At 39.6% G+C, this 130,948-nt stretch overlaps 1 protein-coding gene across 20 annotated transcripts; it reads left to right on the top strand.

Annotated features, from left to right (window-relative positions):
- Positions 1-25,628: 25,628 nt before the first annotated feature.
- On the top strand, positions 25,629-99,130 carry PPP6R3 (protein phosphatase 6 regulatory subunit 3). 20 transcript variants are annotated; one of them, XM_082317774.1, is made up of 30 exons: positions 25,629-25,761; positions 42,959-43,129; positions 43,511-43,623; positions 46,730-46,872; positions 48,296-48,490; positions 53,263-53,390; positions 55,621-55,853; positions 57,344-57,530; positions 58,382-58,519; positions 59,025-59,090; positions 59,419-59,531; positions 60,195-60,308; positions 61,020-61,149; positions 63,033-63,185; positions 65,162-65,311; positions 65,836-65,900; positions 68,457-68,572; positions 68,958-69,043; positions 74,160-74,246; positions 77,895-77,992; positions 79,587-79,641; positions 80,361-80,491; positions 81,697-81,815; positions 83,258-83,411; positions 84,778-84,884; positions 85,830-85,980; positions 89,455-89,577; positions 92,272-92,393; positions 93,183-97,015; positions 97,572-99,127. In XM_082317774.1, exons 6-28 carry the CDS (start codon positions 53,379-53,381, stop codon positions 92,285-92,287), a joined length of 2,604 nt encoding a protein of 867 aa, XP_082173900.1. In that variant the 5' UTR covers positions 25,629-25,761; positions 42,959-43,129; positions 43,511-43,623; positions 46,730-46,872; positions 48,296-48,490; positions 53,263-53,378; the 3' UTR covers positions 92,288-92,393; positions 93,183-97,015; positions 97,572-99,127. The 20 variants fall into 20 exon arrangements, with proteins under 20 accessions (XP_082173900.1, XP_082173908.1, XP_082173901.1 ...); XM_082317782.1 differs by lacking the exon at positions 92,272-92,393 and adding an exon at positions 34,044-34,169 and having other exon boundaries at positions 97,572-99,125; XM_082317775.1 differs by lacking the exon at positions 92,272-92,393 and having other exon boundaries at positions 77,946-77,992; positions 97,572-99,126.
- The last annotated feature ends 31,818 nt before the right edge of the window (positions 99,131-130,948 follow it).

Below are 130,948 nucleotides of genomic sequence, written 5' to 3'. Positions count from 1 at the left end.
TTCCTAATTTTGTTGGAGTAAAAAAGATAAACTCTCATACAAACTGCTGTAACCTAAGGACATCATGATCAGCAAAGTGCTCATGTTCCCAACACATACCAAAAAAAACCCTTTGGGAATGGGGGGCTAAGATCAGTCCCTTTCAAAATACAGAAGATAAATTTTTGCTTTGATTGCTCTCTTGCTGTAACAAAAGGGAGTGGGTATTGTATGGCACTTTATAAATGCAGCTCTGGTGATGATAATGCGAGTGCCTACTCGGGACATCTGAGGGAAGTTCTGAATATGCAGTTTCGCACCTGTTTCTGCAGCTGCTAAATAACAGATGTGTTGGGCCTTTGACAGCCTTAATATTGTTGGCAACAATGAAAACTTTTTTCTTGTTTGAACTTAAATTGTACTTGGTTTTGGGTGTTTTTAGTAAGTTATTTGAGAGCACATCACAGGAACCCTACAACTCTGGGACAGACGTCTTTGTTGTGGTGGTGGAGGGGCTGGGACCACAGTGTTCTGATCCAGTTTGTGTTTTCCGATTTATTAGTTCAGATCTGTTCTTCCTATCTACATTGTTCAAGGATAGGATTTGTGCTGTCACTGGTGTGTTACTAAAACTCTTAAAGTAGCTTTTACTACCTTCATGTCTAAATTTTCACTTAAGAGATTGAGCACAAAGAAGATTCCCACCATTTTTCATGGAGAAAAATACAGAATTGGAGGATACAGCATTGGAATTTCAAGAATGGGTCTTTCCCCGTCTCCTATCAACATTAGTAATTCTGTAGTGTGCCAAGAAGAAGAAGGTCATAGTTGGTTACTCTTAGAGTGACTTGGCAGATCTTTGAACAAGTGTTAATGATTTGGTTGAAACAAAGCAATTCTCATGTGATTGCAGTAGGAATCTAGATCCACAGGATATTTTATGTACCATATTGATCATATAAAGGAGTACTTGTTCTGCATTACAGCATTTGGTAGTCCAGTCTCATATCATATCTAATTTTGTGCATGATAACTATTCACCATTTATAATGAATTCATTAGTTTAGTTGTTTCGTGTTACAGTTCTAGCTTAGAGACATACTACATTAATTTTCCTATATTCCTGTGATGACACTGAATGCAAAATTACATTGATTTTTTTTTTTTCATTAAACCACTGATCTTTTTAAAGAGCCACAACTATAACAATCCTAACCACTTCATCTGAAGACTTGTATCCTATTACAAAGTTTGGAGTTGAGTCCAAGAAAATTAGCATTCTTGCTGAGAGCTAAACTGTTTTAAGAGTCAAATTCTTTTGGAGCTTAGGTATTCAGAGGGAAGGCAGCACTTGCCAAATGGGATGAATTAAGCATGTACATTTTGATTTAAGTTGGACATTCATAGCCTCTTGCTGCTGATGTTTGCTGAGAAATTGCCTCCTCTGAGGCACTTGAAGTTTGGTGATCAGAATCTAAGCCCCACACTGCTCCATAATACTGACTTTAAAAACCTCTTTGAAAAAGAATTTGTATACAAATTTAGCATCTTAACATTTAAATACTAAATACTATTTTTGATTGCTGTAGACTATATACTTTAAAAGAACTAGTGCACTCCTGGTGCTAGAAAAGACCAGAAAGAAAATTTGAGTGACAGGAGCTACTTCTCTCCAGAAATATCCTCAGTGTGTTCTTAGTGGTTTCCATCCTGTGAACTTTCAGGCTAAAATGTAGAAAATAGGTGTTATTTTCTTCTAGATCAGGATGAGAAAAAGAGTTGCAGGGAATTGATGAATGTGTATGACAAGTTGTAGCAGTTCAGGGCTGAATAGGAAATAAGTGGGGGAAAGCTGTATTTCGGTGAAGTTTAGACGTAGTTTTAATAGTGCAAAACTTCTCTGTGAGAAAGCTGACTGAAATATAAGAGTTCTTCGCTGAGAATCTTCAGGGGGATGCATGTGAGCTTGTGAGTACTTGAATGAGTGTTTTCAACCACTATTTTCCAAGCCCATTATGACTGCATATTAGCACTTGAAACAGCTCAGCGTGTAATATAGAATTGTGTCTGGAGAGCAGCTAGTAATGGGCAAAGAATATGGGTGATTCTGTCATGCATTTAAAGGACAGATGTCCTAGCAGAGAGCAGCTTACCTGTCTTTCACTGCAGTCGTGAAAGCAGCTACTCAGGTCGTCTTCTCTTGTAGAATTTGTCCTATCTGCAGGACAGATGTAGCAGCAGTGTGAAGCTGTAAGGTAAATGGACAAGTCATGATCTTCAACAGTGAAGTATTCTTTAATTTCAAGCAAAAGTGTTGTGTAAATTATAGCGTGACTTCACTTCAGCTAGACTGGTCAACAGCCTGAAATTTGAAATGGTCGTAATTAATTTGTTCATTATTGCGGATGATTTTGAGAAAAACTATCCCAGCTGTCTTACTGGTTCAATTTTCTTCTGTCTCGACAGATCACTTAGCACGTAGGCTAAGATTAAGCTAAATCTGTAGGTATGACAAATAATGTTTTATTTAGGATAGTCTCATAGTACAAAATGCCCCTTGTCTAAAAATGAGACTGTGCCATTACCAGCATGTTCTAAAAAGGCAGGCAGAAATGATTGGAAACAAGTGTCTTCATTTGGAATAATGGGTTTGATTTTCAGTAATAAGCCTTGATCTCTGGTTTGCAAAGGGTGCAAGCACTTCCCTAAAAGTTCTGATTCTTTTCAAAGTAACAACAAAATGGTCTCTTCCCTCAACGCCTCTTCTTCACACCTAGGATGGCCCTCCTGGAAATCTCCAGGTCCATTTCTCTTAGATCTACTTTCTGTCTGATATCTAGAAGGTTATATGCTAGATCTAGGACTCGTCCTGTTACCTCCATTTTTGTGCCAACTGGTGCCTCTTGGATTCTGGGGCTTTTGAAATTCTGAAGCTCTGTGCGCAGTGGTGAAAAAGGATTTGGAAGGAGGAGCACTCAGTAAGGGCTGGTGACACTGGGCTGATGTGCCAGTCACAAGGACATTCCTCCATTGCCTGCAGGGTCAGATCCCTTTGCTAGGGAGAGGTTCTGTGCTGCCCTTCATCAGAGCCTCTGGAGCATGTTGTACTACTTTACGAGTGTGGTTAGTCAAACTTCACAAAAGTTGTGTGTCCTGTTTGCTTCAGGCATTTTCAGAAGCAGATCTTTTCTGATGTCAGTCATTTTGTTGGGGTATATGTTGAGTCAGTCCAAATGAGTAGCTGTGCTTATAACTGTACAAGTGATATCCATTAATGTCAGGAAATGAAAACAGAAGGCAAGCATGTTCCCAATAATTAATAACACACAAGGGTGCCTGGCACGGAGCCCTGAATTAACATATTTACTGTTACGCTGCTGAAGGACATTTTATAAACATCCATGTTTGGACAGAGCCTTAGGCAAGCCACAGTCAAAGATGATAGTAATTTACTGAGCAGTTATTCCGTTGTTTCTATGTTTTTATTATGATTCCATTATGAATTATGAGTTCAGTCCCCACTGTAAATTTGGCTTTTCTGTAGAAGGTTCAGGGAAGGCTGAATCCTAAATTCTGAGAGGTGTCTGCTGTTCCCTTAGATATTGCAACAATTTCCACTCACCGTTACATGTAAAAAAACCTTTCTTCAGCTATTGTAAGTTTAGCTAAACAGCTTATTTACCACATGTTAAAAGAAATATTAATATACATAGATATTTTCAATCCTGTCATGTCTCCTAGCTCTCCTTCCTGAGAACGCTTCCTCTAGTTTTTGTAAAGGGTATTTTTCTTTAATTTGTTTATTTTGAGGTTGGCCAACTATGCTGTGGGCCTTTTTACATAAGATCGTACTCCCTGGAGGGAATAAAGGAAAAGTTGACTTTAAATCAATGTTAAGCCTGCTGATAGGAATGGTGGAAACCAGTCTGATATAAATGGCTTCTGCATTCCACAACAAAATCCTTCAAAATGCCATGTCCTGACATACTGACAGTGCTCCCAGCCACCCGTGACAGCATGCTGCCACATCTTGGCTGTTCCCAGCATGAACCACTTGTTGCAGCCCACCTCTGGAGTCAGGGGCTGGGTTCTCTCCAGCCAACACAGAATCCTGGTGGATGGAAGACCACAATGGCAATTCCTAAATGGGTAATTCTTTGTTGACAAAATATGTGCAGAGAATGTGCTTAGAAGGATTTATCAGAGGAGGAAAGCGAGTTTGACAGCTACAGTACATAACAGACTAATCCACCACCGGCATTCACATCTTTGAAAAGCAAGTACTCCCATTGACGCATCTTTCTCTAAATAAACATGGTGCTACTCCTGTGACAGCATTCCCAGGGTAGCTGTGTTTGACAAAGGGAGTAATATTCCAGTTTGGTTTGTACAGAGATCCTGCAGTGTGTAAATAAGTACAGAAGTATTTTGGTTGCAACTACAAACACAATAGTTGCAAATGGAATTCATCGGCCTACAGAGATTAAAGAAAAGCTGTTGAAAATGGGAGGACTGCTTTGCTGTTTTACGTGAAATTTGGAGGGCATCATAAACAAAACTCTAACCCAGACCGCTTTCTTACCTACCTAATTGTATCGTAATTGCTGCTATTGTAAATGTACATGAATATACAAAGAGTACCAAGAATTTTTATGATAATACTCCCACACAATCTCTTTTATATTTATATTAAAATGTGTATTCTGCAAACAGCCTAATAATTACAGCTTTATATGTGTATCATTTTGTAGCGTTTGTTACTAAAAAAGACAACCAAACACAATACTTCAGTGCCTTGCATATTTTAAACAGTTCAGCATATTAACTGGGGAAAAAAGTAAAGCCTTAAATCACAAGTGCCCCCCGAATCATTTGTAGATTGTACTCCACTGGTTTTAACAAAGCTTTGTATCATTGTTAGGGTTCTCTTCAGTTAAAATACATACATCCACAAATTGTGGAACTAACGGAAAGCTGACAATTTCTGAATTTTTTGTAGCATGCGTGTCTTGAATTTGTAATATATTGGAATTTCTCTTAAATGCGTTATTTCAAGTGAACTTTGATTTATATATTCATGTCTACTTCAACAGAAATCTTGACACCTGTCAAAAATACATAACAAAAAAAAAAAAAACAAAACAAACAGTAACTGACGCTTATGTATTTGGGGATTAAATTGATGCTATTTTCAGATTGTCACTTCAGTACTTTTCATTAAAGTCATAAAATCTTTGTTGTGTTACAGAAAGCCTTTACCAATTATTTTTCCAAGCATGGCCTTCTAGCATACAAATGGACTTGTTAATGCTGTTCTAAGAAAAACTTCTTTGAGGCTTTCGTCACTTCAGACCATTATACATTAACAATTTTCTGGTCATGAAACTGCAATGTTTCTTTATGTTAACAAAACCAAAGTCTTGTTTGAAGTAACTGGTATTTTGTATAAATATCTGTACAGACGCTGCATTTGTACTATAGATTATGTGGATTTTGTTTTATAATAAATACTTTTAAAAGATTTGATTAGCAGCCCTTTTTATGAGTGAAGCTGTTTCATCACCTACAGTAGGGACAAACAGCCAGTATCACAATTGTTGTAGATCCTGTTTAACATATAGTGTTGCTGTCTCCTTGTTTTTAATTTTAAAATGTACAATAACAGCAAGAGCAAGGAGGTGAAGAGGTTGATTGGAAAAGTGATCACCTTTACAATTACAATTGTTAGCTAGCAATTACCAGTTTGCAAGCATCATGACCTTATCAAAAATGTTACACTCCATAGGAATAATATCTGTGTTTTGACTAGACCAGATCAGATCTGTATTTCTTTTTTTAATTGTATGGTATCTTTTAAATTGACACTATAGGATGTCAAAGTAAGCCTTTTAGCTAACGGCTTCTTTTTTTTGTGGTGAACATACCTGAAAACTAGTTCCACTGAGTCTAGTTCGGTCTTGATTTCTGCAGTCAATATTGGTGGTCTCAGATTTGTGAAATTTACCATCTTAACCGAAAAGTCAAATAATTTTAATCGAGATACCCTTTCTCCTGCATGCTGAGTCTCATCTGACTCGGAATGAAGTCTTTCTAAGCAGTCATCAGCAGTCCTGGTGATGTCCAATTCAGTTTCTTTGGATTTTTCCAGGGTAGAAAAAAATATAGCATACAAACTCACAGACAAGCTTCTGTTTCCTACAAAGTTCTTTCAGGTTTTATATTGTACTGAACCAGAAAATGTTGAAAAATTTTTCTTCTTAGCCACATTGCCCTTGCTAATAATGCTTAATATAAATGGACCCTGGACCAGCTATGTGATGACTGCCTAACCCTAGTGATTTATTCCATCACTATGATTAAGATACATTTGTAGTTTGGGGAAAAAAACTGAAGGATCTGGACTTCTGGTGTTGTGCACAGCCCGGAACAGGTCATCCATCATCCTATTGTGTTCAAAAAGTTGGACCAAATTACCCAGAAGAACAGAAAGCTTTTTAGGATTTTGTATGGCATGAAGCAGAGCAGCCCCACTCTTCTTCCCAGAGCTCCTGGCTGTAGCTGGGCTTTCTCACCTGAGATGATGCACAAGGTCTTCATCTCTTGGAGTGGACCCTGACACAGTGGCTGTTTGCAGGGAGGTGTCTGAAACATGTATCCCACACAAGGAATACAGATCTCTGCATGGCATATCTATCATTCCTGCTCCTCCAGTGCCTTAATCCTATATGTTTCAGGGTCTCTCTTGAAACTAGAGGAGACAGTTTTTTGTTTGGTTTTTTTTTCTCCAGAAAAGTTGCTCAGTTGTCTGACTGGATCTTTGTAGTCTTACACTCCCACAGCTTAGAGATTCCTTAATGCATTACTTGGGAAATACAGCTCATATATCATTTGTCCCAATGGAATCTGAATATGTTCCCAGGACCAAGCTTGTGCTCACAGGGAAAGATGCCTAATTCTAAATGCACTGGTCCTGATCTTTTACAAAATTGTCCCAGCTGTTATTGTTCACAGCAGAGCAGATCAAGGTGTTTGGCTGATTCAGCGCAGCATCCCTGTGGATTCAAGTGGATAACAAATTGCATCTGGATATGCTAGGAAGTGGCTAAAGTGGTCAAAATGCATTCGGCCAGAGCGTGACCCACAGCTGTGCTGAGGAAAAGCCTGATCCCAAACTATGCAGCTATCTGGATCTCCTTCCATGCTTTATGCCAGCCCCTAAGCAACTAGGAGTGAAATGCTGCTAAATAGAGCAGTGTTGAAGCTATCTGTTTTATAGACACTAAGAAAGTTAATTAAGTGTAACTGTTGACTACATGCTGCCAAAAAAAAACCACGTAGAGTTATGGGGCAAAGAAAGTTCTTCATGTGAAACTGATGTTTTCTAGGACAGGTATTCCCCAGGTATGTTTGCCTTTCACCCACCTACCCTCTGAGGGGTTTTACACAGGTTGTCCTGTAAGTGAGAGGCCAGGGAATGGTGGTGCAGCCTTTTAGGCAGTGCAGGCTGCTGTGGGGAGCAGGGTGGAGGGAAGGCAATTGAACGTGCATGCTCTGTGGCTTCCACAAGAGCAACTGACCACAGCAGGCTGCCCACATCCCTGCTAACAGCACAGAGCACACACAGGTTGTACCACACCTTTCTCTGAAGAGTCCAGGTGGTTGCTGGAATCTGCTCACAAAGCACAGATAGGAAGAGGGTTGGTGTGCACAGGAGCCAATGCTGTTGTAGTTTTAGGCAGTATGAAAGGGCCCCTGCCTATAATTAAGATTGGTGACAAAGCTAGCTTTTGGGAAATGAAGGCTTGATGAGCCAGGCTAATAATTGCTGGACTCTGAATATATTGCAGAAATTAGATGAGGATAGTAACTGCAAAGCATATTGTCAGATCAGCTGGCTAAGATCATAGCTACAGTGAAGATTAGGACAAGCAATTTACTTCGGTCTGCCCAGTTTAGGGTTTTGATGGATTCCTCATGGAACACAAGAATTGGAAGAGGAATGGCAGGGGCAGAATAAGGTCTTGAATAAGGTCTTGAATAAGGCAGAATAAGGTCTTGAATAAGGTCCTCTTACAATTAGTGATTGGTCTCCTATCTGTAACTAACATGAATAGTAGGCTTGAGGCTAGAGTTGGCTTTTGGGATAGGAAGATACCAACAACTTACATACATTCTGGACAGCTTGCAAAGACAGGATCTGGGCTCACCCTAATTGAGGCTAATGCCTTCTGTTACAATTTCCTGAAGGGAGAGCTACTTTGGCAATAAATCTGATTTAAGGGATAGCAACAACTTTAACAATCTATTACTTAAGAGTGATGTTTGTTACTGAACTTTGCATGGCCTAGAAGGGTATGAGAAGGACTGATGAGAACAGGGCCAATGCCTTCTCTTGTATTTTAATGTAGCTTATTAGGCTATCATTACAGGTTTGATTAGGGTTTAATTCTTAGACCATCTCTCTCTTGTGCAGAGATCTGAATTCCTCCTAGGTTGTAAGAAAACAGATTTAGAGCTTACATTCATTTTACTGCAGGCATTGTACTATACATAGGCAGTCACTAAAAATGAGAAGCATTCAGACTAGAATTTGGAAATATCAGGCTCCAAAACTTACAGTCAGTTCCCACATTATACATAGCCTGCAGCATTAGGAAGGGTTGGTATCCTTAGCTCCTGTTTTCTATTGCAGGTTATAGTACAAAAAGCCAATGTATTGGGAACAATAGTGTGGCAAGAGTTCAGATGCTAGATTCCCTGGACCTACAGTTGGGAGAAATGCTCATGTAGGTAAGACTGTACCCTCAGCTTCTCTTGCACAGCAGGTGTCTATCCTATGCCTATATTTACAGGAAAGTGAGCAGATTTAGGGATTAAAATAATAAACCTGTTGTTTGATTCAGCAGGATCCTGGAGCTGACTGATAGTGGCAAGCAACTGGTCTCTCAAGGCTTTAGGTTCCCTCGCCTAAATGTTGAGAACTGATCATAACAAAAAAAAAGAGAAGAAAATAGCTCCCATTCAGTTCAATCCTTCTTTTTAACTCCTGATACGCTACAGGAGCCAGCAATAAACTGAAGCCGAGGTGTTTTACATTTCTCAACCTGAACACTAATCCTATCCCTTAAAGGAAGGCTGATCTGGTAGAGAGGTGAGCATCTCATGGGCTCCAGCCCTCATCCTTACCCCATTTCTCTGCATTTTGGCAGGTGTATCCAGGAAATACTGAAATACAAAGTTAGGGGAGAGGTATGCAAGTGTTCAGAGGGCCTGTTTGTCACACAGTTCTACCCAGTTCCTGGAGAACAGTGTTTCCCGTGTTTGTTCACATACAGCATTCATCCCCTGGGTAGAATTAAATAAGGTTAGGGAAAGTTCAAAGTTTGGGAATCCAAAATGTAGAAAGTGTACTGTGTCTATACAGGATCAGGCAGTACACTTAAAATGAAAGCTAGACTGAATGGGAACCCAATTCTCTTTTTAGTAGACCTGGTTGGAGGATCAGACCTGAAAAATCAGGAATTGGTAATGAAAGAGATATTGAGGAATATGTGCGTTCTGGAGCCTACTGTCCTAACTTGGGCCTTGTGAGAGAGAGCGTTCACTGGAACAAGTCTTTTGTCTCTTTTTATAAGTTGGTATCTTTTTTCCACATACAACTAAGGCTAGGTTTTGTGAACTGAGCACTTGAAGAGTCCGGTTTATTTCCAGATGGATTTCTAGAGATGCAGCCAACAAGGAAATGCTTAGCATCCCTGGGACCATCGTCTTCAATCTTGCTCCAGAAGTGCTTCTTAGAGGTCAGGCATTGTAAAGACAGCAACAGATGTAGGGACAAAAGCTTCTCAGTCTTGAAACAGAAGATTGGATTTCATTGCCATAACTTCAGTAACACTTATGATTGCAGTTAAGATTGGGGAAGGAAGATTTGATGCCTTTCCAGCTTGCTCACAAAACAAGGGAGAGGGCAGGTGTCAAAGGGACAGCATCTTTTCTTCCAATTTTGCTAAAAGCTTATTTTTCTTCAGCCAGAAGAAAAATAAGTGACAGTCATTTTAAAAGAAATTTTCACTTCCTTCCTATGATGTTCTGTGTCATTCAAAGTTGTTTCAAGCACTTTGAACTACTTCTTTTGAAGATGGGTTAGTGATATTTTTTTTTTTTTTAATTGGAGCAGCATGTTCTCTCCCACATTCTTGTCAACTACTTTTGGTTTTAGGAACCTGTTGAATTCTATTTCTTAAGATTTATAACCAGACAGGATTATTCTGTGGTATTTTCTCTGCAGAGGTGATATTCTGTAGCCTGTAATGCGAGAGATCAGACAATTCATACTTCCCTACCACAGGCATGAAGAGAGACATCTATCTTTCAAAAATCAATCTTGGGTGTACAGAAAGACCGAAATCCTCAGTATTACCAACAATTTGTCTCATTTAAGTGAAGCTGTTTAGTTACAATCAGCTTAAATTGTATATAACAACTGGCCTGTTGCCTTGTTGGTCCCCTTTCTGTCTTTGTTACAAAGCCAATGTCTATCCGTGATGTCTACATAAATGTGAGTGAAGTGGCATTGAAACGCAGTGCGTTTGGTAAGCTTTGACAGGATAACACCGAGTTCTCAGTATTAAACACCACTTGTTTTCCAAAGGTCTCAGTGCGTCTCTGATTTAATAGAAAATAAATTAAGGATTTATGAGAATAATCAGTTCTGATGATAGTTTGTAACTGTGGAGTAAGGGAGAAGTGACTGTAGAACAAAGCCTAGGGAGAAGACATAAATCAAAAAGGAAAAGGAAAGACCCTGGGTGTCCATAAGATAGGTTCCTCAAAGACCTGTCAGGTAAGTCAACAGGCTGGAGAGATGCAGACAATCCCCCAAGATATGCAAATAACATCCATCTGAGATCAAAGCCTTCAGTTATGGCAGAACTGTTCTGCTAAAACAGACATAACTTCTCCCATTTCAAAGACTGGGATCACACAGCCAAAATACTTAAATCTGCTTAAAAGCATTTAACATTTTAGATAATAATGTCAGCAGGTTGCATGTATTTCGATAGTGAGCTTCTTAGTAGAGTGATTTCTTCTTCCTCTTCATCTTTGAAAGAACAGTCAGAAATTAACATTATTCTGTAGTAAAAATAGCTTGTATCCTCTCACAAGTTAATAGTTCTAACAACAAATGACATATTTGTAAAGTCTCTGGGTGTCAGCAATATTTGGAGTTACAGAGATGAGGATTTGGATTTCAAAATTCTCTAGCATCATAGTATATGAAACCCATGCCTGGTGACAGAAAAGTAACTTAAAAGGCTGGGGAGGGGGGTGAAACATGTGAGTAGGAAAGAACAGATTTTTTAACAAAAATCAAGTTACAGGGATCAAAAGGGCAAAACTTATCTAGGCCAGAAATCTACAACCAACCACCCATGGACCAAATGTGGTATTTCAAGCAGGTGTAGGGCTGGCCTGTGCCATAGGTATACAGAGGTTCAATGATTTGCCTAAGGTCAGGTAAAACTGGAAGACCAGGAACAGAATCCAATCTCCAGGGTCCTGATGCAGAAACAATATCGTTTCTCCTTTTGCTTAAAGGCTGGGTCAGCCTTGTTAGAAGGACCAGTTCATATTGGCACAAGCAGCAGAGGTAAACTTGTGATCACCACAGAGGGTATCCACTGGTGGGATTTAAGCCCCACAAGTGGTTCAAAGTGATCTTTGATAAAACTTCCAGTGTGGCATTCAAGTCTGGAGAAGGACAGTGGGAGGAAACTAGTTGTGTGATGCTCCGAGGAGATGTCAACATGTGTCAATAGAGTCTTACTTGAAAGTGGAAATTCTATCAGTAAATTCTGTAAATCTTTAAACATCACAAGGCATGGGATGTTTGAAATACATCACCCTTTAAAGTCTCAGCTGCAGTGGGATAGATACATTCAAAGGTCAGTGCACAGCTTCTCTCCTCAATGGCTGTGACACCTGGTGGCATCTGTTGATGTCAGTTTTTTTCTTCCTAAAGTTAGCTAATTAGAATGAAGAATTTCCTCCTCCTGGTAGGTAAGTGTAGGAGTAATTTTTTGTTTGTTTGTTTTCATTTCAGCTTTTCATTTTTGCTGCTCCCACTGTCTGTAATCAAAGTTGCCAAGGGCAGCCAAGCCCTCTGCTCACTATCTGGCTGCTTAGTTACCTGAACAACAAAAGGAGTTAATGGCAGTTTAATTCCTCCTGCCAGTCTTATGTGTGTCAACACTACTTAGGACTAGCCAGCGGCACATTTCAGAGAAAAGAGACTGGTCTTTGAGCGTTCAGTACCATTTGGTAGCACTGCAAGCCAAGAGACCTTGTGGCTTTTCTTCATTTTGCAATTGATCTGGATCTGTGACCTTACTTCACAGGTTGCATCACTTCTGTGTTGCTGCTGGCCTTTCCTCCCTTCATCTGACATGGAGATAGGGCAGACTGCCTCTATCCATGCACAGAGTCTGGTCCCAGGGACCCTCCACTTTAAGCTCAAGGCCATCAAAACAGATGATGGCCTTTTCCTTATAGAGCTCTCCATCTGTGCCCTCCTCACATGCAGCAGGATCCAGCTGGTGCAGGCAGACTGGGTGTCAAGCATGCCCTTGCTTGAGCAAAAGCAGCATAGACATGACTAGTGATGGTGCCTCTGCTGTCAAGGTGCTAGAGTTTCAGGTGACTTCTATTAAAAAACAACTGCAGTGACCAAAGATTATCTGACCTTGAAGATTTCAGGTTAAGAAGTACCAAGAATAAACTGCCCTGCCTCCAGTGTAGCAGACAACTACACATTTCAAGTGTTTGCCTCTCCCTTTAGGCTTGTAGGTTAAGTTGGGCATATGGGCAGACTAATATGGGATGGTAGCAACAACAAATGTAAAGTTACTAGAGCTGGCTCTTGACTCCTACTGCCTTTCTCACAGTACTACAGGGCATTTTTTCTTGCTGTTTCACTAGATCTGGCATTTACAGGGAGACATCCATGTCAAAAAATATCAATAAATACTTCAGACCTTAGCACTAACCAAAACCACAAGGTGGCAGAGTCATCTGCTGTGAAGCATTGCTCACCAAACTTCTATTCCTGAAGGAAACACAGCTCCAGAGCTGCCCTTTTCAACTGGGAGTTACCCTGTCTCTCTCCTCTCTTGCACTAGGTTTCACGGAGTAAACACTGATGGTGGGTGTAGCTTTTCTTTTTTCTTTTTTTGGGTGAGATTTTTATTCTAGAAAAAAGCCCTACCATGGAAATAATTAGATGGAAATAAACATTTTGCTGCTAGCGCTAATTTTCCTCAGCCCTAGAAAATCTGCAACAGTAAACCCCCCTTTTTGCTGGTGGAAGCAGCATCTCTGCTAGACAGCTTTATCTGTATAGCTATAGCAGCAATTTGTTTGGTGCTTGACTTTGGCTTTAACAGCATGAGACCAATGCAGGTTTTTAGAACTAAGTTAGTCAATCTATCATCTTCTGCATTTTCTTCTCGGGAGGGAAACATGGAAGGTATGGAAATCCAGAGATGAGAATCAGGAAAAGCCAAATGCCCAGAAGGATCAAAGGATCTTTTGGAAAAAAAAGAGGCTGTCGCTATATCGCTTGTTTGCAGAGACACCTGCATGGGGCAAGGGTATGGGGAGGATTTAGCATTGCTGGGAAGAAGCAACACAGTAAAGGGAATCATCAGCACATCTGTGTTTCCCTCTATTCTTCTCACCAACCATAGAGTAAGTGCAGACACTTGGAGCTACTTTTGTTTGCAGGCTGTGTGCTGTTTGACAGCAGGTGGAAATAATAATTTCTCTCATGTAGACTGTTTGTTTTGCTTGTCTGTAATAGCAAATATGCCAGTGCCTGACCTGCCCATGAACAGCCTGGTCCTTTGGCCCAGAGCAGCCAAAGAGCTGAACATGTTTTGCTGTTCACTTCTAACAGAAAGACACCCAGCAATGATGCATCTCTTGACTAGTGCTTGGTGTTTAAACAGTTCTGACAACTGATCCTGTGGTGTTGTTAAAAATAGGTATCTATCTGTCTATACATATACACACACATTTGCTTCCCTGTCCCTCACTTCTATACTGTCTCTTTTTTGTGGTTATATATATAATATCTCTACATATATTATATCTATCTAGATATATATTTATAATTTCTACATATGCCTAGATGTGAGTGCTTGGGAATCCTGGGGAATTAACTAACTCTCCTTGACTCTGTCAAATTGAAATCAACTCCTGCGTATACCTCAAGCCAAGCCAGATTCCCAGGAAGAAAATGTACATTTATTCCCCTGTCCATCGCTCCTGTACTGTCCTTTTTTTGAGCTTTGCTCCATGCCACAGGTTTAAATGGCTCTGCTGAGCCTCCTGTCCTTTGTGAAGGCTTCATGCATGGGGCAGATCAGGCCTGAGGGACACAAGTATGATTCTGTGGGGATCCAAGGCTGCTGCAGGAGCTGGCAGAGCTGGAGAGAGCCAGGCTTGGGTGCTTCCAAATAGTCTGTCCAAGCAAAGCCTGCTCTAGACTGTGCTGTTTATCATGCAATTGCATAAGCCCAGAGTTTATTTCAACAAGAATGAGATAAAATTTCTGGAGCTGCTTTGCTTCTCCTGTCCAGAGGGCAGGGATTTGCTTTTGGCCTTTCTTTTTCTAACTAATGAAATAACTGAAGACTTCCTCCTCCTTGCATGGGAAAACAGAAGCTTGAAATGTCTGTGAACTCACACCCTGTGCACCTGGCATACGGGGATGCAGCATCCAACTTAAATGAGGACACATAAGTAATTAGAGCCCAGTGTCTACTCCTGGCCCCTATTGTTATTTCCTTCTGTACATTGTGCAGGCTTTCACCATCAAACCTCACCAAAGGTCTAGAAAGCAACAGCAGTGTGTCAGCATGGGCAAATTCCAGTGGCAAAATGGGTATATTCTCACTCTATCCCATAAGCTGAGGTGCCTGAGCACCTTCATCTGGGCTGCTGCAAGGGGAAACGCTACCCTTCCCCTCCTGTTGGGCCATCACTAGCAAGAGGAGGTAGGACTGCCCAGCCAGAACTGATCTTTTCAGTTGCAGCTTGAAGTTACGATGAAAAATTAGTGAAAGGGCATCTCTACTGCATTATTTCTTTCCCAATCCCTGTGCATCTTCCCCTGCCCCCCCGAGTCTGAGACAGAGCACTTACATTCTTGATCCAAACATGCCACCTGCTGTTTGTCAGAAGGGAGACATTGTACAGTCAATAAAGCCAGTGCATAAATTAACCAAACTAGAAGCATATTTGCATTGCAAAACCAGGCAAAGGACCTGGGTACCACAGGTTAGAGTCTGCTCTCCACCACCGTGCAAGAATCACCCTGCAATACTATGCTCTTGACCTGCAAATCTGCAAATGCCTTGGAGCAGCAAGGCCAGAGCCTGGACAACCTTACAGACTACCACCATACCATCCAGAGCCAAGGCACATAATTGGCACTGCCTGGAAAAGCCGCAATGCAAGCAAACACCACTGCTGCCTCCTGCTGAGGGTTTCTAACACAGGGAGGGGGCTAGCAGGTACAGTACTAACTGGTGTTGAAGCGGATTGCAAGGCAACACTCAAGGGTGGCTTCGTAAGAGCGGTGATAGCAGAGGAGGCCTCTGGGAGGAAGCAGTGCTTCTGTAAAAGGGAAAACTCTGAATGGAGATACTTCATAACATGCTTTAACTTTTGGTCATCCCTGAAGTGGCCAGGCAGTTGGACTACATGATCGTTGTAGGTCCCATCCAACTGAACTATTCTATTCTATTAATGAGAAGCAGGATGAATATTTGATTTTTACCCCATGGGTGCTGCTGACCAGACTGCTGCTAAGCAAACACAGCATCCCTGTTCAGCATGGGGAAAGGGTGCCTAAGAAGTTTGTGGGGAAGGAAAAGTCTCTCTAACGCTAGGCCCAGGAACCTCCGCTCAGGTGGAGACTGTCTCAGAGTCTAGGGGCTTATCTGAACCAGGCAAGGAGAGCCCTTCCCTCATTCCCAGGCTGCAGCCAACCCTGCAGCCCTCTCCTGTTCCCCCACCACCTCTCCTAACAGGCAGCAGCCTTGGTGCAGGGGGGGGGGGCCGCATGGTGAGGGAGGGAGGGAGCAGCAAGGGGCTCCCTGCAGTGCTCTCCCAGTACAGTGGGAAGCCGGCCATGCCCCATGGCTCCCACCTCATCGCCCCAGCCCCACCACTGCTTCCTGCTGAGCCAGGCCTGGGAGGGACCAATGGCTACTGATGAACTGGATCCAGATCCCCTGGAAAACTTGTCCAGTGATGCTGCAGGACCAGCAGCAGGAGGCCTGGCTGGGTCACCAGCATGTGAGGGGGAGGGAAGGTGCTCCTGGACTTTCCAGCTGGTACCTGGGCCCAGACAGCTTTGGGGATGCTACTGGGGTGACCTTCTGTGGCACAGAGGCAGAACTGCAACCCTCTTTGATGATGTTGTGTGTGCACCCGCACTTCAGCACTGCCTACTGGATTATCTGTCGGTCACTGCAGAGGGGTCCCCCCAGCCCTAAAGCAGTCTGCAGGACAGCCATAGCTCCCTGGAAGGGCTGGGAGACAGCAGATGCTCTGCAGAGAGGGAGGGAGGGAAGAAGGGGTTAAAGGACAGAGGGAGGGACAGGCTACAGTTAGCAGATGTCCAGGGCTGAAAAGTAGGTCACCTATTTCTGCCTGGGTCCGGGGGATTTGAAAATAGACACTACATCAATGCACAAACAAAGCCAAGTAATACAGCAAGGAATAAAACTGAGTCTTGGAAGCCTGATAGAAATCCTCCAAGTACGCACAGCTCCTCTAACACACCATACACAGCTATTAAGATTGTCTAATTAAAAAAAATGTATTTTTACCTGCATATACATATATACAGTCACATAAGATGAGAGGCTAATGAAAAAAAAACTGAAATTAAAAAAAACTTCAAAGCCTACAAACTCAAGAAAAGCAGAAATTCTCCTACTACCCATGTACAAGGCTTGGACAGATATGAACTTAATTCCAGGTTTTTCTCAGCAGCCTTACGCACATTATTCAGGCCTAGATTCTCAAGGCTAAGTACTAACTCCTGCTGATCCCTTTGTGAGGCCTTGGAAGACAGACACTTGCAAATACTTCTGAGGCTGTGGTCCTAGGTGTGCCTGTGTCTCTCTTAATATAAAAAGGCTTAAACAGCATCACCCAAGCAGGTCATGAGGTCTCTGCAAGGCATTCCCTATCTCAGATGTTGGAACTACATGAACAGTTAATTGTAATCACGTATATGTTTTAGGAGCCTAATCCCTTTGGCACTCCTCATGTTTGCATACATGTACCATACTATGAAGGCAGCAGGTTAGGAGAGATAGGAAGAGAAGGGGGCTGAAATAAAGAAATCACCTTCATTTTCCTAGAAGTACTGTGAAGGTAATTTCTCCACCTTGTTTTTCCTGTGCTCATTTAATCAGCTACCAAAAGATGGGCTAGCTGATTATAGCAGTCCTTTCTGGCCTTCAAACAAGGAAACATCTTGTCTTTCCTCTGTTCCTTCCTACCCAGTGGAACAAGGGGGTAAAACCAGAGTTTGGCTCTGTATTTCAAGGCTGAAGTACTTACACTCTGTACAAGTCTCCATCTTGACCAGTTTGGGGGATGACACACCCTTTTCTGTGGTGGAATTGAAGGGGAAGAAAGAGAAGGGAGACGAAGGCTTAAAGCAAAAATAAATTACAACTGCTGGTTATGACATGCACCTGATCAAATGACTATTCCCTGTGTTCACAAGTTTGCCTGGGTGATCCAGCCTGCTTCTATAATCTCTTTCAGTCCTGTGCTACAGTTTCACAGAAATGTGAACTCAGTAGTTACTAGGCAGCTATATCTTGGCTGGTTGGGAAATGACACATGATATATGCACTTTGCACACTTGGAAAGCACCTTAATTTTCCTAGGAGAAGTACCATGAAGGTAATTTCTCTAACTTGTTTTTCCTCTGTGCTAGTTTAATCAGCTTAGCTATTAAAAGATAATATGGGTTTAGGACTATCATTAGCCCAGAATGGTCATGTGGTTATGCTGGTAATTTGCACTGCTGCTGAACTCAGTGTTACTTTTTTTTTAATAGGTAACTACATAACAAAAACAGCACCCACTGCACATCTAAAGAGGCAAAAGAAAAATGAACACTCTCTCTCCCTGAATCTGTATTCAATTATTTGTTTAGCAGCTTTCTTCCCTTTTTTCTCCTCTGTGATATTAGTATCTATATCCAAAGCATTTAACTGCTTGAAATGGGACACTTCAATCTAAAATTGCAATCCTGCAATTCTGCTCAGCTGCTCGGTAAGCTTTAAGGTATAAAAAATCCCTAGGAGGGCTCTGAGAGGGCTAAGCAGCTCACATCTGAATCATGATGCAGAAATTCTGTATTGCTTGGCCTTTGTCCCCCAAAGTTCAGTTTGGTCAGCATCCCAAGTCCTAGGCATGCTTCCAGGATGGTTGTTGCCTCTGTGGAGATGACAGTCCTGTCGTAGAGCTCAGTTGTTTTTCCTGTATTCTTCACAGTTAACAAACTTTTTATTTGCTTCCTCTCAAGGCAGACTTTCCTCTCCTACAGGGCTTACTGGAAGACTTTGATGCTAAAACAGGGGTATATTTCTCCTGATATATTTGTGAATTTCTTTACTCTTTCCTGCCAAAGCAACCCCCTTGATCACTGTAATACTTTTTTGGGAGACAAGGCCAGCACCTTCTACTTCCCCATGTGCTGCTCATCTATGAGAAAGTTCAATTTCCATCCCCCACCACGTGGAATAAATTACTTTTGATGACTTCACAGCACTTGGAGCCTTAACCAGATTCTGCCTCAAACTCACTTATCCTCTCAATAAATCTCAGCTGCCAGCTTCACCAGTCCTTCAGTGATTTCCAACTTTTCCATTTGCAAAACCTCCCACAGAGAGGGCATACATTCCTACTAACCTCATGCAAGGAACAACCTTGTCCAGTCACATCCCAGACCCAAGGAGCCTGTAATTCCTGTAGGTTATTTCCTTTTCAGCTTCCCTCCACACACCTTACCAATCTCTTTACAATTAGGCCTCACTGCTGTGCCTTTACTTGCTCCCCAAAACTGCCCTTTCCTACCCTCAGACCAACACCTCCTCCAGCAGGAGCAGCACAGAGCTCATGCTAGTGAGCCCAGTTGAGCTTATTAGGGATTTGCTCAGTGCTTTGCCCACGCTGCTGGCACACCTTGCCAGCCTCCAATACCCTCTGAGAAAATGCAAGAACCATCCTGCCAAGAGGGATGGGGTTGGTTAGGCAGGACAACTGTCCTGTGGGGCCATCCCACTCCTCTGGCGACCCAGCAGGTTCACACAGCCCATCAGTCTGCATGCTGTGCCCACACTGTGCACCTTGCTGACAGATCACCAAACCTAACAAGCTCTGTTTGCTTTTTGCTCCCAGGTGACATGCCATGATTGCTAGTCCTGGGCAGGTGGTACAAAATACGTGAGGAGAGAGGAGGATGACCAGTACTGATATAAGCCCTCCCATGGTGATGGGAGGGGGATGGCTAAAGCACTCAAGGCTCAGGTGAAAATCAAACGGGTTTGTGCCAAAGCTTCCCTCCATGCCTATGCTCTTTCCAGCAGGGCCACAGGGATGGTATGGAGGTCCCACTCTACTCCCCACCAGCTTTGCCTTAGAAATGCTAATAGGATCAGTGCTGGGAATGAGATTAGAAAACTGAATTTGAACATTTTGTTTCAACTAAATGGATTAACTTGTGGGTTTGGTACAGCCAAACATCCATGTTCACCCTCAGGAGCATAACCATGAACTCATTGTTCAGAAATGTCCTTCCCTCTTCTTAAAGCTACTTAGTTTTCACAATTTTAATAAGATGTTGGGCTAAACATTAAGTATTAAAATTCTGTAAAGGGCTTTATTCTCTCCTAAACTATGAAGGGGATAAAGGGTTTTGTAAGCACTATGGTTAAATCAGAGGCTTTTGTGTCTCAGCTGACCTTACTCTGCAAATATTCATTTAGTGTTAACACAGCTGGGGACTCTTTGGTGCAAGGCACTCAATTGTCCCACTCTTTCTAGGTCTGTTTCCTAAGTGTACCTCGTCAGTGCTCAGAAGAGTTAACTACAATCAGATTAAAACCAGTTTAGACTATGGCTTCATTTTATGCCTGAGGTGATCAAATGGCCAGATGTCACCACTGGGGAGGTTCAGCTCCAGACCTGTATGCAGGTGCTCCCACTGCCTTGCAGGCATTGGTGCTTCCCTGCTCCGGCAGAGAAACCCAAGTTTAAAAGCTGGGCAAACTGGAAACAAATAACTCTTCACAGGGTCCCTCAGCTAGGTCGCCCCCTGCCCTGGAGGGGCAAAGGGAAGACAACACATTGGTAGGGACAGGACCACAGTCATCCTGGCACAGCTGAAGCAGAAGCACATCCCACATGCTCACAGTCTGACATTATGGCTATGCAGCAGCAGCAGCTAGTGGTGAAAGGCTGCTGAAAGGGCACAGTCCTGCCTCCCCTCCTTTGGTGTCACATCTAGCAATTGCAGAGCCAGGGCGTGAGCTGGCTTGGCAAGCTATGCCACTGTTTGGGAAGACAAGCTTGTTCTCCAAGGTGTGGCAGAGCTGCTGAGTCACAGCAGGCCCTAGCAAATGCTCCCCCTGGCACCTGTGCAGTGGGGTCCATCAGCCCCCACTGGCTTCAGGAGGTGATAGCAGCTATGGCTCAGGGGTTAATGGTGCACAGTGAGGAAACATGCTCAGCATTGGTTGATGGGGTGATGGTGACTGAGCAGGCTGATTATTTTTTTTATTTGCATACCACTTTATGTTGCGGAAGTGGCTGTCTCGAATGATTAGAGGAATCCATCAGAAGTGGCTGCCTCTGGAAGTGCCCCAGGCAGCAGCCATCACAAAGTTAAGATACTGACATTTGCAATACTAGCAACAACCCATTTAGTAAAACGCTATCAAGCTTCAGGTCACAGACCATGACTGTAAGTTCTCAGTTTCCCTGCCAGCAATTAAATATTATAGCCACCAAAGCAGGCTAGGGTTTTTTTCTGATTTGCCTGTAATCACACATATAGGAATGGTGTGGAGGTCTTCAGATTTGCACACAAGTCCCAGGGACAAAGGACTGGGATTGCAGTATTTTGCCTCTCTTTCAGCTTGCTGTGTGACACTGGGCAAGCCACATAATCTCCTCATTTCCTGTAACTGTTCAGTAGCACTTTGAGATCCTCCTTGTAGACATGGGGTGTTTCTACCTTGAGGCAGTAGCACCCTAGCATTACCAACTTATATGGTAATGGTAGTATCATCTGGACAGTTGCAGTTTTAAAAAATAATAACACAAAATCAAGATTTAGAAATACATTGACAGGAACTCTGTAAGACAAAAACAGTGTCTGTGATGTCCCAAACCTTTCCAGAATTGAGGTGGCGGTGATAAAGCCCTTGAAAATCAGATGTGTGCCAGCGCAAACATCGTCCTGCCTCTTCTGAGTTGAGATCCACTTGTTACATCCAGGGCATATTTGCTCAGGATATAGGATGTGTCAACAGCAGCACAGTTTAATACTACTTTGTTACAAAGACAAGCTTTATGCTTACAGAAACTGCACTAGGTAGTTAACTATTTTACTGTATTAGCTGTTCTACACTCAAACTATTAATTCCATCTCCAGATACTGCCTCTGATGCTTGCTAAAGGTTATAATCTCATCATCCTTTTAACAACCTAGTTGCTTGTCCTGAGAATGCCACTTAACATTGTACTCTCCTTTATCCATTATTTAAACCCATAGACCATTCTTTCCTATTATATCCCTGCTCACAGTTTCCAGTGCAACGTCTTTCCTACAGACTGTCATTGACATCAACCAGAACTGCCTCTACACACTTGATATTGTGAAATCTCCATTTGCTGTAGTCAGTGCAGGTAGTCACTGCTAGAACATGCAAGTGGCATGACATAACACAAAACAAAACAAAAAACAGATGCAGTGAAAGAAAAGAAAAAGGAGACAGCTAAAATAAATGTGGAACAAATACAGTCTAGAGAGCTTTCTGGACTGACCACCAGCTGAAATAATGAAAAAAGAAACAATGTCCCATTTCATGTTGATTGTTTTGAGGATAAACATTTTTTGTACATTTTACTAAATAAATCTGCTTGCATGAAAAAGAAAACAAAAACAGGCTCTACACTCAGAGACCTAACTGCGCAACTCTGGATCAGCAAATACATTTCATGCTGCTGTGTTTTTACCATGTGTTTGCAACACATTAAGATCACGTGCATCTATAATTGCTGCAGCTCTACTAACTTATTCAGGCAGAATAAGGTGATCATGTGTCTGAGCTGGCAGACAACAATCTCCTTCTAATGGAAGCAACCCACTGGGGCCATGTTTGTGAAATAAGGATGTGCCATCATATGTTGAAGGGTAGTGTGAGCAAGGATACCTCTTAGTAAGGTAAACTGTGCTGTGACTCAATCTTTGGGAGAACCAGTAATGCCTACAGAAAGCACAGGAGCCAAAGCTTGGTCAACTGGTAGGAAAGATGTAGGAACAAAAAGAAAGCTGACGCTGTGTCCAGCCTTTTATGCAATGGGCATTATGAAACCAAGCACCTGAGCAGCTGGCAAGACTTTCTGCTGTGTGAATGCCTGGACAAAGCACAAAAGCCAGGACATGTTAGCCTGTTTGCAGCTACTATAAATCTGAAGACTACCTATCCTTTAGAAGCCAGCATCTTAACCTGTATTTCAGTATTTAAAGTGATAGAAAACCAGAGGAATCCGAAGCAGCCTATATCCTAATTCAAAGTTCATGAACACCATACCAGTGTGAAGTAGATGGGGACTCCCTCTGATCTGCAGGCAAAATTCAGTCCTTACTCTGAAAAGGAGGGTACAGAGAGAGAGAGAAGCACACAGCTTTACCTATTACATCTTCCCTTTGTCTACAAAACAACTTGAAGCTGTTTTATGCAGACAGACTCCCATTAAGACCCTACTCTTGTAGCCCAAGATTTGAGCCCATTTCTAGCTTGACTCACTGTTTCTCTCCTGAAAGAGACGCTGCTTTCTGCAGCAGCACCCTCAATATTTATGTCTCTTTGTAATATCAATAATTTTGTTTTAATGGGAACAGATATGCTGAGTTGGTCATTGATTTGCAGTAAGATGTAAGTCCAGCTGTATTGAGCTTAACTTTGTATGTCAGATGAGCATGTGAAAGATGTGAAGATACATTATTCAAAGTGGAGTTGCTTTATCCTAGACTGCTGATTCATAATGAAGTCAAAGAAATGTATTGTTTTCCCTTTCCTTTAGTATATGAAATAAACACAGCGATCTGTGCTGCCCTTCAGTTTTCATGTGCTCTACATGAGGTGCCCACAAGAACTACTATATCACTAAACTACCTTTTCAGCTCTGCTGTTTCTTCCCCCGTTGTAAATAAATAAGTCTTTGCCTTAACCATAACATACCTGTTTCTGTTCTTAAACATATTATGACCAGTAACTATCAGAATGAATATACATAAATATTAAAAAAATATTAAAAAAAAACCCTCATACATGCTTACTCATAAAACAGGGCTCTCTGCCACCATTCACAGAAAGCACACACTACCCTCACAATGGGCAAGGCAAATGCTAGCATGACAGAAAATTAGCTTTGGTGAGCCTGCACTGCACCATAATCCCCTTCAGCTACTTGCCTACACACATTGATGAAGAGCCGCTAACGTCATGCAAGCCTCCGAGAAAGGGAGTGCTTTTCAAGTCCATGATGGCAATTGATAAGGAGAACAACAGGCTTTCCTGGCTCTGTTACTATATTGGGAAGAGACGTGGAGAAGATGCGGGAGCTGGGACTTGCAGACAGGCTGTCTCCGTTCGCTGTGGGAGGCGTCTCCCTCCTCTGCACGGTGGTCACTCCATGCACCTTCATTCACAGATATGCAGACATTTTATATACATAAACATCATTGCCAACCCTAAACTTTTTTAAACAACCCCAAACACACAAAACGTAGAGGGCAGAACTGCCATGCTGTGTCAGGCATGGTGGCTCAGGCTCAGCAGAGCCGCCTTCAGCTGCACCTTCCCTCCTGGGAAAACCGAAGTGGGTCTGGGCAGGGGGGACCAGAAATAATTGCAGGTGGCGACCAGGCCAGTACTGCCGCCTCAGGGTGCAACCAGATATTTTTGGCACTCCCTGCCTTGCTGGTGCCACCTCCAATCAGCAGTGCCCCCCCCGCCCCCCCCCCCCCCAGCTCTTCAAGAGCCATGTGCAGCAGAAACCAGTCAAAACTAGTCAAAAACACATTGAAACCAAACAAAAAAACCACACTGAAACCAGGCAAAACCAGTTGAAACAAGACAAGGTGGTCACCTGATGGTGGCTCTGCTGCCCACAGGCAAAGTGCCATTGACCATGGCCAGGTGGTCTCCTCCAGGGACAGGGATGTCATCCTGCCAGTGACATTTTGAAACCTGGAGGGCTGCCCTGAGGGGTGAAGGGGCAGCAGCTGGAGGGGTCACCGCCATTTTGTGCAAAGGTAATGCGGGAGGCTTTGTAAGGGAAGGCTGCAGGCACCCTGGCTGGCCAGAATGCATTCGTGCCCCTAAAACACAGGGCACAAAACACCACATCATAGGTGTTTTTTTTGCCAGCTGTGGGGCACACAAGGCTGCCTGTTCAGCTCTTTGTCACCCAAGCTTTCAAGCAGAGGCCCTTGCCAGTGGGGTTTGGCCAACTCGGATTGCAAAGCTGCGGTCCCAGCCAGCAACATGCAGAGAGGGTGGCCAGGGCGCAGCATCTCCCCTGGTTTTCACACACGTTTATTCTGGTGCACTTCGGTTAAAATATACTGCCGGTTCTTAGGTGGAGTTGGAAGCCCCATGAGCACCTGCATGGAGGCTCAGAAAAAGAAAAGCCCTGCTTTTGGAGAATGCGGGCATCGATTCAACTACCTCTCGCATGCTAACTGAGCGCTCTACCATTTGAGCTGACTCCCCTCCTCACTAGTACCTACCGCCCCCCAGCCCCGCAGGCTGCCACATCGCGCCCCCTCCACGCACGCCACCGACTTGTTGTCAGGCAGTTTGTTGCCCGCGCCGCGCCCTGAGGGCCGTGGCTCCGCGCGCTGGCCAATGGCGAGGGGCAGGGGGTAAGGCTACAGGGAGATCGCCACCAGAGGCGCCCGCCCCTCCCACCACGGCCTCCTGCTTGGGTCTGAGCGCCTCAGCTCTGGATTGGGAGGAAAGGGTTTATTTTTAAAAGGAACCTGCTCTTTCTATTGGGCGAGGAAAACGCCTGTCAGGGTGACGTTTCCTTGTTGCTAAGTCGGGAAGGTGGGACGCGAGATGCACCCGCCCCATGCGTTGACTGGCCAACAGGAAGCCGAGAGCCCGCCCCCATCCCCGCTTGACCCTGTTGCAGTCGCGTAGCTGAGTGACTGACATCCGCCAGACTGCCAGTGAGAGGCCGAACTCTGCACACTGCCCAATAGAAAGGCGCAAGCCGGGGAGGAGGGTGGTGCCGGGGCGGTATGATTGGCAGGCGAGGCGGAGCGAAAGGAGGGCTAGCAGGAGCTGATATGTCCGCCATCTTGGAGCGTCGGTGATGGTGGCAAGAGGTGGCTTTCCCGCCTGAGCGGAGGCAGCCTGGGGCCTGTGGTGGGGGGACGCGCTTGCCGAGGTATGGGCGGGATAGCAGTGAGCTCTCCCTGCCACCGCTTCGAGCGGACCGGTGCTCCGGTGGCGGCTCTTCTGCGGCAGAGCGGGCCTGGCCCCTGCTCCCCTCCGCGCGAAGGGCTCCGGACGCTCCTCAGGTGCCGCCGGGCTGGGGTCTGCTGGTGCTGCTGGGGTCTGTCGTATGCGGCGCCCCCTCGCATACGCACCACTGGGCCCAGTGCGCCCGGGCCTGGCGCGACGGGCTACGGCGCGGCTGCGGGGTGCCGCGGGCCTGGGCGCGGTGGGGAAGGCCCGGGCCGCGCTGGAGGGAGCCCTGCCCGCCCGACGCCTCTTTCTTCCCGTGGCTGTGGCGTTGGGTCCTTCGGTAGCTGCCCCGAACCTTCTTCCTGGCGTTCGTGGCACTTCATCCCGGGTGGGGAGCCGGCCGGCATCTGTGGAGGGGCGGGGACGCCGCGGCCGTTCCATGGCAGCCTTTGGGCGCGGAGGGTTGGCGGCCTGGTGCGGCGCGGAGCGGGTCGTGGCGCGGTTGGGTATGGTGGGCGGTGCATTGTTCCCCGGTAGACCGGAGGAGCCCTAAACTGAGTGAAATGTTTTGTCGAAATGGAGGGAAGCTGTTTGCACTACTCCCTCCCCCGGCAGTCACTTGTGCTGTTGCTGTAACTTACAGAACTTTATTCTGACTATACTGTCATCTCTCGGATAATAAAACAGATAAGTCTTGCTGATAGCTAATTTTGCATTCACTTTCTTTCTTTAAAATCAGTGCTTCAGTATTCCTGTGAGGACGCTGCTTTTTTTTTTTGGGGGGGGGGAGAGGGGTTGTTTGTGGGGGGTTGTTTTGTTTTTTAACAACGCAGCTTCTTTCAATTAGAATTTTTTAAGAGCATGGCAGTGTTTGGGTAAGCTTTAACTGCTATTAAGTACATTTGGCAAAATCTGACTCTGAACCTGCCAGTTCTTTTGTTTTGCTTTAGTCACTAAGAACTTCTTGAACTGTAAGAGGGAATTAGTGTTAGTCTTGTGTCTTGTATGACATAAATACAACTGAGGCTAAAGATCGTCTCTGTGAGGATAAATGTTATTTAAGTTAGAACAGTAGGATGCTTTGAAATAGGTGTGTTGCTATTTTAAAAAAGTGTTCTGAGTGGAAGAGTACAGAAAACTTACAAGTGGGTGGATAGCTTTAGGAAATGTTCCTTGTGAGATGTTGACAACTTAAAAATGAAAGGTTGTGTTACTGCTAGTGATATTACTTAGGTTTAAAATCTCCTTTAGTGGAAGGAGTCTAAATGTACTCTAACAGTGTGGTGTGTTTGATTTAGGTTTGTGGTTTTTTTTTTTTCGTTTTGTTTTGTTTTAATTGATGAGTGTTAAGCTGGTTTAAAATTTCCAGGTAGTGTATAAAGTAACTTGTGAACTGCATGAATACATGTGTGCTTTTTTTTTTTTTTGGAATGCTGAAAGATGGGAAGTCTCCCTGTTTCAGTGTTCCAAATAGATTATTGCAGTTATTTGAACTGCAATGTGTATTCTCAGTACAACATACATTCTAGTAAGAGTCTGTGATTACTTAGCTCTGTGTTATTATGTTTTCAGTAGTGAGGCATGGACTAATTATAGCTTGCAAGAGTCTTTATTATACAGATATAAAAGAACACTACAGAATTATCTTTCAATATATAACTTGTTAATGAGACTTCATGCACGTGTGGTATCCAGTCTGCATGTTTATTTCTTGACAGTTTGTAGTTCTAAGTACTTGTTTAAGTTCTTTATAAGTGATTTTGTTTCTTCCATGATATTGCTTGAACATAGGTGATACTTCTTATTTGCTTTCTGTGTGAAAAGCAGAATGAGTATGCAGTATTGAATGCTGCACTCTGGGTTACTAAAGGAATTTATTTTCTAATACTACTAGAAGATGTTATTTTGTCCAGAACTGAAGAGGTCTTTTTACAATGAACTTAAGGAAAACACTGAGTTAAAGTGAAAGTTGTAATTTAGAAATTCAGGGAAAGCAGCCTGTTTAACTGGAATGTCTTTAAGTAGGATAATGCATTATAGCTTCTTTGCAAGCAATTTCAATTTATATGTAAACTGCTGTGACTGTAATATCTTCGGATTCTTTAAATATAAATCAAGTACCCATTATTATTCCCTTATGGAATTAAAGATATTAAATAGCTTAGATTGTTTTTCTCTTCACAATACTGCCTGCAAACTGTTCGCTCTACTTCTGTTGACTTGCTAAAGTGAGAAAATGTGACTGTTTCCCTCAGAACCCTTCTCGCACTTAGCAGAGGTGATGCTGTAGCCTGTATACAATCAGAGAATCAGATGATATTCTAAGAGTGAAATTCAAATGAATTAATAAAACAGAATCTGAATTTAGCAGTATTAAAGGGAAAAATTATGTATGTAGTTTGGTATTAACAGATGGTCAGAGAGTGAACTCCATTGTTAAGGCTTTGATTCTCTATTCAGCTTAAGCTTGAAATGCATGTACTATGAAATGCTAAAGAGCTGCCTCAAAAACAACCAGTATGGGATTGAAACAGTCAGAAGGGAGAAATGCTTTGAAGAACTGTCTGGTCCACTCTCCTTTCTCTCCATTCATGTCCTCTTTCATCCAAGTGCTTAAAAAGCCTTTGAGTATTTACTTAACTCTGCAGTTAATTAAGATCACACTGTATCAGTATATTGGAATAAGACATTTTCTAGCTTCAGTGTCCCAGCATACTACACAACATCTTCATAGGTAGGAGGCTTGCATATTCGCTTCTCACCTATAACTGGGTTAATTTATGGCCTTTGGAAGTTATGATGGCTTTTCTGCTTGGGCAGAAGAGGCACTAGTATGAGCATAGTGGTCTGTTTCTGTAGTAAGGTAGGATGTCTTAAGCATATTGTCTGCCATCTAGATTCAGCTCTCATAGTAGCACCTTAATCTGTGACCCTTAAGATTGCTGTGTACTCTATGTTATTTCATATGCCAGGTTTAGGACTATCCAAATTCTAGAAGACGAGATGTCTGATTGGATTATCCTAAAAGCAAGATGTAGAGCCATTGTTTTTAATGAAACTTTCCACAATAATAAAACAAGTAGGGTTAAATGGGAAATAATATCTTGCTTGTCTCGTCTTATTTTGTCAAGTTGGAGGAGGAGAGCAACGAACTCAGGAAACTGATCAGTGATCACATTTGAGCCTGATATTTTCGGGGTGGGAGGCAAGCCTGAAAGATCAGTCAGCAAATACATAGAGAATATGAACATAATGTTGAAAGCTTTGTGTAGCATGTTTAATTGTTTTTGTGGTGTGTCAGGATGCCAGCATCTGTTTTAGAAACCATATGCTACTAAGCAACTGAAGTAAAATGTTTTTCTACTCTTGGATATTATATGCAGCTCTTTAGCTGGCTTGGGACACTTCTCAGGAAATGGAATAGACTGAATTGATAGGATTGGGAAAACATTTGGTATAAGCTGTTAACAGCTTGCTTGTTTATGGAATAGTTCTTCACGCAATATTGGGAAAAAATATGTTACTGTAAAATACAAGACTCTTCATGACCTTTGTTTATTTAATAACTTCCATAAAGTGCTGAGAAGCATGTTTGAAGTGGTATATGTGATTTGGAGTGGGTGAAAAAGTTCCAGACTAACCCTTTGACTGTTCTTTCTTCTTGGTGTTACTCTATATAGTCATCCCCTAATCCTGTTAAACGGATGTATCTTTTTCCTCTTCCATGGAACTTAAAAACTTGGAATGCTCAGTGACAGAATCTATGCAATGTGTTGTATGCCAGCAGTGGAAAGGAATGCCAAAAGGACCTCAGCGTACAACTGTATGGAACTGTGAAGCTGTAATATACTTTGCTGGAGTGGTGGTATATAGAATCATAGAATTGTTTAGGTTGGAAAAGACCTATAAGATCATCAAGTCCAACTGTTAACACTGCCAAGTCCGACACTAAACCATGTCCCTAAGCACCACATCTACCCATCTTTTAAATACCTCCAGGAATGGGGACTTAACCACTTCCCTGGGCAGCCTGTTCCAGTGCTTGATAACCCTTTCAGTGAAGAAATTTTTCCTAATATCCAACCTAAACCTGCCCTGGTGCAACTTGAGGCCATTTCCCCTTGTTCTGTCGCTTGTTACTTGGGAGAAGAGACCAACCCCCACCTCGCTACAACCTCCTTTCAGGTAGTTGTAGAGAGTGATAAGGTCTCCCTGAGCCTCCTTTTCTCCAGATGAAACAACCCCGGTTCCCTCAGCTGCTTCTCATAAGACTTGTGCTCTAGATCCTTCACCAGCTTCATTGTTCTTCTTTGGACACGCTCCAGCATCTCAATGTCCTTCTTGTAGTGATGGGCCCAAAACTGAACACAGTATTCGAGGTGCGGCCTCACCAGTGCTGAGTACAGGGGGATGATCACTTCCCCAGTCCTGCTGGCCAGACTATTCCTGATACAAGCCAGGATGCTCTTGGTGTTGGCCACCTGGGCACATTGCTGGCTCATATTCAGCAGCATATTTGATATGTTGTTAGGCATGTTGGCAAAATGGCTAAGAAGATCATCTATGAAATTGGTAGTGAGGATTTGGTTAAGGATGTGAAGGGAGGCAGAATTGAGTAAAGAACATGTATGTATGCACAAGGAGAAACTGCCCCATAGTGAGATTTGAGGGTTAGTTACTTTCCTTGGAGGAACTTTTGAGAACATTGCTATTTCATTTTAAATGAGATGATTTCAAGCATTTGTACACAGTCTAAGTTATACATCTGCAAGGAGATGGAATATATGGCCTAGTGGTCTCCACCCTGTGTCCACTCAGTCTTCTGGAAAATGAACACTGAAAGACCATAGGTCAGCTCTTGTCACTTGTGCCAAAAGATACTTTTAAACATGGAGAAAACTCTAAAGCCTTTTTATGATGACCAACCAGGTCCTGGGTGAGGCTTGTGAAAGGGCCATGTGATTTCCAGTTTGGTAACAAAACATGGTTGGAATTGAGGATGGAAACTTCCAATTTTTGTGGTTAGAACTAGTGACTTGTTTCTGAGTTTATTAAATATGTTCTAGAATATACCAATTCCAGTAGTAAAAGTATTCGTTGTTACTATGTATCAAGTGTATCCTAGACCTCTTTTATCCCTGCTATGCGTGGCGCAGTTCCAACCTTCAGTGCCCGTAGGCAGAATTTCTAACCGGGTCCAATTATATAAAGTAAGATTCTATTGTGCAAATTTTAACTTCTAGTAGAGGTTTTTGGAGTGAATCTCATTATTTCCCAGACTAATAGTAGAGAGGAAGATGCTTTCTGTAAATGTATGTTATGCTCCTCTAGAAGAGCAAAGCATAAGACCCTAGTCCCCAGTTAGGTGATGCACATTTCTCACTTGTAGTAGTGCCCTAATTGATAAATTAATCAAAAGCAAGTTAATAGAATTTCAAGTAGTGCTTTATACAGCGGCTGCAGGCAATGCTAGTACAGATGTGATTACAACTTTTTTTTTTGTTGTACTGTAACTCGTTTGAGCAGTTGAGTTAGACCAGAAAACAAGGGAGTAATAGACATTTCTAAAGGTTTGGCTTGCTACAAATTTATATTACTTCAATGCTACTTGCATTGTGAAAGGAGCATTAGCTGCTGCCTCCACAGGGTGGGTTTTTGCATCTTTGTAGCAGAGTGGTTATACAGTTAGTGTTTCTCGTATAGAAAGTGTAAAAATACAATGCTATTTGCTTTTATTTTGTGTAAGTATAGTGGAAACCAAGTCTTGTGGGTTTTTTGGTTTGTTGTGGTTTTTTTTGTTTGTTTTTTTTTTTTTTTCACCCACTAAGAGGTACAATAGAGCAAAAATCATAGGTAAGGTCTTGGTGAAAAAAACTCTTCTTTCAGTGAAACGCGCTGTAGCCTTACCTTGAAAGCAGATGTAGGGCTCTTTTCATGTTCTGCTGTTATATGTACTACTTTGACCAGTCTCCAATGAAAAGAGCTCAGCTGGAAACTTATAGACTTATTTGAACCACAGTATTTCACATTATTTCTTCTGTTACTGCCTTGACAGACTTGCCAGATATCCAAGCATCTTTGGAAGCTAACTCTTCTAGAAAATAAGTAGTGGATTACATTTGTTTGAAAAGTTTAGCTGCTGTCACTGAACATCTTGAATAAGGATGGCAAGTCTAGAGACTGCTAAAACAAAACCCTAGTGGTGGCGGGAACAGACCCACTTCTGGGTAGGTGGGTTTCCTGCTGGTGTTGTAAGTGGCTTGCATCTGCAGGAAACCAACTTCCATTTCATGTTGATAATGGTCAGCAAGCATTCCAGATGGAAGTCCATTTGAAAATTGCAACAGCATAGGGGTTGTATTCCTGTCTTCCATATTTGTCTTTCCGAGTTCTTTCTGGCTGTTATGAAGGAATTTGTCACTGTTCATGGCAATTCTGAGGGCTAATTGCATTTTGGTAAGTGTTTTTTCCTGCCTGTGACAGTTGTAGAAGTTAGACTGAACTGGATATGAAGTAGTCAGTTCTTCCTTTCGGCTGTGATAAGCAAGTGTTCATCAAAAGATCCTTCTATTTGTGTACTTGAGGCTGACGATGGGCTCTTTGTTACAGCTTCAAGCCACATTTAATGGCAAAAAGATGTTGCATGCTGAACATTGTATTTAGATGAAGCTTGTCTGGTAAGGATAACATTAGTGAGAGGTCTCCATTTCTTAATGGTCAACATAAAAAACCTAAATGCGTCTTTTCATGCTGCTTGCCTTTATTGTAGTGATTAGTGTGCTGTTTTTGTTTTAGCAAGTAGCGCTTCAAAGAAGGGAAATGGAGGAAGATTTAAAGGCAATCCAGACAGAAATCCAGTAGTTGATGAAAGATGGTGTAAGACCACTGCACAACTTGTTCAGCTCTGCAGGTTGTAAGAAAAGATAATTACTGTTATGGCTGTGAGTTGATAGTAGCATTCAGTGCTTAATTTTAATCAAGTGTTAGATACTTGTAAAACTTTACAATTCCTTTTGACATTACTGAGTCCTTCCTGTTGCTTTACCAGTGGTGTTATGGGATGTCTTTCCTCATTTAAAAGAGGACTGCTTTGCAATCAGATTATGAAAGCTGTGTCTGTAACTCTGTAGCTTTATTGTTTTTTGGGCTAAGTCTCTCTTCTAGAGTCACTTATAATCCAAAATATCATAAATTTCTCTGTGAGACCAGTAATGTGTGATTGGGGATGGAACTTAAACTTTATTCTTTCTCAACCTATTGCAAATGTTTGATTGCTTTTATTTCTCAGTACTTGTGCCAAGTGCAGTTGTCTTATTAATATTATTTCAGTCATAGATGGCATGTACTTTTTTCTATTTTTTTCTGTGGCTTTCTGTTCCAGTATGCTCTTCTGCTGTACTTAAGTATTATTTATTTATTTTGAGAGCCAAAAAAACCCCAAAACCTCAACATGACTGAACTGAGTACCAACCACACCTGGCTTGGATGCTCTGCTTCAAAAATGCAATCTATAAATACAAATGAATGCCGAACTCTCCAGTTATTGAACAGGGAATTTAGTTGCCCAGATTGGAATCGTAGACATGGGATATCGAAGGCAGACAAAAAAAAAAATTCTGAATGTCTTACGTATGTGGGTGTCTGTGATAAAAGATTCAAAGTCTGAAAAAACCATAGGTTGTTTGATATCTTTTGTAATATAGGAAGCACGCGTGGGTGTCCGATATCTTTTTCATTATAGGAAATCGTCTTACTTTTAGGGCATAACAAGAATAAACATCATTAATTTCTGTACAATAGCTTTTTCTTTGAAATACAGTGGTCCAATCCTTCCCTTCTCTGGACTCTGGAATTCTGAAGTTTAACTCGCACTCCTCAGAAAAATGTGCTAGCCATAAGGCTGGAGACTAGAATGCAGTGGGGTTGCTTTTTACCCTCCCAGTTGAAGTTGTAGCCCCATGCAGCCAAGAATGAAATTATTAATGGATACAATAGAGAATTTGTAACTGTGGTACTGATCTCATCCTCATGAGAGGGAAGGATTATAGATTATCTAAATGTCTATAATTTTTTTAATTTATTGGAGATTGTGAAGATTATGAATGTGATGATTAAGGTCTTCTCTGGAAATGTGAATTGGTAACTGTGATGTTATGTAGTGGATCTACTAAGCAGCAGAATGCAAGTAAAAATGGTAAATGAGTTTTACTGTTAAGTGGGTTTTTGTAGAAAAAAGTGATCTCAATTTTTTTATTATTATAGGAAAAACTGCAAGCAACAGCCAGTGAATCCGTCCCCCCAAAACTAAAAGCAAACTGACAGTTAAAAATAAAGGAGATGGCAAAGAGATGAAGTTGGCCTTTTTTTTAAAAAAAAAAAAAATTGCAGGTAAACCACGTATAAAGTTTTGTTTCTAGACTTTCAAGCATTTCAAAATAATCTCATTTCTGTGTCAGTTGCCACACTAGTGACTGACTTTATGGAATGGTAATAAGACTTACTTCACAAAATCTGTGTGGAACCCTAAATGGTACTTAAAAGGATAGAAGACTGTTGTGGTTTAACCCCAGCCGGCAACTAAGCACCACACAGCCACTTGCTCACTCCCCCCAGGTGGGATGGGGGAGACAATTGGAAGGGTAAAAGTGAGGAAGCTTGTGGGTTGAGATAAAGACAGTTTAATAGGCAAAGCAGAAGCCGAGCACACAATCAAAGCAAAACAAGGAATTAATTCACTACTTTCCCATAGGCAGGCAGGTGTTCAGCCATCTCCAGGAAAGCAGGGCTTCATCACGCATAACGGTTACTTGGGAAGACACATGCCATCACTCTGAATGTCCCCCCCTTCCTTCTTCTTCCCCCAGCTTTATATGCTGAATATGATGTCATATGGTGTGGAATATCCCTTTGGTCAGTTGGGGTCAACTGTCCCAGCTGTCTCCCCTCCCAGCTTCTTGTGCACTCCCAGCATACTCGCTGGCGGGGTGGTGTGAGAAGCAGAAAAGCCTTGACTCTGTGTAAGCACTGCTCAGCAATAACAAAAACATCCCTGTATTATCAAGGCTGTTTTCAGCAGAAATTCAAAACGTAGCCCCATACTAGCTGGTATGGAGAAAATTAACTCTACCCCAGCCAAAACCAGCCCAAGACTTAAGTTCAGGTCTTAAGTACATTGACTTCTAAGTTTCTGCTCAGCAGAGTATTGCTTTTTAGGGCTATATCATATAATGCTGTTATAAATGCTTGACCATTGAGCTAGCATTTTAAATGGCTTGCCTTCTTTGTTCTTTAAATCCCTTGAGTAGGCATGCAGCACAGAAGTATCAACGTAGTTTTCACTAACTATAAAGTATCAATGCAGTTTTTGGTAACTCTTTGTCTTGGATTTGGATTAATTAAAACATTGTTATTTCAGTAATTCCTGGTTAGTAAAGTAACACTTCTTGGTGAGAGTTGAGACCTCTTCTTGCAGTGGGAGAAAACTGTTGACATACGTTGGTAGCTAGAGAAGGGACTGGTAGGCAGGAATGGATGCTAGAAGTGTTTTGGTGAATTACTGTGTTGTAGCCCTGTCTTGAGAAGGCATGAAGAAAATGAGAGGAAACATAGCCAGCTGAAGTAAGGGCCATTCCAAAACAACATTATATCCCTAAACTATGGCATGTTGCTTGAATGGCTTTTTTAAACTCTGTTTGCATGTATATATTAGTGCACTTATCATATTGCACAGCTGATGATGACTTCAGTGTAAAGATTTAGAATATGAAAGTAACCTTCCTTTGAAAACAGTTTTCTTAAACTCTACTAAATCTTCGAGGTAGACTTGCCCTGTAGTTTGCCACTTGCAACTATGGTAGAGTTTTGAAAGACACTGTGTAACAAATGTACTCTTCTGATGCTCCAGAGAGAAGCACTGAAGTAGAGCTTTAAAAAGATAATTTTGAAGACTACAGAGAAAACAGAGTAGGTTTATCATTTCCATATAAAACTTAGGCTTTTTCTTTGTAAGTAGGGTGTGTATTGCAGTTGGAAGAAGGTGGCTTATTCTGTAAGCAATCTTTATTTTTCTAGTATTGTCCATTAAAATAGAAGAGTTCCGTGGGGAAGCCATACTTCTGTTCAGTGGAGGCACCAGAGGCATCTGTGCCTGAAAAATGTGGTGTAATTGCAGTGTGCGTGGTTTGTGAATGCACAGCATGGCAAAACTCAGATTACTGGAGTGATTTGCTCCAAAATATAAATTGCCTGGGGGGTGGGGGAAGGAGGAAGAAAGATAGTATTAATTTAATAGCCACTTTAAACTCTTATGTGCAAAATGCCTTCTCAGTGGTCTTTCATTATTTTGCTGGGTTTCTAATGTCTTTTCTAGAACCTATTTTTGCATATACCCAAATAAAAATCATAATCATTTACTAAACTTAGGTAGGTGAGACTTCGTGAAATCTAATTCAAAGCAGTTTTTTTTTTTTTAGTTTTGTAAGCTGAGTCTCTCAGAAAAAATAAAGCTTGTCATGCCTCTATATGGGGCAGGGGGCTTTCTAGCACTTTATATTACAAAAAATGGTAGTAAAATGCTTGTGGAGATTATTGAATCTCTATTCAGTTGTCTTAATCTTTGAGTGATAAGGTAACCCAACTGTTTGGCATCCAGCAGTTAATTGACATTACATATGTATTAAAATATTTTTCTTTCCAACTAATTAACTTCATCCTCGGGATATCTGCAGAGATGGGGAAACAGTTGTACGGACTGCTTTGCTGAGTATATGGAGTATGTTCTGTGAAGGAAAGGAGAGTGTTTTTACTTGGTTAAAGGCTCAACTAAAGCACTAAAGGCTCAACATGGGCACTAAACTAGGGAAGATTCCAGATGGCACTAAAGAATTTATCTAAATGCAGATACCAACATTTAGGTAAGCAGGTATGGTAAAGTAGCATCACTTCCCTTGTATCCAGGTGCTGCTGCTATATTTTATTTCTCTTGCTTGACATTGGAATAACTTTTCTACTTTTTTCCTAGAGGTTGTATTGATAAACATGAAAACTTAGGGATTGTAGAAATAAGTATAGATGGGGCTTAGGGTTTTTGGTAAGTGAAGTCAAATTAGTAATCTTTCCCCAAGAGTAAATAAAAATCAAGGATTTATTTTAACCTGCTTAAATTAAAGATTAAAAGAGGAAATATCTTCAATTTTTCTTTTCATGCAATTGGACCTGCACACTCTTTGAAGAGTGTTAGGGATTCCAGCTTTTCAGTTTGAAAAGCAAAACATGTTTGTGATACTGTCATGTTAGGGGACTATTAGCCTGTGTATGCATACAGGGTGGGTTGATTAGTTCTGTCAGTTTTTGCAGGATACGGTAGCACAGAAATCATAGGTAATATATTTAGTGGCTCAGTTCTTGATATCCTAATTACAAGGGCAGTCCTGCCTGACATCTTGAAAATGTGCAGCTGTAAACTTATTTTAATGGTTCTGTAAACCTTAGTATGAAGTAAAGCAGAAGATAATTTTGCCCACAGGCTTTAACTAGTGCAGTTCAGGTAACCCGCAATGGAAGCGCGGGTTACCTGAACAAGAGGTCCAAGGAACCTTTAATGAAAGTAAGAGTCAAGCAAGAAGTGACAAACAGCCTTGGATTTGAAGTTGCTATCTTAATGCAAGAGTCCACTGTAATTCTGGCAGCAGCTATAGCTGACTGGAGCTTCAGGAGGCAAAACATTGGCAGGCTCCTAGAGGCTGCTGGCTTACACTTCTGAACTGTGAATGATCTTAAGTACTCTTTTTTAACAAGACTAAGATTTTGCATGAAAAAGAAAGCTCATAACAGACTTGAATGCACTGTCTGTACAGAAAGAACAATCTGCTGTCCTGGTTAGAAGTTGCAGAGGTAAGCAGCTTTCTTCCACCTCCATGTATGCACCTCAATTTTATTTGCGTCCAACTTTCAAGGTCTAATCAATGAGGTGAAAAGGGGATGAACTTGTTTATCTGAACAGTTAAAGGTTGTTCAGAGAAAATGGGTATGTTTACATGGTACACTACGGTGCCTTGCTAGAAATGTCCGAGCCAGTTATGCGTATGCTTTTGTTTAGTGTGCCATGCTGAGTAGTGATTTGGGTTCAAAAGCTGTGTGGCCCGTTAGCATGCTGTTGTACTCAGCTTAATTAAGGAAAGTGAGAGACAGGGCTGAGTAGCTTTGGTACAGCAAAGTGTCTGATGCAGCTGTATTACCTTCTAGTAGCATTGCTTCTGGTCCTACCTTGGGGAACTCTTTATCGAACTATTGCCCAATACTGGTAAGCATGTTCAAACAGTGGTCATCTCTAGACTGCTCTTTTTCAATAGTGTTCCATCTGGTTAGGGTGGAGTGGGGCAGATTGAGTGAAATGCTGAAAATTAAAGCTGTGGCTCAAGTCATGCACAGCACCAGTGCAGCTATGGTAACTGTATCCGTGTGCTCTGATGGTAGTGTCTTAGACTTGAAAAAAAAAAAAAAAAAATCCCAACCCACACACACTTTTTGAAATACTAACTGGAACAGAATAGAATAAATGCTTAAGAAAAAGAAACCTCTGCTAAAATTCATACGTTCGACCTTAAGGCAGTCTCCTTAAGTTACAGTAGTTTTTCCTTAAATGTTCAAACAAAAAAGAAGTGTACTGCTGAAGCAGTCAGTCAGCATTCCTGATTTTTACATTTCCAGAGTAGCAGTACAGGAATTCAGGACTTATTTACACTTTTAGATGATCAGGTGTTTGAGACAATGGTAGAACTGATGTTGAATTGTCCAAATTCAGACTTGCATATCTTGTTCTTATTTGTCATCCGATTCAGGAAAACTTTTACTCTGCAATGCTGCAGCAGGCCTAAGGTGGTACAATTTGGGGCAAAGATGGAAGAGACAAATCCTGTTCCCCTGTCCTTAATGGTCTCTTCCCTCTTCCTTGGCCATGCTGGCTCTGGTGATTGACAGACCCTTTGAGCTGTTTCAGTGTGTGGACTTGGCAGAAAAACTCCTTCCCTTCTGCATTTGTCATCTCTTAAAGTACATTTTTTCACTCAGAAATGACTTGGCAGAAGTTTGACCAGTGTCAGGGAGCCAACAGAGGGAGACTGCACAGCAAGGGGTAGTGCAGAGCTTCTTTGCATAGCCAGCTTAGCCTCCTGTAGCACTCCTGTCAGAGACTGGATGGAATTTCAGTCCTGGTCCTCATTGTGATTGTGGATGGTGACATTTCAGCATAGAAATGTACCCTCTAAGTAAGGTGTTTGGAACTGATAGCCAAAGCATTCAAAGTTTAAGTCCTAGCGTGAGCCACTTGTTATAGTGTTATCATGCAGATTTTTTTTATAAACTTCACTAGTTCACAAATTAGAATTCTGGACTAGATCAGATGCACTGAGTTCTCTGCCCTTCAGCTGTCTCCACCCTACCAAATTCATGGTGGTGGACAACATTTTAAGGCCAAGTTTCTTTTCTTTGAAGACCATCTCTTCAAGGGGTTGCTTAAATAAAAGTTCTTGGGAAGACATGTTTGTGATTAACTTCTGTAGTAGGCCTTAAGATGTGAGTGTTCTAAGGAGGACAGGTTATTTATTTTTCCCACCAGACATTTGGAGAGGTGTGGCAAATAACAATGATGAGTCTTCAAGTGATGATTTCAGAGTGCTCTGCCTTGAGCATTAACATTAAAAATAGTTTTGTATTGCTAGACTGTAACTTCACTGGGGAATCTTTCTGGGCCAATAAGCCAGTGGAAGAAGAGAAAAGAATCTACTATTTCTTACTTAAGCACAGTGTTGTATAAAAACATTTGCATTTGTTCTGAGTACAATATGGCCCAAAGAGGGAATAGAACTAAACCATGCAGTGGCCTATGCTTCCCATTATTAATTGCAGTCCAGACACCTTTATTGTTCCTGAAGAGATGCTGGTGTTCTGCTAGTGTTTTTTTCAAACTGATTGGCCCCATAATTGAGGTGTAGGGGCTACAAAATGAAACTGGAATTTTTTCACTGAGGTTTTTTACATTGCAAAAAACCTAATCTTGTATAGCAACTTTATTTCAGATACAGTAGGTTACATAAGTTACTGTTTTTAAATGCATGGAATGAATTACTGTAAGAGCAGCACAATTCAGTAGCTTGCAGTTCTTGCACTTTTTTACCAGGATGCACAAATGTTGCATTGGTTTCTATAAGCAGAGACACCTGTTTAGTTTCAGTGTTTGGGCCAATAGAGATGCATGGGAATGGTTTTAGAAGTAGATGTGTCCCAGTCCATGCAGCATTAATAACATTTGTTTAGTCCTGTTTATGGCAGCTGGTCACATTGTGGTTAATTTCTCTATCTAAAAAAGTGTAAATAAAGTTCATCAGGTAATACTTTAGAACAGGCTTTACCATGCTCTTGCACTTAACATGAAGATGGATGCTACTCTGAATAGTTATGCCTTGCTTTGGTTTTCAGGTATATCAGATAAACATGTGAGCATGGATATGTTCTAGTGATGATGAGTTTTCATGGTTTTATGTTTGAATGTAATATGCATCTATAACAATACTTCCATCCTGCCTTTTGCATGTTATCTTCAGGTTTAAATTTTTGATACCTTCCATCATGGCCCCACTTCTCCTTGACAGAAGTACCATGTTAATGTGGATGAACTATTACTGGATGTGAGCCATCCCTGGATGTAGGAAAGCCAGATTTAAATAGATTTGAACCTCATCCAGTCAGTTGATTCTTTTTCTTATTAAGTAAAGAACTCCTGTGGTTTTTCTTTTTTTTCCTTTATCCATACTGCAGTCCCTTTTGATACCTAATCTGTGCTGCAGAGGGGAACAGTCTGAGTCAATAAACCATGTGTACCACTGAGTGGAAGTCATTCTTTAAACCAAACTCTCTACTCTTGTAGATTCTGAGGTGGACTGAAAAAGTCCTGATTGACCAGAGCAGGCTTTTGGTGGAACACCCTTCCCAGGGTATGCTGTAATACTGGCACTGCTAGTATCTTGTTAATTTTGATTACACTAGTGTTTTTATTTTCCTATATAATCCTACTGTATTGAATTCAGAAGCTGACTGTTCTGGTGCTAAAGAATGGTGTTTAGACATGGAAGTTTTCAAACAGAAAGAGGAATAGAGAAGTATCAGAAAGATATCCTTGTAAGGGGAGTAATAATAGCGAATTTCATTTGGATGGTTTTACTGGCAATTGAAATATCTGTGGACAATATCTTAAGAATTTGTAAACTCTTCTGAAAGTGCACGAAGCTAAGCAGGCTTCTTATTTTGCTCCCACATGACATAATTGAAGAAGTGATCCACTCTCCCTTCTTGGAGCTCTACTTCTAAACATAGGTGTGCATTTGAAATGCAGAAATGATAACCAAGGAAACTTCAGTAAAGCAAACTAAGTCCAGTAAACTTGTTTAATTTTTCTGCTCTAGTTAGTCACTTGACTCACAAGGGATTGGCAAATCTACTTGACATGTAGAGCTGAAGGTCTAAGGATGAAAAACACATGTGACCTTTGAAAGTATTATGGTCAATGTATTACATTGACCTTCAGTTCATGTGTATGTTGATTACTAAAATAGCCTTAGAGAAAGTTGTGCTTATTGTTTGTGTACGTTAAGGCTTGGAGTCTTTGTGCTGTTGTGAATAAAACCCAAATGTGTGGCTTTTGGTTCCAGAATTGTTGGAGGTAACAAACAACATGGTATTTCAAGCCACAAAACTTACTAACCCTAACAGAGCTAAGAAAAAACACTTCTATTGGGTGATTGTTTAACTAGAATGCAAGAGTTTTTCTTTTAGTTCAAGAGGAATTTATTTCTAGTATATATCTTTACGTTAACAGAGGCTCTCTCAAATCATCTGCAAAGATCAAGAAACAGCTTTGAAGACATAGCTTCTTATCTTTAACATATAGAAGGCGTAAAGTTAAATCATTCTTCTCTTTGACAGAATACTTGAAATGCTTGAGGTGTGTGGTTTGGTTGGTTGTTTTTTTTTTTTTTTTTTTTTAGCTGAAGATATATTTGAAAAACTCTGATAGAGCTTTTCAGCCAAATACTAGGTAGTCACTGATATGAATTAATGAACATGCTACTGTATTTGCTAGCCTTCTTAGTTGCTAGAACTTAGAGGGTTTTTTTCTATGAACAATATTACCCATGTTCCCAAAGGAAACAAAAGTCTTGTCTTGCTTGAAACCTGTGTTTTAAAAGCAAAATCAAAAAGCCCTCTGTAACTGGTGGAAAGGGAAGGAAAATTTTTGTATTAGAAATTAATCTTAGAACTGCCAGAAACGGCTACATCAGAAGGAAGCATCAATTGATAGGATGCTTTTTCTTGCCTATTTGGTCTTGACCAAAGCACAGGCAGGTAAGTGTCATCTGCAGCCAGTTATGGATATCTAATTAAGCCCTTTAATGTTACTTTGCTTTACATTGAAAGAATTAAACTATCAAAAGCAGAGATTGTCTTAATGATGAATTTTCGGTGACTGAATGCTATCTTAAAACAGGTGGTTACTTTGTAAGTCTGTATGTGGACTATTGTTTTTTTCTAAGTTAAACTGATTTCAAATTGAAACTGGCTGAATTGTTTATATAGACATGCCAAAATAACTGGCATTCTTAGTGCTTGTACATTTATTTCTGTGCAGGTTTGTGGATAAATCAGATGTTAATATAACAAGAGAATAGTTATGAGGAGAGAAAAGTGCTGCAAAAAACTCTAGTAATGGGTATTTCGGATCTTCTAGATGTGAAGATGTTACTTCATATGAAATTGCTAATAGTTTATAAAAGAAGAAAAAAGTCTGGATTTGTATTAGATTCCACAGTCAAGTGCAGATTATACAGGCAGTTTTATTTCAGTGAGGCAATGAAGTTTCTTCCTTTGTCTCCCAAAAGTAAAGGGGGGATGTTTAATTAAAGTTGGTTTAAAAATAAGTCTTTCAGATGGCAGGCTGCTTTTGAATTTATTCTCAAGAGTATGCTGTACTGAACTGACACTGTTCTTCCAAGCAAGTTGTTTCCTTCTTCAGTTTGTATGTCTTATTCCCTGTAAAGCAATGCTTAGTATTCATGCAGTTATTGAGCTATTGAGTAGAACCTATTAACAGTATTAAATTGTAAACTTTTTTTTTGTCGTTGTAGGAAGAAATCTGCTTCATCTAATTCAATCCTAATTCAGTCCTGCTAATCTGCTAATACTGTAGATTGAAAGATTTTTTGCTGTTGCCAGGATACCCTGTAATGGGCAAGGAGCCTGAGAGAATACAAATCGTTCTGTTTTTTTAACTTTTAAAAAACTTTTGTGTTTAACAGGTAAGAAACTATTAAACTTCACCTACAGCAGTAGATTTAGCTTCTGCATCTATAAAGCCTTATCTTAAATTTTAAGTGGTTCCTGAATGCTTTGAGTTTTTCATGTCCCTGATGTCCACTAAAGGCTTACTTACCTAATTTCTGTAGGTTCACATTTACCGCCTTCTAAGCTGCTCTTCCTTCTGCAGTTCAGACTTGGTGGCCATTCCTTCCCTTTCCTTGCAGCTTTTTTCTGGCTACTTTCTAGCTGGCTGTTTCTAACTTTGTTTTCTAGCCCACCCTGCTGTTGCACTGTCGTCTTTCTCTGCCTGGCTTTGATCTTACAATGAGAATCAAGGGTTGTCTAGACACACTGTTGTGGTTATTCTATTTGTTTTACAGGGAACATGTTTTAAAGTGTTTTGATTTTGTGCCAGGAGGTGTATCTGCTGCCCAGCCTCCAATTCTTTGGAAGAGTTTCAAAGCAAATGTGTTCATGAACTGACATATATTAGGTATGAATGATGTTTAGCACTATAGGTTATGATACTGAAGTATGGTAATACTGTCTTCTGCAATTGAATTTTTGGTATTAAACTGCATGCTTCAGTGTAAATTGTCTTCTGGGTAGCTATGCATTGTTTAGCTTGCTTTTTATAATACTATGGAACAATCTGCTTTTCTCAGTACATAGATATCTTCATTTCCATTTTGAAGATAATTGGGAGAATTCAAAATATGAAGAATCTAACTGAATTCTGTGACCAGTGAATATTTTAAATGTCTAAATGTTTGGCTGTTGAAGTGGAGTTACTAGAAAATGATTAATCTTTTCTACTTGGGCGGGGGAGATCAGTGTCTAATTTGTAGTTATTGCAGGTAATTAAGATCTATATTGACACTTATTAACCCATGGTTTGAGATAGCCTGTAGGAATTGACAAGGATACACTTGTTGCTTGGTATAAAATTGCTCTGGTAACTTCATTGCAAACTAGATTTCAGTTTGCTGGACAGTTATGACCTCTTGAATTTTGAGGGATTGATGTCTTTGAGTAAACATTAACTAGTTTGGACTTGTTTATGTACTTCGGCATGTCAAAACACTTGATTATTGGGGCATTCAGTCATAATGGGGGGGTGTCTATATGCACATGATGGATATATATTCTCTATATTATGTAAAAAAAAAAAACATTTATAGTTCTGATCTAGATAGAAGTGCAGCTAGTGTGCATAAATATGGGAGGCTACTGTGATAAATAAGAGTGAAAGTGATTGCATTTCTGTCTCAATTCTTAACTGTTCTGCAACCACAGCAGGCTCCCTCTTCCCTTGTCAGATAGGGGAGTGAAAGTCCCTACTTATTAGATAATTTGCCTCCTCATTAGGAGGAGGAGGAGGCGTCAGCTGTTAAAGAGGATGTTATGAAAATTACTGCTTTCTGATGCGTTTCTCTCCCAGTCAAGAAAAGACTACCACATGGTGTCTTTTGCTTGCATTTCACTCAAGAGTATGTAGTTACCCTCTGAAAGTAGAGTAGTTAGCTGAGGAGCACGTGTGCTGTACATGAGTATAATGGCTGCAAGGAATTGTACAATTTAAGCTTGTACTACAGATACAACAGTCAGTGAACATGCTGAAGTTTCTCTTCCAAAATATTGTTTGGTTACCCAGGAATTCTTGATGGTATTGAAAAGAAGGTGCAGTGTTTTGTTTTTTGGTATGTAGGTGAAACTTTACTTGCAAATAGTTCAAAACACTGAAATGTCGCTAGCTTATGTACAAGGAATGCTCCCCCACAATTCCTGAATCTTACAACTTAATGATGGTAGGGTCTTACTAAGATGATTACAGAATCATAGAATGGTTTGGGTTGGAAGGGACCTTTAAAGGTCATCTAGTCCAACCCCCCTGCCGTGAGCAAGGGACATCTTCAACTAGATAAGGTTGCTTAGAGCCCTGTCCAACCTGACCTTGAATATTTCCAGGGATGGGGCATCTGCTACCTCTCTGGGCAACCTGTTCCAGTGTTTCACTACCCTCATTGTAAAAAATTTCTTCCTTTTTATCTAGTCTGAATCTACCCTCTTTTAGTTTAAAACTATTACCCCTTGTCCTACCGCAACAGGCCCTATTAAAAAGTCTGTCCCCATCTCTCTTATAAGCCCCCTTTAAGTATTGAAAGGCCGCAATAAAGTCTTATTGGAGCCTTCTCTTCTCCAGGCTAAACAGCCCCAACTCTCTTAGCCTTTCCTCATAGGAGAGGTGTTCCAGCCCTCTGATCATTTTTGTGGCCCTCCTCTGGACCTGCTCCAACAGGTCTACATCTTTCCTCTAATGAGGACTCCAGAGCTAGACACAGTGTTCCAGGCAGGAGAGCTGTGAGAGCACACTGTCAGCTCATGTCTAGCTTTTCATCCACCAGTACTCCCGAGTCCTTCTCCGCAGGGCTGCCCTTAATCCCTTCATCCCCAGCCTGTATTGATACTGGGGGTTGCCCCAACTCAGGTGCAGGACCTTGCACTTGGCCTTGTTGAACCTCATGGTGTTCACATGAGCCCACTTCTTGAGCTTGTCCAGGTCCCTCTGAGTGGCCTTCCGTCCCTCAGGTGTGTCAACCGCACCACTCAGCTTGGTGTCATCTGCAAATTGCTGAGGGTGTACTCAATCCCACTGTTTGTCATTGATAAAGATACTGAGCAGTACTGGTCCCAGTACAGACCCCTGAGGGACACCATTTGTTACTGATCTCCACCTGGACATTGAGCCGCTGACCACTACTCTGGATGTGACCATCCAGCCAATTTCTTATCTGTTGAATAGTCCATCTATCAAATCCACGTCTCTCCAATTTAGAGAGAAGGATGTTGTGGGGGACTATGTCAAAGGCCTTACAGAAGTCCAGATAGATGACAGCCGTAGCTCTTCCCTTGTCCACTGATGTAGTCACTCCATTGTAGAAGGCCACTGCATTGGTCAGGCAAGACTTGCCCTTGGTGAAGCCATGCTGACTTCTCAAATCACATCCCTGTCCTCTGTGTGACTTAGAATAGCTTCTAGGAAGATCTGTTCCATGATCTTCCCAGGCACAGAGGTGAGGCTGACAGGTATCTTTCACTAGATCAGGTTGCTCAAAGCCCCAGCCAACCTGACCTTGAACACTTCCAGGGATGGGGCATCCACAGCTTCTCTGGGCAACCTGCTCCAGTGTCTCACCACCCTCATGACCAGAGGCAGTTCCGTCAGCCTGCTCATGTGTGCCATGTGCCCAGCCCCTCACCATCTCAAAGGCTCTGGGCTGGGCCCCCACCCCATACATCAATGTCTTTCCTGGACTGGGGAGACCAGGAGGGGACAGAGGAGTCCAGATGCACTTGCCAAAGTACCAAATAAGAGAGGAGGAAAGCATTTTTACTGTTATTTTATTGTTTTGGGTTTTTTAAAATTGTTTATTGCCCAACCTTGAAAAGACCTCTTGATGAAGCAGCTAGATGGGACCTTAATGCTGCAGGCCAGCACTTTTTCCTGGCAGAACTGCAGTCTTCTGCTTCTCTAAAGGAACAACTGTCTCTAACTTCTTTGCTCAATCTGTTGCTTTTCTTTGTGCACCGCTGTGGAGTGTCTGGCTTCATCTTCAGCCACCCATTGGCCAGCCTTCTCATCCTCAGACTGAAGAAACCCCACCTCCAGGCCCCAGGGACCTCAGTGGCACTCCGAGGGACTCCTCCTGTTGCCCTGGTCCAGCAGCCCGGCAGAAGCCAGGTTGTCTCATCCCCTTTCTTGGGGCTTAGGGCAGAGGAGATGGCACCCCTTCAGGAGGGATGGGGAAAGGGGCGGGAAAGAGAAGGGCTCACATCACCAGTGGCAATCAACAAAATAATTGTTACTGCTGGGAGATGGAATGGGTGAGCCTGCAGGATAGCCAGGTGCGCAGGCTGGGTGCTCTCAGCTAATGCCAGGTGCAGAGGCTGGGCTGATAGTAGGGCACTGGCTGGGTGCTCCTGTGATGCTGTACTGATGGTGTCATGCAGGGAACCCTGGCGTAGTGTAGTGGTGCCAGGGGAGCCATGCTGGAGGTGGATCTACTTCCATTGGTTCTTCTTGATCTTTGAGTGGATCCACCTCCATAGGCCCCACACCATCAGCCACATGAGTGATGGTACTGCTACCATGCGGCTGATGGTGCCCCCCTTCTGGCACTACCTCCTCTTCCTCCATGTCTCCTGCAACCACCTATCTGCCTTCCCACGCAAAAGTGGTGTCGTGGTTTAACCCCAACTGGCAACCAAGCACCACACAGCCGCTTGCTCACTCCTCCCTTGGTGGGATGGGGGAGAGAATCAGAAGGGTAAAAGGGAGAAAACTCGTGGGTTGAGATAAGAAAGTTTAATAGGCAAAGCAAAAGCTATGCATGTAAACAAAGCAAAACAAGGAATTCATTCACTGCTTCCCATCGGCAGGGAGGTGTTCAGCCATCCCCAGGAAAGCAGGGCTCCATCATGTGTAATGGTTACTTGGGAAGACAAACGCCATCATGCCCAATGTCCCCCCCCTTCCTTCCTTCTTCCCCCACCTTATATACTGAGCATTATGCCATATGGTATGGAATAGCCCCTTGGCCAGTCTGGGTCAGCACTCCCCTGGCTGTGCCCCCTCCCAGCTTCTTATGCATCTGGCAGAGCATGGGAAGCTGAAAAGTCCTTGACCAGTGTGAGCCCCACTTAGCAACTACTTAGCACCACTTACACTGATGTTCTGGTTCTTGCTATCATCGACATTGTTCTCATCCTAAACCCAAAACAGAGCCCCATACCAGCTACCAAGAAGAAAATTAACTCTATCCCAGCTGAAACCAGGACAAGTGGGCAGCCACTTGCCTTCCTGCTGTGGGACTTCTTTGTTCCAATCATCCTTGGAATCTGAGAGCCTTGAAGCTTAGCGAATTGTGGGCCAGCTGCTGGTGTCCCTTTATTTATAGGGCCCAAAACAAAAGGCTCATGAGGTGGCTCGTGACATCAGGAGGCCACTGTGATGGCAATGTATGTGGTCAAATATGGCTGTTCTGGGAGCTGGGGGGGCTGTGGCTTGAAAGATGCCCTCATGTGGGAGAAGGAGGAGGGTCGGGGCAGGGCTGAGGGCCCCTTTCCTGGGGATTGCTACAGTGTGCCATTCTGCTGCCCCTTAGGCACAGGGACTGCCCTCCACTTCCCCTCAAGTGCCTGGGCTCCAGCCCCCTCCTCATCCTGTGCCTAGGGTCCCTGGACAAGATGGTGGCAAGGGTGTTCCAGGAGGGTTGGAGGTCCTCGGTGCCCTTCCACTGACCCGGCTCCCTGTGCCTGACAGTGGCTGAAAGGAGGCGAAGCATCCAGACATCCCACAGGTGGGAAAGGGAGGTGCAGCCAGCCTGCACAAGGTCTCCCAGCACTCCGTAAAATAATTTTGTTTTGTTTCCCCTTCAGTATCTTTTATAGTTTGCGTGTCCTTTTGGAAATGGGAGGACGAGGTCTGTGCACAGTATTTGAAATATGGGTGCAATATGTATTGAATTGTTGAGGTAAAGGTGTTTGTATTTTGTGTTCTATTTCATTCCTTTTAATTTCAAACCATCTATTGGCTCCCTCCTCCACAAAGTTTCTTTGAAACTTCACTAGCTTATAATCATAAAAATCCAATTGTTACTGTAACTAATGGAGTATTTCTCAAAAACTAATTTCCACTAGGGTTTGCATTCGTGGCCTGAACAAGCTGTTCTGATGCTGGAGAGACTGCTACATCTTACTTTGTGTTCACATGAGATTTTTATTCTATGTCAAACTGATCTTACATTTTGTTTAAGAAATGTAGAAACTGTACCATGAAAACTCTCCTGTATTACTGCTTTTATTTTTTTATTTGTGATTGCTGGATGTAATGTGAAGTAATATAGTTAAATCTAGGGACTTGGAACAGTAACTTATATCTCTCTAGCTAGTAACACACTGAACCTCACTGCTTTAATTGAAAATAAATTTTTTTTTTTCCAGTAGTGTATTGGGTAAGTATGGTCTCTATTGTATTATTTGAAGTATTTAGAAATAAAACTAAGGAATAATTAAGAGCAGAGTTTTTATACTACTTAAAAACCATACTATTTTAATGGGATAGAAGATAAAGAATTCCTTATTTTTCCCCTTAACTCTCAATGCAGAAGCAGCAATGTAAGTGTGTTGCTGTATGTAAGAGATTCTTTCTTGTACTCGTCAAGTAGAAAAAATGGGGAATTCAGTTATGGCATAACTGTGTATTACTATAAATTACCATTACTTTATGGAAAAGAACTGTTTTGGTCCAGTTCTTCAAGCTAGAAGGCAGGTGTCTTGTTTTTTTGTATTATTTTGTTCAAATTGCCCTCAATTCCAGAGTAAATGCATAAGTGCTTAATTTTCCGATGTAATAAGTCTTGGGATATTTAATGCTTTGAGGAATTGTGCTGCAGCCTGCAAGGGACAGGCAGTTGTAGACAGCAGGTTTACAATGGGTGATGCTCTCACTGAGTGAAACAGACAGTTTAGAAAGTAGTCGCTAGTGTCTTCTCTGTCAGTTTCAGTGACTGGTAATTCTGTTTAGCTCTAAAATTTTTCCAGACATGCACTTGTGCTTGGCTTTGTTTTGAACAGATGGTCCATTTCCAGTGTCAAAATAAGCACTTTATAAATGCTAGTATGGTGTCTAATTACTGTCCATCATTTGGAGAAAGGAGATAAAACTGGTAACTAATTAAATATACCTAGAGATTAACTGGTTGAGGTTATCTGAAGCTGGCAGGAGGGCATGCTTAGCATTTTAAAGAAATCACTTAATGCATTTAAAGGTCTTAAATGTTGGTAAATTCTCTTCTAATAATAAAAGCATGAGAATTTATCTTCATTGTTACTTTGTCCTTCCCCAAACCTACCTACCTATTTGGTTTTTAGAAGGCAATGGATTGTTTGCATTGGAAATGCTTTTATCGCTAAGAATCATAGAATCGTTTAGGTTGGAAAAGACCTATAAGATCATCAAGTCCAACTGTTAACACTGCCAAGTCCGACACTAAACCATGTCCCCAAGCACCACATCCACTCGTCTTTTAAATACCTCCAGGAATGGGGACTCAACCACTTCCCTGGGCAGCCTGTTCCAGTGCTTGATAACCCTTTCAGTGAAGAAGTTTTTCCTAATATCTAATCTAAACCTGCTCTGGCGCAACTTGAGGCCATTTCCCCTTGTTCTGTCGCTTGTTACTTGGGAGAAGAGACCGAAGAGACTGACCCCCACCTCACTACAACCTCCTTTCAGGTAGTTGTAGAGAGTGATAAGGTCTCCCTGAGCCTCCTTTTCTCCAGATGAAACAACCCCGGTTCCCTCAGCTGCTTCTCATAAGACTTGTGCTCTAGATCCTTCACCAGCTTCATTGTTCTTCTTTGGACACGCTCCAGCATCTCAATGTCCTTCTTGTAGTGATGGGCCCAAAACTGAACACAGTATTCGAGGTGCGGCCTCACCAGTGCTGAGTACAGGGGGATGATCACTTCCCCAGTCCTGCTGGCCACACTATTCCTGATACAAGCCAGGATGCTCTTGGTGTTGGCCACCTGGGCACATTGCTGGCTCATATTCAGGCGGCTTTTGACCAACACCCCCAGGTCCTTTTCCGCCAAGCATCTCTCTAGCCACTCTTCCCCAAGCCTATAGCGTTGCATGGGGTTGTTGTGACCCAAGTGCAGGACCCGGCACTTAGCCTTGTTGAACCTCATACAGTTGGCCTTGGCCCATCAATCCAGCCCGTCCAGATCCCTCTGTAGAGCCTTTCTACCCTCCAGCAGATCAACACTCCCACCGAACTTGGTGTTGTCTGCAATCTTAGTGAGGGTGCACTCAATCCCCTCGGCCAGATCATTGATAAAGATATTGAACAGAACTGGCCTCAGTACTGAGCCCTGGGAAACACCACTTGTGACTGGCTGCCAACTGAATTTAACTTTAGTAGCACCACAATTCTTTGGGCCCAGCCATCCAGTTAGTTTTTTACCCAGCAAAGAGTACGCCCATCCAAGCCATGAGCAGCCAGTTTCTCCAGGAGAATGCTGTGGGAAACCATGTCAAAGGCTTTACTAAAGTCCAGGCAGACAAAAGAAATGCAAGACCTTCTTGAAAGCCTGTGGTGGCACCAAGGACTCCTTTGATGGTTGCTGTCCTTGCATCCAACAGTTAAGTTGTCCTTGGCTAGTTGCTACACAAGAGTTGTAAAAACTTGTTTTGCTAAAGTAGGCTACATAATTTAGGATGTGTTTCAATCATGGAAAAGTTTGTTGGTGCAAAATAACTGATTTTTTGTTTTTGTCTGTGCACTTGAACCCTATAGGAAGAAAATATGATGATACATAACAAAAATTGATGGTTACATTCTGAGTTTATTTTTTTATAATGCAATCCTTGTTATAACTCTCTGTGTAGCATTTCTCAGACTTTCATACATTACAGAATCTTCAGCTTGACACTGATACTCTTTTTTTAAAAAAAAAAAAGTTTCTCTTGCTTGAAAAATGAAACTGGGTATTGCTGTAAAATCTGTGAACTTCCTACTGGAAGCTCTGTGTATATGCTTTTAACATCCAGTTGTCAGGTAAAACAGCTTTCAGTTGGCTAGCTGCGGTCCTTTTGCTTTTCTTTCTGCACTGGTCTAGATCCCTATGTGTGCTTGTAGCTACCAATACTCAACTGTTAGGTAGAAGTATGAGGTACCAAGTTGGAAGTAACTCCTTGCAAAGTATGGTTCTCATGTTTTACCTAAGTATGATTCTTAAAAGTTTAACTTAATGAGCAGCTTGCTTTAATAGTTTTCTTGCATCCAGAAGTCCCGTCAGTAGATTTTAAAGTAACAAGTGTGTTTTGTAAAAGGTTCAATATAGGAGACATTGCGAAAATTAAACTATATGCTTATCTGACTGGAATTCACGTCTTTGCCCTGTAGCTTGAAAACAGGAATGTCTGTATTCAGGAGAGGTGTTTGGTAGCTATGTCAACTCAAAGCTACAGAGAAACTTAGTGATACAATTGTTACCAACTTTTTTTGATGGAGATGCTAATTAAGCATTTGGCCTCTAGAAAGAGGGGCAGACTGGTTACTGTTAAACAACATACACACACCATGGTTTTCTTCAGCTGTAGTAGGCAGAAGACTTCAGTTTTTTTTTTCTGGTCTGAAAGAATTGCTTCTAAGCTTTATTTCTTCCCTTTCACAAACAATTCAAGTGAGAATTTCAGTTACCTGTATCTCAGAGCAGTTGCCAGGCTTTCTTCATTTTGGTGAACTGCTTTCTTTCATTTCAGATTTAAGTCAGGTGTTTACTACATAGAATGTTATTTCAGCATTCCTTCAGAGAAGAATCTTAACAATATTAACTAAGAAAACAAAGTAATATTTTTCTGAATGCTTGGTGTTCCTTAGGATCTTGAATTGTCATAACTTGTGCATCAGCAAGTTGATGTAAACTTTCAGAAGTACTGTTTTCATGCATTGGAAGTCTGTTGGTCTTGCTTGCTGGGAACTTTCAGAGATTATGGCAAGTTAACTCAAGTTACAAAAGGCAGTCAAATATCTGCAGCAGCATTACCGTCTTTAACACAATTTTTCTTTCCACATCTGAGAGCTGAGAGTTTTTAGTCTAATCTTGAGCATGTCTCATGTTTGGTAGTCTTTTGCATCTTGCATTGACTCCAAATGTTGTGATTTTTCTGCTCATATTGGCAATGGAGCTGAACATTGGGAGTAACACAACCCAGTTGACCTGTGGAGTTTATCGTAAATTTGCAGATAGTGAAATTTTGGGAGGAGCACTCCTGATTTGTGGACATAAGGCCTAATTCTGACTCTGTTAATAGGACTGAAATTTGAAAAAGCATGAAGATAATTCAAAATTTCAGAATTGGTAGGTTTTGAGAGGGGTGGTAGAACAGTAGGCTGTGGGAAGAATAACAATAACTTTGTTTTTAAAACTTCCATTCAGAACTATGGTAGGCTGATTCTGGATTATCGCCAGTGATAACACCTAAGAAAATTCTCTTCTCTTCAGGGTTCCTGGACTTCCTCTTTGGCACATTTTATGTTGTTTATTTTTCCTTATTTCAAAGGACCTGGGCTCCTGTTGAAAAGTGATGGAATAATCTCTGGCCGGCACCTGACATGTTGAGGGAGCACCCCCTAAAAGAGCTTGCCTGGGAGACAGTTTGTGAAATAACGCAGTAACATGTTTGCAGTAGTATGCCTCTTTTTTTGTTGTTGCTATTTTCTGCTGTTGAATTTCTCCTGAAATAAGTAACACAGAAATACATTGAAGCTACTGAAATGAACTTTAGTCACTGCAGACGGATTGACGTCTGGAATTAACATTGATAGTGGTTACTTGCAAAGATGCTGCCTTCACTGATTGGGGCAAGGGAGGGATTTGATCTGCTTTCTAGATGCTTAAAAAAAAACCCAAACAAAAAATATGCTGTGATTTCAATAATGCACTAGTTTAATTTGTCACTGTAAGTCTGTGTGTAGCCTGAATACCCACAAGCTAGTGTTTTTAATAACAACTTTGTATAATTAGATTTAAGCTAATTTGTGAGATCAGGTGTTTTGAACTCTGCTTGTAAGTTTACTAATACTTTTAGCAGAAAAGAACTTTTTTCTGTTTTTTAACCGCTTAATCCTTGCATGGGATCTCAGATGATTATAAGTACCAATACTGCAATTGAAATTATCTGTACCTTTTCCTGATTGATTTTGCTTGACTCCCATATCTTTAAACAGAAAGCTATGTAATCTATGGGCAGTTCTGTATGCTTACAACTTCTGACAAAAGGCTAAGCAAAGTAAAGTGGTATTAAGTGATCTGTGTGTAATGGTTAAAGCAACAATGAAAACTCTAAAAGCAATTAAAACTTCTCCATAGTGAGTATACCAGGCTTTTCAATATTTAGGCCAAATACTGAGTGTCTTGCTAATGAAGAGAGTCACAAGGGTTTTGCCTGGATCCTTGGACTTGTATCTGTTTTCTAAACTGCTCAAGTACTAAATTTGACACTTTACTGTTCTAAGTAGCTGTAGTGTGCATGCTGAATCTATTTTAACTTGAAAATAAATGCTTAAAGCTGTCTACCTCTTAGTCTGTGTAAGAATTAGATATATCTGTTTTAGCCTTTGTAGGTTTTTGAGTGTATGACAAGCATAGTTTGATTATTGTCTTTAAGCTTACTCCTGCATACAACCTGCAGCTTACAGAAGTGTTCTTGCTAAAATAGTACTATTCACCTACATTCTCTGCAGTAACTACATGTCCTTGCAGCTGATGATGCCACTAATGCACAGCAGTAATTAACATTGAATTAATCCTTTGCACTTGGAAAGCAGTTACTAAAGGAGCAAAAAGAGTGTTTCTTTCCTTATTTAAATTAGTACTCCTCAAAACCATGGTGCTTCCAACTGTGAGGAAAGAAAAGTTTCTCTTACTGTTCTCTATTATCTGTAGGATCTCTTTCAATCCACTTAAATTCTGCATTCACATAAGACCAACTGATACTGTGTCAGAAGTTAAATGTCATGTAAAAGCCCTGTTTTGGAGAGAGGGGAATGGAGTGAATGCTTGTATTGAGCTTAATGAGAGGTAAAAGCAGGAGTTTATTGGATCTATCATAGACTGAAACGTTCGTTTCTAACACCACAGTTGTCTCAGTTGCAACTGCTTGCAAGGTGTTGCTCCTTAGAGCAACAGAATTAACATGGAGGTGCCAAAGGTTAAGTTGCTCATCCTTATACATTTCTGTTATGACCTTTTACAATGTTTCAGTGGTTAGGGCCACTGCCATTTCACATGTTTGCATAAGATATTTTATTGTCCCTTGTTCTTCCTCCCGTGTCAAGTTTGTGGAGGGAGGTACAGTGTGAGAGTAGGTCCTGTGTTGGAACACCTGATGTGTGCTGCCTGCAAGTTAAAATTACTATAATTCCTCCACCTTTATAGGTGTTTTCTCTAGTGCGTTTATGCAGTGCCCCTTTATCTTCTCCCAGCTCTATTAATTGCTGAGCAAGTAGTTCTTAATCTGAGACTTGGTGCATAGATTAAAAACAAAGGTTGGGAAGAGCAAATTCAATAAATTGAAAACCAAAGTTATCCTTTTTTCTTTAATGCAGATTAGCATGTTCCTTTCACGTAAGTAAAACCCTGGAGCTGTCTGACTTTATCTTTTGAATGTTAGAATATTGGCTATTGCTAAGGGTACAAAAATTACTACGGAGTATTCAGTCATCTTTAATCAAGCCTGATTTTGTAGCTTGTGGTTGTCGGCATCTACTATTGTGTCTCATTCAAGTTCTAGAAAGTTTCTATGCATGCAGGTACCTTTGGGGTTAGAAGGTATGAAATACCACTGTGAAGTGTTACTACAAACACTGCTTAAATAGATTTGTAAACTTAGTGCTTTGTGTATATTCTTCTTATCCAGACCAGCATGTTTTGGAAATTTGATCTCCATTCGTCATCCCACATAGATACACTTCTAGAGAGAGAAGATGTAACACTGAAGGAATTGATGGATGAAGAGGATGTTCTGCAAGAGTGCAAGGCTCAGAATCGCAAACTTATCGAGTTTCTGCTGAAGTCAGAATGTTTGGAAGACTTAGTTTCATTTATTATCGAAGAGCCACCTCAAGACATGGATGAAAAGATTCGATATAAGTAGGAAAACTTTTGGGGGTGGGGAAGACTTGGGAAGGTGGAAAGAGGGGTAACTTAATCCGGTTATTTTTATGGTGTGTTTTGAATCCCTGCGTGCTGGTGTGTAGTACAATACTGGTATCTTTAGAGTAAGTTTGTTTTCAAGGGGCTTTGTAGAACTTTAAAATAAATGATTCTGATATTTGCATATTTTTTCAAATGGAAGCCTCTTATCCACAAATGCTTCCAAAACCAAAGGAGGCTTACCAAAAAAAAAAATTCAGAGCTCATATGAAGAATCTTGTAGTTGTGACTGTTAAGAAAATAGTTGAATGAAAAACCCTATTTGCATAGTATAGTTAACTGTTTAGCTTTGTTTTATTGATGATTGATAAGATGTTTTGAAGATACTTCTTAGAAGGTCTGTAGGATTCCTTGGAAGAATGTACTTACAATCTAATTGCTGGTGTTTTCCTTTGCAGAGCTAGAACTGTAAGAACTGGGTATGGCCATGACTTCAGCTAGTTTGCTGAGAAAGTTCAAACTCAAAAGTCAACCCAGCAGTTTGTATAAAAGCACTTCTACCATTTTTGGCCTATTTTAGAATTGTCTATAGAGAAAGCTGCTTTTTTCTTAAAACAGTGTGTAAAAAAATAATGTGAAATAAGCTACACTTGTAGTTGCAGCACTTCACCATTTCTGGTAAACCAAGCCTCCTGTAAGTGTTTCTAGTAGAGTTTGAAATTGAAGCATCTTTCACGTAGAAACCTTAAGCTGCTGATGCTGTCAAAATTGCCTTTAGAGTGAGTGGGTGATAGTACTGTCAAATGAAGGAAATTACTGGTCTTGATGGCCTTTTAGTTTAATTACTCAATGTTCTGAACTGTACTGTTGTACACAGACTCTGTGTCATGAAGCAGTACTAGCTAGTTTTGCAGGCTTTGTCAGACTTTGACTAGTTTGCTGAGTTTCTACATAATTGATATATTTATATATATGAAAAATATATAAAAACCCTGAAGCTATTCCTTTTTACCTTTTTAATATAATCCCTGTTATATTAGAAAGGGGCAAGCACACTGCTCCCTCCCCAGTATCAGTCCAGTACTGTCAGTCTGCTTAACTTCTTGGTAACTAACTTTTTTCCCTTCAAAAAAAGAAGCGGCTTCTGAAATGAGAGATCAGTACTTGAACAGATGGGTTTAATGCTAGAACAGATGGGTTTAACGATAAATCTTAAAATAAAAGCTTGCACTTTCCTTTCCCCACTTCCCTAGTGTTGTCCTATCGCTACTGAAGAACGGAGTAGTCCATTTCTTAAATGAAAGAGGAGAGCTTGTAGGCTTGCATGTGCACTTACGTTACCTTGCAGTGGTTTGCTGCTTTGATTAGTGCAGACCAACCCTGCTTGAAAACTTGGTCAGAAGCCTTACCAGGTTCTGAATTCAGAGCTGGAAGTATGACACCTTTGAAGTATGAGTGATGGATAATTTTCTTTGCCTTTTCCCCAGATACCCAAACATATCGTGTGAGCTGCTTACATCAGATGTCTCACAGATCAATGATAGGCTGGGAGAAGAAGAATCCTTACTTATGAAACTGTACAGCTTCCTCTTAAATGAATCTCCTCTAAACCCTTTACTGGCCAGTTTCTTCAGCAAGGTGCTAAGTATTCTTATAAGCAGAAAACCAGAACAGGTAAATATTTACAGCTCTCCAATTTAATAAGTGCTCTAATAAGGTTGTAGTACTCAGCAAGGCTGCTATAAGACTGCACATTTGAGGGATAGCAGTGGAGTCAAAAAAGAGCACTCAACTTCTATATTAGCTGAAGACACTAATTTTTTTATGGTATGCACAGGGTTAAAAAATATATCTGGATGAGTAAGATGTATTTGATTCAGATTTGCCTGAGCTATTTGTGCAACCAATGTGTGAGTGCTTACCTTTCGGCTTAGCTTAGTTCAGTATTTTATATGGTGATACTTGCATTAATTGTTGTTAGAGGTGAAGGTAAGTGAATTGAGTCAGTGGGAGTGGGTCTGATTTGGTGTCAAGAATTGTCATAGAACAAGGTGAAGAGACATTTGGAGTTGTTGTTCAGAAATAGTGTTGTACTCTGTGTTCATGTGGCCCAATACTGCAAACAGCTGCAATGACTGGCTCTCGTACCTGAGCAAATTAAGTTTGTGACTCTGTTCTGTGTCTTTGTCTTTGCTCACTAAGCAGGGATGAGAGTAATTCATACCAAAACGGAAAGCTGACTGTGCATTGGATTATAAGTAGTTTATGGTCAGCAAGTTGGGCTTGAGAGGAGGCCCAGGACACACTGCACATCGTATGGATCTGTCCTGTGTCACTTCTGCTACTTTATACATGTGTATTATTTTATCTTGCCTTGTACTGCAAGCTTTAAGTGGCAAAAGTGTTTAAGAAGTTCTCGTTTATTTTCTCCATTTGGTAGGAGAGAGAAATGAAAACTGGTTGTTGTAATTTACCATGTAAAATACAGATAAGCAAATGTAAGCTTACTTCTTTTTAATTTCTAGATTGTGGATTTTTTGAAGAGGAAACATGATTTTGTAGACCTCATTATTAAGCACATAGGGACCTCTGCTATCATGGACTTGTTGCTCAGGCTACTGACTTGCATAGAGCCTCCACAGCCCCGGCAAGAAGTCTTAAATGTAAGTAAAATGTCTCAAAGGATTTTTGTTTGAAGTGTGAACTGTAAGATGGCTTATCTTCTGCTGGTTTTACTAAGTTTATTTCTTAAATGTGCTGAAATTAGATGTGTGGGGTTTTTTTGCTTGGAGCTGCCAATACTTTTCCAGTGGAGCCACAGTGCTGGTGGAGACAACTTAGAACCTGAGTGGCTGGACTGTTCCCCTGGTCTTTAATATCTAGCTTACAGCTGCCAGATGCAGTTTTAAAAATATTTTGAACCTTACTTAACACTTTTTTTGGCATCAGAAAGTTTATTTAAAAATTATACCTAAGACTGTTTTTTACACTTGTTCAGAATCACTGATTTTACTATTTTCCTTTTTTCTGAAGTGTTAGTTCTTGTTTAGAAATATTGACAGTGCGACTCATGGCAGTTGTCAAACAACTTCAATTTCATTAATTATAACTCATTTAATTAATTCACTTGTATAACATTCTTACTAACAACCACAAACACTTTTACAGTGGCTAAATGAGGAGAGAATTATCCAGCGGCTTGTGGAAATTGTACATCCATCTCAAGATGAAGATGTAAGTATTGGTCCATTGCTCTTCTGGGTCTATCTGTTCAGCAAGTTGCTGTATGACACAGTGTTAAACTTTGTTTTACTCCTTTCTGCTTGCTTTTTTAAAATAAGCTGATTTCAGTATTTAAGTGTATATTATAGGTTATAATTTTTTATATATATATATATATTTATATTATATACGTAGGTTCCCAACCCCTGCCCCTGGTTCTCCGCCCCTGCCTCCTTGTTCTCTCCCCCTCTCCCCCCCAGTTCTGTCACCTTTTTTAATTGAAGAATTACGGGCCAGCATGTTACTACTCTTACAGTAAAAAGCTGGTTTTCTGTTACAGAGGCATTCAAATGCATCACAGTCGCTCTGTGAAATTATTCGTCTAAGCAGAGACCAGATGTTACAAGTACAGAACAGTTCAGAACCAGATCCACTGCTTGCAAGTCTAGAGAAGTAAGTTAGTTTGCTGAATTTGTGATTTTATTTTCAGTTCATAAAAAACACAGTTTTTTACTTTTGACCTTGCAAACCTTTAGAATTTTCTTGGCTACCTGTCATCTCTCTGTATAATCTAAAATAACTCAGAAGTAACCAGAGCCCACCTGGAGGACTTCCTTGGAGAGGGGTTGTCTCATTAAAATATTTCCTGTGCTGGCAAAGTTAGTGGGATCAGACATGTGGACATCAGCTTGCTATTGTGCAGAGTACACATGGAAGACATTGACTTTCATCTGTTATTTGTTTTAAGTTAATCTAAGTGTGTGTTTCTGCTAGAGAAGATTCTTCTGTATTCCCTTCTTCCTTTTGCTGGTTATAGCTTTAGGTTTGTGTGGCTGTTATGGCAAGCTGAATCAGGTGTTAGATCTGACTCAAAACTCCCTTTTTGTAGTGTTGGTGGTCAGATCAAAAAACTATATCAGTGGAGGGAAAAGGAAAATACGATTGGGGCAGTGAGTTTGGGAGTGGTTGTCCTAGTGGTACCTGCTAGCTTGAAATAGCTACTAGTTTTCTTTGTATTATCCCCTTATTAATTTTACATGGGCAGATGGTAGCTACTTCTGTTAACATCTGTATCCTGAAGTAGTGTTATATCTGATGCCAATACTTTCTTTTCAGACAAGAAATCATAGAGCAGCTGCTGTCTAATATTTTTCATAAAGAAAAAAATGAATCTGCAATAGTCAGTGCAATCCAAATACTATTGACCTTACTTGAGACAAGACGACAGACGTAAGTGTTCTTCTTTCACTTGAATTATGCCTGCATAATTTAACTAGACTACTGTTCAGCAATAGCAAGTGTCTTCTATGTATTAATGACTGAACCATTTTTGTGACCTGTTGTAGCTGAAGAAGTAGAAGAGCAAACCAAGTGATTGCAGTTGGCATTACTACACTTTCACCGAATGACTGGTCTTTCTGCATTTTTTCTAGAAGCTAGTTTAAGTGCCACTTGACAGATCTGACTAATTACAGTTCATCAGTTTGTTTCTGGATACAGGGAATAGAGTAAATATGTACAGCGCAGTGAGTGGGTATTGACTTTTTAAAAAGTTATTTGGAATTTTATTACAACTTCACTTGGAGAAACGGCTGAACAGATCTCTGGTACATTGAACTTGTTTATGTTGTTCCAGATAGATGAGTGAAGCACTTTATCTGCCTCAAAAGAGGAAATAGAACAGCTGTAATGTTTAATCTCAAAACCATACTGGAGATTTCAAGCACAATAAATCAAAAAATACTAGGGCTCTAGTGTTTGGAAAAATCTGGATCAACCATTACTTCACCTTTAATTTATGTTTGTAACCTTGTGTTTTTACTTGCCTCTTCATTCTTTTCACATGCCTTCAGAACTGTGACATTCTCAAAATCATACCTTAAGGATGTTTTACAACTAGTTTTGATATTAATTATCGGATTTTGCATGTGTGTGTTTTAGATTTGAAGGCCATATAGAGATCTGTCCTCCAGGCATGAGCAATTCCACATATTCGGTCAACAAAAGTGTTTTAGAAGCCATAAAAGCACGACTTTCATCCTTCCATGAACTCCTACTTGAGCCTCCAAAAGTAAGTGAAACGTTGTGTCACCAAATTAATTGGAACAAGACTATCACTGTGTGACTGTATTTTAGGCAGGTTATAATAACAAAGAAAACCCAGTTTGACAACTTTGGGGCAAGTGCCCAGGCTTCTTCCCAGCCTGTTGTGAGCTTTGCTGTTCATTATTGTTCTTCAGCCAATGTGTTGTGCTAATTGATATGCTTTTCCAGCTTAAACTTTGTTTGATTGGCAGAATAGCCTTGATGCAATTACTTCTTTCTGAAAGCAACGAAGAGATTTGCTATATATTCTCAAGGTGGGTCCTGTTTTCTGCTTGGAAATCCTGTCTGCATAGGAAACATGGATTGTGGATGCTTCAGTTGTTTGGAACTTTGGCATGGCCCACATGAGGCCTGCACAATTCCTCTAGACTTGCCCAGGACCCAAGTAGACCAGCTCCACGGCATGCACCCTGCACTCTAGGCATGTTAAATTCTTTGGGCTTTTTAACTGATTTAAGCAACTTATCTATGTCATGCTGTTGCAAAAGATAAGTACAAGATGTATAAATACGGAGTTTACCTATGATCCATTTATATTTTTCCACTCGAATTTTCACTGGCAAAATTTCAGCTGGAGCACTGCACCCTGAACTGGGTGCCACAGTCCACAAGAGAGAAGGACCTGTGGGTCAAAGTGAAAATAAAGACCAGAGGTTTATAAAATACCAGATGGGGGGTGTCAAGGTAGTGTTAAAGTTTATTTTATCTTGGAGAAGATGAGACCTCAAGATTTCCAAATGCAGAAGAGGTAATAAAATGCAAAGAAACTGTCTTCTCTTTATTGCAACAACATGGCAAGATACAGGTTTATATTACAGTAAAAGCAGGGTCACATAAGATACTTGAGTATTATCTGATGATTGGACATATGTAGCGTTTGAATAAGTCATCTAGTGAAGTTATTGAATCTGTTGCTCATTTTGAGCACTAGTTAAATGAGCATCCTTAGATTTTTGCCTTATGTAAGGAATGGACTAAATGAACTAGCAGGATGTCAGTATTCTTTTTACTGATGCAAGGGTGGTGCTGGCCAGGCAAAAATGACATCCAGTGTTACAGAAGGCAGTAGTGGTCTCCTTGTCAAAATGTATTTGTGCCTTAAGGTAGGAAGACATTTTCATTATGAATTCCCCTGCTCACTGCATATTTGGTACTAGGTTTTTAGTTCTTATTCAAATTTTTCTTATTGCCACTTAGTTTTTTTGACAAGAGTTCTGGTTTGTTAACCAGCTAAAATGTCAATGTAAGAACCAGGAAGCTTATGATTGTAATATAAGGACCCAGTAGTGGACGGAAAGAGATTCTCTCTGTGTTGGAAGTAACTCTTTCAAAGACTACAGATGGCGCTTTTTTCATGTATAACATTAGAATAAGACACCAGAGAAGCTTGTTGCTTAATGACATTGTTTTCAAGTATATGAAGTTAGGGTTGTTGAGGCATTATAATGTATTCAGAGACTGTCCACCTAGCTGTTTTGTGTACATTGTAACAATGTAGACTATAGCTGTACATGGATTAACCAGTGAGAAGCATTTCCTAGGAAGTATCTCCTAATTCCTTTCAAGGTTGGGTAGAACGCATCTACTTTGAGATCCTGTCTGTAGTTAACAATCAATTTTTACAGTGTTGATGGTTTCATGTGGCTATTTTTAGTGCTTCCTGTCTATGGAGTTAAAATAAGCTATAGTATTCAGAACTAAAAATTGCTTTTTTGCAGGGTGAAGGTAAGACTGTTCAAGGACTGATTGTGTATGTTTAAGTACTACTCTGTCGTTGTGCATAGGAATGATGAGCTGGCTTTAAAGATATTTTAATGTGTTTTTATGTATGTACCTTTTTTTTTCTAGAAAAGTGTCATGAAGACAACCTGGGGTGTATTGGATCCACCTGTGGGAAACACACGTTTAAATGTGATTAGATTAATATCTAGCCTTTTACAGACAAATACAAGCAGTGTGAATCAGGAGCTTATAGAGCTTAACAGTATAGGAGTAATACTGGTAAGAAATACGCTGCCTTCTTTATGGATTGCTATTAAGATCTTGTCTGTTTTTTTCTGTCACTGTAGATAACTTGTAGTGTATTTTCCAGCCTAACTTTTCAGCCTGTTTGTGTTGTGGCTTCTACTGTACCATTTAAAGACTTTTAATACTGGATTTTACTGTTAAATTCATCTGCCTGAAGCCAGCATTTTCCTCTGATCACTTGAATGGTTCTTATTGTCTATGCCTTCATAAATATATGAAGTGGTTTGTTAAGAAAACTTATTTTTTCATCTGTATGTTCTCACATTTTCAGCCATGTTCAAGGCTTTCCCTGCTGTTTTCATTCTTTTCCTAAGTTGTTCCCTCAAAACCCCTTTTCATCTCTTAATAATATATGGCACACCAAATAGTATCTCAGCACTGTCCTATAAAGGGACAGTTATTTTTCATAGCTCATACACCTTCAAACCTCTGAGAGCAAGATGTTGCACAGCAAACAGTCAGTTAACTCACTGCTTTTTGTTAATGTGGAATGTGTACTTAGAGTACTTCCTACCTCATACTTCAACTATAGCAGGACATATTCTTTGTGTTTAGGTTTACCAAAAAATTCAGATGTTGGTATCACTTAAAAAATAATCAGCAAAACATGCTAGAACTTACACTATAGTTTCTCAATATAGTATGTAAACTTCTGCTTCTAAGCAAGCAGTTGCAAACTTGAAGTGTAAGTATTTGCTCTGCCTCAAATTGTTTTAGTCTAAAATCCCTTTTTCCTTGAACTAATTAATACAGCTATGGTTGTGATGTCTTCATCTCAATTTCTGTGCACAACTTGGGTTTGCGGACAGGTGTTAACTTGTATACAAATAGCTAACTTCACTGTAACTGAAGTTTTTCCTAGATGTGTTGTCCAAGGGAATGTACATGCTATGAACACTTGCGTGTTCTTATAAGTAGATTATTTTGTAAACTAAATTCGGTGAGGTTTGAACATGCTTTTCTGTTGGAGGTCTTACATAAAGAAAAAAGTAATTGTAGCCATATAAACTTCTTGGTGCTTAATGATGTTTGCTGAAACAGCACATGCTTTACTGTGCAGATTTGACTGTTAGGAAAAGTAATTATCTAGTTCCAGTAGCATATCTTTATGGGAAGCTGTCATTAGTTTAGGAGGGCTGAAGGAAAATTAGAGATCTTTAGCTGTATTTTGAATGAGACTTACATTTTTAAACACTGTTGCAATCGCTGCACGTATTTCCATAACTAATTTCATTTTACCAGTGGCAGCAATCATTTGAGTTTTGCAGTAAGAAGTAGTCTAAAATAGCTGGACAAAAAGCTTGAAAAAATCTTTCCCATGTTTAAGAGGAAAAATGTGGAGAACCAGGAACATGATTTGTCTGTCTCGTTTAAGGCGTTTAATAATCTTAAACTGCATCTGCATCTAGATTATCTGAGGTAGCTTTCTGTAATAGAAGAATAAAATTAGTAGATGACACGTTCAGAACAGGTAGATACGATTTTGTAAGGAATCTCACTGAAGTGAGGAGCACATTATAAACGGTATTGTAGATGCTAGAAGGTTAAGTCAACTCAAAAAAGAGAAATCCATCAAGGGCTACTAAGGTCATAAATAGCACTTCTGACTCTGGAACTCTCTGGGCTGAAGCTAGCAGAAAGAATGTAAGTGGGGAGTGTCATTCCTCCCTGTCTTTGTTCTCTGAAAGTGCAAAGGGTTACACCTGGGATAAATCCAGTTACAGTTAAGGTTTTGTTGTGATGCAGTATGATAGTCCTTGTGTTCAGATAATAGCAAGCACAAGAATTAACTTATTTGCAGGTCACAAATTTTCTCTTGCATAATACTACTTACGGTAAAACTTAAAGAATTTGTTCCAGTGTAGCCATTCAGATGACTTGCTGGGGTGAGACTATTAGTTATGTTTAATGAAAAGACCTTAGTAAACCTTGTTGAATTTGTTTTTCAGGACATGTTCTTTAAGTATACATGGAATAACTTTTTGCATACTCAAGTAGAAATCTGTATCGCATTGATTCTTGCAAGTCCTCTTGAAAGCACAGAAAATGGCACAATTACAGATCAGGATTCCACTGGGGACAATCTCTTACTGAAACATGTGAGTTGTGGTTTTTTGGGAATCTCTTGAATTTTCCTGTCTCCCAGCTATTGTAGCAGTTACTCTTACATAAAATATACCCCAGTTTTACTTTATTTACGTATAGAATTAATAGGAATATTTTTCTGGTTTTACTTAAAATGTCAGTTCAGGGTGTTAAACCTGAAAGTGCCATAGAGTAGATTTTTGCTGCCCCAAAGTGAGCATGTGTGCAGAGCTGCAAGTATTTATTTTCCTTGAAGAAGAAATTTCTCTTATTTTTAAGAATTAAAATTGCTATTTCAATAGCTTTATGCTACTACAACTTAGCAGCTCTAAAAAGAAGCAGAATTAATGTAGGTTTAGCTTTTAGGTTTCTGGTTGGGATCTGACTGCTGCTTCTGAACTTTAAACCCTTTAATAAAGTACTTATCCTGAACCTGTAATTAGTTGTCTTGTAAGACTTCAGTATTTGTTAAAATCAACTATAAATTGCATAATAGTTCCACTTTACTGCTACTAAGTGTATTTTGCTTTTTTGATAGCTCTTCCTTAAGTGCCAATTAATAGAACGAATACTTGAAGCATGGGAGATGAATGAGAAGAAACAGTGAGTAACCAGTTTTCTTATTCCCTGCAATTGTATACATAAGACTTGAATTGTGAAATGAAAGTATGACCAGTTCATAACTGATCTGGCCAGTTCTAAAAACACCTGTATGTTAATATTTGGATTAAAGCTTTCTCTTGTACTGCTTTTTGGTAGCATTCTAATGCTTTTTCCCATGACCATTTGAGAATACAATATTTTGTTTTTCTTAATATGTATAAGATATTACTATGATCTTTGAAGTCTACCCATCTTCAAGTACAGAAACATACCATAAGTTTTGAGAGGACAGGAAATACTTTTCTTCAGTAAGCAATTGAAAATTATTTATAAACACATCAAAGCATATTATATATTGGGGAGCAACAGACTCCTAAGTAGTAAAAGCAGAGTCCTCAGCAATGGAATACCTTCTAAAAGTACGTGTTTGTGAAAGGATGGAAGTTTCAAGTAGCTAACGTTGTCTGAAACTGTGTTCCTAAGCAGGAGAAAAAACCCTTAATCTTCACCTGAGGTGGTAGAATAGCTCTCTGAAGGCTCATAAGTTTGGCTCAGGAGATACTGAACAATAAATATTAGCTCTAACTTGTCAAAATACTGAACTAGCTGACAGGGATAGTGTTGCTGGTTTGCTGGTGTATTACTTGAGACAGTTCTACTCCCCAAAATATTCCTGTTCCTATTTGATGTGAATTAGATAGTGAATATATGGCTAGTGAAACTGATGTGAAAATAAGGATGTTGAAGTAGGTGAAGAGGGTGGTACAAAGAGAGGGATTGTGACTTAATTTAACTGTAGAAAACATGCTCTCCCAAATGTCTTCGATTTTATATTGTATTCTCTTGAGGTTATAGAGAGCTGCCAACTTTATCAGCAAATAGATTCTCATAGGAGAGAAGTATGGGAAGTTATTTCCATAGATCCAACCTAAAACCATTCTTTGGTTGGATAAGAATGTTCTTGACCCAGTGCTTACCATATGGATGAATTAATTAAATATTTAGTCTCATGATTGCAAATACTAATGCGGAAAATATTGTTGTAAACCACAGATTATGCTTTTATATGGAAAGAATTGATTATTTGCGAGAAACAAGTAGACTGTTGTAAGTAATCCACCCTTTTATCCAGTTTTATACATGTATGACTCCAAATAAGAAAGATAAGTCTTTAAGATAATCTAAACGTATTTTTAGCTTAGCTGCTTCAGGAAATGGATTTTTTTCTTTTTTATGCTTTTGTATTCTGTCACTTACTGTTATTTCGAGCAGCTCTAGAAGCTTGAGGGTGACTGCTTTCTGCTGGTAAAAATCTGACATCTGACAAAGTAAAAAGCTTTTTGATTCACTGGGATTAATAAGCCTTTGCTAATAGAAGATACAATCGCATTCTAGACATTTTGGCTAGGCAATGACCAGTCAGTCCACTTTGTCAAATACAAGCGCTCTTTATGGCATATCCTGTATTGGAAATGATGACCTTTGCCATCATCACATGTTGCTTGTTTTGAATGTACATGTTACCTAAGCAGTCAAGGAAATAAGACAGGAATCTCTCTCTCAAGTTGTTCCTGTAAACAATGTGATACTGTTTCATTCATGACGTCTTGCATTGACATAACATAATTTCAGTTACCTCATGTGTTAGATGATGATGGTGGAAAATCAGGTAATGTGATTTGTGTTTGCATCACGTAAGGTACTTCCTGAACTGCTGTTACTTCACAAAGATTTCAGTTAGTCAAGTTCAAGGCTTGGGTCTTTCTTGATTTTTTTTTTTTTTTTTTTCTTCATTTTAAGAAGCACAAAACCTTAAAAAGCTGACACAGCAAATGTCTGGTTAGCTTGCAGCTAAATGCTAGAAATGCAGTCCAAGTTGGAGCTCTCACTTTAGCTCTTTGGTCACATCTAGAACGGTTTCAGCTGACCATAGCTACTCAAAGCACTACTCTAAAACCTGGTAATTCCTATTTCTACAAAGCAGTTCTGTCACATAAAAAATATTCGAACTGCCTTGTAATTGTACCTGTCGTTCCTAAACTTCAGGAAAGCAACGATCCTAACTTAAATTTCAGTTGGTCATACCATTCCAGCTCTGTATGCTAAATGTAATGTTAAGAAACTCTGCAATACTAGAGCACGCTTAGGATTTAAGAATTTTTTCTCTTTTGTTCATTGACTCAAAGCTCTGAGAGAATGTTCAGTGTATTGAGGTTTTGAAAAATACTCTCAGCAACAGAAATTTCCTAAAAACTGTAGATTGGTTGTTAATTTTGTCTTTTTCTTTCTGCACACACGCAAACATGAAAGCAGAAATAGTCTGTTCAGATACTACATGTCCTTCTTGGTAGTTTACAGGCTTGTTAAGTCTTCTAAACGGGTTCAGTATAGTCAGACCAGCTGGTATCTTAAATTCTTCAGTATTTTTGTGAACCTTTGGTTTTAGGATGCAACTTTTCTGCTTAAGAACTCCTACGCTACTTGTCTTGTGTAGTATAAATATAGTAGCACAGGTTCTCTGAGTGTGGGCAGCTGAATTCCTTTTGTCTCTTGCAGGGCTGAAGGAGGAAGACGGCATGGCTATATGGGTCATCTGACAAGGATAGCAAACTGTATTGTGCATAGTACAGATAAGGGGCCAAACAGTACACTAGTCCAACAGCTCATTAAAGGTAACATTAATCATCTTAAGTTTCTCTTCATGACTTTTATTATCAAATTTTGAGAAAATGAATAAAACTTAAATTAAAAGGCAGCTGTTGGATAAAAGAAGAAAATATTGATTATTTCTGATTCATTCAATTTAAAACCAGCCATCCTTAAACATATGCTTAAGTCTTTTTTTCAAACAGTATCAAAGCTCCCTGAAATAAATGCGAAGAGATACTGACCTGCTTAATTTGGACTTGTTTGCTAGATGGAGTAATCCTTACGGATTTAGGAGGATGTATATGTTCTTTGCAGTATTTCTGGTAGAGCAGAAAAGAACAGTTAAAAATTAAGTGGTGCTCCATTGTTGATAGTATCAATTTTTTTTTTTCCTGTTTCCTATGGTAGAGCTTCCAGAGGAGGTCAGAGAGCGATGGGAGACATTCTGTACAAGCTCTTTAGGAGAAACTAACAAGAGGAATACAGTGGACCTGGTAAGTAGTGATGGGTAAGGTATCAAAATTGCTGCTGTTTACTTGGGCCCCAGTTTCTTTTTGTCAGCAGCACAACCAGTCTTCCCAACTACCATGTACTTGTGTCAACAAATATATCTAGTTGCTGAGCTATGGAACTGATAATTCATTAATTTATTTTTCAACTAAAGCCATATGATACATATTTTGTATGGGAATCTTGCAGTAGCTCAGTTTGTATAGCTCACCCCAGACAATTGCCAAGAAGGAAGATTTCTTTACAGCTTCAAGTTAGTGTCCTTGAAAGCTCCTGTGTGCTTGAAGAGTACAAACTAAAACTGTAGGAGCTGGTGTTAATTGCTTTATCTGCAGTATGTAAATGAGCCTATGTAAGATTAATGGGAAGATGCGATTTGCATCCCACTGCATGTGTTACTGACCTTGCTTAAGTCAAGTAACTTTGCATACTTTTGTTGTGCTCCTGTCATATTTTTTCTGCACACAGCAGTAGTGGTTACAGTTTTAGAAAAAAGCTAAACTTAAGTAGAAGTATGAAGAGGTTTTGTGTAATCATGTTAAACATACAGTTTAAGAATAATCACTTGGAGACTTTAATAGGCATGTAATTTCCAATGTCAGCAGACCAGTTCATGAATTTTAATATACCTGACTACTCCAGGAATGCAGTGCTTTGCATGTGGCTTCATTAACTTGTAGTGGTGCTATATTAATTGAGCTATAAGACTAATAGACTGTTAAATTTGCTATTTCAACATAATATAGCAATGGGAACATGATGCTAACATGATGTGTGTGGCAATAGAAGCAATAGGAAATTCATCTGAAGCTGTGCAACTTGTGATCAGGACCAAATGATGTACAGATTATATTTTTGTCATGAGCCTGTGAATGCAAACAAGTTCATAGTGTTTGTAGAATAATGATATTTTCCTCTTGTTAGAAACTACTTGTTGGTCAAGGCCAAGACAAGAGTCATGTAAAGAGGCAGAATTTTAAGCTGATTTATAATTAATAACATTGTAGTTAGCTCTTTAGATATGTAAACATTTACTTGGTCGTACTTGATATAACAACAGTAAAACCTCTTTTAAAACATATCTCCAAACTCCATAATACTCAGTTGAATAGAAATATGAAGCATTAAAACAAATTCTTGTATCTAAAATGCCATCTGGAAAATACTGTGTCTTTGAATTTCTAAAGTTATACACTTTGTTTCTGCTTGCGCGATCAATTCTTATGAGCCTTGGATAATCATTTAATTCAAAGATAAGCAGTAACGGACAATACAGTGTGGTGTAGGAGATACTAAAAGACAGATCTCATAGAAAACTCAGCTTGCTGTTTTACTGAGTCAAATTTAAGTTACGATTATTGTATGGGTGTATGCTGAAAGCACAGCCCCGTAGTATTTCTTCTCAGTCATATTGTCCCCTAATATCCATACTTTTGATCTGTGCTTTGGTCTCCATAGACCTGTCCTCTCCATCTATAAACCTGAACAATTTGGTATGTCTGAGTGTTTGAGCTCCTCTGTAAGTCGATGACAGCATCCTTGGTTAAAACAACAGCTTATCAGAACTAATGTAATGAAAAATTATACACCTGATTGAAAGTGCAGGTTTTCAGTGTCCCCGGAGCAAGATCTTAAGCACACGTTTCTTAATTTTCTATGGAATAGCCTTAAATTTATTGCTGGGTAGATGAGTAGACTTATTTACATGGTTCAAGGTTTTCCTGTCCTAAGCAAGCTGTTGAGCAGAATCTAGTCATGGGTGATATAATAGTTAGGCACACAGTTCCTAACCTGAATGATGGAACTGTGGTTTACTGTTATACTACTTCTTCAGTCAATTTACTGGATTTACTAAGCTCAGATGATCTGATCTTTATGTGTATACATACTCTTATGATGTGAAGTTCATTAAAAAATATGTAAATAAGTTAGCTGTGTGAAGGCTATGGGAATAAATGATCTTGTGAGTACTTTCAATGCTTCAGTTATTTGGTGCTCAACAAAGATAGCTCTTACTATAATGGAACAAGGTGTGTGGTCCTGGGGGTCCCATGGGTAATGAACTGCTTCTGCAGCCATGAGACTATTCTTTTTCAGTTGTTTTACATCAGGGATGTTGATTGTAAATTATAGAATTGTTTAGGTTAGAAAAGACCCTTAAGATCATCAAGTCCAACTGTTAACCTAGCACTGCCAAGTCCAACACTAAACCATGTCCCTAGGCACTGCATCTACACGTCTTGTAAATACCTCCAGGTTTGGGGACTCAACTACTTCCCTGGGCAGCCTGTTCCAGTACCTGACTTCCCTTTCGGTGAAGACATTTTTCCTAATATCCAAAATAAACCTCTCCTGGTGCAACTTGAGGCCATTTCCTCTTGTCCTATCACTTGCTACTTGGCAGAACAGACCAACCCCCACCTCACTACAGCCTCCTTTCAGGTAGTTGTAGAGAGTGATAAGGTCTCCCCACAGCCTCCTTTTCTCCAGACTAAACAACCCCGGTTCCCTCAGCTGCTACTCCTAAGACTTGTTCTCTGGACCCTTCACCAGTGTCGTTGCCCTTCTTTGGACATGCTCTATCTATCAACACTTTATCCCTCTTTAGGCTTTTCTGTCTTTCAAACAAGTTCTTGTTATGTTTTCTAAAACAACAGTAACTGCAGACTTAGAAGTAAGCATGTAGCAGAACTATCTCAGAGTTTCCCCAGAACACTTTACGGACATTACAGGAAGTTTATTTTTGTTTCTCCACTGCTAATTGTCCTTCTGGTAGAAGGTAGGCAGTACTTCACTAAGCTTACCTACTTACACTTACCTAGCTGAAGATTAAACAAATGTGTAATTGATCATTTTCTCTTTAGACAAGGTGCATTAATGATGCTGGTACAGTGAAGAATGCTATATGATTTGTAATACTAGGTTTGTACAAGACGCTTTGTATAACTTCAGATGTGTCTCTTTTATGGCATCATTCCAGTATTAGTCATGATACAGAATGATTGTGAGGTACACTTAAAGACTCAATGAGGAGAATATACCTCCTCTAAGCCTAAAAATAACAGTCTACAGGACAAGTTGTTCATGGTTGCCTTAAAAATCACCATGTAGTTCCTTTCTCTTACGGAAAATCCTTCTCAATATTACCAGGAAATGAGGCAAAAAATGTCACACATTACGATGAATTATTTGCAAAAAGTGCCTGTGCTGTGTGTCAGCATTGGAAAGCAACTGGTCTGAATAGTGAGGAGCTTTCTTAAGTAAAGAATTAATTGCTGAAATTTGCAGTAGTCATTTCCAATCCCTTCCCTGGCATAATTCTGCCATTTACTTATTAGGGTGGAGTAATGCTCGTTTCTTCTTTCAGGTTTATGCTTCAACTACAGCAGCTGTCAGAAAACAAGAGAAGTAACTCATGTACCTTAGGCCTTAGGTCCTGTTGTTTCCTAAAGGGAGAGTTTGGGGGAGAAGACACTATGTCTATCTAAGAGTCCTGAGCTTGTCTCTGTTACACCAGTAAGGGCAGGATTTCTACTGGGGATTACCTCATTCATTAGTAGTAACTAAAACTAAATAAAGAGCTTCTTACTTGGTTTTGGGTGTCTTTGTGCCCAAAAAGTTGCAGTTGTAGACGGAGTAGGTATATTATCTCTTGTCCTTTCAGAATGTGCCCACATGACGGGGATGGTATCTAGGGCAGCCCACGTTGTGGTATGGAATGCCATATAATTACCTTGAAGTATGCAGACTTCGCAATAATATTTTCATAAATATACAGTGAGTGCTAATGTTCAATGGACTTGGTCTGTCATTTGATATAACAGTTCTTCTCCAGACACAGCAAGCCCAGAGATCATTTGGTGCATTACTCTTCTTCACACGTATTGGCAGTTTTAGTGTTGATAGGTCAGGTTTCCTTCAGAAATTCACTAACTTGAAGTCAGGGTACTTCTAGTACCTAGCAAATTGCAGTGCAGGGCTGGATGGTAGGTGTGGAAGAATAAAGCACTCCCAATTATTTTTTAAAGTGTTATACTGACAGAGGGAAAGGCATAAAAGCACAATATACTTCAGGTAACAACTTCCTTCATTTCTCTCTTGCACATGTATCCTGACTGTAGCATTGTCCTCTGATATTTGTGGGAGCATAGAAAGGTGTCTGTCTTGTATGTGTTTCAATACTCTTTTTGTATAGACTTGTATTTTCTTCAAAAATAAAAAGAATCTGTGAACCACCTGACTTCACTTGAGAATCTGTGACATGGAGTTCTAGGGGTGTGTAGAATAATGCAATATATTATAGTGCAGTATAAATTTTGTCACCTGTAAATTTGCTTTATACTAGTGATCCTTCATAGGGTATGTCTTAAGGGTCAACTGTCGCTATTGTTACTTTAGCTAATTGCTGTCCCAGCTAAAATTACTTCTGGAGTGCTGTTCTGATTGAAGAGGAGTACTTCCAAGAACGTGCTGGTTAGATAGCAGTGTCGCTGAACAAACTATTCCCACTAATTCTATGTCAGATCATCAAAAAAATCCCTTCTTTCAAGGGTAACATTTAAAACAGCAGTTGCTGTGGCAACTGCTCCATGTTTGTTTCTGCAAGTACACACTGGTTACGAATTTCTGAAGTTTAATTCTTTTGTCTTTTTGCAAATACTGTAGATACCTAAGACAGTTTCCCTTTAATTTTTATGTATTTTATATATAGGAAGGGAGGAGGATCTCTGTATATAATCTAGTATTTTGGTGACTACTAATTCACTTGCTGTTCAATATATTTCGTGCAGTACAAAGGCAAGATGCAAGTTTTGTCTCATTTTGTTTTAGATAACTGTCAGTTGTAGGACTGGCTTTTTTATGTTAAATAATCATTCCAAAGTAGTCAAAAGCTTTGGCTTTTTTGGGGTATCTAATACTCATGTATGTGTTAATGCTATTGAAATATTTCAGGGACTGTTTTATGTGGTATAGCAGTTGGGAAAACTAAAAATAATTCTGTTTCTTGTTTTGATACGAAACTGAAGATTCAGCCAGATAGTGTGAGTATACTTCAGTGGCTGTCACATACTATACAAATGACTAAATTCCTTTGTATAGGTTACTACCTGCCACATTCATTCTTCCAGTGATGATGAAATTGACTTTAAAGAAACTGGCTTCTCACAGGATTCTTCTTTGCAGCAGGTGAGTTGAATTCTTTTAACAGCATAAATGGCTTTTTCTGTAAAAATAAATAAGAAATTTTTAAAAAGCAGTGGAACTTGTATTTCTATTTCTATCACAAGCGAAAAAAACAAAGAAATGCACACATCTGTGTTTTATCAAACCTGGAGCTATGTTTCTTAACATAAGTCACAATATCTTGGTCTGCCTTCCAGTTTTTAGTCTTTGATCATGCTGTGTATGCAGATCTCTACTCATTATGTGTAAGAACACATTTTATATGCCAACTGTCTGGCTAAGTTGAACACAGTTTCTGTGTTTACTTTAGTTCTTACTAGATATAGAAGTTTGAAATGGAGGCTTCTAATTGTGTTTTCTGGCAAGCGTGAATTGCTATGAAAGCAAATATGGGTTTCTGTTTGGTTTTGCTAATAGATTCATTTTTAAATGTTGAAGCTTATTTTGATGAGGAAATAAGGAGGATTGGCTATTTGTTGTTACATGCTTTCAGTTTTTGGCAAAATGTCAAACTTGGCAGCTGTCACAATATAAATGAAGACCTGAGTATGCTCCTGTGACAGATTGTATCTAGCAGCTTGAATGTTTTTAACCTTGTAGACCCTTGATACCTAGCAAGTATATATAGCCAAATCTTCCTGAACTAAATTTCCAATGAACTTGATCACTTATTTTTAAATTCAGTATATGCTTTTGACAACTCATTTGTGAGTATTTCAAAGATAATTATTTATCATTTGGTTTAATGAAAAAAAAAAATTTGAGAACACCTAGGGAATCTTCAGATCAACCAGACTGAAAACTTAAGTCAAAGCTGTGTCCACCTTGAAGTTTTAATGCTTTCATAGCTGACTAATTGATAACGATACAGTGTTTAATATGGTTATGGTATTAGAGTATTTTTGTGATGAGTGATTATGGAGATCATTGGTGCCATTTTGATGAAGAACAACAGCATTTCTGTAATAGTACTGTCCTATCTGCAATATGCATGTCTATCAGTCTTTTACTGGTGGTGAAAGAGTGGAAGCCGTGTGGCATAAGACTGCCGATAGATCGCTTATACGGAACACATTACTTATCTGGGTTATTAACCAAAATCTTTCAGCTCGCACTAACAGCTACATAGTAGCTACCTGGTCTAAGACTGATGTCAGTACTTTATGCATCCTCTATAGTTTTTATAATAAGTAATTGCTTATCTAAGTTTGAATTGTGGGTGGTGGCTCAAGTTTTAAGAATCTGATGCGTTTTTATCTGATTCAGTGATTTTGTGCATGTAAGGTGCACCTGAGTACAAACTTGGTAAGTTGGGTGCTATCTGTAGCAGCTCTAGTGAGAAAGTAAGATCTTCAAATATCTCTGGGCTTTTCATGCATTCCCTTAGTGACCTGCTGTGCCTAGGCAATCCCAGCAGTTCCAGGTAGTTAATCTGGAGAAATGCAAATGGTCCAGTGCTGTTTCTTTCAAGTTTGTCACCATTTTCTTAATCTTTCTTTTTCCTAAGCTAAGCTAGTGAAATATACTTTCTAAAGTGGTCTTGTGAGGAAAGCATGATACTACACAAGATAAATCACTGATGGGAAATGCATTGAAATTACTTAAAGCGTTCTCTAGCTGCATGAATTTGTTCATTGAGGTGTCTCTGGCTTCAGCTAGAATACCCTATTCTAGACCAACAGTTAAAGGACAAAACAGGAGGCAAATTTCCAAAATTCAAGTGGACCCATTAGGAGTTGGATAAGGGAGGAATATACTAAGGAACGTATTCATCTTTGGTTTATTTTTGTCAAATTTAACTTCTGCCTGTGCAGAATTGCTTTTGCTATGACTTCTTTCTTCTGGCATCCAAATCTAGTTCAAAATCCAAGCCTAATGAAGACCCTTTGTTCCAGAGGGGAAGGTTTCCTTTTTCGCCCTTTTTCTCAGAAACACTTTTAATGTAAGTTTCTGAATAACACTTCAAAACTGACGTCTTTGAAAGAGTATTCCCTCACCTAGTTCTGGGTTGTAAGGTGTCTCATGCCAACAGTATTTAATGTGCTGTCTTGCTGTGGCTCTGGAAACTTTTACTCCAGGAAAGCATTGCTGTTCTGTTCTCCACCAGCTTAGTACCACTTTTTGTCTCTTTTAAGCATACTGAAAATATATTAGAGAATGGGGTAGAACTGTCTAGGGTCTGAGATACACTAGTGGTTTATAACTGCATTTTATGTAATTGTTGTAGACAATTTTGATGTAGTGATAAGATTTCACACTAGTTTCATAACTAGCTGATGTCATAAACTTCATGTCTTAATTTTCTGTTTATCCTGATGAGTGGTGTTCTTAATGGTTGCACCATTTATAAAACAGAACGAGTCTGGTTAGCTGCTTGGGTTTTTTTTCTTCCCATAGAGGTAATTCACTACTGTCTTTCAGTCACATGCACTTTTTAATATCCATAATAGTGAAAATACTTTACAGGAAAGGAGAGTTCAGTAACCAGTGTAAAGCAGAGTAATTGTTTTACAGTCAGTAATTAATTGTCTACCTGTGTAATATTGATATACTAATTGTGTTAGTATCAAATCCTGAAACTACAGATTTTAAAATTTAGGGTCAAAATGTAAAAGAGTTCTTGTTTTGGCCTGGCTTAGCATAGTGACCCTACCAGTCATGAGGGTTTTTTTCAGACCCACTGCCAGCCCTGATAGTGGCTTGTATACCTCATCCTTCTATATCTCCTTGCTTTTTCCTCCAGTTTTCATAATGCCTTAATCGAAACTTGCTTCTTTTGACCATTCTCTTTGTTTTCTTTCCATATTCACTTTGTTCAGCTTTACCACCGTCTTCAAAGGCTTTGTCTGTATACTGTATACTTTTAGTTACCTGGGCAAGAAACCAAGACAGTTGACATGACAGCTGTATTTCCTAGAATGTCTTAGCATTGGCTGACTGTACACGTGGAAATAACACTATTGAAATTCCCTAGAGAATGTGTGATAATATAATTATAGTCCTGGGAAATAAGGCACAAAAACTCCTGTTATGGATAGGAGAAAACATGCATGTGTACCTTTAATGTGTATATACCCACCTGCTGGCAGTTGACACTGGCATCTTTATTTAAAAAAATAATAATAAAGCACAGTTGAGTCAGTGACACTGCATTGAGATATAAAATGTTCAATAGTTTCCTTCTTCTAGATGTTGAATAGATGCTGTTAGTGTGTGTGCCTGAGACAGATATTTCTAGTGATAACTACATGATAAATATGCAACTGTGCTTTAGTATCTATATATAATGTACTTTTCTGGATCTTACTATTTATAACTTCATGTTATTTTGAACAAAGACAACTTTTTCTTTTATCTAGTATACTGTGGTGTTTACTGTTTCTTTGGGGTGCATTTGGAAACGTGCTGATTAACATGTGGTTAAACTAGAGATTTAACTTTCTTATTGAGAGATGCTCTTAGGCTGGCTTTTAAGTCAGTAGGTGTGTAGTCAGTGTTACCATTTAAAATTCAAAGGTTAAGACAAATCCTTTTCCTGTCCTTTATGTTTAGATTAGAGAGACATTTATTTCTTTGGAGCAAAGTGGGCAAATAGGATTTAGAGTATTATTAGAATCATTATATCACTGTCGTTGGTCCTGGGGTTGCCAGGCCTTTTCTGATTATCAGATGCAACAAATGACGTCCAATTTTATTGACCAGTTTGGCTTCAACGATGAGAAGTTTGCTGATCAAGATGACATCGGGAAGTGAGTATAACGTTATACTGGCTTTGACTATAGTCTTGGGAGTTTCCTTTCTTATTGTGTATTTGGCTGTGTTTTTGCTGATGATAACTACAAGCCTTTACTGATGTGAGGCAGTTGTCAATCAGTCCTGTCTTTTTGTACCATATGTGTGCATTGATAGAAGCCTCACTGAACAGTTTACAGAGGAAAGCAACAGCTTATCTTCCATTTCTAATGTCCTGGTTGTGCCAACATGAGAACACAGTGCTTGTGAATAAATAACTAAATTATAACACTGCTTTTGAAAGCTATGTCTGTCCAATGACATGGCATTGTTGGGGGCACTTTCACTTTCTCTGTGCCTCAATGGTGATTTTTCCCCTGCTGAATCTATGTACCAGACCAGATCAATACCTCTACTTTTAAGTTTTCCTGGAAAAGATAACAGGAACAACACATCTGTGAGTGTGCTTTTCTGTAGGGGACAGTAAGAAAGGGCATCGTAAATCTACCTTTGTTTTCATGGTCAAGGCAGTTAATGCTCGTTTCTACAAATAGGGTAAGTGATGAGGAAATGAGAACAATCTTGGTCAGGTTAAAAAAAACCCAAACAAACAAACAAAACACCCAAAAAAACCCCACACAACAAAAACACCCCCCACAAAAACTGATCTCTGTCTTCAGGTCTAAGTAAACTGATGCCATAATGGGAAAGGGAAAGAACGGAGGTTCTTGCTGAAAATAGCGTTCATCTTGATTTTTATAAGAATTCATGGTTTGGGATGCAAGAACATGCAGATAAGAGTAAAAAGCATTACTTGAAGATGGTTTCTGGAAGAGTAAAATACACTAAAATGTCTCGGTGCTCTTCTGTAAGACATGTTTAGTATGTGGTGGTTGACTGAAGCTTGCACATGCCATCTAAGAAGCATTGTTGCCTTTTTACACCACATAATCTGCTGAAATTATAGATTAAGATGTGATGGGAGAGGAAGCAACTCAGGATACCCTTTAACTTTGTTAGAAGCAAGTGGATTTTGGCAAGGATAGGAGTTGGAATTCCTTTAAGATCCTTAAGATTTTTTTTTTTAGAAAAAAAGAGGTTCATTTTTTTTTCTTTAGGAAACAGAAGTTGATATTACATTTTTTTTAACTTTGTCTCTTCCTGTTGTGAAGGCCCTTCTATAGAGTGGTGAGAAGGTATAAGAACTGCTAACACAGATCTTTGCAGGATGTTGAGCTGTATCATGGTAGACCATAGTCAGATTAGGCATTCTTTAGGCCTACTTTTTTTCCAGTGTATAACAGTACAGTATTTGAGATTTGCATATATCATTTCAGTTATGCTTGCTTAGGCTTGTTGCATCTTCACAGCTAACTATAGGGTAAAGACGACATTGTTTTGTATTTTTGTTTGAAATATTTCACAGTTAGAAAAATCACATGAATGCCAGGCCTCCTCAATGAGGAATTTGACTATTCTATATTGGAAACTACTTTGTCTTTAATCTTATATTTTTAAATTATTGGAAAACGAGAGACCTAAGAGAAATGACATGTCTTCATGTCATAATACAACATCTTGTTTTATTGCATACATCTGCTTTTTTTGTAGTGTTTCTTTTGATCGGGTCTCAGACATCAACTTTACCCTCAATACGAATGAAAGTGTAAGTATGTGTTCCTGTACTGTCAGGAAAACTACTGTCTTTTAAACTTCGGTGTGACCTTAAAGTTTTGGTGGTAGTTGTTATATTTACTCCTTTGATGTGTAATCTTTGGAAAATAACTACCCCACCTTGTTCCTGTATCATGAGATTTTCTACTTGGAAGACACTATTATTCTTTGTGATCAGTATTAGACAGAATTGCCTCTAATTTCTCTGGCCAGGTTCAAGAACAGGCTTGGATCCGATTTGTGCATATTGCACGTGGTGTGTTATGTGTAGAAGCTATTTCAGTCTTCCAGTGGGATTGTGGTGACAGGAAAGTAAGGACAGAGACTTTAACCCTTAGATATTAATTGTCAGTTGGGCTGAAATGAGCCCCACTACAGAAAATAAAGCTGGAGTACTTGTTGGTCTGGTTATCTGAAAAGCTCTTCAATGTCATTCCTGCATGCCATTCTTAAACATGATGGAAACTCCTAGCTGTTCTTTGACAGTCCACTCAACTTGTTAGTAGCTGAGTAAAACAAGCACCACTGAATATTTTCTTAACAAGCTTTAAGTTGTTAAAGACATTCTGGTTTTCTGCTGCTTTTAGAGAATGTGTTTTTCCCCACTGGTTTAAGATTCTCTTCAGAATAGTCATATATTTCCAAAATGTTTACTAATGTAAGTAGAATGATTAATCATAAATACAGATTTTGTACTTTTGCTGTATTTAGGGCAACATAGCCTTGTTTGAGGCATGCTGTAAGGAGCGGATACAGCAGTTTGATGATGGTGGCTCTGATGAAGAAGATATTTGGGAAGAAAAACATATTGCGTTCACACCAGAGTCCCAGAGGCGTTCCAGGTAAGAAATGTGTTTTTCATCTAAATAGCAGTATAGTGAGCCCTCATTAGTGAGCATGTCTTTTGGTTCAGGCTGACTTGCTAGCACAGGCTGTCCAGCATAACTAGGTATTTCCATTCTGTGAAGAAATGAGTAGGGGGATGGCTCTGGTGTCTATCTTCTAGCCATAATTTGCAGAAGATGGCAACAGCTGCCCTGCCTACTCAGCTCTTGCTGCACTTCAGCTTTTGTAGCTTGTTTTTTTTCCTGCTGCTTATTCTTTCCTTCTGCCTTTAAACCTGCTCAGCCATTCTTGCCTTGGACAAGGCAGTCCAGCTCCACATCTCTGTAGACCTTGCTGTCCTCTCTACAGTACCAGTGTGGTTGTGGTCAAAACTGCATAGGAAGCTGCATTGAGGGGAAGGAGTATCTGGCCCCAGAAACACTCAGGGTTGTGCAGCCTCCCTTGGTATCTACTGAATTTTGTCCCAGGGTAGTCTTGGCTTTTCTGACCTTCTTGTGGCTTGAGTCACAAACCTGATTTCTTCTTCCCTTGCAGCCTTCGAAATGTGTGTTGCTAATACCTTCTGTACAAAATCAATTATTTTGGCTGGTGGCATTGTGGTTACTTAATGTGATGTGTTTCAGGGACATCCTCACCTTCTCACATTACCTTGCTTTTTGTGTTAGTTGTGCTCACCAGGAACAGAGAGATGCCCATAAGGTTTCAAGTGTGCATGTAGTCAAAGAGGATGGACTGAATACAGTTGATTAGATTTTAAAATAGCTTTGTTGGATTATTTGTTAGGTTTTCAAATAAATTGACTTATATCTTGTTACATTGGTGTTGAAGAGTTTTGCATTTCAGTGCTTCTGTTTAGTGTGAAGAAACCAAATAAACCCAACAATCTCTGTACACAGATCTGATTCCTTACTTTCCTTTTCTGCTCCCTTTTGCATGGCAGGAGTAAAATCAATCTTTGTCTTTTACTTGCAAATATTGGTGAAAAAGATAGCCTCTTTACATGATCAAGTGAAAAACCTTAAACCTTGGTATTTTGAGAGAGAAATGAGGGGAATACTAACAGGTAACAAATTATACCTCAGTTAATCTATCAGAAATGATAGCTGTTGTAATTCTCTTTAGCCTCAAACTCTCCAGTATTTCATTGTGCCCAGGGTCTGATACTAAATACAGAATGTAAACTGTCTCTTTGTATTGTAAGTTCGGGCAGTACGGACAGTGAAGAAAGTACAGATTCTGAAGAAGAGGATGGAACAAAACCAGACTTGTTTGAATCGCACACCAATACAGAGGACAAAATGGAAGTAGACTTAAGTGAACGTACGTCGCTTTTCTCCCAGTTGCTTTGAGTTACAGCAAAGTGTTAGATCTAGGAGTCTTATTTTGTGGGAGTGTTCCTCATTTACCATTTTTATTCCAACTATCTTAATAAAGTAGTCTTTCCTACTGTAAAGACTGCTTGCAACAGAGCATGCAAATGTTGGGAAGTTTGAATTCTTTACGTGTCTTGAGTCAAGTTATTTAATCTCTCTAAAATTCATGTTTCTGCTTTTCAAGAGGAAAAAAAGAAGGAGGAATCAGAAAGGGAAGGATGAAATGTAATCATTTATAAATCTTGAATGCCTGCAAAACTAATAGGTTGTTGATCTCCAAACCTAAAATATGGCTATTTGTAGTGGAAGCCTTTCAGAACAACTTTTCAGCTAACAGTGCTCTTTTAAAAGACTTCCTACAGAAGCCAGGTGAATTTGCATTGGTCTGGTTTCACGTGTGAATGAAAGATGCTCATCAGTAGGCTCTTAAGTGGAAACTTAACTAATGTAATTGGTTTAAAAGTTTTCACGTTCAAGTCACAGTAGACTAAACTGTCTTTAGTTAAACTGGCAATATCTGTAGGTAAAAGCCCTGTGTTTATCTAGACTGTAAGGAATTAAATTAAAATAGAAGGAAAAGTTAAGGGTTTTCTTTTCTTTTGTCAGATTGGTGTCGTTGGCATCTGTGTGTCAAACAAGTTTTGATCCATGTGGGTCTCCTCCCATATCTGCCTGGGTTGGAATTTCTAATTGCTAGTCAGAGCTTCCTTTTCAGCCTGTTTTTTTGTATGTAAGTGTTAATGAAAAACATGTTTCCCTTGGGTAGGTGAAGTATTTTGAATTGACCTATCCTAAATTAGATGCTGTTAAGTCACAGTTGCTCCAAAATTTAAAATGCCAATAAATATTCTAAGTTGTAAAAAGCCTTAAACTTTTCTGAAACTTAGCAGTGGTGTTAGTGCATGAGAAATTATTTACAGACTGCCCATACCTAAGTTGACATGCTCATTTTCTATGTTCAAGAAAATGTGTGCATAGGAAACTGAAAAAGGGATGAAAACTCTTTAAGATTTTTTTTTTAATTATAGAAATCAGTTTTGAAAAATTACAACAAATGTTGATGTTAGTTTAAAGAATAAAGTGGGATTATACTTGTGATTTAGTATGGCTTATTGTTTTTGTTCTTCAGATAAGGTATATTGATTTTTAGCAGAATGCTATGAGTTACTGTTTTTAAAATTCTGCCTTGCTAGCAGAATTTCCCTTTTAGGGAATGCATTCATTTTTTAACAATACATAGAGGATTCTTCTGCATGTGCTTTAAAGTCTAGTTATGAATTTTGCTGCTCATTTTGGAATGTACATATAGAGAATCAGTGTGTTAGGCATATGTGCATTCATGTTCTTTATTTAAATTTGTTCCTAATGAACTTGTTGATGGTTTTTCAGCACCAAACTGGTCAGCTAACTTTGATGTACCCATGGAGACTGCACATGGTGCCAGTCTGGATTCTGTTGGGTCTGATGTGTGGAGTACAGAAGAACCTATGCCAGCAAAAGAAACTGGCTGGGCTTCCTTTTCAGAGTTCACGTCCTCTTTGAGGTAAGAGTGTTAGTGGTTCAGGGCAGGTTCTTGACTACTAAATGTAATGGCAGCTGCCATTTGGTTTCCTTGGGCTGTCCATCTCTACCTGTGTTGGTAGTGTTCTGGTGGAATACAAGGTGTGTAGTGTCTGAAGGGCCCCATGTGTTATAACAGTATGTCTTTGTATGATCTACCTCATAGCAGGCTTTTGTAGGATGGGTGGATCCTAGTGTGTCATTGTTTTAGAGGGTTTTTAAAGAATATTTGGGTCCTTTAATACTGGTCTCTGACCAGAATTTGGGCAGTGATATTTTTATTTTTCGCTGTAGACTGAACCCAGTGAAGGGTTGAACGTGAACTGTTGAATGTAAAGGTCATAAAATGTCTTTGATGATTCTGTTTCATGGATGTTATAAAACAAGTAGGTTTGGTTTGTTGTCTTGTTTTTTTGTTTTGTTTTGTTTTTTTTTCCTGAAAACTCATGTGGTTATGCAGCTGTGATACCTAGGTTAGGCAGTTCTGCACTATTTTGAGAACGCCCTGAGATACGCTTTACTTTCTTGGCTTGAACTCTACATAGAAAAATAACTGAAGTCCTCTAATCATATAGATGTAAATTTTGAGTTCCCAATACTAGCAGTCGAGAACTGATTCTTTCTCCAGACAGAAGACTCTTCCTTTTATCTATCTGGCTCTCAGTTGTCTGTCTGGGCATTGAACAGCTCGGACATAAAAGTACGATTTTTCAAACATAAAACAGTGTATTGTTTCATGCTTGAGGCAGGTAAGTTGATAACAACATAATTATGGGTTTAGAAAATGAAGACTTGGAGTTGCCACATTTGTGGATAGAAAAGACATTATTCTATAAGTGATGGGAAGTGTTTCAAGTGGCCAAATCTTGTCTTTTGAGTTCCTTCAGAATGAAAAACTTGTAGCTATACTGCGTATATGATTAAGTAGTAAAATCACTTCCGTAGTGGATGATGAGGACTGCGTTGGCAGTCTCAACAGAGAACCATCTTTCAAGTTGCAAAGAGTGCATTTAGAAAGTCGTTTAAAAATGGAAACACTACAGGGAGCCAGGGATACTTGTGTGCCTTATTTACCAGGAACATGTCCACTACTGCTTGTAATCAAACTAAATAAAACAAGTAGAAATAAAACCACCACCAAACATATACTCAGTCAGGTCAGTTCTGGTGGATTTTGCATTACTAAACTTCTGTTTAGCATGTCTTCCCAAGACTCTTACAAAAAAACTTCTTGTCATTCAGAGTTCTAGACCTCATAGCTTTCATACAGATCTAAAAATACTGTTTTAAGAACATTTCATTCTGCTATTCAGAAATATTTCTAAAGCTTTTTTACTTTGTATTTGAAGCTCAAAAGATTCCTTAAGAAGTAATTCTCCTGTGGAAATGGAAACGAACACAGACCCAATTGATCCCTTGAGTGCAAATGTAACTGCTCTTGGAACACAGCTAGAGAGTAAGTACACAGCATTCGGAAATGCAAACAGATTGATTTTAAGAGTTGTACCGGAGAAAGATCTCCCTGAACTTTAAAATTTAGGTTTCCAGAGACCTCTCATCTGCCTCTGCTGCTGTTCCGCCAGGTAATGAAAATGACTTGTCAATTTCTGAATGATTTAAAATAGTTGACTGTTTGAAACAGGAGCCAGTGTTACTGTTATCTCTAAAAAGCCTGCACATCAGGAAGAGAAAAGCATTACAAAGAAGCTAAGTGTGTTCTTTTAGAGAATCCTCACCTGTGTCAGCACTTAGTTAGCTGAGCTGATGCCCGAGAAGAGTGGTAGCCTCTAGTTTCTTCCTATGTGGCAATAGGCCAGTAGCCTCAACATGTTCAAATTTCCCCTTCCTGCTCATTCGTTTCCAAGTTACCTTTACTGTGCGTGCACTAATTCTTTCTTCTACATGTATGAACTGGTTAAAGGCCAAACGTGCTAATTAGCTTTTTGTATGTATTATTAACAGACAGAACAAGAAGTGCAGATGAGAAGTCCAAGGGGACTGGACTTCCCAAAAGCTTGTCTGTATTTGGAAACTTACTGTCAAATTTGTACTGTGTGGGCTTGTGTAATGAATTTGACTGTACAGAAAAATAATACATGACTATAATCCTACTAAAGTCTCGTTCAGGCAAACCTGTTTCAGTAACCATTGTCAATCTAAATCACTAAGTGGCTTGCAAAATGGGAAAAAAATAGTTATGGAATGTGATTTTTCCTTAAGCTATCTGTAAGAAGTACTTATGTGTATAGTGGGGGTTGCAGAAAGGTGACTTTCTCTGTAAAGAAGAATTCAAGAAGTGTACAAAACTGCAAAAATATCATTCTGGTTATATTGGCTTATATGCTTGCTCATGAAATAAAGACATAACCAGTCATATACTAAATTACTTCTATATATCTAGCCCCAGGAAGTGTTGCTATGGAGGCCAGCTCAGATGGAGAGGATGATGTAGAAAATGCAGATAAGGTAACTGAAACAGTAATGAACGGCAGCATGAAGGAGACACTGAGCCTTACTGTAGATGCTAAAACTGAAACGGCTGTTTTCAAAAGGTGAGAATACCTATTTATTGGCTTCCTACCCTTGTAAAATAAACACTGTTGATGGAACACTACATGTAATCAAAAAAAGTTCTTTGCAAGTGATAATTCCTGAAGCTTTAACTAGAAACCTTCTTCCACAGTAATTGTTTTGAAATTTTACTTGCAGTTAGTTACTATAACATGTCTTTCCATATCAAGCCTTAATTTTAATGGAAGATTATTAGTGGAAGACTGACTCAATAACTTTTTGACCCTGATGCACGTTATTGTGCATTTTTTTATGTACAATTATTCTTTTAACATACAGTTAATTGCATGTCAAAGCTAAGCTTTTTAAATTTTGCACAGAATTGTTAGATTTGGATTGGAGTTCCATCCCTCTAATCCAGGAGGATGGAGGACAGAAGTTGAAGGCCAACCAGGCACTCCTCTTGAGAGTAACTCCTGAGACATTTGGGGTGATCACTGTTGGTGGTATGGATGATAGTGTCATATCTGTTCTGGACTACAGGTGGCACATAGAATTCTAGAATAACCGGAAGAACAAACTCCTTAATCTTGGTATTTGCTGATACAAAGTGTTTGATTCAGGAATAACAGTCTTACAATATGGTTATATCCCATATTACATATATCCACATGGCATCCTTTTATGGGAGTAAAGCATACTTCCATTTTGTCTACTTGAGATCTCGTCTACTAAGATCTTGTGATCTTAGATTTAATGATCAAGTGTTTTTTATTTAGTATCAAATCTTTATGTAGGGAAACAGAGGCTACAAACAGTGTGACCTGCAAAAATAATTTTGCCTTTGTTAATTGGAGCTGCCTTTATAAATTGAAGCTCCCCTGCCCCCATCTTGGCAAATCAGAACATAATGCTAGCATTTTGGCATGCAAGCCTCTTCTCATTCTATTAGAATAATTTCCTAGTATCTGTCCCTATTCTAGCTTTAAATACTGAAAAGAAATTGTTTGTATGTCTTGGAAGTTGTTTAAAAAAATTCCAGTCCATTTCAGTAGAAAAAAACTTCCCAGCGCTAATCCTTATATTTCCCTTCTTTTAAATTCATTTTACTTTGTCCTGTTAGTGGTAGTAGATAAGTGCTATATTCGTTTTGGGTGGTTCAGGAATTGAAACGTAGCAGCTTTCAGTCACTCCTGCTTCCATCCTTTTGATTATTGAAGCAATAAATAACAACTCTAATCTCTTTTGGCACCTGACTTAACTTCTGATGTTTTTCAGTATGGAGGAGGGAGCATTTATGGCTGCACAGCACTTCTAAATCAAATGGCATTGTTAGAGGAATTGAACCAAAGCAGTTTAGAGGAGGATTGTGACTCAGTGTGGACTGATGTGGCATGGAACCATAGTGCCTTGCTGACTTAGTAAATGATGCATCTGCTCTCCAGTTTATTCTGTATTTTGGGGAATGCTTTTATATGGTCTGCACTCCTATTGTGTTAGATGTTTGCAGTTGGATTTAGTCATCCATGGTGTTTATAGGCTTCTCCTTAAACTGCTTTAGTTCACACACACTTTAAAGTTCTGTGACTTCTGATACTGGTGCAGAAACTAACATGAGGAGGCAGCATGTGGTGGCAGTTGCCACCTGCCTTCGTGGAATTACCTGCTTGAGCTGTGGAGTAAACACTTCAATTCTTGTAGTTAAAAGGACAGAGGTGCAAAAGGAGGCAATATCATAGAATCGCCCAGGTCAGAAGAGACCTCAAAAGATCATTTGGTCCAACCTTTAGTGAGAAGGGGAGCCTAGATGAGATTATCTAGCACTCTGTCCAATCGCATCTTGAAAACCTCTAGCAATGGGGACTCTGGGATCTTGATTTGGAAAGGGGAGATTAAGGAAATGTAGGAGGAGGCTGAAAGGTGAGGTCTTAAATATGGAGACTGTTGTACTCTGGTAGAGATATGTGGCCTCATACTGAGTCAATGCTCACGTGGCTTTCTTTAAGCCAACTTTTAAATATGCCAGAACAACAAATGGGAGAGAAAAGTAGTACTTCCTTTGGAAGAAATATCTAAAACAATGCTAAAAAAAAAAGTCTAGATTAAGGGACAATTAGAGTAGCAAGAGGAGGTCCTACTCTGGCCTGTGTACCTGGCAAAGTGGGTGCTTGAGCACCCAAGTTTTATACAAGTGTCTGCTAAGAGAAAATTGATGGTGTTGAAAGCAATGTTGAAGGGAGGAGGAGCATCATAAGAATAGTAGTTAATTTGTGGAAAGCTGCAAAGGACAAAAATGTCATTTCTGGATTGAGTTCAAAATGGAGAATGAGAAGGGAAGAATGATAGCAGAGACTACCCCTTTTTAAAAAATAAAAAAATTAGGAGGGCAGTTGTGATGGTGACAAATATTTTATTTTGAACAAATACAAAGAGTTTCAAGGCAAATGAGATGGCGAGATCAGATGGGGAAACCTGGATCTTGATGAGAGACTGCAATGCAAAAGACAATATTTTTAGGATATATATTTATGCAGATATAAGGAGGCGTGGGAGGAAAGAGAAAGATTCATTGAAATTTAAAGGATCCATTGAAAGGAGAACTATAAGAACAGGAAGAAAAATCAGCAGAGGAGAGTGGCTTTAAAATGTTCCTGACTTCTTGCATAAATAGATTTGTTGCCACAGAGGTATAAGATTGATGTTTGTGTCTACTTCAGAGCTACCTTATAACTCTCTCTTGCAGGTATATGGTCAAATTAGTATTTTAGTGCACTCATAATGGTGTGGCTGAGGTGGGAGAGGGTGGAATAGAGAGGCAGAAAAGCTTTGATTTAGAGGCAAAACACAAGTATTTGTTTGCTAATGACTTTTGAGGCTGCCTATTTACATAGTAATGTCTTGTATAGTGTAAGCATACTGCTTTTTCACTGAACTGTTTGGTTTTGTCTCTGAGAGGAAGTTCATGAAACAGATTGGGCTGCAGTCTTAGTACTGCATAACCCATACATTGTACTTCCCTGTGGAGTTTTTAGGGAGTTAAATAAAGATGGTGATGAGTTAATGATTCTGCTTATGTGTTTCATGGACAGACTTTATTAATGCCAGTTTCTGAGGGAATCTTGAATTTCTTTTATACTTTCTTCCATTTTTTGCATACTTCTGGCTTCAGAGTGTTGAAATCGTATCGGTATGTATAGTAAAGGATCATGACTGTGATTGTTACTGCTTCAGGAATCACACACATTCTTTATTTCCTTTTTGGTCTTATTTGTAATCCTGCCTGTATTTCCTGCCCTTTTATCCAGTCAAGTTTTAATGGACATAAACACCGGTGTGTTATTAGGTGTTCGTAAAGTCTAGAGCCATGTGCTTGATCTTCATGTTGCAATCATAACTTAAAATCCATTTGCATGTGAAATATGGACCCGCCTCCCAGTTTTCTCCCATTGCCTGAAATTTCCCTATAAGTAAACTTAAAAACTAAATAACTTCTTTTCCTTTTTTTTTTTTTTAAGTGAGGAAGGGAAATTGTCCACCTCACAGGATGCTTCTTGTAAATATGTAGTAGAAGAGAATGCAGAGGTTGCAGAAGAGGCTCCTTCAGCTCTGCAGCCTCCTAACAGCAGTCCAGAACAGAGGTAACTGCATTCATGGATGCTTTCAATTCTCTAAATAGCAGTTTGTATATGTTTTTCTAATAGGATTGATCTGAAGAGATGAATGAATTCCTGTTAGTTATTACCTCTGAGTTTAGCTCCATCTAAACATGTGCTTGCATTTATTTTATAAAATTCTCACAAGTTATATTTTCTGTTGATTCTAAGACTCTTTGAGTTGTCAAAAATATTTTTTCCTTGTACTATTTGTCTTGCAGGGTGTTGCAAATATCCCTATTCTGTTTTGTGATATGTTACCAAGTTAGAATAGTGAATTGATACACTTATGAAAATTATGATTAAAAAAATACATTAGGGGAATAAGTTTGAGTTTGTCCTGAAAATTTATGTAAGTTAGGTCTACCAGTTTTTCATTCTGTATTCTATACTGCAAAACAGTTTGGGGGGAGTCCAGTAGTGCAGCTGTATGGAAAGGAAATGGTGCCTTAAGTCATGCTTGTTTGATTGTGAATCAGTTATTATTTGCACCCTTGTCTTCATCAGGTATTAATCTGAATACTTGTAGATTTGGAGAAGACTTTTCAAAGTACGTAAATTATTTGTTTCAAATAAAACTTGTCTGAAATATGGAGCAGCCTGGATTGCTCAGCATACTTATTGGAGGAAAGTAAAAAAAACAAAAACAAAAAACAAAAAAAAAAACAACCACACAAAAAACCCCACATTTTTCTTTGGCAGCTTGGTTACTATTGCAGTCTTGGAGAACAGTAATTCTGGATACAATTCTGGGGGGACCACCACCAAACAGAGGAAGTTTCTCTTGCATAAATTTGTTTCTCTTAAATTGTCAGATAGTACTGCTTTCTCCAAAAAAAAAAAGGCATTTGGCAGTATTTCTTCTGTTTCATTTCCTGTTGAAGTACTTGTTTGGGGGGAGGGGGTGGTGCCTCACAAGTTACAATGGTATGGAAACATACACAATCAACTTGTAAGTGTAGTATGGCTTCACCAAAATCAAATGCATATAGGGTGACATTAATCACCAAATGTTAGAAATGCTTAATGCAGATGTTTCATACCTGAGCTAGTTTCTAGACTAGTCAGAGCAGGATTCGTCTTTCTCTTAAAAGCCTAAAACAATGAAGAGTTTAAAGTACGTGAGAAGATTTCCACCCTTGAAGGCAGTATTCAGTGAAGACCTTGCTCTGGAACTTGGGTATTCATAAGTACTTTAAAATTAATATCTAGGCAAGAGTTTACTGGTTTCCTAGCAGAGCTAATGGCTTGTTGAACATCAGGTGCAATCCCACAGGCTTGATTCTTGGTGTTAAGGCAAAGGGTGATAAGCTGCCATTTCCTGTTTTAGATATAATTCAGGGGTGCCCAGAGGAACTGTGCTGTCTCAAAGAAAACCCTTGTAAAAGGAAAACCTAAATGTGTATTTACTAAACCCTGAGTAATCCATAGGGTCTGCTCCTCTTCCTGCAGGGCAGGTCTTGGGGGGTCAGAGCTGTGCATGCTGCCTTATTGTTGGGGAGCTGAGGATGTTCTGAATGGGAGCATGTCCTCAAGGGAGAGAGGATTTTGCTTAATTAAAAACAATTCCAGGAGTCACTTTTGCCTTGCAGTATAAACAGGGGTATGATTCTGAAAATCAATATTCAGAATATATATATATACACACACACACATATTTTCTGAATATGTGTTTAACTAGTTGTTTTAGTAGTTTAAAAGCTGTTGTGTTTCTTGACTTGAATAGATTTTAAACTATTACTAGAGAAACGTGGTGTTTCTCACACAAATCCTGTGAAAGAAGTAATCATTTTTAAGACTCTGTGGATGCTATATTATATATCTAGCTTTCTAGTGAAGACAAGATTGAATTGCTTTTGTAAGCAAAGATTTAGAATATAGCTCTACATACAACACAACTCTACTGCGTGTTCTGATTATACTGTTTGCAGAATAAGAAAGATGCAAGCATGTTTGACAAATTTAGATTCTGGTTTTTAGACTTGTTTATGACTTAGTATGTCTTACCTCTGTGGTACTGCGTGTTATGCTAAAACACTGCTACTTACCTTTTCCTGTAAGCCAGAACTTTCTACTCTGCATAAATTCTATAAATTTAATCAAGAAGTGGATTCTAATCAGAAAAAAACTAACCCTGTATACTTAGTTAAAGCGGGAAACCCAGAAACTGTTTTTCATAGCCTCTTCTATATCTGGAGTTACTGTTTTTATCAAGACAATATTTTTAATGCTGATAAGCATTAAATTGTAGGTCTTTGGGTACTAGGTGATTGCTTTTGAGTTGCAGGAAATCTCAAACTGTTTTCATTGAATCCAGCTGGCTTAAGTGAAGCTCAGTACTTTCTCTAAAGGTGGCTGTCACAGCAGATCCTCATATAAGCGCAGTATAATATCAAGATAAACATAATTGTGCTTTTGGGGCTCCATGCATGTATGACTAGTGGGAGGAGTCCCCTAGGTAGGTCTTTGGCTGGTGGCCAGCAGTAGTAATCTCTGCTAGGAGCCCTGTTCTGTTACGGACTTTTTTCCAGTTAGTAAGTGACTTACTGCTGTGCGGACTATCAGGCTTCCTGTCCATGCAGCACTTGTTTCTTACCTTCCAGGTTTCTCTAAAACGTGTTTACTTTTGTCTAGTGCTGACTGTCTTTTGTCTAATGTGTACATATTTTTTTTAAAAAGTGTTTTTAGAGCTTAGCAGCCAAAGACTTAGCTAGGGGACTCCTCCTGGTCATGTGCATGTAGAGCACGGACCCAAGAGTGGCTTCTCTGTGATGTACACCATCAGAGAACAGGAGTTACAGGTAACTTTTCTCATGTGTAGTTCCAAATGGTATTTATATTCTTTAAGGGAATCTTCAAATGTGTTCAGTAGACTTGCACTGAACGGAAGTTGAGATTTTTTGCCTTTGCTTGCAATTCTTAATGTTCTCATGCGCCACTGATTTGATCTCCTTGTTAGTTCAGAGCAATTGAGCCCACGTTTACACTAAACTTTTTATCTGGAAATGTGTATACTGTTATTGTTTTCACTTTTGCAGGTTTGCTCCTTATTTTCCTGTATACTTCCTGAGCTTTTCATGCTAATGGACTGACATTCAAAGTATTTGTGAAATGGCAGTTGTAGATTAGATTAGTAACTAAAGCAGTTTTTTTAAGACACTGTTGTTTGTTCTGTTGTCTTAGCTGCTTACTTTCAAATGCAACCTTAAATACCTCTGGTATCACATTTCACCTTGCAGAATAAGATTTGGAGAAGAAATGTGCTTTTTATTAGTGATTCTCTTGGGGAGATATCACATCTCTAGAGATCACTTAGTAGCTCAGTTAATAAAGATCAAACACTCTTCAATGGTGTGCTCAGTTAATTAAAGTGCTATGCTTAATTAGGCAATAAGGACTCCAGAAATGCTGGACTCTAGAAAATAAATGGGATGAGCATGTTATTAGCTAGTGTTTCCTCTGTTCAACTCGGGGGTCACACTACACATGATCTGGGGTAGTTGGTTTTGGGGGGCTTTTTTGCACCTATGCGAATTTGTTTTGGACGCTTCTTGTTTCTTGTATACTTACATCTTTTTTTGGCCTCTTAGGACTGATCAGCCCAGCCATTTAGGAGAGGCATCTGTTAATGGCCCTGTATGATGTGTGATGTCTGCTACCTTGGCTGAAGAAAATGAACTGATATCCAGGTGTTTGAGTGTTTCTTGAGGATTTCATCTAGACCCTGTTGAAGCCAGTCACTGCTGCACTAATTTCGCAAGGGATCAGGACCAGCAACATTTATATTCTAGATTTTAGGACATTGTACAGAAATTCATAAGTGTAAAAATATTGCACATTGAGAAATACCAATAATTTTTGCGTATGTTTATATTGTATTGTTCTAAATAATGGGTGGCCTGTGAAATAAGATCCTGCTACCCATATAATGATGACAGTAGTGTTACTATAGTTAAAATGGCTGTAAGAATAGTTTTATAAAAAAGTGAATACACAAATCTAATGTATTTGAGACATAACTATTTGACGATTAGTGTGACCAAAGTATTTAGCAGTTTTCATACATTTTTTCACCTTGTAAAAAGAAAAGAAAAAAATGAATTCATGTTTCTTCTGAAACTGAAATGCCCTATAAATGTTATTTTGGTTGTTTTAGCTTACAAAAGTGATTTAAATAAGAATTTTTTGGTGTTCAACATTTTACAAGTTTTTTAATTGGTAATTGTTTTCTGTATTGTTTAAAACAGATCAAAAATGTAAGTCTATTGGTAGAGATTTTAAGTATTTATTGCTACTACTTAGTTGACAAATTGATGTTACTGTAAAGCCATATGTTCTGTTAAGTCTTGTTTGCTTGAAACAATACCTTACAGGTGAAACACTAGAATATTGGAAGTGCACATGGCTTGTTGTGTTTAAGTGATTCACCTGCCTTTTAACCCATTCACCAAAATTTAGTTTGATACCAAGCATTATACAATGGAACATTTCAGAACAATCTGCGTATTTAAAATGCTATAATCCTTTCAGACAAGTCAAGTAAATGAAATGCCCGTGCTGCTAATGTAATTACAGTACATGCATTTTAAAAGTATATAGTGTTTTTAATACAAATTTTGGCAGCAGAGCATGTTAATTGTTACTTTCACTGTACTGATCTGTGTGAGGCTTTCATTTGTATGTTCTAAACCAGTTTTTTTCACAGCTGGTTTGTGTATATATATATAGTGATTATGGAAACTAATTCTGTGTAATTTATAATTTTCTATGTCAGTGTAAAATTCCAACAGCCTTCTCAAACAAACAGAAGCAATATACCATATATTGCCACATTGTCTGGTGAAAGGGTTAAAGTACTTCACCTCCTGCACTTTTAGATGCAAATCCATTTTTGTTTCTGTAATAGTTATATTCATTTATTTTTTACATCATTTGTTTTCCTGACCAGTATTGAAAGCCAAAAGGATACTCTAAACAATGGCCAATGATTTATTTTAGAAGGCATCCCAAGCAACGTGCCTAAACATTACATTGCATACAGAAATAAAAAAAAAAAAAAAAAAAAAAAACAAACAAACCATGGATAATGGCATTGCCCTTATTGCTTCCTCTTGCATTTTCTGCAGCAGATTCCAGTGGCACTCGTCATTGTAAATTGTTAAAAACTGATCAGTTGTGTGAAAATGGAGGGGAAAAAACATCGTAGGTGGACTTGGTAACTGTGGTTGCCCTTTTATTTGTACTTTATAAATGATGGAATCAAGTCAGTTTCTAAGTTGTTTCTTCTTCAGTTCAGATTTACTTCCAGATCACCTTGACCAAAAATGTTTTGTATATTAGCTTTAAGGTTGGCAGCTGTCCTTTTATCACTTTCTGATCTGTTATTGAACAAGAAGTTTTAGAAACAGAACCACTCATTTCAACACATGAATTGTAATCCAAGTGGAAATTCCAAATACAGGAGAGCAGTGTGTTAACTTACATAAGTTTGACATTTATAAGGGATAAAACTTTTGTCCTTTCCAGTGGAGCTATTTGTCCCTTGCTAACAAGTTGAATTAACTAGCTACATAGCCATGAAACCTGAAGGAGATACTGGCAGCAAATTGGTTGAAACTGTATTTCAGCCCTGTTGACTGCAGTTCAGCGAAGTCTTCTAGTATGCTGGCCTTCCTTGTGTTAATGAATTGTTGTATCAGTCCACTATCCAGCTCATACTGAGCTCAAAATTGAAAAGGGGAAGTATTTTGTCCCCCTTCCCTCCATTCCTGATAGGTACTATCAGTTAAGTTGAGGTGTGAGAAGTGGTGGTGAGTGGAATTCACCCTTCAGTGTAGTTTGCCTTCTAATTAAAGGGTGCAATAGAGGTAAACTAGGTTGGTTTACCTGATGCTGATTCCAGTGGTCTTGAGGGTTCTTTCTTACTATTGCATTTATTGCTAGTTTTAACAGCTTGTGTGGGAGTTAAGCCTGGGTTTTAACCTAGAGTTGATGTAGTGTGAGCTTGTTCTGAGGAGGTGTAGGGTGTGTTTTACCCACTGACTGTATTACTTGTACAAGGAATCCTGTGCTTGAAGGGAAACCTTTGGAGGTGTGTTTTTGGGGGGGTGTATGGGTTTGTGTACACACACCCACGCCCACACACACCTTTTGCCATCTTTTGCCAACACTTTATGCTGCTCACATAGGCTTACGAAGGTTTGGAGAGTTCTTCAAGTTTGGAGAGTTCTTCTGAATGGCTGTGTTACCCAACCTGTTTAATCAAATTTGACTTGCATGCAATGGAATTTATGAGTTATCTTTATTAAAAGATATTTTAATGCATTTGTGAGATGGACTAAAGTCTAATACCTTTGTACAGGTTTGACTTCCTACATTGTATTTAGCAGCAGTTAGGATGAAATAAGCTTGCTTTGAATGGCTCGTACTGAATATATGCATTGCCACATTTCACAATGCTCTTTGAAATGGCTAGATGCTTGGTCACTTGAAACTGAGGAATAGTGATGTCGGTTGATATCAAAGGGCAATGGATTTAACCCTCAGGACTTCTATGGTAAAGTATTTTTACTCAAGCAAGAGTATGTTGCAAAAGTGGCTAGACCAGCAATACATGCAATATCTCATTGCCTCTTCAGACCTGTGTTTCTGTTACCTGGCAGAGTGGATGAATCATGCCTTCTTGACCAGTTAAACCATTATTTTTAAGTATAAGCCTTGTACTAGATTTTGTAGTAAGATTATTCCATTTAAGTAAAAGTGTAAGCCGTCATTTTGACTAATGTTATTATTAATTAAGCAGGCATTCCCCCTCTTCAGTGAGTTGACAGGTAGTCACTGAGAAGACAAACAGTATAGTTGAAACAATCTCATTATATCATTGTAAACACAACCCAGTGTGACCATGCTCTTGAGTGAAACCTACCTTCTTTCTCCTGTTAAGCCTTGTATCTACCTCTTGAAAACAGAGTTTTCTGTATTGTCGTCTGCATACTCCTGTGGAAACTTACTGTGACATTCATTCTTTGTGTGAGATCCACTGAGGAGTTATGAAAGACTTATGAGGAAGATGAATCAGGTTGTTACTATGATTAATTATAAACTTGTCTTACTGTTTAAATTAGCTTTAATTTCCTTGGAGATTGTTTTGTTTTCTGACATACATCTTATACAGTAAAACCAGGAAGTATTTATTGTACATAACTGATGGCTCTACTAATATACTTAAACAATCACTTCTGACTGTCTCATAATAAATAGTGCTTTGTCTAGTGTAGTATAAGTGCTTCAAGTTTCATTATAAAAGTGTCTGTATTGTTTCCCAAACCAGGATGGAAAATGGAAGTTAATGCAGCAGCAACAAGCCTTTTTTGTGAAGTTTTTAACTTCTGTCTTTTAGTTTCTGCATCTTACTTCCTAACAGGTAAGGATTTGGCATCCTTCTGTTCCGTTATTGTTTGAATATGTAAGGTTACAGCATGGAGAAAGACTAAGGCAATAAAATTAAAATAAAAAAATACTCTTAGCATAAAAATAGAGGCATCTTCCTGCCTGCTTCAGCTAGGACAGTTCATGAAATCTTCTGGACTTGCCCAGACCTCACTTGGCTTTCTGGTTCAAATTGTTCCAAGCCTGTGATTTGCCCTGTGGTTGGTCTTGGTTAATGACTTCTGTGTAATTATGCTTCTCTTAATGACATCACGGGGGAGTCAGTGTGTGCTTCTTACTCTTCTGCCACAAGCTGAAGCAGTAACGAGAACTGAACTTTACGTTGTGTTTTGCTAGTAGTATCTTTCAGAATTTCTCTCTCATAGATGAGTCTGGGCTTAGTGTTTTTTTCCATTGTGTCTTTTTCCATTGGAGAGGGGAACTTTTTCTGCATTTTTATTTTCTCTAAATTGGTAAGTACCTTGCAAAATGAGGTAGGATTCCCCTTAGTTCATCTTTAAGTAGCTTAAGTACTGTAATTCTGATTCTAGGACCTTCTTCAGAAGGAATGTTCTCCCTTCTCATTCTGGATCTCTTCTGCATGGTGTGGGTGCTTTCCTGTGATCTGTGTTCTCTGCATCTCAAAACATGGATTCTGAAGACTGTCACTTAGATCATGATTGCCTGTTGTCATACAGTTATTCAGAGTAAGAGAACCAAATTTTGCCTAGCTGTGGTTGAGCAGATTTTGTCACTCGTGTCTCATGAGATTCAACTTACCCATTTGCTCATGTAAAGTTTATCTGGTTGTCTCGCTACTTTAGTCTGTGGATGATAATTAGGTAGGTTGGTGGTTGATTCTCAAGGGCATAATAGAGATACTTCATTTTTTTCAAATGGAACCTGAACCTGTTAGTTACAGATCTGTTGGGACTGCTTTTGAACTCCACTATGTGCTACACTTCCTGTCTTTCTTAGGGACGTTCTTCCCTTCCCCTCTTATCTACACCAGTTATCTGTCAAAGGTTGTCACAATTTCATCTTGGTGTCATGGTTTAACCCCAGCCAGCAACTAAGCGCCACCCAGCCGCTCGCTCACTCTCCCCCCCCCGGTGGGATGGGGTAGAGAATCGTAAAAGTGAGAAAACTCATGGGTTCAGATAAAGACAGTTTAATAGGTAAAGCAAAAGCCATGCGCACGCAAGCAAAGCAAGGAATTCATTCACTACTTCCCATTGGCAGGCAGGTGTTCAGCCATCCCCAGGAAAGCAGGGCTCCATCACGCATAATGGTTACTTGGGAAGACAAATGCCACCATGCTGAACGTCCCCCTTCCTCCTTCTTCCCCCAGCTTATGTACTGAGCATGATGTCATATGGTATGGAATAGCCCTTGGGCCAGTCTGGGTCAGCTGTCCTGGCTATGCTCCCTCCCAGCTTCTTGTGCACCTGGCAGAGCATGGGAAGCTGAAAAGTCCTTGACTAGTGTGAACACTACTCAGCAACAACCAAAACATCAGTGTGTTATCAACATTATTCTCATCCTAAATCCAAAACACAGCACTATACTAGCTACTATGAAGAAAACTAACTCTATCCCAGCTGAAACTAGTACACTTGGGTAATAGATTAACCTGGTTCTTTTGCCCAGGGCACTCAAGTCTGCCTGCATACATTGCAAATAAAACCTGCTTTTCCTTACATCAAACAGAATGAAGTGTTTGGAAAATCTCTCTGCTATTTTTTCAAAGGAAAGATGCGAAGCGTTGACTGTCTTCTACTGGTTCTTGTATCAGACAATGGCACAAGATTGCTAAGATAAGCCTACTGTCTCTGCTAAAACTCAAGTGACCTTGTTTCTGTTGTTGGGGTTCTCCAGAGCACCTTTCCTGCTATATCCTTATGGAAACACTTGTTGTTAATGCTGTATTTGTTAAAAAGGGTTGTTCTTCAGTAGTCACAGCTAAACCATCATTCTGAAGTGTGCTTTGACATGAGAAGGGTTCTGCTTTGGAGTGAGCCATAGTGGACTGTGCATATTGATCAGCCAGCATTCAAATGAGGAAAGGTAGTAACTAGGAATTGTGAGATGTTCATGGGACTATGGGGTCCTGTTCTTTTTTTTGTAGTCCCTTCAGAATTAAGTAACTTGAAAAGATAAAAGGGCTGAGGAAGTGTGCAGCTCTTTTTTTTTTTTAATGCTGGTACTGTGCACGTCTAGTTTGAAATACTCTAAAGACAAGTCTCTGAACTTGGGAAGTGGTGGGTGACTTCCTGATGACTAAATTGTTTCCAGTGTGTTATTTACATGATTCATACATAAGTCATAGTGATTGCTATGTCCAAGCACTTAAGACAATTTTTAACTAAGCTGTAGAAATAAATATATAGAGAGAGGTACACACTGGTGTGCGCACACATCAATGGATGGGATATATTCTCTTAGCACAGCCAGCTGCAGTGTGCATGGTGCGTTTCCTAAATGCACTGAACTGTAGAATGCTAGGAAGAAGAAAGAGGTACTTGTGCATATGGTACAGCACATTCTGAAGCACTTCAGTAAATATAAAATGTTTTTAAGCTCCTGTGTCTGCACATGTAGACACTATCAGTGGTCTCCGGCCAGCCTGAGTGTAATTTGACAGGAGGAGCAACCGGTGCCTCTGGTTTTTGAGGCCAACTTCAACTTTTGTCAAAGAGGATTTCTCTGCTTTTCTCATAGTCCAGCTACTTGATATATTTGAGCCCTTTTGCTGACATGTTTATAACTTCACAGAAACCGAGGCAAGAATTTGTATTTGTGATTATTGAATCGGCACTGCCCACTTCAGCCAAAAGTGGTTCATCTGTAAACTTGTACTGATGCTGTTAATAGATTAACTGCTATGCTTCTGCATGCTGCATTAAATTCTTCTCGATACAATGGTGAGATCTAGCTGCTTCAGCAACTGTCACCGATACTATCCTCAAGAACACGCTGACAGGTTGACTGCAGCTTTGAATTTGGTGTTGCACAGATGTAAACCATCATAATACCCTGTGTGAGAAAGTTAGGGTGTCTCTGATGTGGTGGAACAAGCCTCCAGCTGCTCTAAGGAGTGGTCTAATGCATCCTGAAAACAGTCCAAAGGAAGTAAACTCACCTAGGTTGTTACCTGCTGTTCATTAGGAGCTTCCTGGTCTCTGCTGGAGGAACAAATTGCCCTCGACTTTGCATTAAGTCCAGAGAACAGTGGCTCCAGATAGCGCATGCAGGACCTCCTGCCCCCAGCCATCCCCATGTCTGAGCTGAGCAGGCTGCACAGAAGGGTCTTTGCAGATGACTCAGCTCTGAAGGAAGCTTTCTTCATATGGTAAGTCTCCAAGTATGATGTAGAACAGAGTATCTCAGAAAAAGGCTTTCATTGTAAAACTAGGTGCAGGTTAATGGTTGTGTTTAAGCTTGAATTTGCATATGAAGCTGCTTGGTGCTCTTTCATCTGAGCTACTCTCCAACATCCTATTCTGTCAGATGAGGAAGTACGGACTATGTTCGAAATTATTAAGTGACCAGTTCCTTCAGTGAGAGGGGTAGCTGCTACTTCCAAATGCATTCTTGTGCCAAGTGTCTGGAGAGGAATAAGGAAAGTGGTGTTGGGGTAGTCTGACAGATACATACAGAAACTAGATCCCCCAGTTAGACTGAAATGTATTTATTAGGAGTAAGAAATTCTTCATGTTCACAAATGTGTAAGGTCTGTCACCAAAAGGTTATAGGTAGGCAACAGAATCAAATGGGAAGATCATCTCTATTGCACATGTCAAGGTACTGGCTTGAAAGAAAGCAAGCAGATAAATGATGAAGTTAAGCTTTGAGGGTAGGGGAAGGGGATTCAGAGTTCGTAATCTCAAGCAAGGTCTTGTTTCTCTTTAGTCATTGCAACACTTAAGTGAGCTAGAAAAAGAAGGTTAAATCTTTCTAGCTGGCTAACTGCCTGTAAAATAAAGAACTGTAAAAAAGAACCTCTGAATGGCCTTGTGCTCCTGGGAGAATTTTGTTCAAATAGTTCATGGCCACGATGCCTGTGTCAAGTCAATTGTGAGGGAAAAAGATGAAGTTGTGAATTGCACTAGAAGAAAGAAGTAGGATGCACAATAACTGAATCCTCTGAATAAGTTGTTAATAGGAAGTCACAATTTATACTGATGGTGTGAGCTGAGTATTATGTATTGAAATCTGACCCTTTGGAATGTGAAGATTCAGAAATGGAAATGATTGCTGCTGCTAGACAAAAATTACAAGGTGGTTAGTTTTCTGTTGACATCAGTTGTCTTAAGAGACTTATTCTTCTGTCTGGACTTGCTATGAGGACTGCAGATTTAGTCTTCACTTACATGTAAGAAAAGATATGGACCCTGATAATATAGCATGTTTGAAAGGTTAATTAGTTTTTAAGAGTATTTTTTAGACTGTCATAACACCAACCATATATATTGTCAGAGTATTCCACAGGCTCTTATCTGACTGTAGGACTTAATATGGCCACTGGACTTTTGATTGGCTCCAGCTTTGATCCAAACTAGTATGTCTCTGCTTGAATACTGTTACCTTTGGCAGTCTTCACTGTATGTTCTCATGACAAAAAAGCTTTTTTGACCTGAGAGCAGAAAGGGTAATGGGGCAAGAACGATTTTTTTATAAACAATGTGTGTTGATATGTGCTACAAACCTCTAAGAATGTTTTAGAAACTCAAAAATAAGCTTTTCTGTTAGCTACAGCTTTTCTGTTGAGGAGAAATAAAGTTAATGATATTTACTACTAAGCTGACATGCATTTATTAGGTCTTCAGCTTACTGAATATATATGTAAGGATTGCTCACTGCTTTGCTGCTGCCATAGCAGCTTCTATAGTGGCTGCGGATGGAATTGATGAAACACTGCAGTAACTATATTTCATGTATAGTACTTGAACTTTGAAACAAACTGCTCTTACTTTAAGAAGTGAAGGAGAGAGCAGAATCTATGTCAATACTGCCTAATACTCTTCATTATAAGAAACTTGTATCCCTTTTGCAGAAGAGCTTTATCATCAGGATAATTTCTTGCAGAACTTAAGGAAAAGGATCAGCGCTAGAGATGAGGGTTTTTTCTACACTCAAAAGGCAACAATTACAAATAGGGTGACAGATAAATTATTCCAGCTTTGAATTATTTTTACAGTACATGTAGCTCTTGCTTTCTATGCATTTAGAATACTGGCAGCGTTGTGTTTGGCATTCTCTTTTGCCTGATGTCTCATGGAAGATTTCACAGAACTAAGATTTGGGACTGTGCAAAGATAGAACAAACTGTTATTAGAACTGCAAAAATCACATACTCAAGACATAGGTATTTATGAAGTAAATATTCCTTTTTCATAGATGTTACAAGCTAAATAGAGATGAAGGCTGAGAAGTAAAAGCATATATATCTAAAGCTGAAAGAGGCAATTCAAAACATCTCTTCTGGCAATTCAAAACATCTTCAGCTTTGAGTTCAGTAATTTGCATCTGACTGGTGAACGTTAGTTATATTAATTGATGGCTTTTAATAGATCTGGATAAAGTAACTTGCTAGTAGCAATCAAAAAAGCACACCATTTTAGTAGCCTAGTTTGTAATTGATAATAGGTCTAAAATTCAGAAGTGGCATATATTATATAAATCAAGGCAGTAGATCTAACTGAAATAAAAAAGCTGTTCTTACCCATATCTGAAGAATTAAATGATGCAGAAAAAAGGTTTTACATCTGTCTTCAGCTTACTAGCTACCCATACAACTGCAGTGCCTTGCATCTGAAAGCAAATTTTTGCAAAAGCAAGAATTAAGTACATCACATCTACAGTACGATACATCACACTTGCTTACCTTTTTCTTGGATATCAGTTAGTATACTGCAATTTTAATTGTTTTGTTTGCCACAATGAGGAACTAGGTCATAACTGCTTAGTTTATTTCTAGTAGTAATGTGAAATATAAGTAACTTACAGGCACTGATTGGGAGTCCTCTAGCAACCCAAAACTTATGCGCTTCTGAGCCTTTAGACTCAAACTTCTTGTAGCCTTGTTTCCCTAGTTGTTTGTTTTGTTTTGTTTTCACCCCCTCTAACCCACTTAAGCATGCTAGATAGCTTGAACTCTGGTTCTGTCACGTGTTATGTGAATAGCTCAGTTTGAGTTATATACAATGTAATTCCAGATCATCTATGCTTAAATTCTTGTTCTATTTCTCCTTCCTCCCCTTGCCCACTTCTTGAGAACTAGCAAAATGGTGGAAATCCAAATAGGATGTATTTTTCCTCTCTGGGACACTGAAGCCTGCCTTTTTAAGGAGAGGAAAAGAACCTGTTCTGCTGCAGGAGGTGTAAGAACTGACAGCGGGGCAGTGAAAAGAGGCTTGCTTGAAATCTGATGCTCAAGGTGATGCAGAACACTTAAGGGGCAGCGAAGTCTCCAGATTTCCAGCCCCCATGGCTGTCAATGCTCAGTATGAGTCTTAATTTGCAGGGTCCTCATGTCCTGCAGAAGTTGAGGCTCAGCAAAGTTCAGTATCTCCCTTTGGTAGCAGCCGACACTTCAAAACCTTCTGAGCTGCACAGCCAAGTTGCATTGTAACCAGAAGGGAAAATATGACCACTTATTCCATCCCATGTCACTTGGTTTTCTCCACTATGCATTTCTACCCACTTTTTAAGGATTTAAAAGATTCTAAAGCATTTCCTATAATATGTTTTTACTTCTGTCACTAAAGGAAGACATTTGTTCAGTTTAAAGATACAAACATTTGTTCAGTTTAAAGATAGATTAACATGAGCCAGCTATTTGAGCCAGACATTTGTTCAGTTTAAAGATTATCAGATTAACTTAAATAGATTACAGGTGTTAAAAATATGAATGCTTAAATGAGTTTGAGATTAAAGCTATTTTCATCAAGTTTTACAACTGTTTATGATTTCAGAGAATCGATAGTGGTGGCATATTCTCAAACAGCTGTTAATGTGATATTAAAAGACATAGCTGCCCTTTCAAAAGCAGTACAGGGAAAAAATACCCCCCTTTTCATAGATTTGAGCGCAGCTAATATACAGCATAGTAAAACTCCCCAATTACACATATCATTCATCACACTGTAGTCACTAATATAAATCTATGACTGTTGTGGCCATGAAAGAATAAGGAAGGAAAAGCTGGGCAGTTTTGTCTTACAAGAAAAGTTTTTAAATTCTTAATGATAAAGTACACCAGAATCATCTTACTAGTGTGGACTAACTCCATATTAAAAAAAAAAAAAAAGGTAGGAAAAAACCCAATACAAACAAAAATCAGCAGTCTTGGCTGTAGTACTGGAAGTCTGTCAGGGAATTTGTAATGCTCCCCATGCAATTAAAATAAATAAAGACTCTAACAAGTCATTAGACTGAGATTTAGTCAGAATTGGGCATTTTTGTATTGGTGAAACATTTGCTGTAGAAAATGCATTTGAATGATGACTAGGATAACACTTTTTTTTTATAAATTACTGGTATTGTGTTCTTGACATAAGACTAGCATTATTAGTTGATGTAAGACTAGCTTGCATTTTTAACATCTAAAACTTAGATTGGCTGTACCTATCTATTAATACCTTCTCATATGTATTTGGTCTGAAAGAAGTGACTTAATTGTTTTTCATATTTGAGAAAGCAGCATTCCTGAGCTGCAATAGGTAGATCCAGAGTGTTCCTCTAGAGGAACCTGCCTCTCCAATGATTATTAGGAAGGCCTAGGGAAATAGCTGGCTCATGTAGCCATATAGTTACGTTAACTAAAATTCAGTGATACAGGTAGTCCTTTATCAAAAATGGTTTGGGTTTTCTTTCCCTAAAATGCTTCTTACTCCCATTCCACCAGCCTTTTGATGATAGACTGACTTAGTATCTCTGTTGGGGAAGGCAAGAGAAAGACCAGCTTCATAGTTACACTTCAACATTTCTTGTTTGCTAGTCAGAAGAACAATAAATACAAATAAGATTTAAGTTATATTCTTTGACATTTGACAGCAGTTACATAGGTAGCAGTGTATTGCGTTTCTTTCTCAGGTAGGTCAACTTGCCCCTTACTGCTCTACTTATCCATTAGACCAGTAAATGATAACTTTGTAGGATTTAAATTCAAAGTGATGGCAAGAACTATAAAGCTTTTAAATGACAAAAAGACAAAACTTCAAACCAAGAAGGGTAACATGAAGAAGCACCGACAAGAAAAATGCTAAGGAATTAAGTAACTATCCTATGACTTCTTCAAGTAGCACCATACAAATGAAGTGCCTCAGATGCATATCAATTCCGATCAATAATTTTAAAAACCTGAATTTAAAAGTATGTTCCATTTCTATTATTAGGATTAGCTTTCCAGGACACAACCCCATTTGTAACACCGTCTCATAGACTTGTGAGGCACAACTTCCCTTTAACTTTCCATGTTTGCCAAAAAGATCACATTTATCTGCTTATTTTCTAATTTTATTCCTTATTACAATCTATGCTTGCTTGTTATTAGCTTGGTCTCCTTAAAAACACCTAAAAATAGGCCCTGTGTTTATGATTTTCCACTCTTCTAGTACAAAGTAGCATTTATCATCTTGTACCAAGAACAGTTATTCTCTATTCTGCCCTTGAGAGGCAGGACTGATGTCAGATGACTTCTCCCTTGCGTGAACCTCTTGGAGGCAAATACAACAATGTAAGCATCACTATACTAACCGCTGCAGAGTCTCCACTCAAAATCCCTGAGGGCGAACATGAGAAACTTATACTTTTTCCTTTCATTGCTGTCCCTCCTTTGGTTACAAGCTAAATAGTTTCTCCTCATAATCACTCCATGATGTCTCAATGTCACTTTTTGTGGTTGCATCATATTTCATCATGCCCACTCTCTTAATCTCTTTTCAGAAACATTTTCTGTGGGTCTTACGGCAGGAAATGATCCACCTGTTGGCTGCACTGACCATGTTGTGATAGTATAGTTCTGTAACTGAGATGAAAGAGCATTGAAATTTGGGTCCTGAAGTCTTCGGTAATGAAACATTCTTGCAAAGCTTTTATGCCCAGTTATCCACAAGACTAGGAGTGTTAACTGCTCCCTGGGCAGGGTTTGCAAGTATCTGAGTTCACCATATTGGATAGAAAGGATGAACTGTTTTTTAGTGGTGGTGATGAACTCTAGAAACACAAATACATAGTACTCTTGGGTATACACAGGTAAAAGCTTGGGGCTTTTTTTAGAGATTTCAGAGGTGTGTTACTGATTTTATGTGCCCAAGCAAACAGGATGACTATTTCTTATGAACACAAGTACTGCTGCCATTATAAAGGAGTTGGGTACTTGTAAAGTTATCCAAGCTGGCAAAAGTATAAAATCTCCAGAGTCTATTCGGACAACTTTGGCTTCTCAGAAATGGGGAGGTTTTGCCAACTAAACCATCTAAAAGTTAAAGAATACTTTTTGAAATCTAGAAGCATAGGTAAAAGTGATAATTCTCCTCTGAGCTCACAAATAAGTTGCTCAGATCTTTTGAACAAGCTATCATGAAGTTTGTGTTGTCAGCTAATAAAATGAAAGTTAATAGAAGGGTAAAGTTAAAAGAAGTTAAAAGAAGGGTAATTGTCGTAGGTGACTCCCTTCTGAGGGGAACTGAGGGCCCGATATGCCGACCAGAGCCATCCCATAGGGAAGTCTGCTGCCTCCCTGGGGCAAGGATAAGAAACATTACCAGGAAGCTCCCCAGGCTGGTGAAAGCTTCTGATTATTATCCACTAGTGGTTGTTCAAGTCAGCAGTGATGAGGTAGCTGATAGTGGCATCAAGACAATCAAAAGGGACTTTAGAGAACTAGGGCGATTGCTTGAAGGATCAGGAGCACAGGTGGTGTTTTCCTCCATCCCTTCAGTAGCCGGGAGGCATATGGAAAGGAACAGTAAGACCCACCTCATCAACACGTGGCTCGGAGGCTGGTGCCAGCGGTGGAATTTTGGGTTTTTTGACCATGGGGCAGTATACATGGCACCAGGCCTGCTGGAGACAGATGGGGTTCACCTGTCACAAAGGGGGAAAAGGATCCTGTCCCAGGAGTTAGCTGGCCTCGTTGAGAGAGCTTTAAACTAGATGGGAAGGGGATAAAACCAGGCTTGCTAGGGATGAGCCTAAGGGTAGCATGCCTGTGTTGGTGAAGAGATCAATAGCCCGACTGAAGTGCATTTACACCAACGCACGCAGCATGGACAATAAACGGGGAGTTGGAAGCCACTGCGGCAGGAAAACTATGATGTGGTTGCCATCACGGAAACATGGTGGGATGACTCACACAACTGGAGTGCTGCAATGGATGGCTCTTTAGAAGGCACAGGCTAGGAAGGAGAGGTGGAGGGGTAGCCCTATATGTTAGGGAGTGTTTTGACTGTCTAGAGCTCAACGACAGTAATGATAAGGTTGAGTGCTTATGGGTTAAGATCAGGGGGAAGGCTAACAAGGCAGACATCCTGGTGGGAGTCTGTTACAGACCACCCAACTAGGATGAGGAAAAGGATGAAGTATTCTACAAGTGGCTGGCTGAAGTCTCACAATCCCTAGCCCTTGTTCTCGTGGAAGACTTCAACTTACCAGATATCTGCTGGAAATACAACACAGCAGAGAGAAAACAGTCTCGGAGGTTCCTGGAGTACATGGAAGTATATGCTTCCTGACGCAGCTGGTAAGTGAGCCAACCAGGGGAGGTGCCCCACTGGACCTGCTGTTTACGAACAGAGAAGGACTGGTGGGTGATGTGGTGGTCAGAGACAGTCTTGGGCACAGCGACCACGACATGACAGAGTTTTCGATTCTTGGAGAAGTAAGGAAGGGGGTCAGCAAGACCACTACCCTGAACTTTAGAAGGGCAGACTTTGGATTATTTAGGAGTCTGGTTAACAGAGTCCCTTGGGAGGCAGTCCTGAAGGGCAAAGGAGACCAGGAAGGCTGGATGCTATTCAAGGAGGAAGTCTCAAAGGCACAGGAGCAGGCCGTCCCCATGTGCTGCAAGTCGAGCAGACAGGGGAGAAGACTGGCCTGGCTGAACAGAGAGCTTTGGCTAGAACTCAAGAAAAAAAGGAGAGCTTACTGCCTTTGGAAGAAGGGGCAGGCGACTCAGGAGGATTACAAGGATGTTGTGAGGATATGCAGGGAGAAGATCAGAAAGGCGAAGGCCCAGCTGGAACTTAAACTGGCCACCGCCATTAAAGACAACACAAAAAATTTTTATAAATATATCAGTGACAAAAGGAGGGCCAGGGAGAATCTCCCTCCTTTGTTGGATGCAGAAGGTAACCTTGCCATGAAGAATGAGGAGAAGGCAGAAGTACTTAATGCCTTCTTTGCCTCAGTCTTTAATAGTCAAGCTGGTCCTTGGGTTTTTCAGGCCCCTGAGCTGGGAGATGGAGATAGGATGCAGAGTGAAGTCCCAGTTGTTGAAGAGGTGGCAGTCACTGACCTGCTCCTCCACCTGGATGCGCACAAGTCCATGGGGCCAGATGGGATCCACCCGAGGATACTGAGGGAGCTGGCAGAGGAGCTGGCCAAGCCACTCTCCAGTATTTATCAGCAGTCCTGGTCAACCAGGGAGGTCCCAGATGACTGGAAGCTAGCAAATGTGACGCCCCTCTACAAGAAGGGTCAGAAGGAGGATCCGGGGAACTACAGGCCTGTCAGCCTGACCTCAGTGCTGGGGAAAGTCATGGAACAGATCATCTTGAGTGCCATTATGCAGCAAGTGTGGAACAACCAGGGGATCAGGCTCAGCCAGCATGGGTTTATGAAAGGGAGGTCTTGCTTCACTAAACTGGTCTCCTTCTATGACAAGGTGACCCACTTAGTGGATGATGTAAAGGCTGTGGATGTTGTCTACTTGGACTTTAGTAAGGCCTTTGACACTGTCTGCCACAGCATTCTCCTGGAGAAGCTGGCTGCTCACGGCTTGGATGGGTGCACAGTGCGCTGGGTTAAAAACTGGGGCTGAGCCCAGAGAGTGGTGGTAAATGGAGTCAAATCCAGTTGGTGGCCGGTCACGAGTGGTGTTCCCCAGGGCTCACTGTTGGGGCTGTTCCTGTTCAATATCTTCATTGATGATCTGGGTGATTGATGAGGGTGCACTCTGATCGAGTGCATCCTCAGTAAGTTTGCAGATGACACCAAGTTGGGTGGTAGTGTCGATCTGCTGGAGGATAGGAAGGCCCTACAGAGGGACCTGGACAGGCTGGATCGTTGGGCCGGGGCCAACTGCATGAGGTTCAACAAGGCTAAGTGCCGGGTCCTGCACTTGGGTCACAACAACCCCATGCAACGCTACAGGCTTGGGGAGGAGTGGCTGGAGAGCTGTCTGGCAGAAAAGGACCTGGGGGTGTTGGTTGACAGCTGCCTGAACATGAGCCAGCAGTGTGCTCAGGTGGCCAAGAGGGCCAATGGCATCCTGGCCTGTATCAGGAATAGTGTGGCCAGCAGGACTAGGGAAGTGATCATCCCCTCTGTACTCAGCACTGGTGAGGCCGCACCTCGAATACTGTGTTCAGTTTTGGGCCCCTCACTACAAGAAGGACATCGAGGTGCTGGAGCATGTCCAGAGAAGGGCAACGAAGTTGGTGAAGGGTCTAGAGCACAAGTCATATGCGGAGCAGCTGAGGGAACTGGGGTTGTTTAGTCTGGAGAAGAGGAGGCTGAGGGAGACCTTATTCTCTACAACTACCTGAAAGGAGGTTGTAGTGAGGTGGGGGTCGGTCTCTTCTGCCAAGTAACAAGTGATAGGACGAGAGGAAACGGCCTCAAGCTGCGCCAGGGGAAGTTTAGGTTGGATATTAGGAAAAACTTCTTCACTGAAAGGGTGGTCAAGCGTTGGAACAGGCTGCCCAGGGAAGTGGTTGAGTCTCCATCCCTGGAGGTATTTAAAGGACGGATAGATGTGGTGCTCTAGGACATGGTTTAGTGGTGGACTTGGCAGTGATAGGTTAACGGTTGGACTTGATGATCTTATAGGTCTTTTCCAACCTTAACGATTCTATGATTCTATGAATATCTGCAGTTCTAGATGTGATTTCAGATTTGTATCTTTGATTTCTACTGGATCTCCCAAAAAACCCAACAAAACAAAACCATTTGTGATCTATATAGGCAAAAACAATCCAAGAAATTGAATCTGATTAAGAATTTGATGCTTTGATATGGGTAATGATCAGGCTCCTTATATCTTTACAATTAAGTTTGTGAAACTTAAGACTCTTCTATGAAAGAGTGAGGGTACTGGCATTAATGTCACATTAACCACAGAAGCAGGTCATAGTGATGCATAGAATTCGTATGAGTAATATCCTGGCAAATTCCAAAATTATGAGGATTTTTATGAGTAGATCTGGAACTTAGTCTTAGAAAATGAAGAATGCTGAACAAAAGTCATGACCTGATCATACTCTGAAATGGGCTAAAAAAAAAAAAATCACCAGCAACTAGGTGACTTTTTGAGTAATGGACATATACCTGAAATCTGAAGTGGAAAAAGACAGCTAAATTGCTATAAAACAAAAAGGGATCACCAGGGCTGTTCAAAGAGCAAATGTGCCCTTTACTTTTATCTATGTGTAAGTTGAGATCAGTTAGTTTGGCTTTACTGGTCCTGAGATAATATGGTAGCTTTACATTTTTACATAGTCAATGAAGCTGTGAGGTATAAGGCCAAACATCAGCTGAACATAAATTAGTTAATTCCAAGCAGCTGGATAAAAGCAAACTAAGAAGTATAGCAAACAGAGTAACACATGAAATAGCTACTCCATCCAGCACAGGCAAAAAGCCTCAGCTGGAGAATTTCGGAACACCTTTGTGTTTTTAGAAAAATGTACCCATTGGGACAGAGAACGTAGAAAGCTATGTGAATTAGAGAGGTCTAGTAAATGTCACGTATGAAAAACACTTGTAGAAATTATTGGTTAGCTGTTAGAAAACTGAAAGGAGAAGGAAATCTTCAAATACAAAAAAAGACTGCTGCAAAAAAAGTAAGTAAATTTTGGTCTCTAAAGCTGCATTTTTAGCCACCTGATTCTTGATAATTTAACATCTGCCCTTCTGGATTGACACAGCAAATAATTATTGTTCTACTTACAGCTAAGAGTTTGTCTGTAATTAATGGTGCAAAAGCCTGAAGTTTGTCTTCCAGATAAGGATTTCTTGCAAATTTCCAAAACGAATACAAAATGGATCTTTTGATTCATCTGTTTTACTGTGAAATACAGCTTGTGGTCTAAGTTGATTAGATGAATGTTCTGTTGGAAATAATCTACATCCTGTAGAAGGGGATATCAGACTATATGCAAAAGAAGGAAAAACGCAGATTTATTAATTTAGCTGAAATCAAACACTTATTTCAGAATAAGTGGCTTGGAAATGCTTCATATCTTGTTCTCTACTGTGCAGTTCTTTGTTTGAAAAAGACAATAAACTTATATTATCTGTTGTAGTAAAAAAATCTTTGATACAATAATATAGGAAAGAACACCAATGCAGACAACAGACAAGTGATTTAAACCAGATGTGAAATTCCCTCTATGTAGAAAATTATAGGCACTGGTGATGACATTAGATGCATATGACTAATCACAGTTAATGCTTGCTGTTGCCAATTAGCTTTATTAGCACTAGCAATTTGAGCACAGGATGACATTACTTTAATTACTGTAAGCAGCTTGTTCATTTATTGAGTAGTGTGCATTTAGAAAAGGGTTATTCTATCTGCAAATTAATCATAACCCTCTTTATCATTAGAAATTCAGGAACACTGAGGAAAAAAGACTTTACCATGCAAATAGAAAAAATTAGGTGATGAAAGTGTGGCAGTAATTTTAGTATTTTACTACTCTTTTATTTTTTGATAAAAAGACAAAAGCTATTGTATGTTTTCTGTCTGAAAGCTGTACATGAGTGAGACAAAATTTCTACCATTAGAGTTATGGCAAGACGTTATGACCATTAGGTGGTAGCAATGCAAAAAAAATCTTGTGAAGGTGTACAGCAAAAATAAGGCTAAATGTATCTAGAAAAAAAAAAAAACAACCCACACTCTAAGCTGCACAAGAAACACAGAACTTATTTTCTCCTTTTTTATAATATGAAGATATGTTCGTTGATCTGTGGCACAGATTGTATTTTTCATACAAATTTGCATATGAGAATACAGTCTTCACAGTGGAATATGCATAATTTCATTAGCAAAATGCAAAGAGTAATTCTGCAAGTATGTTTACTCAGAAATGCTATAGCAAATGAAACAGAGCTGCAACTGTGAGATGATTTCATTTGCACCACCACGCTGGCTCACAAAACTATTACTGCAGAAATGTCAAAATCGTGTTGATGTTTTGGAAACAAGAATTCAAAAGAAGATTTTTTTTTTTGTGGGTTTCTCCTAAGTCTTTATTATATACCAGAAATTGTTAGTTCTTAAATCAAAAGATAATAGATTCAAAAGACAAAACCTACCTTTCCTATATTTTAAGTCTGTAAATAATTTGAGCTTGAATAAGGAATCATATTCTCCATGTGCTGAAAGATGAGCCAGTGAGGGAGAAGACTGGCCTGGCTGAACAAAGAGCTTTGGCTGCAACTCGGGAATAAAAGGAGAGTTTACGACCTTTGGAAGAAGGGGCAGACAACTCAGGGGGACTACAAGGATGTCCTGAGGTTATGCAGGGAGATTAGAAGGGCTAAAGCCCAACTGGAACTTAATCTGGCTACTGCTGTAAAAGACAACAAAAAATGTTTCTACAAATACATTAGTAACCAAAGGAGAGCTAAGGAGCATATCCATCCTTTATTGGATGTGGGGGGAAGCATAGTGACAAAGGATAAGGAAAAGGCTGAGGTACTTAATGCCTTCTTTGCCTCAGTCTTTAATAGTCAGACCAGTTGTTCTAAGGGTACCCAGCTCCCTGAGCTGAAGGCAGGGACAGGGAGCAGGATGAAGCTCTCATAATCCAAGGGGAAATGGTCACCAATCTGCTACACCACTTAGACACACACAAGTCTATGGGGCCAAATGGGATCCCCCCCCAAGGGTACTGAGGGAGCTGCCGGAAGTGCTCACCAAGCCACTTTCCATCATTTGTCAGCAGTCCTGGCTAACTGGGGAGGTCCCAGTTGACTGGAGGTTAGCAAATGTGACGCCCATCTAAAAGAAGGGTCATAAGGAGGATCCAGGGAACTACAGGCCTGTCAGCCTGACCTCGGTGCCAGGGAAGGCTATGGAACAGATCATCCTGAGTGCCATCACACAGCACATACGAGACAATCAGGGGATCAGGCCCAGCCAGCATGGGTTTATGAAAGGCAGGTCCTGCTTGACTAACCTAATCTCTTTCTGTGACAAGGTGACCTGCTTAGTGGATGAGGGAGATTAATTAACGTGGATGTTGTCTGCCTGGACTTTAGTAAAGCCTTTGACATGGTTTCCCACAGCATTCTCCTGGAGAAACTGGCTGCTCATGGCTTGGATGGGCGTACTCTTTGCTGGGTAAAAAACTAACTGGATGGCTGGGCCCAAAGAATTGTGGTGCTACTAAAGTTAAATTCAGTTGGCAGCCAGTCACAAGTGGTGTTTCCCAGGGCTCAGTACTGAGGCCAGTTCTGTTCAATATCTTTATCAATGATCTGGCCGAGGGGATTGAGTGCACCCTCACTAAGATTGCAGACAACACCAAGTTCGGTGGGAGTGTTGATCTGCTGGAGGGTAGAAAGGCTCTACAGAGGGATCTGGACGGGCTGGATTGATGGGCCAAGGCCAACTGTATGAGGTTCAACAAGGCTAAGTGCCGGGTCCTGCACTTGGGTCACAACAACCCCATGCAACGCTATAGGCTTGGGGAAGAGTGGCTAGAGAGATGCTTGGCGGAAAAGGACCTGGGGGTGTTGGTCAAAAGCCGCCTGAATATGAGCCAGCAATGTGCCCAGGTGGCCAACACCAAGAGCATCCTGGCTTGTATCAGGAATAGTGTGGCCAGCAGGACTGGGGAAGTGATCATCCCCCTGTACTCAGCACTGGTGAGGCCGCACCTCGAATACTGTGTTCAGTTTTGGGCCCATCACTACAAGAAGGACATTGAGATGCTGGAGCGTGTCCAAAGAAGAACAATGAAGCTGGTGAAGGATCTAGAGCACAAGTCTTATGAGAAGCAGCTGAGGGAACCGGGGCTGTTTCATCTGGAGAAAAGGAGGCTCAGGGAGACCTTATCACTCTCTACAACTACCTGAAAGGAGGTTGTAGTGAGGTGGGGGTCAGTCTCTTCGGTCTCTTCTCCCAAGTAACAAGCGACAGAACAAGGGGAAATGGCCTCAAGTTGCGCCAGAGCAGGTTTAGATTAGATATTAGGAAAAACTTCTTCACTGAAAGGGTTATCAAGCACTGGAACAGGCTGCCCAGGGAAGTGGTTGAGTCCCCATTCCTGGAGGTATTTAAAAGACGAGTGGATGTGGTGCTTGGGGACATGGTTTAGTGTTGGACTTGGCAGTGTTAGGTTAATGGTTGGACTTGATGATCTTATAGGTCTTTTCCAACCTAAACAATTCTATGATTCTATGTTTTACAATAACTATTTGCAATTTTTCTTTTAGGCCCTCTGTTGCAAATCTTGTTTCAGCCAAGATATCCACTGTTCAAAACTGAATTTTGATGGATCTTAAAGAATGATAGTCTTTAGCGGTTGTTGGCTTCTGCCCTGCTGTTATTCTTCTCTTTTGTTCATCCACAATTCCTGTTGAAGCAGTACTGCTAGAGAAAGTAGCCAGTCTGTGGCTTGGGTTATATGGGCTCCTATGGCAAGGCCACATCACATCATCAGCTGTGGACTCTGCTATATGCAGGCTGCAGGGGCGTGTGAATCCCTGCTGTGGGATAAAAAAAGAGTGAGTTACTGAAGGCCAGCAAGGCTGATAACACTGGCTTGCCCTTGGTGGCACAACCAGCTAAGACTGGTCAGACACTGGAAGAGGTTGCAGAGATGTGGAAGTGTCCGGTTGGATGGAGCTTTGAGGAACCTGATCTAGTGGAAGATGTCCATGCCCATGATAGGGGGGTGAAGCTAGGTGTTCATTAAAGGTCCCTTCCAACCCAAACCATTCTGTGATTCTATGAGTCAAAGGTTCATCCTGCCGTGGTGTGGAGGAACTCCTTAGGAGCCACTGTCTCCTTTTGCATGTAAGCTGCTTCTAGAAGTCTCCTCCTCCTCAAGGTAATACATGTGCCTTACAGGCCTCTAAATAACTTTAATGCTAAATGGTTTTAGTAAGCACAATGTTGGGTAAGGAAGGTTGGGTGACTTACACTTTGGTTTCTCTGTTGCCTGTGTCCACAAACCTCCCATGAACTGTCCTTAAAATGAAAGCATACACTCAGGTTATGTCACTGTTTTCCACTGCATCAGCTGTGTGCAGTGTCCCATGTCTGTCTTTCAGTCCCAGGACATCTGCAACTCAAAATTTCCACCGACTTTTGGTAAAACTGGTTTTACCAGCCTAAGTTTATTTCCAGTAGTATAGATGGCTTTATTAGACTGGGATGAAGGTTTGACTCTCCTGATATACCCATGTCCACAGAAGAAGAATTTTGCTGGTAGAGCATACTGATACTGTATACTGCTACCCTTCGTTACAAGCCATTACATTAAGCAGTGTGATTGATCCTCAGCCTAAAGGATCTAGCCTTCAAGCCTACCTTTGGCAATAGTCATCAATGATAGAACATGAAGTGTTTAAAGTGCGCTTCAAACAGTGTTTTCAAAGTCAGCTTAGTTGAAAAATAACTGATCTTCTTTCTCCATAACCTTAATATCACTTTCCATGCGTGATTTGATTCGAGTAGAAGTCTCCAGCATGCTTGAACTCCTATAAAGTATCTCCCTGAAAAGCAACTGTCCTGGTTTCAGCTGGGATAGAGTTAATTTTCGTCTTGGTAGCCGGTATGGGGCTGTGTTTTGGGTTTAGGATGAGAACAATGTCGATGATACACTGATGCTTTGGTTCTTGTTAAGTAGTGCTAAGCTGTCTCTAAATAGGTGCTAAGTGGCACTCACACTGGTCAAGGACTTTTCAGCTTCCCCTGCTCTGCCGGGGGCACAAGAAACTGGGAGGGGGCACAGCCAGGGGGAGTGCTGACCCAGACTGGCCCAAGGGCTATTCCATACCATATGACGTCATGCTCAGTATATATAAGCTGGGGGAAGAAGAAGGAGGGAGGGGGACATTGGGCTTGATGGCGTTTGTCTTCCCAAGTAACCATTATGCGTGATGGAGCCCTGCTTTCCTGGGGATGGCTGAACACCTGCCTGCCGATGGGAAGTAGTGAATGAATTCCTTGTTCTGTTTTGTTTGCGTGCACGGTTTTTGCTTTGCCTATTTAACTGTTCTAATTTATTTTGCTTCAATTATTAAACTGTTCTTATCTCAACCCACGAGTTTTCTCCCTTTTACCCTTCTGATTCTCTCCCCCATCCCACTGGGGGGGAGTGAGCAAGCAGCTGCGTGGTGCTTAGTTGCTGGCTGGGGTTAAACCACGACAGCAACAAATCCTTAATTCTCTCCTAGCTTTACATCCATTTTCAACTTATCTGAATGCATTCAGCATTCAAAAGCTTTGTAAATACAGAGTTATAGTTGTCTGGACAACATGCTCTGAACTTCCAGAATGCCAAGGGTATAGTTGAAACTGCTGAAAACACAGAGTCAGTAGGTTTGAAGTGTAGTCTTCATAGCAAGCAACTTAAAGTAGCCCCAGGAACAGAATCAACAGAAGAAGATATAACACAAGCATAATTCAGATATGCTGCCCAAAAATGAATACAAGAAAATAATCTAAATTATTAAATGGTGATATGAACGTTTAGCTTTGTGATGTGTTTGGTCTCACACTACATTTTGTTAGTCATCTGCCCATGCTCCAGTTTCTTCTTGGCACATGATGAGCTTTTTTCGTCCTTTCTGGAGCAACAATTGTGTGTGTCGGACTATCACAACTTATTCCCAGGATGAGTACATCGCTATTCAGAATGGAGGCTCCCTTCTTATTTCTGTGCTGAAGATTCTGTTGTGGAGCTCTCCAGCAATACATACAAATATGTTAAAGGGCAGGGGTATATATATGCACACAAGCAATGATCCAAGGGAAATCAAAGGATTTCAAAAAATTATAGCATTTGGCAACTTGTGTCTGGCTTGTCAGGTGCTTTCTGATTTTTTTTAGGTTTGTTCTGGGGAGGGAGGATTTTTTTTTGTTTGTTGTTCATTAGGGTCACAATTTGAAAGTTTCTTTCCTCTGGGTGCACACAGTGTGCAACATTGCCTGAAAGGTTATGGTGCTTGTCAAAGACTGGGATCACAGCACCATTCTATGAGAACAGCATTAAAATAGCTGGGAGACAAGGATGAGGTTGAAAAAGCCCTATCTTCCTGGCTACAGAGAGTAATTTTTATTATTCTCGAATTCTTTGAATTAGCTGGTACTTAAAAAAATGAAAACAATACTGTGTTGTAAACATAATACCATGTTTGCATCCTGAAGGATACAAAAAATGCAAGGTATATTTAGCAATGACACACCTATATTAGCAAACATTGATGGGCAGTAAATTTTCCATTGTTGTTGGTTTGTTTTTGGTTTTGTTTTTTTTTTTTTTTTTGAGAAGCAATGAGGATACCATTGCATTGACACTGAGCAATTCTGATCTTGTTCTGGACTTTCCACATTTCTTCTGGGCCACAGGAATTATTGTAAAAAAACAGAGGACTTTGTCAACGTTCTTTGAGAGCAAAGCCCGAAGGAGAATGAAGTAGCACTTCAGGCTCAGTAGTGTATAAGCCATTTTAATAGGAAAGGGCAGCCATTCTCTGCAGAGAAGAGAAACATGGAACAGCACATTCATTTCAACAGATGTTCCTCACTGACTATGAGCATCCCAAACTGATGAAACACAGCTTGGCACAATAGCTCCGAGAGGATAAAACAGTTCTGATCTATAGAAAAGTATTCCTCTTCCCTCCTCCCATTCTTGCAACATACCACTGTTCAAAGCAATCTCATTCACATAGGGATTTACAGCATGTTAATGACTCATGAAGATGCAATACTGTGTGTGACGAACCCAATGAACCCATTATGCTGAATTTGCATAACTGCAGCATTCCCCACCCTTCCCCCATAGACTAAGCAATATTATTTTGATCAGTTGTGGGGGGAAGCAAGAAAGGAAGGGGCAATTATGCCAGAATAGTTAAAGACCTACCAATGTTTTTGATATTTTGTGAGGAAGTACAATTAAAAACGCATTTACTATGCAACTGGTATTTTGTTCTCATATGGCCAAAACTAGCTATTGGAACTATTCAAAGCAAAATTTACTCTCTGCCCCTGCTGATGCTGCCAGCTACTGTATTCAGGTTGGTGGTTGGGCCCTCCCCCTGTGTTTGGCTAGTTTTCAATTTAGATAGCTGTGTTTCCTAAGTATGGGGAACAGACTCAAATCCTGGCCTTATCCCGTAACTATTTGGTATGCCCCTGGTAAACTTCTAATTCTTATCAGATTGCATTTGCACAGGCTATAGGGTTCTTTCAAAGACAGCAGTCAAAGTTTGATCTCCAGGTTTAGGCTCACAGAAAGAAATAACGTAGAAAAATAGAATTGTTTTCTGTGTTTGTTTCATGATCTGAGGTATTATTTTGGCTGACAAAAGTAGTCAGCAGCATCCTAGTCAATACAGACCATATGCAAATCTTATTTCTATAATGGATATATTTTCTGATGCTGAACTACCCACCATACTCACATTAGAGAGTCACAAATGCTTTTTACTCTATCACACCTAGCCATATTGCTTATGGAACCAATAAGGAGCATTAAGCGTAAGTATAATTTTAGTAGGGCCTGTAGTGATAGGACAAGGGGTAATGGTTTTAAACTAAAAGAGACTAGATATAAGGAAGAAACTTTTTATGATGATGGAACAGGTTGCCCAGAGGGGTGGTAGATGCCCCATCCCTGGACATTCAAGGTCAGGTTGGACGGGGCTCTGAGCAACCTGATGTAGTTGAAGATGTCCCTGCTCATGGCAGGGGGGAGTTGGACTAGATGACCTTTAAAGGTCATTTCCAAGCCAAACTCTTCTATGATTCTATATTTCCTTAATACTGCTGATTCTTATATTTCCTTAGTGCTGGTCTTTCCAGAGTCTTCTACCATCCTCTATTTTATTAATACAATTTTCTTTGGCTACATTCTTAAAGTAAAAATCTAAATAAGCTTGTAAGATTCAGAACACTCTGAAAACAGACTTACCCCAGCTTTCGTGCAGAGCAGCAGGAACACTTGCAAAATGCAAGCACAGAGTGAACAAAACTGTGTAACTCTCAGTCTCAAAATGTTGTGAAGAAGAGAGCTTAAACTCAAAGCATGTAGGTATTGTTTAGAAAAACTGAGTTATTCTGAGCCAAGTACTGAATCATTCTCTCACATTTCTGTGTCAAGCTATTTGCAAATATGTTGGCTCACAACAGAGTCCAAGCCCTGTTCACATACGCATTCAACTTTGGTTTGTTAGTATGCAGAGCTTTAACTATTGCTCCTCCAGAGGGAAAGCAGGTACTAGCTAAGTCTGTAGAGTACAGGGACAGCCTGATCACCAGCCAGTATGAGATTTTCTAACTAAAACTGTAGTGTTTAGACATCTTACTGTTCCATGGCATTGTATTGGTCTAAATAGCGATCCTTTCTTTCTCTCTCATTCCCCCTGTTTTTTTACTGTCCTGATTTAATTACATAAGCTGATTATAGTCCCCTCTTAGGACACTTACTTAAAAAGTTTATCATTGTTAGAACATTTGGATATGTGGCTGTAACCTAAACTATGTTTCTGAGCATCTCAAGCTACTATCACCCTGGTGAAGCGGATCCCACCTAGGCTATGTCTCCACTGACTTTTAAAACATGGTTAGCAATTAGTGGAAACCTATACAGAGCTATGATGAAACTGTGTTTTTGCATACTCATAAGTGATGTGGAAAAGGGCATGCATGGAAAGTTTGTCCTCTAAACTTAAATAGGGGAGCAAAAAAAGTAATGTGCAGAGTGTTGCAAAATAATTTCACAGTACTGAATAAAAACAGGCAATAAAATGGCAGATAAAAGTCTATGTTGATAATTTCAAAGTGATATGCTTGGGATTAAAACAACTGACAACATAGAGAGAGAATCTTACAATAGGCCCTAATCTAGCTACTGTACTGGGGAAAAAGTCTTAGGATTACTCTTAAATTTTTTCTAAAATCTCAACTTTATGCTGAGGGGGTAGTTAAAAAAGCTAGAAGAATTTTAGGAATTACTAGAAACAAAATAAGGAACTTAACTCTTATAAATCCAATTTACACTTGCATCTAGACTACTGCTTCCCCCACAAACGCATAAACAATATAGGATAACAATAAAAGGTACTGACAACAAAAGCAGGGAAGATCAGAAGTCAGACACAGCATATATGGAATTGGAGTCTTCTGCCCTGAAAAAAGTGAGTAAGAACATGATAAAGATATATAAAGTCATTAATAGAAAATGATCAGTTTTCTGTACCACAAGAAAATCATTGAGCTAAATTATGAAATGACAAATTTAAGAAAAGGAGCTATATAACTAAATGTGGAACTCACTGATACAAGTTACTGTGGAGCAAAAAGCTTGGACAGGTTCAAAAGTGATTAGAGAAATTAATGACAGAGAATAAAAAAATCAGGACTATTCAGTATACACTCCTCTACTCAGGAAGTCCATGTGCCAGAGACTGAGGTAAATGGGGGGATACCAGGTGTGGTACCACTGCATTTGTCCTTTTCTTTTTTCTTTCCCTAGCCATCTATTATTGTCTCTCTAAGTCAGAGCAGCAGTAGATGCCTTCTTGAAAGAGTAAGCTCTGAACCAAATTTTTACTAAAAGGAGGTATTAAAGTAAAACATTTCACATTCATGTAAACGCGCTTGCGCATTAACTGTGGAAATACTGGCATAAGCAGACATTTTAAAGTACAAATGAAAATTTTCTATCAGTAGTTTCAGATTTATTAGATGAGATATTAATAGCACTCCAGCGGCACCTTCAGCTAAGGTGAATGAGTCCCAAAGCAATCTGCCTAATCATTATTGTGTTTTCATATAGTACATCTACAGTGATAAAAAGTGTCTTGAAAGTGGAGGCTGACTTTAGATGCACCAAATTCATGACTGAGATACAGTCCTTTTTTATCAATTCGTTGATTTTGTCAACTACAGCTGAAGAAATATTTTAGTTTGAAAGTTAGAGCTTGCTAACACTTCATAACCTTTCCTTACACTTGAGCTTAATAGCTACTTAGACTAAATCATACCATTGTGATACTAAGTTAACTGTGGCAAAATTTGGTTAAATTGGTGTAAAAGCTATTTTTAAAACACTGTTTCTTACCCTTAAGAAAGCTTCCCCATGCTTTATGTCCTCTCTGAGACTCTAAATACTGGTTAGAATTTGGAATAAATATTACAATATACTTCTTTATAATACAGTTCGGCTTTATAGCAAACCACACAGCAAAAGCCATTTTTTTTCCTATTGACAAGTTCTGTATTAGAACAAGACTTACACAAGGCTGATCTTACATAACAATAATTTTTATGCTTTTTCTCAATGCATATTCCCTTTAACATGCAAATATCTATGTTTCCATTCAATAAAAAAATTTCCCATTAAAAATACTTTTAACTTTTCCATCTATGTGATGAAACAACTATAGAAGTATTATATATTGATGTTCAATGAACATGAAATTTTCTTTATTATTCTAATGTGCTAAATTGCCAGACATTGTTGCAGAGAGTACCCTGATATTCTGCTATAATTAATATTTACCTAAGTCATAGGAATAGCTAAGTTTGTGAAGATGAACCCACAGAGTAGTGGAAAGAATTTTATTTAAGTAGTTTTGTTTTATTTAAGTATTCTATCCCTTTTTCTAGAAGGTATGTTTCTGGGGAGTAGGAATTATTTTTAGGGTTAAGGAGTAGGCAGTAGGCCTAGTTCTTTGATACCCAGCCTGCATTCAGCACATCAAAAAAGTCAACATTCCTGTTAATTAAATTATTGGCCCTCTTTTTTTGTATTGCATTTATACATACTGTGTAACTTTGAGTAAGTGAAAGTGTAATCATAAATAAAAAAAATGTTTGTAGAAAACTTAGCATCATTCATTAAAATGTCTGTAATTCTTTAAGACATACCTACAGAATAAAAGGAGAATTACAGCTATGACTGAGAAGGAAATACGCTATCAAGAGCAGGTATAATAACAGAGGATAGCTAAACAAAAAGGCAGAACAGGTCAGGATCTGACTGGAAAGTGCTGGAATCAGCTGAGGAAAAGGAAGGCAGGCAGGCAGGAATGAAGGAAAGAGGGAAGGGAGGAAGAGAGGAATAGAGAAAGCCACTTGTATCATCCTGTAGTCAGGGACGGTAATCTGCCAGATTCTGGCAATCTCTTTAAAAGAAAAAAGTAGTACCACTAACATCCACATTTTTTTTCTGAAGAATTATCTGAGCCCAAGATACTGTAATTTCACCCAGACAGGTGATCAAGGTACACTTATTTTATAAACTATTTCAAGAACTACATATTTAGTATTTACTGAAAGGCAACAGACACAGTCTGTTTACCAGTTTTACAGAACCTGAATAGAGATAGCCAGGCCCTTTGGTCTCTAAGCAGTCATCACACACAAAGCCAGGGGAATCATTGCCTGTGGACCCAGTTCTGCTAAAGGATTGTAATTGTAAATGCTAGTGAAAAGCTCTAGCAGAAATTAGGTTGCTAAGCATTTAAGAACTGTCCTGGGGGGTGGGGGTAGTGCTGAAAATCAAATATACATCACATAGGGTCTCCAACTGGAGGAAAGAGTCTCACCAGACTTCTAAAAAAAATCAGGGTTGAAGACGGAATAAATACCAACTAGCCATCGATAGAATGGAAATGATCACAGCTGATCCTTCACTGGGCAACTACTCATCATGAGATACAAGAAGTAACTCAGGATCAGAGCTGCAAACATTTTCTCTAATTGCATAAGCCATCCAACAGGCATGCCATGGAATGGAGGATACTGAGAATGGAATAATTGCATTTCCAGATTTCTGTGTGAATGGATCTGGGAATAGGAGCAACAGTGTTGGGGACTGGAGATAATAAAGCTAAGCCTTAAAGCTGTCATCTGTTATTTTTTATGTGCCTGAATGGCAGACATACGTCATGGAACAGTACCAAGATTGTAGATTTTTCTCTCTGATGAGGCTTACTCATGGAAAACAGAGATCAAGATCTTGTCATAAGCCATCACCTTGGTCAGTATTATCTGTTACAGGCTAATGTGGATGGATAATATTGCCTCTCACAACTTATAGCAGTGAGGAATGTCAGCCTGTTTTGGGTTACAAGCTGCAGGATGTCACTCAGATAAAAATGAAGAAGGGTTCAGTACTGGTGCTAAGGCTTGTTGACTTGTACATCCCAAGATATTTCTCAAAAAGGTATTTCTGGATGTGTAACAAAAACATTTCAGTTTTCTGGGATTTACAGCACCTAAAGGAGATCTGACTCCAAATCCTCACTTATACAATACAAAGAGTAAAAATGAACCTCTATGATAGGAATATGCCATAACAGAATGGGCAAAGTTTTAAGACATATACAGGAAATGGAAAAGCCATCAAGCAAAAGACAAAATGGCAAATTAAAGAAAAGGAAAACTGGAAAAGGAAATATATCAAGCAAAAAATGATAGAGTAGGAGAAAACTGGCATAGAAGATGAGCTAGAGGCTCGCTGTTAATTTTGCAGGAGAAAAGATGGTAAAAATAAAAGGTGTAGGGTAAAGGCAGTTTTAAGGGAAAGTCTGCAATACAGCTGAATGACTGGAGGGAACTCAGCACCATATAGTCTGCACAATGGCTGTATTCAGGGTACATGGAGAGGCATAGCTTCATACCTAACACCACTGCTCAGGTAAACAAGCTACAGCTTGACTGCTTGCTAGAGGGTGGATAAGCATACAGCAGACATTTAAAGAGGAGTAGCTCATGTGGCTGTGTTCCTGAATGAGCTGTTCTGTGTGCCTGCACTCATCAGCACCTCATAATACTCATCACATGAATACACCACAGATTTCAGTGTCGTGTTCAAAGGCCAGTCTGGGTAATTATCATTTATCCCAATTTTCCTGTGCAGTTTCTACTCTGATATGGTTGTCAATAGCCTAACAAAGATATATTATGATATGATGTGCTTTTATGCATGTGCTGCATCAAAGTGAATGTCATGGTTGAAAAAGCAACACCAGTGAATGCAATTTATAACATATAACTACATGGGGAACTGAATCCCCACCTGATTTGCCATCTTGAAAATCTCTGCAGGAGGGGAAAGTGAGGAAGAATAAGAGTTTCTTATGATGGCTTTTCTTCCAAAGCCATATTTAGGGAAGGAACAGCAATCATATGTTTTTACTTAGATCTGACTGTAACAGTTTTAAATTACATGAATTATAAATGCTTGATAAGTGTTACAAGGTAAAACTGCTTGGAGAGGTTTCCTAAATAATGTTGGATATATGTTGAAGGTTTGGATTTTTTTTTAGTCTGATCCCAACTAACTATAGAACCACAAACAATAAGCATCACAGATTTATGAAGACTTAATATTATAGGCAAATGGATGCAGAAAAGGCTAATTAGAATTTACAGGCAATCAAATAATATACTAAAGTATCCAAATACAGAGTTAGAACCCTAAATTTAGGGATTTTTTTTTTTTAATTTAAAAATATTTAAACACTGCTTAATAAGGAAGCTTAGTGGTTAACACCTCCACATACTGCATTTGATCTAAGGGTAATGCTTATTTAAAAAAACCTGATGTATGACTGGGACAACAGTTCCACACCTCCCACCCCTAACCAGTGTTAATACAGTCATAAGCCAAGTCCTGCTCAATTCCCTCAAGCTTTATGAAGGGTTTCAATGGCAGGGTGGGGTTGGGGAGTGGAGAGGGAAAAGTTCAGAACAAATAAAAGAGAAAGAAAAAGGCAAAGGGTGAGAACTATTTCAGCAAAATTCAGTATGGGGAATATTCAAGGAATCAGACTGAGCAATAAAACAGTATCTAGAAAACAGAATGATAAGGATACATGGAAGTGCACACAAACGAATGTAATTCACATTGCTTACAGTGGAATTATTTTGCCGATGAGAGGCCTATTTTACTATTTAATGTTTTCTGAATGGTCTATGAATTAGTACTTTGTTTTAAAAATGCTGTCTTGAGAAAAGATGAGTCTGCTTCTTAATAGCCCAGAATGACTCACAAGGCTTCATGGTTGATAGCAATTGCATTTTGAAGGTCTTCGTTTACAGAAGTCTAATAAAATATATTTTAGACACCTCTAAATATTGAAATGGCTTTCAAAGCATCACAATTTCCCTAAATATCACATACATTCTTCAAATAGGAGTTAATGCAGGAATAAAATGCAAATAAAATAAGCAAGCTAACCGTAAATATACACAAAATGTGTAAATTTCATTTATATGAACTATGAATGTCATTTTCTAACTGTAGGCCATACACTGATAACTGACAGAAAAATGTGATGCTCTTTAAAGATATGGTAACAATTTCTGAAACCTAGAGTAAGATCTCTGTGGTGACAGAAATCATGGAAAAGAAAATTATCTAGCTATTTCTAATATCTGAGGTTCAGATTAGAAAAAAGCAGAACTGCCACTTCAAAGGGTAAGTTTTTTCTTAGTCTTCAAAAACTGCAGTAATTACTAGTATTATGCACACAGTATCTACAAGACATTTGCGATAAAAGAAACTAGCTATAATATGCGGCAAGTTGTGCTGTTTTATGCAGTCAATGAATCTTCCAGCATTTTTTTTCATTCACTGACTTTTTCATACCTGGGTTACAAGTGAAAAGGAAAACATCACATTTTAACAAGCGCAGTTTGAAATTTGAAACCACATTAATTAATTGAAACAATTCAATGAAACCTTAGGACACCACAAAATGAGGTTTTTCAACTTCATGGTTAGTTTTTTTTGTTAACAAGCCAGTTTTCTTCAGGTTGAAGTCTGTAATAGAAGTAGGATTTAGTCAACAGTAACATTCTTCAGAATGACTTCGCAAAGATATTACTTATTGTTGCAGTTTCAGTTAACTTGCGTGGTAAAAGAATAAAATAAGGAAAAAATGATCACTCATAGCGTCAAATCAAAGACATACATGCCATTTAACAGATGGGACAATGATCATTCTTCCATTCTGTTCCTCTTCTTGAAGTATTTATTTTTCTCAGTGAAAACCTGGAGTGACATAATGCAAAACTGAGGCATCTCAGTTTATCTGAAGGGGAGCAAATGAAAAGTGCGTTGTCTCATTTTTACCTTGCAGCTAGGTCAAAGAAAGTTCTCCGATAGATTCAGAAGATGTCTGCTGCTAAATAAGGCAGCAAAAACATTTGCATTGTTTCCCCACACTATACAATGAAATCTTCCAACCATTTATGCTCCAAGTTCAGCTCTTACAATACCAACGATTTCAGCAAGTCCTTACCACCTGTTTGCCAGTTGGACTCTAGATACTGTTTTCATGTTAATACACAAGACTTGAAAGATTATAAACTAAATTGTGAAAATATCCTTTTCAGATGTCTTCTTTCATCATGTTTCATCCACCATCTTTCTCCACATTCAGCTGAAGTCCAATATCACCTCAGTCTTGAATTAATCAGTGAGAATAAATGCCTACTTACAAAACATATAGAGTGTACTTCCTATAGCTGTTGATTGCTGTACTAATTCTACTTACAAGGGTAAGTATATTACCAACAGGGTAATATACAGGACCAGAATATCAATTACCAGCAGAAATTTTTGAAAGGAGGCTACATTTACATGAACTAAACAAACTTTCTGACAAAGTCATTCAGGAAGCCGGAGCAGACAGTGTGCTACACCAGTCAGATATTAAGAATATTGGAATACATTGGACATATATTGAAAGTGGGGACAGCTGTCCTGGCTGTGTCCCCTCCTGACTTCTTGTACACACCCATGGGGCAACATGAGAAATAGAGAAAGCCTTGATGCTGTGCAAGCACTGTTCAATAGCTGAAACATTGGTATGTTATCAACCATATGAACTGTTATGAAGAAAATTAAATCTATCCCAGCCAAAACCAGTACACCTATAAAGATGAAAACAAGTCAGAGTAGACAACTAAAAGCTGATGGAGCACAAAAGTCCTCCCCTTATAAACAAGCATTTTATTCTCATTTTCCATAAAGTAACTAGATTTGGCACGTTGCAAGATATAACTTTGACCACTTGGTAAGTAACTTTCCATGTCCACAGTGTAGGTGTTTACGTAAGAACTAGTTGTTCAAGCTGCCATTATAGTTGAAAGACAGCTAGTCAATGGAGTCCAGAAAGTGACCTATCTCATCTTAAAGTACACAGTTATCTACAGATAGATGTATTTGCACACTAAGTTCCAATTACTGTATTGAAGAGGTGTCTTAACTCTAATGGAGCTAAGATAACTAACTTAACATCATATGCAGCTGCCTAAAAGTAGGCGAAATACACCATACCCCCATTTTTTCCACAGATTTTGACAAAGGAAATTTTTAATATATTTTTCTTTAGCCTAGAGAGATGTCTACAAGTAAAAAGACAACTTTTTTCCTTTTTTTTTTCCCCTGAACCCACCTTTGCTCAGCTACCTGTTGTTCCTAATTCAAAATACCAGATACAATCTTTAAAATCCTCAGTAATTTAATACCTTCTATTGGGAAAACACTCTCATTCCCACAAAATATAATCTTGTAACTGAGACACCTGCCAAAACGTGTCTGATCTGAATTCTCTCAGTGCCAGGAGGCACACAAGGCGCGAACATCGTTCTTCCACTTCGATCGGTCTGCGGCTGCGTGCTCTGGAGTCCAAGGGCCACAGCGCAGTCTTCTGTTGTTTTTTTCCTCAGGACACGACCGATCCCGTTCCATCTCCTCCTCCTCACTTCATTACTGATTTTCTCCATCTCCGCCATTTCGGTTTTTTTTTTTTTGAAAGTTGATGCTCGTCGTTTCTGCAACTTTTTTTTTTTTTTTTTTTTTCCGGGAGGAGGTAGTTGGCCTCCTGCCCAACCCCCATGACTTGGAGGGCCAGTGGTTTTTCTGTCAGGGTGGCCTTCCCTTAGGCTGTGTTGGTTCGCGGCACCTTCTTCAATTTTATCCGGTGCACCCTCCAGAGAGGGATCCCCTATCCACCACCCAGGGGACGCACCTTCTAGCCATGCAGCCCCAGCCAAAGGTGCCAAAACGTGTAGTTTTTCAGAATTGTATTAGGGCTTTGATTATGAAACACTTCCTTTTAACCTTCGCCAGAGTCTGTATTTGCTGACTTTCAAGGGCTAGAGTAAGCCATTTTGGTTAGCAAATGACAGATGGGAAAGCAAGGGTCTATTTTTATGTATGTGTGCAAGTCTTTACCCAATAGTGGAGGCAGTCCTTTTGGCCACCCATGCTATTTTGTTTATTCGTTAAATTGTAATATGTGGGTCATGCCAGATTCTGCAGCTACTGACACAAATTCTTTTCAGAAAGACTTATTAATGATACCCAGGACATATACAGGAAAATAAACTAGAAATGGAATAAGCATAATTATTCCTATTTTTATCACGTTAGCAAAATCTACCTTGATACAAGTGTTTACTACAGAAACGTTTATGAAATTGCTTGTTTTCTTCTTGAAGTGCTAATGCACACCATTTACCTTTTCAAGACAGTAGATATCTAATGAAAAACAGGCATAACTATTTTAACAGTCTGTAATATTTCTTGTTTTTTCAGTATATACAAGGCTTATTTGATAAATATTATTCAATTATACAAGAAAATTAGTAAGCTAGCTGTCTGCCAGGCATATTTCTGGGTTTTTTTGTTGTTTATTTAATTTGCTTTATTTGATTATTTAGGGAAAAAGGAGCCTGTAAATTTTCAGTAATAATTGAACTGCTGTGCTGTGAGAAAGAAAGAAAGAAAGAAAGAAGGAAAGAATAAATACACAGAGAAGTATCTAACCATTGAACTAATCTGAAGAAAAACTACCCACTTCTTTTACTTCAGTATTTATATATTTAGAGAATTAAAATTTCAGATGAAGAATGAACTTTTTATATTTTAAGTACAATCTTACAGTGAAGACTGGCTTATTAAGTCAGGCATTTGTGGCTGAAGTTCTGAAGAACAAACCTCTACTTTTGTAAAATATTTAAATCTTTTTTTAAAGGCTTCTAGGTAATGTAGGCAGGGGTAAATATTTTTTTTTTTTTATAAAGAGGTATTCACACCATCTACCTTTAGCATCTAACTAAGACTCTTAAGACAAGATCTTAGCTGCTCATATTTTCAGCAGAGAGAGAGAAATTACTAACAAATATTCAGAATCACTTTCTTGAAGCCTCACAGATTCCTAATTTAGGTACTTAGACACCTGAAGTTAGATGGTGTGAAAAATGCAATGTTATGGTTCTGAATACAGCCATCAAGACGTGCAGTGATGTCTTCCTGAACCTATAAATAGCTTGAAATAATAGTTCCAAAAGAGGTATGAATCATTCTAATTTTAGTTTTATTGCCAAATGAATATAATATCATAGACTAAGATGGTAATAATTTTCTCTGAGTTGCAACATACAAAAAGTTGATCCAGTAGGCGTGACTTGGAAAGCACTAAATTCAGCATTTTTTCCTGTTACATTTCTAAGCAAGATAAATTAAAAATGAAACTGCTAGTTCAAACTCTGCAAAAGCATGAATCCCCAAACCTTCTGATGGCATTCCTACACTGATAATAAAGAGGTGATGGTTGATTAAAATATGCCCATAGAACAGTACTTCTAAACTTTACAATCCAGCTGAAGTGTTCAACCAAGTAATGATTTCCTTTACTTGACAAATAAATGTTTCTTTCCCCCGTGTAAAAACAAAAAATCCCGAAGTAACTCCTAGGAAACACAGAATGAAGATAGTAAACAGATTATGGTAACATATTCCCCTGGTACACCTGGATTTGAAAATGTTGTATATTTATTTCTGTTGGCCCAAAGAATAGACAAAATTAAATGGATATGGATGGGGAAAATAGAAGAAATAAAATGCAGACAAGGTAGAAGATAGGGGACTATGACAAACTCATTTGCCCATGAATGTTCCTTTTTAAGCATTCCTATTCTTCCCTTCTTTCAGAAGTACAAAGCTGGGAGAGGTAGCAGATCCAATATCAAAACAAGAAACTAATCAGAAACACAGTTTGAGAATTTTGTGTGTGGTGTTTGCCTTTGTTGAGCTATCTGCATTTGCTTGGTGCTACGTAATAAAATTGTGAGACAATTCCAAAGATGGCAATCCAATCCTCATGAGATACTGCATTTATTTTTTTTTTCCTTGAATAGTTTGCAACTATCTGCTGGTAATTGATAGAAACTGTTAGCTAACTTTCACTCAAAATGAATTAGTCATCTTGTTCTTCTGTAAGTTCAAGTCCTTTGAAGTAATAACTGATAAGATTGTATATAGTTAACATAACTTCTCCTCAGATAAAAGTGGGAAGAAACAATTGATTTGAATTCTGCAAATTCATGTTTGGCTACCGGCAATAACAGCTAGTTTTCAAAATGGCATAGAATCAAGATGATCATGTAACGTTGATTCACTAGGATAAAGCTCTACCATTCCTCCAA

The sequence above is a fragment of the Platalea leucorodia genome, assembly GCF_965183815.1.
Source record: "Platalea leucorodia genome assembly, chromosome: 7".
In the NCBI taxonomy this organism is placed as follows: domain Eukaryota; kingdom Metazoa; phylum Chordata; class Aves; order Pelecaniformes; family Threskiornithidae; genus Platalea; species Platalea leucorodia.
The sequence above is the reverse complement of the archived record's forward strand: the minus strand, read 5'-3'. Positions and strand labels throughout refer to the sequence as shown.

Bases quoted from the DNA above. Each gene is read 5' to 3' on its own strand.
- PPP6R3 (XM_082317768.1), top strand. The intron at 74,247-77,894 runs GTGAGTTGAATT...TGGGGTTGCCAG, and splicing joins AGGATTCTTCTTTGCAGCAG to GCCTTTTCTGATTATCAGAT. The intron at 77,993-79,586 runs GTGAGTATAACG...CTTTTTTTGTAG, and splicing joins GATCAAGATGACATCGGGAA to TGTTTCTTTTGATCGGGTCT.